Here is a 144,179-nt window from a genome sequence, read left to right as displayed (position 1 = left end):
CTAATATGGTATCAGAGCGGGACTGGCCTGAGTTCTTAATTTCCCGGTTGTCCGTCTGGATGTTCATTACCAGCGGCCCGGTCCGGTGTTGCCGCTACGTATTAAATCAAAAATTTCAGTGGGTCTAACCGGATTCTTAATTTGCCGGTTGTCCGTCTGAATGTTCATTCTCAGCGGCCCGGTCCGGTGTTGCCGCTGCTTGTTAAATCAAATAGTTTCAGTTTTAAGGGGAGTCAATTTCAAGTGACAACCGGATGTCCAGTCCCGGTTGCACTTGAAGGGGAGTGTTAAAGATAATCCCATATTTCTTAAGAGAACAAATATAAATGAGTTTATAAGTGTAAGGGTTCAACCACCTAATAACTAATTAGGTCATGGTTGAACCTAAACAATCTCATAAATATGTGGGTGGATTATCACATTCTCACCAATTAATAATTAACTACTTCCATCAATATTCTAATAGGTTCGTTTAGTTTGTAATTCTGGTTCCTTTTTCTATCTGCAAGTAGGGGTGTGCAAAATCGAACCGAAAACCGAACCGAAACCGAACCGAAAATCGCCGGTTCGGTTTTAAAATTAAATTTTTTTGATACATCTCGGTTCGGTTCGGTTTTGAGCTTTCAAAAACCGAAAAACCGAAAAAACCGATATTTTAAAATTTATTAATTTTTTATTGAAATATTACTATTATTTTTTAAAAATAATACTATTTTCTTTCATATTTAAGTGTTATTGTGTGTAAAACATAACAATTGACTTACATTTGAATTTTAAATTTAATTTTTTTATTTTTTTTATTTTAATTTTAATTTTTTATGGGTAAAATTTAAAAAAAAAATATTTTTCTATTTCGGTAAAACCGAAAACGAACCAAACCGAACCAATTTTTTTGTTCAAAGTTCCTACCGGTTTTAAAACTCTTAAAAAACCGATCGGTTTTGATAATTCCACTTCCGAACCGAACCGAAAAACCGAATGCACACCCCAATCTGCAAGTGTATGGTTTGCTAGTTTACTCTTTCTAATTAAACAAGGGTTCGAAAAGTTTTTATTCATATTCTAGAAAGCACTATAAAAACTATTTCATAATTTAGAATTAGGGTTAGATAATTGTAAATTATTTTTCAGCTTTTATTAGATTTAGCTCATCCCACAATCATTATAGACACTGGCAACAAGCGTTCGGAGATTGATTTCAGACGAAAAACGAAGGCACCGATATCGAGAGATATACGTGTTTGTATTCTAAATTTGAATTTCTTTTCTTCTTTTGTTGTTGCTTTTTACGCTATGGATAGCTAAACTCCCTATTTAAAGGTTAATATTTGAATGTGAGTTCTTAATTAATTTGATTTGATTTTCAACAATATTTGTGTTTTAATTATTGTGATTAATGTTTAATTTAGCTTGATCGCTTGAGTTATTGATTAGTGTTGGTTATTAGATTTGAGAGAGCTAATAAGCAATAGCCGGTAATTAAAAATTTATAATACGACAGTGAGTGAATAATTAAGTATTCTATAAGGTTAGCCTCATAATTGTAGATTGATCGATTGTTTGTTTGCTTAATAACACCATAAGTGAGTTAGGTAATCAATAATTAGTTATTTTATAGTTTTTGAATATTAGATTTGAGAGAGCGAGATAAATGGTTTAAATGCTCGAACCACAATAAATTTCTTGAATAATCATAATCTATGAAATTAGAAGTCGTACATTATAATATAATTTTTTTTAATTCAGACGTTTAAACTTAATATTATAGAAAAGTAAATTATTGTACATATAAAAGACTGTTTAGACTTATTTTAAATTATTGAACTGTAGATGAATTTACAGCCATATTCATCTACTATACTCCAATCTATAAATGAAATCACTTAGAAGTGTAAAGTGCTAAATTAAAAAATATACATTTATATAAAAGAATTGTTTATTGTTTGTTGCCTATTATATAAAATTAATTTTTATCTTGTTAAAATTAGGTATTTTTATATATCCTTTTTGATGAATCAATATGTATATTAAACCACAAAAAGTCGCAAAAATTCACAACTCAATAATTTCACAGAAAAAGTAGCACACACTAGATGGCGCACTAGGTTATGATTTTGAGAGAAGGTTAAAAATAGATATTCTTATATTAGGGATCATATAAACAAATAAAATATTGCATAGGAATAAAAAAAAAATTATCACTCGCCAATTGTTTAGCGTTTAATCACGCTCCTAAAAAACATCAAAAGAAGGATTCAATCTAATGATGATGAATTATAGTTCAAGGATTAAAAATAGCAAAATTAAAGATTAAAAACCAGTTAATGAAAGCATGTACAGTTAAAGGAATTAATTATGAGTTTATTCTTAAATTTGTATTTTTTTACATGCTAAATTGCTAGAAACAAATATTTCCGATAATTTTAAATTATACTGTATGTTTTGGGCTGTCAACTAAATATATCCTTGTCATACTTATAGTAAATTTATACTAATATATTATTGATTATATGTTAATTATGTTTAAGTTTCATAGAAGGCTATGGAAGTCAACTAATTTTTTTAATCGAGTAAATTAGTATGAATACTTTAACATTTGTTATATTTCACATTTTAATTTTTTTTATTTAAAAATTAAACGAAATAATCTCTCATCTTTTCTCCTATCAATTTAATCCTTTTATCTATTTTAGTGTTAGTTAGTCGAGTCAACAAAACTATATGATCCCCCATCTTTATTTCTTTCAACGATTACGTCTCATATTTGAAAATTAATTAATCCCTCCTTTAATTTCGTTAACTCACACCAAAAATGAACCAGAGACTAAACAGTTGATGGAAAAAAAAAGTGAAAGAGCATAACGTTTTATTTGAATGTAAAATTTGACTAATGTGGGAGTCTTATAGTAATTTAATCTTCTCAATTTTAGTTTAAATATTCTTTTGGACGTAGACATTTTTATTACATATTTTTAGTTTATGTTAATTTTTTTAGTGAACATTTTTCTGCCTATAGAATTTTGAAAATTCGTTTGAAACTAATTAAATATAACATGTTTATATAATTTTAAATAAAATTCTTTAATAAATAAATTAACACAACTATTAATTTTTCAAATAAATTCATAAAATATATGAAATATATAAATAAATATGCATGACAATTTAACCTAGCCTCTCTTCTCTCTCTTTTTTTCTGAAAAAACCCTAGCCGTCTATAGTTTTTTATTCGATTCTTCTTCGGCTGTCGTTGACGGTAGCCATCTTTTCTTTTATGTTATTTTAATTTCATATAGTATAATAAATAGCCAAATTTTTTTTTCATTTTTTTCTTGAGGGATCAACATTTATCGACGAAGCGCAAATTCAATTCAAATTTTCATAAATCAAAAATCGAAGATAGATTGGAAATCTTTCAACAACAAAGATGAAATCGTTCATGGGCTATAGTAGTTTCTTTATTTTCTTAGTATTGTATTTTATTTTGAGAATTCTATTTTGTCCTTTCTATATGAAGGGTTTGTTGTCCTTTCTATGTGAAAGGTTGGTATCCTTTCTATGTGAAAGGTTGTTGTCCCTTCTTTACGAAGGGTGTTCATGTGTTGGTTGTATGCGATGTCACAGCTGTAGTTTCTGATTTCATAAATCAGTTTGTAGGTGATGGTGAAGATTGAGCGAAGACGGCACTTTATTGGCGAAACAGTTAGATAATTTATTTTTTATTTTCGTAAGTAGATCTGCGAATCAGACAGCATGTTGTCTGTTCCATGTCAGGTTATCGGGTTTAATTTTCGAATTTTTCCGAATTGCTTACAAATGTAACTGTTTCATATTTGATTAATGAAGTTTGATGAATTCTAAAAAAAAATATGAAATATATAAATAAAAATAAATCCTTAATTCATAAAAAAAATCGTGAAATTATTGGTTCTATTTCATTGCCAAATTGATAAATTAACACAATTATTTATTTGTCAAATAAATTCATAAAATATATAAAATATATATATATATAAATAATTAAATCCTTAAATTATTGATTCCCATTTCATTGCCAAATTTACACTGAGTGAGACAGCAAGCTAAAATCTTGGAATATGTCCCAATGATTTTGCCCTGGGTATCTTATCCAAGTGATGTCCAAATCATGCATACGTATTGAAAAAATGTGTTGATATATGGACATGCATTATCTATTTTGGAAAAGAGAGCCGCAAATACGCTAAAATGATTCTAAGGGCATGGCTAGGCGTTACTTAATGGTCCTAATCATACTCTTGATTCAATGCAAAAAAATGGTGATCTTCTAATGAAGATCTTTATTGGCATGTCTTTAATGGTTGCTTGAGGGTGAAGATATTTACAATGGGATGATTGTTCATTGATGTATAAATATTCACATTGAAATGCAAATAGAGTTATTGTATAATTCTAACTATTCTAAGTATGATTCATATTATTTTGAAGTTTTAAAAATCGAAACGGAAGAGTTTTCAATCAAAAACTAATGAATCCAACACATATTACATATCATAGTTTTATCGAGGCAGTTTTTATGTATAAATTCTTTAACTTTTTCTTTGTGTTGTTTAGATTAATTTAGAAATTTCGATTGAATTGATGTTTGTTCAATTTGTCGTTATATCTTCTCTTTTAGATTCATTGTTTTTAATGTGTATACATTTTGTGGATAGTCGAACTTTATCACTTATTGTGGATTTTAATATATCCTTTATTCATAAGAAGAACTAGTCAAAAGGATATTATTATCTCAATTAAGTGATATAGGTGAAGGAAAGTTATCCTTAATTATTTCTTTTGATGAATAGTTATCCATAATTATTACTCACCCATAAGTTGAACATGGATGGAAATAATGGTCAATTTTTCTATGAGCTGCTCAAACTAAAATTTATATAGTATTTGCACCTGAAAAAATATTCTATTTGGCAACAATAATTTTATAACTATTTTTTTTGCTGCTAAAAAATATTTTGCAGCAATAATTTTAAAAATTGCTGCAATTAGTTAGTTATAAACAGCATTTTACAGCAAATTTTATTGTCAGTTACTTAAGATAACGTGTTATTAGCAGCAACATGTCACAATTTTTTTTGCTATATGTTAATAGTAACTATTTTAGCACTATTAGCAGTAAAAATATTTGCTGCTACTTCTAGTATTCCTTATAGTGTTGCAATTTGATATTTAAAAAAACTTTACCAAACTTATAATTGTTAGCAACTTGATCACAAATGTTATATTTGCAGAGATTTTTATATGTAAGAAATAAAAACAGATGATAACAAAATCTATACTCAGCTCATCCAACTGTGATACTTCTACAGATTGTGAAGTAAAAAATTCAAAAGATTCTGATTCTGTGGATGAGCCATGTCAGCAATCCAAGAGATAACTTGCAGCTTAAGGAACTAGATGTGTGAAAAACGTGCTTCAATTGAGGAAACCACACTTTCAGTGTGTGTTTGTCATCAGAGGAAGTCATGCACTAAGTGTGTTTTCAAATAACTTAGCTGGCAATTAGTTGGCCATTAGCTGGAGATTAGCTGGCATTAGTTAGTTAGGAAAGAGCAGTTACTTATGAACTTGTATAAATACTGAGCTAGTGCTCACATTTGTGATTAATAAAGAATTTGATTTTGCTCTCAAATATTCTCTTTTCTGTTATGGTATCAGAGCAGATTATGCTCTCTGATTACTAAAATGCTCTTTGAATTTGCTCATCTTCTTCATTGATTCATATCATTTTTTTGCCCTTCTCTGTTCTTAATTCAGTTAATAATGGCAGAAACTTTCGGCAGACCAGAAGATCATCCAGTCCATATTATTTTCATCCTAGTGAGAATCCATCACTTTTACTGATTACTAATGTTTTGACAGAAGGAAATTATCACTGATGGTGTAGAGTCATGGAGAAAGCTCTAATATCAAAGAACAAGTTGAAATTTGTTGATGGAACCATTCCTGTTTCTAACAGAAATGATGTCTCTTATCCAGCATAGGAAAGATACAATACTATGGTGAGTTCTTGGCTATCTAGAGCACTTAATCATTCTATTAGTGATAGCATATCATGTATTGACAATGCTGTTGATATTTGAGAGGATTTGAAAGAAAGATTTTCTCAAATAGATGCTGTGAGGATTTCTGATTTACAGAAGGAAATTTATTCATATAAACAGAATCATTTGTCAGTTACAGAGTATTTCACACATCTGAAAATGTTATGGGATGAGTTATTAAGCCTCAGACCTATACCTAATTGTGATTATAATCCAGTATGCTCATGTGTTCTTGTTAGAACAATTAAAGATTACTTTTCAAATGACAAAGTTATTTGGTTTGTTAAAGGACTGAATGACAATTTTGGTGCTATAAAACTTCAGATCATGACGAGCGATCCACTACCATCAATAAATAGGGCATTTTCAATGGTTATGCAGCATGAGAGGCAATTGGGAATGAATGCTGGTAATACTGATTCACATGCCTTTCTGAGCAAAGGAAATTGTTATAATTCAAAAAGTTCTTCTCAATATGAGTCAAGTGATTGCTATAGAAAAGGGAATCCGTCTTTTGGTAACTACTCAAGAGGTGGTAACAACTTTGGTTTCAAACCTAAGAAGTATAATTACAGTCAGAATAAAAGACCAATATGTTCTTTTTGTGGAATGGTGGGGCACACAATTGATATCTGCTACAGGAAACATGGATTTCCACCTAACTATCAGCCAAAATACAAAAAGAATAATCAAACTTCAGCTAACCAGGTTGAATTTCAACAAGATGAGTCTAATACTGATGATGCTGCAAATGAATTTTTTTACAGAATTGAGAGCTTCAACAGGAATGATCAATCAAAAAGGAATGATATTATGCATTTCCCATTTACCAAAGACCAGTACTCAAAGATATTATCTCTAATTCAACAAGATGGAAATTCAACTCATGTCAATCAGATTTCTACTCATTTCAAGCAAGAAGTACCATCAGGTACCAATATTTCTTTCTGTTTGATGTCAAAATGTTTTAAGTCTTCAGACTGGATCATTGACACAGGAGCCACTGATCACAAAACCTATAAACCTGACTTGCTCAAAAATAGTAGACCAGTAAATAACATGGTTGTGAAGTTACCAAATGGTCATCAGGTTTCAGCTGAAAGCATTGACGATATATAACTTACTACTAATTTATTGCTTACTGATGTGCTATATGTTCCATTGTTTAGTTTCAATCTTATATCAGCAAGCAAGTTAACTAACAATCCTCAACTTTTCTTACTGCTATATCAAAACACATGTCTCATCCAGGATCTGGGTCTTTCGAGGAAGACTGGATCAGCTAGTAAGAAAGGTGGTCTCTATGAGTTGCAATTGCCTAGTTCCACTTGCAATTCATGTTCTGCCCAGTCTATTCCTTCTAAAGATTTATGGAATTTTAGAATGGGCCATCCATCTATACAGAGATTGAAGAAACTTCACAATATGGATTCTGATATTACTCTTCCAAGTAAGACAGCTTGTGAGATCTGCCATTTAAGCAAATAGAAGAAACTTGCTTTTCCTATCAGTGAGTCTACAATAAAATGTATCTTTGAATTAGTTCACATGGACATATGGGGTCCATCTCAGAAAACAAGTGTAAATGGTTATAGATATTTTCTAACCATTATTGATGATCATAGCAGATACACTTGGATTTTTCTTATGCATACTAAATCACAGACTAGATGTTTTATTTACAACTTCTTTTCTTATGTTGAGACTCAATTCTCTAAAAAGATTAAAACAGTAAGAACGGACAATGGAGCTGAGTTTAATATGGAAGATCTTTTCAATTCTAAAGGCACAATACATCAAAGATCTTGCACTTATACTCCTGAGCAAAACAACCTTGTTGAAAGAAAGCGGCAACATATATTGAATGTAGCCAGATCCCTCAAATATCAATCAGGTTTGAGCCTTTCACTTTGGAATCATTGCATTGAGCATGCATTATATCTAATAAACAGAATCCCTTCTCCTATTATAGAATTGAGCATTGCATTGAGCATTGAGCATTGCATTGAGCATGCAGTATATCAAATATCAGTCAGGTTTGAGCCTATTATGCTATTCCAGAAACAGCCCTTGTATCAAAATATCAAGGCTTTTGGTTGTTTATCCTATGCTGGTACTATACCTGAACCGAGAAGGAAGTTTGATCCTAGAGCAATCAAATGTATATTCATAGGATATCTAGCTCATGTCAAAGGCTATAAGCTTTTTGATATTGCTTCTATCAAAGTCTTTATTTCAAGAAATGTGTTTTTCTATGAAACATAATTTCCCTTACTCAGCAAACCTCCTATTGCTGATTCTACAGATTGCTCACTTTCTATACAACCATCTTTCTCTCACAATATTGATCCCCTGATTGACTTACCCTCTCACAATTACATTTCACCAAATGCTTCACCATTACCAAATCCTGTTCCTGAGCAACTTCTTTTTTCTGATGCTAATTTTCCAGTATTAAGAAGAAGTTCAAGAACTATCACTCTTCCAGCAAAATTAAAAGATTATCAATGTAGCCTACCTTCTTTCAATTCTGCAACCTCTTCTGTTACCAGAACTTCTCCACATCCTATAACATCTGTTCATACCCTTTCAAATCTTACTTCATCTCATAAAGCGTTTTCTACTCAAATCACTCTTCTTCAAGAACCTAAGTCATACAATGAAGCTGTTAAACATAGTCATTGGCAGACTGCTATGTCCATAGCTTCAAGCTCTTGTTAATAATGGTACATGGGAATTGACTTCACTACCACCTGGAAAACAACCTATTGCATGTAAATGGGTATATAAAGTAAAATACAAGGCAGATGGTCAAGTTGAAAGATTTAAAGCTAGATTAGTGGCAAAAGGTTTTACTCAACAACCAGGACTTGACTACTTAGAAACTTTCTCTCCTATTGCTAAGATGAGTACTGTTAGAACTCTTCTAGCAGTAGCTTCTATAAAGCAGTGGCATTTACATCAGCTTAATGTCAATAATGCTTTTTTGCATGGAGATCTTGAAGAAGAAGTCTAAATGACAGTTCCTCCTAGTTTCAAAGCATATTCTTCAAAAGTTTGTATACTTCTTAAGTGCTTAAAACAAGCCAGCAGGCAATGGCATACAAAGTTGACTCATGCTCTCATTGAAAATGGTTTCTCAACTGCTGCTTCTGATCCATCTTTGTTTACAAAATCTTCAGAAATTTCTTTTATTGCCTTTATGTAGATGACATCATTCTGGCTAGCGATTCTCAATCTGCCATTGCTTCAGTGAAACAGTATCTGCATAATTTATTTCAAATCAAAGACCTTGGAAATCTCAAATATTTTCTTGGTCTTGAAGTGGCTCGTACCTAATTGTTGGTAAAAACTCTCACGCGTTAATGCCAACTCGTAGTAAAAGTGGACTTTAAGTCCGGGTTGTCGAACCCATAGAGATGAGACGTTTAAAGTGAGTGAATTCGATTGTGAAATTCAATTCGGAAAGAAACGAGAAGATATTGGGTTCAAGAATCAATTAAGCAACTAACAATCAACCAACACTAATCTAACAATTAACAACTACTTTATCAATATAAAAGACTAAAATGATTTATAACTAACGGGAATTCAAATGATAAACGAGGTTTGGAGGTCAACAATCCTCCTAGGTCATGCATTATCGAGGTTCGGGTCTAGGGTTATAAAACGAGGGCCGAGCGTTTCTGAATCGCAACTCCCACTCTCTCAGCCTCAAAGAGCTATAAAACCACAACTAATTAAGCTTAACCTACTCTCATAACACTAAACACAATTAGAGTAATTACAATACTTCACAACCCAAAGGCCACTTAATTACTAACCCACTCTCATGGTGTCAGTAATTAAGCATCTAATCAATTCTTTCCAATTAACAAACCCTTTCTCAAGGTGAGTCTTAATCTAACAACAATACTTAGGTAGCTAATCTAAGCAAGCCTTAGGAGCATTAATTAGAACATCAACACAAACCCTAACCCTAACTCAATCATGCATTAACTAGGATTCATATCAACCCTCAAACAAGGGGGTTTAGCCACTCATGCTAAAGCAACAACAACAAGCAATAAATAAGAACAATAAAGCACTAGAGAGTAAAGAAGGATTACCTTAATTAAAATGAGTAGAACAATAAACCATAAGAGATAATAAAGATTCAATACTTAATAAACTTGCATTAATTATGAAGATCTTATTCTTACAAAGCAATAAAAGCTTAAAAATACCAACAATGATGGAAGCTATGGTGCACCCAATTCCCTAAAACTATTCTACTCCTAACTAAAAGAGACAACTACAAGGAGAACTCAATGATGTAAAATGTTGTCTACCCTAAAAATGAAATAATGTTGTTTATATAGTACTAGACAAAAGAGGAAGTAAAAACATCAACTACAAGAGTGTTGGGCCCAAAATGGTAATGTGAATCAAGGCAAATGATGTTTGAAATCATAAATCCCTCCTTTGGTGTCTTATGGCTCGAATCGAGCTCGCGTTGCTTAAGTGAGGAGCTCGATTCGAGCTCAATGTTTCTGATTCCAGATAATTGTGGCTCCGGACCACGATCTTCAAAACTTCATAACTCGATGTAGAAATGTCTGATTGAATCGATTCTTGAACCCCTGAAAAGATTGGGAAGTTTACTTCATCTTTCATGAAGAACACAAACTCATTGGAGACTTCCAACCGGTCAAATTGGTTAGATAGTGCAGAAGGGTCAGCTTTTCAGATTTGCAAATGAGCTTTCGCCTCTCTTTCGTCGACTTTTCCATCTTTTGCACAAAAATGCTTCCGCAATGCTCCCAAGTACCTGAAATACTAGAACACATAATAAGGCATTCAGAATACCATAAAAATATGACAAATCATGATAAAAGCATGCGAAAGCGACACTCTAAATAGGAGTAAAATACTCTTATCAAACCTCCTCACACTAACCCTTGCTTGTCCTCAAGCAATAAATGAATCTTATTCGGGGACGCATGCTAATTAATAACCTCAAACCCGCATATAAATCGCATACAATGTTCCAACTAATGAATAAACAAACGAATGATTCTCGTCTTAACAACAAATGGTGATGCAAACAAGTGAGGAATGCAATGTCAATGACATAAATTGATAACATCAAGATTACAATCGCGTAAGCATGCTTATCGACCCGTTCTACATTACAAACTTGCCATCTTATGCGGGACGTGTATACAAATCAGATTCGAGCTACGTTGGGCACAACATGGCAAAAACGTTCTACTTCAAGCAATGGCGTATACCTCACTAGATTTCGCTCGCTCAAGATAATGTACAAAGAACACATGCGATAGTCACCATAGGCTTGCTCAAAGTCCAGACTCCACTACTTAGTTCGGTTTCCGGCAATTATCAAATGGACTTTTAAGGGCTGTAATGGGGCTAAGGGTTAGAGGTAGGTAAAAAGGTAGATTTGCCTAAAAACTTGACTTGAATAACACATGCACTCTTCTTCTTTTTTTTACTTGGTCTAGCTTGGAAATTTACATACAAGTGAAATTTTTAACCTCTTTTTCATGCCTTTATTTATTCTTTCTTTCTTTTTTTTTTCTTCAATTTTTTTCTCTTTTTCTTGTTTTTCTTTTCTAAGGCATGTTTTCTTGTAAGCTTAATCTTCAGAACTACATTGATTCATCAAGCTAGAGTTTTTTTTCTTTTTAGGTGAGTTATTCAAGCCAAGTCCGAGAGTGTTTTAAGAGGTAGATTTTAAAAAGGTTGATATGTGTGAAAATCATGGTTTAAAACAAAAAATTTGGTTAAGGCTCAAAATTGTGTTATCTAAGGGTAAAAGGATAGGCTTTTGAGTGGGTTAATGAATTGTGTAATTCTACTTGCCATTATCACTTAATTGTCAAAAACTCAACAATGCAATCTTGCCCGGACATAGGAGCAAGTTCTAGGACTAAAACATGCAAAACACAACAAAAATGTAGGCTCGAAAATTCAAGAATTAGGTGTGTTTTTACCATTGCTAGAATTACAACAATCATGCCACATATGCCCAATTTTCTAGGATTCAACAATTTTACTACATACATATCATATTTCCGCATCAAGATCATTGATCATGCTTTTAGGGTCAAAAATTGCTAACAAGTGACTTCACCCTAATCTTAATAACCTATGTCATATAATTGGCATTTCACTAAGCAAGCATCAAAAACAATTGTTAAAACAAGAAACACTATTCAATCATTCATTAATGAGAACATGACATTTGATACAATGCAAGTACTTGATCAACTTATCTAACATGCTACAAAATTAAGCTAAGAGGTATGCTCAAAGATTTGACCAAAATTCTCCTAAACAAACATAAAAAGCACACTAATAAACTAAAATTAATAAAGGAAAATAACATTAAAAACAAACAATCTTACACAACTACATTCAATTTTCCAACCCTCCTCACTCATTTCGATGCAATGTCCTCAATGCTAAGAAATTAGACATATAAAAATTGAATAGGAGTTGAGTTAGAAAATCAAATATTTTCAATCAAATGCAAACTAACCTATATGAAATACTAAAAATAAATAACAAAAGAGAAATGACAAGAAAAGAAATCAAACCTCTCAGGAATGCCTCCCGAGTGCGCTTTAGTTAGAGTCCAAAACTAGACTCTTCGCGTAAGAATGTTAAAAATACAACCTAACATGCGGAAGCCGTCTTGGTAGCATCTTTTCCCTCTTTTGCCTTGTTGGCTCCTTCAAATAAAGCTCATATGATATGAAGTATGCTTGTACTCTTGTCACGACCCAATTTCATGGATCGCGACCGGCGCTAGGATACGGGTATGGTTGTACCAAAACCCGTAGCAAGACTCGCGGAAAACCTTAAATCAAATAGACCTGCAAGAAACCACTACTCGGGGGCAACCGAGACTCCAACCTAAGTCTAGCAGTTCATACAACAGTTCTAATATCATAACTTTAAATAATCCGAAACTGGAATTAATGCCTCAAATAATAAACATCCAAAGTAACATGCCAAAGTACACAATATAAAAGTCGTACCATTACGACAAACCAAAGTATAAATATCAAAGACAACTAGTTCTACTGCGTTCTAAGAAGTAAAACAGTTGACTAGTTAAATAACATAAAAGACCTCTGAGGAATCAAGGAATCGGAGTTGACTCAAGCTTCAAAATATAAACCAGGAAAATTGGAAAAACAACGGGGTCAGATATACTAAGATGAGTTCATAATGCTATTTACATTTATTAAGTTTAAAACCTTTAAAATGAATCCTTTCATACTGATATATATTCGATTATGAAAATACAGTATTGAAATGATATCCCAAAGTATAATCCCGAAGTAGATGGGAACAAATCTACATCGATTCCCAAAGTAGGCCTGACATTAGTCAGCCGATGCCAAAGTACTTACCGGTGCACACAGTCTCGATACTCGCCTATCGAATAGCTCGTTTCAATCCAGATCTATAATCATTAATAACAGTTCGCAAACAGTTGATATATTAAAATAACTTGCGGTACTTAATAAAGCGGTAAATAACACTACAAACTCACTGCTTGCTTGTCCACGTGAAACTTGGAAAACAGCTAACACTGCGTAGACTCCAAAGCACGAGCAGTCGACGGGTCTAAAACATTATAAAAGTTAAAATCCGAACAACCCCTAACTCTAAGAATACTAGACATCACATAGGACTAGCATCTCAAAACACAACCAAGAACAACCAATGTATATCCAAAGTATTCCATTCAAACCAAATAACAAGTTAGGCAAATTAAGCTTAGGTGAGTTCTTATCTTTAAAACAAAACCAAAGTCCTTTCATAACTCAAATACTATATTTAAAATCAAAAGATTTTCCAAAGTAGTGTGTTAGCCTTAACTGCAGTATAGCTCAACAACACATATCGGGCAACCACGTCTAACCCGACCCAACTATAAGCCAAAGTAAAAACCAAAGTCTTAAATCAATCCTTAAATAAAACCAAGTTGAAATAAGAACTCATTCCTTACTTAATAATGCCTTAAACATAGAGGACAACAAAGTCACAACGCTTGCTAACATTTAGCAAGTAACACCCAAAGTATATATACAACTTGAATACAACACCTTAAATGGAATCAACATTCAACTCTTTTCAATTATCAAATTGAAACTGAAATATCTTAGCCAAAACATTACACACAATACTGTCCACAATCTAATATAAAGTTAACATCGATTCCAAGTTTAAACAATTTACAGCCCTTAAAACGAGGTTTGAAACACCCTAAGTAAGCATTCAACAAAGCCAAAATCATTGGTTAAATCATTAACTAATAAACACCCAAGGTAACATCTAATTACTTTAAACCATCCTTTTGTAAATAATTTCCAGCAATATTAAGTTATTTCAAAACAGCGATTTAATCTTTGTTAAAGCCTTAACTAATCCTCATATTAACTTAGCCAATTTTACCAAATCACTCCATGCATTAACAACTTTACAAAGACCTAAGCAAGTCATAGGGTAAATTTGCAGAATTTGATTAAGCCCCAAAACAGAATTATAACTTCAAAACGTTATCAATTTGATACACTTATCAATTAAGGCGAATAATCCATACTACCCAACGTATAAACAACGTTTAGAAATCAATTAACATTGATTTAATAATTTCCAGATTTTGTTTAACCTTAAAAACAGAATTATGATTTCAAAACTCAAACAACTCAATACGCCGTTCAATTTATTCGATCTAGACGAACCATCCAAAGTATAAACAACACATACAAGTTAAATCCATTACAAGACAATATTTCCAGATTTTAAAGTTCATACAACAGAAAATACAAACCAATATCACCCAAGGTACTCAACCAATCGATATTTAACAATCTCTACAATACAAAAGAAAGGATTAGAACCACATACATCTAGGAACGGATTAAGAACGGTTCAATAAAGAAAACCCAGAATTTAGAATATCCAAATCAGCCTAAAATCAAAGGAAAACGATAGCTAATGAAATCTCAACCATAAGAATGATAAAAACCATGATTAAACCTTAAGGAGAGGATTAGAAACACTTACAATCGATCAAAATAGGATTAGGAATGATGGGGAATGATTATCAGAGAGTAAATGTCGTTTTAGGGTTTTTAAGAAAAGTTAAAATCTGATTTAGGTCGAGTAAAAGGGGTTTAAATAGAATTTGCAAAGTGATCAGATCCTACGTCGCGCCTGCGACATAGGTCGCGCCCGCGATCCCAACCTTGTAGCGCCCGCGAAAAGCTACTAGAAGTGAAAAATTATGAACTTTTGAAAAAGAGATCGAGATCGCTCCAAACTCTGAGACTAAACCCGGGACATCTTAAAACACATAATAAAAGGTTTGGAACCCTTGAATCACGATTCCAAGCGATCGAACTACCCAAACAAACCCCAAAGCATCGGAAAAGCTTAACGAAACTAATACGGAAAAAATACGGGGTGTTACAACTCTAAAATAATAAACATGAGGAGTATGAAGCATCTTCATATACTTGGTATTATTTCCGTCATACTCGGAATCAAATCCCTCTAAGAATGGATCTTTATAATCAAAGGATTTGTATATTTCCTCGTAAAGTACCGTAATACCAAATTTCTCCCCACTTTCATCAATTAAGCTCTTGGGACAAGTAAGTGGCTTACAAATTGGAGCTTCAAGTTCAACATCCTCACACTTTTCCCTTTCGATCTCTTTGTGAACCTTTGTGGGAGGATGTTCTACTAAAGCACCATAATCTTTCAAATTTATGGCCATAGCATGTTGTGTTGGAGTAGCTTCAATTTCGGCTAGTAATCCCCTTTGGTTATCCGGCGCCTTCTTGAGTCGACTCGGAAAAAGAACTTTTGGTACATAAGGAGGTGGAGGTGATGGTCTAACATAAGGATCTTCAATCTCAATTACCACTTCCTCACTAGCACATAGCTCACTATAACTTGGCTCATCCTCAACCACCATAGGTCTCTTGCCATGAGCGTCATCAAGAGCTTTTCCTCTTCTAAGCTCAATGTCCTTGAGTTGCTCTCTCAGATTAGACTCTATTGTAGATGATACGCTACTTTGTGCTCCACCTTGTAGAAAAAGTGCCCTTTGAGCAATTTGAGTCTCAAGACGGCGATTAGTGGCGGCTTGATACTCAAGGTGGCGCGCATTATTCTCATTTATTTGATCGAGTTTCTCCAAAATCTCGTCAAGTATGCTATCCTCATCAAACATTCCATTTTTCTGAAATTCATGTGATTGTTGTGGTTCATTGTCAAAATTGGAGTCGAAGTCCCATCGGTGTTGATGTGGGTGATAACTTGAGTTGAAATTCAAGTTTTCATTAAAGTTCTCCCAATTGTTGTCCCAACCATAGTTCGGAGGGTTGTACCACCCCGGATCATACATGTCGGAATAAGTGTCATTATCTTGCCATTGATCACCCACATAATTGACATGGTCATTCCAATTGTAGAGTGTAGGACACTCGGCTTCGGTATGACTAAAATCCCCACAAATCTCACAATTTGGGTTCCATGTCATTACTTTCGCCCAACTAGATTCACCATAAAGCTAATATTTGAAGATAAACCAACAAACACACAAATTTCCTGCACAACCACAAACAAGAACACTGAGCGTAAACCACGAAAGAGCAAAAATGAACAGTAAAAATAAAAATAGAAAATAAGGCTAACTCGACATAATTTCAAAATACTTTCAATCAATTAAACGCAACCTCATCCCCGGCAACGGCGCCAAAAATTTGTTGGTAAAACGCTCACGCGCTAATGCCAACTCGTAGTAAAAGTGGACTTTAAGTCCGGGTTGTCAAACCCACAGAGATGAGAGGTTTAAAGTGAGTGAATTTGATTGTGAAATTCAATTAGGAAAGCAATGAGAAGATATTAGGTTCAAGAATCAATTAAACAACTAACAATCAACCAACACTAATCTAGCAATTAACAACTACTTTATCAATATAAAAGACTAAAACGATTTATAACTAACGAAAAATCAAATGATAAACGAGGTTTAGAGGTCAACAATCCTCCTAGGTGATGCATTATTGAGGTTCGGATCTAGGGTTATAAAATGAGGGCCAAGCGTTTCTAAATTGCAACTCCCGCTCTCTCGAGCCTCAAAGAGCTACAAAACCACATCTAATTAAGCTTAACCTACTCTCGTAACACTAAACACAATTAGAGTAATTACAATACTTCACAACCCAAAGGCCACTTAATTACTAACTCACTCTAATGGTGTCACTAATTAAGCATCTAATCAATTCTTTCCAATTGACAAACCCTCTCTCAAGGTGAGTCTTAATCTAACAACAATACTTAGGTAGCTAATCTAAGCAAGCCTTAGGAGCATTAATTAGAACATCAACACAAACCCTAACCCTAACTCAATCATGCATTAACTAGGATTCATATCAACCCCCAAACAAGGGGGTTTAGCCACTCATGCTAAAGCAACAACAACAAGCAATAAATAAGAACAATAAAGCACTAGAGAGTAAAGAAGGATTACCTTAATTAAATGAGTAGAACAATAAACCATAAGAGATAATGAAGATTCAATACTAAATAAACTTGCATTAATAATGAAGATCTTGTTCTTACAAAGCAATAAAAGCTTCAAAGCACCTACAATGATGGAAGCTATGGAGCACCCAATTCCCTAAAAATATTCTACTCCTAACTAAAAGAGACAACTACAAGGAGAACTCAATAATGTAAAATGTTGTCTATCCTAAAAATGAGATAATGTTGTTTATATAGTACTAGACAAAAGAGGAAGTAAAAACATCAACTACAAGAGTGTTAGGCCCAAAATGGCAATGTGAATCAAGCCAAATGATATTTGAAATCAGAAATCCCTCCTTTGGTGTCTCATGGCTCGAATCGAGCTCACCTTACTTAAGTGAGGAGCTCGATTCGAGCTCAATGTTTCTGATTCCAGATAATTGTGGCACCGGACCGCGATTTCAAAACTTCATAACTTGGTGTAGAAATGCCCGATTGAGTCGATTCTTGAACCCCTGGAAAGCTTGGGAAGTATATTTCATCTTTCATGAAGAACACAAACTCATTGGAGACCTCTAACCGGATCAAATTTGTCAGATAGTGCATAAGGGTCAGCTTTTCAGATTTGCAAATGAGCTTTCGCCTCTCTTTCGTCGACTTTTCCATCTTTTGCACCAAAATGCTTCCGCAATGCTCCCAAGTACCTGAAATACTAAAAAACATAATAAGGCATTCGGAATACCATAAAAACATGACAAATCATAATAAAAGCATGCAGAAACGACACTCTAAATAGGAGTAAAATACTCCTATCACTAATCAGGTATCAATCTTTGCCAAAGAAAGTATGTCATATACCTGCTAAAAGACACGGGTTTTCTACTCTCAAAACCAGTACCAACACCTATGATTAATTCTCAGAAATTCATCTCTTCTGATGGTGTTGTACTTTCTGATCCTCTTCCATATAGACAATTGATTGGCAAACTACTTTATCTTTGTACTACTCGACCTGATATCAGCTTTACAATTCAACAGCTCTCATAGTTTATGTCAGCACATACAAATGTTCATCTTAAACATGCTCATTGAATATTGAGGTACATCAAGGCTTCTCCTGGAAGAGGTATATTCTTTTCATCTTTTTCTAGCCTTTTATTAAAAAGCTTTGCTGATTCAGACTGGGCTGCTTGCACTGAAACAAGAAGATCTATCTCTGGTTTTTGTATATTTCTTGGCAAATCTTTGATTTCATGGAAATCAAAGAAACAAACCACTGTGTCCAGATCTTCATTAGAAGTTGAATATAGGGCTTTAGCTTCTCTCACATGTGAAATTCAGTGGCTTTTGTACTTATTGAATGATCTCCAAGCCTCTCATCATCAAGCTGCTGTGATTTTTATGATAATCAATCTGCTATACAATTGGCACATAACCCAGTTTTCCATGAGAGCACCAAACACATTGATATTGATTGTCATGTAATTAGAGAGAAGCTGGTTCAAAAAGTAATTCATCTTTTACCTATTTCTTCTGCAAATCAATTAGCAGACAGTTTCACTAAAGCTCTTCCTCCTGTATTGTTTTTGCTATAACCAAGCTGGGCTTACAAGACTTGTATGCTCCAGCTTGTGGGGGGGGGGGGGTAACAAAACCTATTGTCACGACCTGAATTCCACCCTAATCCAAGTCACGACCGGCACTAGGGAATGAGAATGGTTGTTCCGAAACCCGTAGCAAGCCTAGAACCTCTAGAAATTTTTCGCAAATATTGTTACTAGATCACCTCACGTGTGATCCGTTTTCAGAAATTCTGTTAAAATATTTCCCGTTTAACGCAAACACATTTCTGAAATATACATATAAGCGAAATCTGGTTTTCAGAAGTACTAGTTGGATAACCTCGTTATCTCAACCCTCGCTTCCGTCTGAAAACCTGGCGTGGTAGCAATGGAGACCAGGGACTTAAGTCTCGCTTGCCTTGACACATAGGCAGCCCTGTTCCAATCCACACACCACCGTTAATATGTTTAATAAAATAATGCGGACACCTTTACGTCTCGCAACGGTGGTATTAAACACATGAAAAAAAACACAGCTGACCGGTTACACGTAGCCGGCGTATATAAAACATAATGTTTTTAACCGTCATAAAAACTCACGAGGCCGACTCGGTAACTAGATACAATATGCCACTAAGCAGCCACCCAAAAGGTATATACACGTGCACTAGATCTTATCAGAGTATCTAAACAGAGGACTAGTGGCACGGCTGCTGGCATATCACACTTATACTATTGCAACATTCTAAGAATACAAAATCCTATATACAATACCCAAGAAGAAGAGCTTTCTTGAAGAAGGGATGTGGAAGCTCGACTGACCTCAAAGCTTGTTTCCTGAAAATGGGAAACAACAACGGGGTCAGAAATATAAATATTTCTGAGTGAGTAAACAGTTTACAGATAAATACCAAAATCGCATAATATATATAAAACAGTTATATATATAAAATATTACCAATACGTTGATCCATATGAAACCCTAGTCCACAATTTTTCTTACAGACACACTCTTATCACGAGCTTATAGACAACAGAATAAAGACCGTGACCCGAGTCACTGCCGTCCAATTCTGTATCTCTGGTACCTGGACCGTAATCATGAAACTGCCGTCGCGGTTTTACCCGCGACCGTAACTGTATTACTGTCGTCTCAGGGTTTACCCGTGAAGTCAGGGCATCTACTTTCCCAATGACTTACACGACAAACATACCTCTATACCTCGGCAGAAGTACATCTACAAATCGGTGTTGGTGATCACTCAACCCTATTGCCGCCCAATAGGTAGCTCGTTCCAATGGACCTTTCTTGGCTAAATTTATACTACTGTGATTTATGGATTTAAAACAGTTGAATACTGATATTCAAAAGTAAACACGTAAACTCACAGTACTGCTAAACTACTTAGCCCTACCGTATGTGTGACAGACTCCCTGGAGTCCTGGTCTGACTGCTGGACAGCTAGTCGGATCAAACATACAAAATACACAAGACAATACATCAATACCCATTTCTGGTATAAAAATCTAGGTCCTGAAACCTAGGTTTAATCTAACATATAACACATAGCACGTATGGTCTCTTTCTCTTTAAAACCCATTTAAACCGTTTTCACCTCGAGAAAACGTTTAGACTTCACTCTAAAAGTCATTTTAGGTATAGCAATACCTAATTAAAATCATTTAATAGTATCGACTTGATTGTCAAAACAATTCACAGTCGTATACTAATTATTTTGCAACATCGTTTGCTAATTCTTTTAAACCGGTTAAATATCGACTTTAACTCTTTTAAAGTCCTTTTCAAATGTTTAACTTTACTTTTAAAATATCATTTTAAAAGTATTTAGATTTAACTTTAAATCTCGTTTTATTTTAATTTAGAAACAAATATCATTTTTAAACACTTTTAGCTCGACGAAATCACGTCAAAAGAATAGGGCAAAAGCCCCTTTGGCGTCGGCCTTGTGCACGTCCGTGCACCTTGGGTGCACGTTCGTGCACCCCTTGCTAGTGCACGATCGTGCACCATTGTGCACGTCCGTGCACCAACGTGCACAGCCCCGGGGAAACTCGATTCCCGGGGCATTCCGACGTGTTACAACCTCATTTTTTCGCTCCTAACACGTATACACAATCCAATATATCCAAATTCACATTCGAAACGTAAAAATATTAGGTATACGTTTGATTTGATACGGTAACCGTTTATAAACGAATATATATTCGAATCAAAATATATTAAAATAAACGTTTAATACGGAATTAATACCTCGATTACTCTAGTAATCGTCGAAGAAACGGAGTTAGAATCGAGAAACGGACAATTTGAACGAAACCCTAAGGTTTCGTGCGCTGCAGAGCTTAAGCAGCTCTCATTTCCTTTGTGAAATAAGGAAATGAATTGTTCTGTACAATTCATTCCTTTGTTAACATGTATATAGGTTTTGGTCAAAATACACTTAAATACTAGCTCAATCATGCACTTTAAACCAACTTCTCAATTAGTCGTCCGTAGCTTAAACGGAAACGACTTTCGAATTCCATGAAATTTTATCCAAAAATCTAATAAAATCTAATAAAAATAAAAATATAATTTTTATTCCCATCCGACTTATATTTTATCTTTAATAAATCCCAGAAGATTTATTAGGTCCAAATCAATCCCACTTGACTAAAATTACTACGTCCAAATTTCATGAAACTTTGACGATAGCTTCGTCAAATTACTTCACGAATAATGACACCAAAATTATTCGCTCGGGACTTATAAATTATTTTATTTTAATTTGAACTAACGAATAATACTTAATTAGTTTATAACCAAAAACTAATTGAAATAAGAGTTTAGGGATTAAAGGAAACATTTTTCCTTACTTTCCCATCACTCCTGACCGCCTCACCCAATTCATTTCCTTTCTTTTTATTTTTTTTATTTTTTTATTATATATTTATATATATCTTTAACCTATATTCGTTAATTACACGTCGAGACTTCCGAGTTTTGACATTTTAAATTTCGGGGTTTTATCCGAAATATTAAACTCTCCGATTAGAGTGGTATATTGATATATTAATTATCAATATAATTTTATCTTACGACTCCAGTCGTATTTTCTGTTTTATTAATGCCGCTCATATCCCTTTATTAAAATTTAAATCCCCGATTTAAATTTTAAACTTCTATTATTACAATATACTTTTAGGGATACTTATAAATTAAATTTACGCTTAAATTCAATTTACGTATTACCGGTTAATAAAAACTTTACACATGCCTTATAAAATACGGGGTATTACACCTATACTCAGCTCATCCAACTGTGATACTTCTACAAATTGTGAAGTGAAGAATTCAAAAGCTTCTTATTCTATGGATGAGCCATGTCAGCAATCCAAGAGATAACTTGCAGCTTAAGGATCTAGCTGTGTGAAAAACGTGCTTCAATTGAGGAAGCCACACTTTCAGCGTGTGTTTGTCATCAGAGGAAGTCATGCACCAAGTGTGTTTTCAGATTACTCAGATGGCAATTAGCTAGAGATTAGCTGACATTAGATAGTTAGGAAAGAGCAATTACTTATGAACTTGTATAAATACTAAGCTAATGCGCTCATTTGTGATTAATAAAGAATCTGATTTTGCTCTCAAATATTCTCTTTTCTGTTAGATGATGTTCTTATCAACTTTCTTGATTTTTATTTTTAAACTGATATCAAAGAACATAAACAAAACAAAGACAAGAAGGCAATGGCGTACGTGGACTATGGCAACCCTAATCCTAGGGTGAAACGTTCAGGTGTGGACAATGATTTGGCTACCATTTTTCACGGCAAAGAACAGATTGGAAAGGAATCTAGACGGTTTATCTCAAACCCTAACTTGAATAGAGTTTTAGAGGATCATTCACGTACCATTTATTTTTAGAATTTCCCTCATTCATGGAGGTTTTTGGACATGGAAAAAGCTTTTGCTAAATATCAAATATTTGGTAGGGTAACCTTGGAAAATAAACTTACAAACAGGAATTGAAGTTTTGGTTTCTTACGCCTTTAATGGTCTGAATATTGAATGGATTTTGTGACAATTTAATATGATTATCATTGGGCGTTTCCGATTACGTGCTTTTTTTCTCTTGTTTTCCAATTGTCCTGAAGGAGAAGAGGGAGATTCCATCGGTTATTCAAAAGGAAGATGTGAAGGTGATTATTAATCCTTAATTGAGAGACAAGAGATCATATGGCGGCGGTTACTAATGGGAGTTATGCAAAGAGTGTGTCTTCCGGTAATCAATCGAATATGATTAAGGAAGTTAGACTATCCTTGAATCATATTAGGGTTGGAGGATAACCCTGGCTGGCTTGAACGATCAATTATTGCAAGGACCATCTCGGTTCAACTAATTTTAGAAGCATATACAGGTTTATATCAGTTAAGCCTGTACACTTGATACCAATTGGTTTTAAGATAGAATCTAACAAACTTGATATATTATTTTTTATTCCATATTTTAATGTTTAATAAGGTAAGTTTTATTTTTTTATTCCATTATAAAATACTTTATGCCTTTTGGCAAGTTCGATAGTCATTTGTTCTGATTAATGGCTTGTGAAAGTGTTTGATTTCGCGAATATTTTGAAATTGGTTTTGTTAACAAATTATAATTGTGTTTTTGATCAAATGATTTGAGATTTATATTATGATATGTTTACTATGTAATAATGTGCGCGAGAGGTGTTGAGTTTGTAACTAATGAGTAATTCAATTTAAATCACTTTAAATTAAGATTTTCAACTAATGTAGAATTTATTTAAAAAAAAAACATTTCTAAAGTGTGATTCTTTTAACATCAATTTTTATTCACCATTTAACCATTTTAAACATATAAATATACGATCTTAATATATCACAGTTGCAAGTACGAACCACCAAAATTTGACACTTTTGAATAGTGTGTTCCATTCAAAATTAATTGTTCAAATGGTAAAAATAAATTATGCTATGTTATTTTTACATTTATATTTAATATTTTTCAACAAAATATGTTATAATGTTATTTTTAGTAATTTTAACATATGTTATATTTAATAATTTTCATCAATTCTTATTCATCATGTAACCTCATTTGCAAATAAATTCTTTTATTAGTATTTTTAATAAAATTTGGTTAGACACTCTTATTGTCCACTTTTTAACATACTAGTGTCGTTTTACATATTTCACACGTGACTCGTAATATGACTCGTCAAAATATCATATTTATGTTTAATTAATTAATATTTTTAGAGAAGATAACAAAATTACCACAAAAAAGCCTCCCATTTACCTACTTTACCATATATTACAATTGTTTTACATCAGCACCACCTTTTCTACATTAATGCAATGTTGATGATGTTAGTGTGCATCATCTGACGCACACTGACATCACGTGGTATGCATTGTTATGAACAATGCATTGTTATGCACTGTTCATAACAATGCAATAATTAAATAGCACCACATATTTTTTAAAATAAAAACAATTATTTATATAATTATTGGTTTAAAATATTAAAAATTTATTTATATAAATTTTAAAAATACTATTGATTTTAATTTTTAAAGTATAAATATATTAAATTTTAATAATATAGAATATACAAATACCCATGTGATGTTTTTTTTTTTTCAATTGAAACAAAAAATTGTATTATATATATTTAACATTAAAATTGAATCTTTCAAAATTCTTTATAATATATTTATTTAAATTTAAATTTAAATTTTAAATTTTACATTTTAAATTTAAAATTTAAATTTTAAAATATCAATATTAATCTTAATTCTAAAATTATTAGTATATTAAATTTTAAAAACATAAAAATGCACAAATAATACAATTTTAAAAAATTAATTTTATGAATTATGGATATATGATTGATACACGCCGAACACGGTTTTGATATATAAATAATATATATTATGTATAAATTATGTATCAGAGATGTATTTATTAAATATATTAAAAATATATACATATATTATATATAAATTATGTATTAACGATGTATATATTTAAATATATTTAAAAAATGTATCTATCATGTATAAATTATGTATCACCGATGTATCTATTAAGTACATTTAAAAAATGTATCTATCATGTATAAATTATGTATCTGCGATGTATCTATTAAGTAAATTTAAAAATGTATCTATTGTGTATAATTATGTAGTAAAAATGTATTTATCATATATAAATTATGTATGAAAGTTATATCAAATATGTATTTCAAATTTTGTAATAAAACTAAAAAAAAAAATGTAACAAAATGTGTATATATTGTATAAATTATGTATCAACGATGTATCTATTAAGTACATTTAAAAAATATATCTAACATGTTTAATATGTTTTTTTGATAAATATCACGTATAAGTTATGTATCGGAGATATATCACATATATATGTATCAGACATGTATCAAATATGTATCAAATATGTATCAAATATCATTTTTCAAATACTTTTTGTATGTTTTGATTATTTCTAATTTTTTTTACGTAAATTAAATTTATCGTGTGTGTTTTTTTTGACAGGAAATTGAATATGTATCAAATATGTACTTAATGGTATCGGAGATGTATCAAATATGTATTAAAGATGCATCTGTTATATCAGGATTTTGGAAAAAACAATTAACTCACCTACGTGTAGTTTAACTATTTTTTTAAATAATATATCAGTAAATATGTAATATATCTAAAATTTTATCTAGTTAATACTTGCAGCACCATTTTTACAATTCAAAAAAGAGACTGAAACAAACCGATCAAATTAATCGGTTGATTCAATTACATCGATAAAAAAAAAGTTCAACCGATCGATTATGTATCAAAAATGTGTCAAATATGTATCGAATATGTATTTTTTCCCTTTCTTTTCAATTTCCATTTAAGAGCTTTCATTTTTTTCAATTTCCATCTAAGTCTGATGGCCACCATTGTTTTACTCTGTAGAGTTTTTCTTATATCGATACAAAACAATGTAAATAAATTCATAAAATTTTCATAAAAATGAGGAAACATCATAATTAAATAGATAGCCTTAACTTAGAAATAAGATTTAGATCATCAATTTTGTATTAAAATGTTACTAAACCAAAAATGACAGAACAAAATGTTCTGCACAATCATCTATGTCACCCAATTTCATGTATAGTACAATTCCATCAGAATCAATAAGTGGTTTTTTTGCACAATTTAAAAACATCGAGAGCTTAACATCCTTCTCTTTTTCTTTCTTAGCTGAATTAGCACTTCCAAAGTTCACTTTCCCATCTATAGAGCCTCGTTGCGAGCTCAATTCACCATTAAAATTGCCAAAAGTAATTCCAGTGGGACAATTCAAAGAATCAAACTTCAATTCTTTCTTTTTCACGGGTTTTTCATCTTGCCATGACCTGATGTCATCTTCTGTAAATGACCCAAATTATAAAACCTACAAGATCAACATAGAGAATTCCATTATATAATCTATAATTGATAATCAAACAATTAAACAAACATAACATTCAACTAAAATTTACAAAGACGTACCTTTTTATTATTATTATTATTAATACTCATATTTTGTGTTAGATAGACGAAGCTGAGAATTAGGACCCAAGAAGCGTATAAATTTATAATTAAGAAAAGATAGGATAAATTGAGGAAAAAACACAAGACTATGGGAATTTAAGGAGTTGCAGTGAGGAGCAAGAGAGGAGTCGAATGAAGAAGATATGAAAATTTAGTTTGAAATAAAGTGGTAGTGGTTGAAAAGAAATAAGGAAAAGTGGTATTTAAGAATGAAAAGTGGCAAAAAAGTAAACAATCTTATTATAATTGCATTATGTGAAATGTGTGGTCTTTTTTTTGCTTTTTTGTTATTTTCTCTTATTTTTATAATTATAAATTATTTTTAAATATAAAATATCAAATAACTATTGAAATAGTAGTTAATTAGAAGTATTCTATCTTATTTGTAGAAAATATAAATAGAAAATATTAAATAATAATTAAATTAATAGTTTATTAGAAGTAATTTATCTTAATTAGAATTTTAAATGATTAAAAAATAACTAAAATAACAATTATAAATATTAAGGAATTCTATTTTAGAATTAATAAATTACTAGAAGTGATTTATCTTAATTAGAATTTTAAATGATTAAATCTTAAGGTATTCTATTTTAGTTAGTACTCTAGAGATTTATCTTGACATAGTATTATAAGTTGTTTATTTTATTTAGTACTCTAACTCAAATTAACTATAATAATTTTCGCACTAGTTTTTTAATTAATAATTCTATTCTATAAAATAAAAAACATTAGTGTAAATGTGCATGTGTCACGACCCGAAATCTCGGGCCGAGACCGGCGCTAGGGAATGAGAGTGGTAGCTCCGAGACCGTAGCAAGCCTAAATTTCACTATAAATTTTTCGCGTTTTAAAAACATTATATGAGTTATAAAACTGTTTTCAGAAAAACTAGCAATATAACATCTGAAAACAGAACAACACCACCTGTAATAAGTATCACAAACCACCCTATAACAAACATAATGACATCATGATATATAAACATGGTATCAATGATACCCGATAAACTATTTAGTTAAGAAACTACTACACAGTAACCGTAAATAATGTACAAACTGTAGTAGTTACAAAATCAGAGTTTGTACAGCAAAACGAGACCACTAAACTACTAGACTACTACGGCTCTAGAAGTAAACAGCGGTTTTCTTTACATACAAAATACTGACTTCCGGAAGAAGGAATGGAAGTCTGATTACGTCAAAATATTATCTACCTAAAATGGGTGAAAAACAACGGGTCAGTAAAAACTGAGCGAGTTTACATAATTACTAATGACCATTAAATAAAATAAAATCGCATGTAAAATCATTTATATAATGCAGCCACATACTTGATCCGAATGAAACCCTAAACCTCGAATCATATATCAGAACATGCCATAATCCACAATATATTATCCAAGAAGTCTGGACCGTGCACATGGGACCATCGTCACAGACTCACTTATTTTACAGTATCTGGGCCGTGCACATGGGATCGTCGCCTCAAATCTGTATCGGGGTCTGGGCCGTGAACTATGTACCGTCGCCTCATATTTTTCCCGTTAAGTCTAGGCCGTGCGCTATGTACCGTCGCCTTAGACATATAAATAATCATTACTTACTTTTACTATGATCGTTACTGGTGCGCACTCAGTCCTATTGCCGCTCAATAGGAAAGCATGTTCCATCGGATCTATATCAGTTTTAAATATCGAATGCAGTGCGATTTAAAATAAATATTCAAAAATTTAAACAACGTTGCATTAATATTCAAAAGTAAAAATGCAAACTCACAGTCCACCGCTATTTTCCAAAGTAATACTCCCTTACAGCCGATGTGGTTCCGATCCCGTTATTCCCGAACTCGTCAGATCTAAATACAAATTATTCATTAATAATCATAAAATAAACCAAGATTAACTCTACAGTTGACTTTAGACACAAAACACCGTTAAATAATACACACCTTTACATTTTTATTAGTTAATCGATCATATCGATTTGAGCTCTAGTTTATAAAACACTTTTCACAATTTCGTCGACCGTATACATAAATTCTAGGTCTGACATTTAAATCTCAATTTTTCTTTGTAAACATAAATCACAATTATAACCTGTACGCCGAGATCTCACGCTTTCCAGGCCCGATTATCTATATTCGGCTATAATAATAAATTCTCAAATGTATTAAACTTTAATTTAAAATAAAATATCAATAATTTATTCATACCGATAAACTAACTCTATTTAATTTAACACTTTTTAAAACAGATAACATTTTCTACATTTTTGATAAAATTCACTAGTCGATGTACTACGTCCTCTCGACCTGGTATTCATATTTCAAAACATCGTAAGTTTATAAAAAACGATGAAACTTAAACTTTTATTAAACTTTATTAAGTTTAGAACTAAAAAAAAATCGATGATATCGAAATAAACTTTAACTTTTAAATCAAATAGTCATTTTCGTAAAAGTTTTGAAGTTAAACTTTAATATCTATTTTTAAACTCATTTTCTTTAATAATCCTTTTAAAGGATGTTTAAAACTACTTTCAAAAATCTGTTTCCTTTAATTCAATTTAATAAAAATGTGACTTTGGACCACTTAGCCAAATCTAGCATTACTAGGAATGAATTATAATAAAAGATATAATGTGAATGAGAAATCCTCGCAATGCCCCATTTTTGCAATCTTTTGGCCTATATTATTCTTTAAATGCTATTATAGTGTCATAAAAAAAATATAAAAATTGACATTAAGGAAACCCATATTGTATTCATTTCTTTTGCCACAACCCAGAATACATCACTTCCAATATTTGAAACACAATTAAAAATGATATGAAATGAGTAAATCTAAAAAAAATAAGGATTATGGAAATCTCAATTATTTGCAATTTCTGTTTCTATCGTCATGAAAGGTCAAGGACCGATATCTAAGAAATAAACAGATCTAACAAAACAAAATATAATGCCATTTCCTGACCAAGAGCGTTTTTAATCTAAAAAAAATTGGCCGATTCCTAAAAATAACCAACTTAAAATCCTAGAATAATAAATAAAATTAGTATTGAGCCAAAAGAACTAAACATAGGTAAACTAATTTCAATCTTTGCAAAACTCAATAAATTTAACTAATCCATTAACAAAAATGAAAAAGATAAACCTTAACTCCATGTAATTCAAAAACAACAAAATATATAGCCGAAAAACAGCAATTAAAGATTGATTCCTTACATAATCTTCGAATCCTTGGTTAATTCTATGTGAATTCTACGTACGGTTCAATTGTTTCGTCGATACACCTCACTGATTGAAGAATTCTCTCTTCCCGTTTGAAGATCGATGGTAAGAACGATGAATTTGACAATTTTAGATGATTCGATGAAGAATTGTGCTTTGAATTTGATGATTCGAGTTTAATTGATTTTTTTAGGGTTCTCTGTTCTCTGTTGCGAAGAAAAAGAAATGAAAATGGACATGATGTTTATCTTTGGGTCATTTAAAGTAATAAATGTTTCCTTTCTCTTTTTGATTTTTTTTTTTTAAAGGCTAGAGGTTTGATTAAACCTTCCTCTTCAATTGTCAACTTAAATTTTCCAAATTTGTAATTATCTAAACACTAATACCCAATTTACAATAATTTCTAAACTTCTTAAAACATTTCTTATTTATAAAATATTTTAGTCTCGATAAACTTATTTTATCCAAATTTTTTTTTATTTTTTTTTTATTTTTTTTTATTTTCACTTTTCCAATTAAATAGAGCTTACATGCCAACACTGACATTTTTATTTAAAAAAATACGGGATATTACAGCATGTCCCCCCTCATGCTTTTATATATAGTAATAGTGTCGTTTTACGTGTTTCACACGTGGCTCGTAGTGTGACTCGTCAAATATTATATTTATATTTAATTAATAATTATAAATTTTTTTAAGTATAGAATAAATAATCATTAAAATAGTAGTTAATTAGGAATAAATTATCGTATTTATAGAGAATATAAATAGAAAATATCAAATAATAATTAAATTAGTTATTTTAATCCGAAATCTAGATAATTAAATAATAATTAAAATAACAATTATTAAATATTTAAAGTAATTTATATTAGTTAGTACTCTATACAATTATGTTGATGTAGTATTATTATAAGTAGTTAATTATAGTTAGTATTCTACTCTAATACATATCTCAATATTTTTTTAATTAATAATTATATTTAAAAAATAAAAAGGACATTATCGTAAATGTATCCGTCCCCCATCCGTGCTTTTATATACAGTACTAGTTTTTCGCCACGTGCTACGCACGTGAGCGATGTCCATATGACCCGTTATTTAAATTAACTATTAATTTACATAAAAATAAGTAATACTTTATTTTTAACTAAATTATTATAAATTAATTTCATCAAAATTTTAAAAATATTACATTCACGATATTAATATGACCCGTTATATATAATATTAATTTATTACTATTCATAATATTTTAGTAATTAATGATTATTTTAACCATTTATCTTTATTATTTGAAGTATTTAGCCTCGTGCTACGCACGTGAGTGATATTTATATGACCCGTTAAATATATATTAATATTAATTAAATTACCATATTAATATCTTTCAAACTTTCAAATTCACTTTATGCTCAAAAGTTGTATGTGTAGTTTTAATTTAAAGTTATTAATATCTTTTAAATATTCAAATTGATTTTATACTCAAAAGTTGTATGTGTAATTTTAATTTAGAGTTTGAAAGTGAAAGTGAATGTTGTAGTTCGAAAGTGAAAATTCATTATAGTCGTAGTAGATTAAAAATTAAAATTTTAGTTAATAAATAAAAAATTATATATTAAAAAATTTATTTGCACAGATTTTATAAGTTAAAGGATTGACTTTAATAAATTTACACTTTAATAAAATGAAAATTCCTTTATAAAAAGTTGAAGGGTGCATATATACTCTTTGCCATCATCTTGTTGATTTTTTGGGTGGTTTATAATGTAATGATAAATAACGGAAATAGTAGAGATTTTGAACCTAATTTGACAATGACATTAAGTAAAGAGCATTATAAGCAGATTTGTAATTAATATTAAATAATAACGAGAATATTACCTTAAGTAGTAGTATATTATTTAACAAAATTTACTTAGGGGAACCAAATCTATAACAAATATAAAAGTGTATTCGCGGGGGGAACACTTCCATTTACGGACAAAAATACCCTCTACATATTTTATCCAAGTTGATATTCCTAATTGTAACATATAAGAATTTTTATCTTTAACAAATAGAAAGATGATATTCCTAATCCATAAAGGAAATATAGTAAAAATAATTATCACAGTAGCTATTATTATGTATTAAATTCCTAATCCTAAAAGGAATTGTGCAACAACTATCATTACGTGTTAAATTCCTAATTCTAAAAGGAATTGCACATATATATCACTATATATAAAAAAATATGATGAGTTCATTAACATTAAATAATCATATTATAATATTTGTGTTAAAGTTTTGATATTTTTTTAATTAGTTATTTACTATGAAAACTAATATAATTTTGCTCCAATTATATTATCATTTTTTAATAACAAAAATTAAATCTATTACTTAATTCTAACTTTTTAACATTTCCAATAAAAGAAATTAAAATTTTATAAAATAATTAAACAAAAACAAATAAAAAAACACAAGTCCAATAAAATTTAAATAATAATATATTATTACAAAAATATATACAATTATAATTTTAAATAACGGGTCATATATATATCATTAACGTGCGTAGCACGTGGCCAAAAAAACTAGTTCTAATAAATACATATTTTGATTTCCTATTAGAGTTAAACTCTTAGTTAATTACTTTTATTGTAATTAAATTAGACTCCTATTTAATTTTATATTCTTTTTCCTATTAGAGTTAAACTCTTAGTTAATTACTTTTATTGTAATTATTAATTTATATTGACCCTAATATCATAATTTTACCTGTCCCCCTTTCAAACTTATAGTATAGTTACTAGAGTTTTGCCACGTGCTACGCATGTGAACGACATTCATATAACCCGTTGTATATATATATATATATATATATATATATATATATATATATATATATATATATATATATTAAATATTGCATAATTCTTCACACTTTTTCATTTTTTGTTATAAATAATTCTTTTTTTAAATTGAAATTATAGCACGTGAAATATTTACATAACTCTTTATATATATTAAATATTAATTAAATTATAGAGTATATAGTATCTTATTTTTTTATAAATTAATACATATGAATTTTTATTTAAATTAAAATTATTTCTATTTTTTAAAATTAAAATTTAGTTTTAAATATGTCTATATAAATTTAAAATATTTAATAATTAATTATTATTAAAATTCATTGTTGTTAAGTATCATAATGCTATTAAGATTTACTTATAGTAACCCCAATTAAATTAATAAATTATATGAAAATAAACATAGCCGCATGAAACTTGACAGATTAATAAAATAAATATAATTAATAATAATTATATTCATTTTACAATTTGTATCTTTATGTCATATTAAAATGCTAACTTATATTTACTATTTGTTTACTCTTAAAAATACAGACAATGGTTGTTCTGTTATTTTTTTAATGAAAAGCTAATGTTTAGTTAATTTGATCTTAGATAGTAAATATGGTATATTTACAACACCCACTAATACTAACAAAACGATTATAGCTCTTTGAAAGTAATTAATAATAAGACAACAATAAAAAAAATATAATAGCTTAGTATAAAATATAGATATTATCTAATAGCTTTTTTTTTTCAAGCTATAGGAGTTAAGATATTTACAAAGTATTCATAGGACAGGAAAATTGAACGAATTTTGCCTTTTCCCTTTGAGCAAGCTGATGGGCTTTTGTGATATTCTTCCTTCCTATAAAAATAACCTGACATAGGTGATAAGACGATTGTAGAAGCCACAGATCGTTACAAATTCCAATGCTCTTAGCCAATGAACACCGGCCTAATGTAAAAGCATTAGTAACTTGCGTGGCATCGCCTTCGAACTTGACTTTCTTCCACCCTTTGGATAGGCACCATTGCATGGCGTCTCTTAATGTCAAAAACTCTAAGATCCCCGGGTTCCAAATGTGTTTATAAATTGCTGAAAACGACCCCATTAATTCACCATTGCCCTGACTTGCTACCCACGCAATCGAACCGAATTTGAGGTTGACTTGAGTACCAGCATCAAACTTAACAATAATCACATCCCCCGTCGATGTTGAATGGGCTTGTGTTCCCCCACTAGTCATTTGATCAGTAATGATAGGACTTTTTCTCACCTTATTAGCCACTGTGTTGTTGGCAGCAAGGAATTCCTGCGAATAGTGGACTGCTGTAATAACCCGTGTTTTCAAACTTGATTTTTAGGTTTGGTTATCCGTTATATGTTGATTGTTGTCACTAATTCGTTGTTCTTTTACGCTTCGGCAAGTTTTTATTTTGGTTTCGTTTCTCCTTTTATTACAAAATACCTTTGTATTTTTATTAATATTATATTTTTAATTTTTTTTTGCAGATTTGTTATTGTAATTGCACCCAAAAATTGTGAATATGAAGTGAAAAAAGTATTTTGATGATTATTATTATTATTTTTTTTTAACAGATGATTATTATTTTTGCTTTAGTGAATCTTTATGGATCTATAGAATTTTCCTTCAATTCAACTAAATTTCTTGTAATAACACTAATTAATCTTTAGCCTCATATGTACAAATAGACACATATTAATTTTAATGGAAGTATAAAGTGAAAACGAATTTCTGTTCTTTATTTTCTTTTATTTTGGTTCTAATTGGTTGTTTTTTTATTCTAATTAATTCTTCTCCTTTGCTCACCAACATACATGGATTTTTCAATATTTTAGGTCAGGTATATGATCTTGAACACCCAATTAGTTATGATGGATAAAGGACCAGAACAAGGGACAAGACTCACTACAACGGCCCTGAATATGGACCCAGAGACCGATCTATTCAGGTCCCTGACCCAGTACGCAGCTATAACAGCTGAAGATATCAAGATAACACCGAAATCCCTTAAGATCAGGGATAGAGGCGAATCTCAAAGAGATAACTGAGACTACTAGAGAAACAATCCTATTAGGATACAGAGACTATGCAACATATATATAGACGAAGCCTAAGCCAGGTAACGCTGATATATTCACTTCTCATCATTACTTTGACTGAGACCTCATCAGAGACTGACTTAGGCATCGGAGGGTGTTCGAGCCAACACCGGCTCGAATCCTTCTAACCTGTTGATCTTAGCAGGTGGGAGCTCAGCGACAATAGTGACAACGACGATCATCAAAACCATCATTTGGCGCCGTCTGTGTGAACGACATTCGTTTCTAATATAAGTTTTAATCTTGGTTTTGAAGACGGAATGGAGGGAAGAGAAGAACCACCACCGCCGGGAGTGGTCGTGACAACAGCAGGCTTACCAGCAAGCGGTGGTCCGATCATCCCACCCCTGATGCCCGAAGGAGGAATCAGAATTAACGTTCCGATCTCCAGTGGGACCGTACCAGCAACCACGGGAGTCGCGTACGACATCACACCACCACCCATGATGAGAAACGTTCAGGTCATACACCCACTGAGGAACACAACCTCGCCGTGGGGATATTATACTCCACAATACCAGCCACCTATGACCTACCAGCAACAGGCAGGAGGATGGTATCCAGGTTACTATCCGTGGAGTCAACCTAACCAACCAGGGTATCTGCGACCCGTCCAGCCTATTCCCTTCCCGTCCCTAGACACAGAAGGAACAGTGACGTCAACGACGCAAATACCCCCATACGTACCCCAGGGGGTGCCTATGCCACCCCTCTATCATGAGGCAGTAATGAAGAGCATCAATGACTTCCAGGACCACCTGATAGGACTGGCAAGAGATCAGGAAAAATTCGCAGAAAAGCGAAACCAGGGAGTTGACGTAGGGACCAGACGTAGAGAGGATCCCCCAGTCACTAAGGCAAAAGAAAGAGGAAACGCACCGAGAAGAGGACAATCGGAGCCCATACTACAAAAGGAGAAAGAGGGGCTAGACAAGGGACCAGGAGCAGTCCCGCTCCTGGGAGATAAGACAGCCCAGGAGAAGGTCGCAGAAGCAGCGGTGCGGAATAGCGGTCGAATTCATGTAATTGAAGACGACAAATCAAAAGGAACCAAGATGCCAGGGAAGCACAACAAGGACGCAGAAAGCCATTCATCCAACAAGAGGAGGGGAGCAGACGAAAGGAGCAACATTGACGAGAAAATTAAGAACGCCATGAAGAAATATCAGAAAGAAGGCAAGGGAGAAGAGGAGGAACGAGAGGACGAAGACTCCCCACTCAACTCAGAGATACAGTCGGTAAGGTTCCCTTCAAGGTTTAAATTACCAACTTTTGAGCCTTTTGATGGAACAGGAGATCCAAAAAGCCACATCTCGAAGTTCAAGACGATCATGATGCTACAAGATGTGACTGATCCCATGCTCTGTAGAGTGTTCCCTGCGACGTTAAAAGCATCGGCGCAAAAATGGTACTCATGTCTTAAGGCAGGGTCAATAAGTTCTTTCTCCGACTTAGCATCAGCATTCAAAGCAAGGTTCAGAAAAAATATCCCCATGCAGAAGAGTTCTAGCGACTTGAGGAAGTGCAAGCAAGGAGAGCAGGAGACCCTTAAAAATTTCGTAGAAAGATTCAACAAGGAAGCAGTGCAAATCGAAAACCTGAACCATGACACAGCCATCGAAGCAATGAAAATGGGAACAAAGTTTGAAGAACTCCGTGACAAGATCCTGATGAAAAAGCCGACCACCTTTCAAGACTTAATGCTGATCGCTCATAAATATGTGGAACTAGACAAAGCCCGAAGAACCCTCACGAAACAACATGAGCACACCAAGCAGGATGGTTCCAGATATCGACGGAAGAAGGAGGAAGAACGGCCACGGACTCAGCGATATGGCGCAGGGCACAGACCCTACGATTTCACCCCGTTGAATAAAGCCCCAGTATACATACTCAGCTGGATGAAACAGAACCGAGTGATGTTCAACACACCCCGGAAGATGGATCCGGACATCCAGAGAGACAAGAGCAAACACTGTCGCTTCTATGAGGGCTATGGCCACAACACGGACAGATGTTGGGACCTCAAAAGAGAAATAGAGCAGCTAATCCAGTCTGGACTCTTGAAGAAGTTTGTCAACGACAGACCCGGAGACAAAAGAAAAGGGGAGTCAACAGAAAAGGAGGAACAAAACAAGAAGCAGAAAGAGGTCGCAGGCGTAGTAAACGTGATAGAAGGAGGAGAGCCCTACAACAATAATCAGAAAAAAAAAAGAAACAGAAGAGGGTCGGCCACGATGTTCGCAATTGAAAGAGAAGTAATCCCAGAGATATCGTTCGGACCAGACGATGGACATCATGTGAAGGGACCACACAATGACGCGTTGGTGATAGAAGCCATAATCAGAAATCACCTAGTAAAACGGATACTGGTAGATGAAGGCAGTTCTGTGAACTTATTAACCTTGGAGGCATTCAAAGAGATGAAAGGCTCAACGACAGACCTGCGGAAGTCCTCAGTCCCACTAGTAGGCCTGGGAGGAGCACCAATACGTCCAGAAGGAACAGTAAGTTTATATGTAGAGTTGAGAAATAGAAGTGAAGGGCCAGTCAAAAAGATGCATGCTCAGTTTAATGTAGTAGACCTTCCACTGGCCTACAACAGCATACTGGGCAGACCATTCTTGTACCAGACGGGAGCAGTGACTAGCATCAGGCTGCTGACCCTGAAAATGCCAACGTCATCTGGGATAGTAGTGGTCAGAGGAGACCAGGAGATGGCCAAGGAATGCTGCTTGGTAACAACAAAGGAAGATGAGAGTTTGACTATTGAGGCGTTCCCAGGAGACGCAGTAGAAGAGGAGGAGTCACAAGGAGCAGAACCAGTAGGCGTCATGAAAGAACTTCACCTAACTGAGACCAAGATGGTCAAAGTAGGCACAGAGGTACCGAAAAAGGTAGCACAGGAAATAACAGAGATACTGAAAAAGAACGTGGAGTCTTTCGCCACTGAACCAACGGAGATCGTGGGAATCAATCCCAAAGTAGCGTCGCACAAGCTGAACGTAATCCCAGGGAGCGTACCCAAAGTCCAAAAGAAGAGGAGATTCACTGAGGAGAGGCAGAAGATAATCGCAGACGAAGTAAACATATTGGAGGCAGCAGATTTTATCCGCGAAGTTTTCTACCCTGAATGGGTGGCAAACGTCGTCCTAGTAAAGAAGGCAAACGGGAAGTACAGGATGTGTGTCGATTTCACAGACTTGAACAAGGCCTGCCCAAAGGACAGCTACCCGCTCCCCAACATAGACCAGTTAGTGGACTCAACAGCCTGCTATCTCCTATATAGCTTCGTAGACGCAGCGCAAGGGTATCATCAAATACCGATGGAGGAGAAGGATCAAGAGAAAACTTCATTCGTCACAGACCGAGGGACATACTGTTACAAAGTCATGCCGTTTGGATTAAAGAACGCAGGAGCCACCTATCAACGTCTGGTCAACTTTATGTTCCAAGACCAGCTGGGGAGGAATGTAGAAGCCTACGTGGATGACATAATTGTGAAGAGCCTAACAGCAGAGGAACACGCCCAAGACTTAGAAGAAACCTTCAAAGTCCTGAACAAGTTCGGAATGAAACTCAACCCGGCAAAATGCGCTTTCGGTGTTAAAGCAGGGAAATTCCTAGGCTATCTGATCAGCCAACGAGGAATAGAAGCAAACCCAAAAAAGATCCAAGCAGTGATAGATATGAAGGCCCCCCAGAGTGTGAGGGACGTACAGAAGCTGAATGGCAGAGTCACGGCACTGGGACGTTTCATTTCTTCCTCAGCCAAAAAATGCCTGCCGTTTTTCAAACAACTCCGGAACATGAAAAAATTCAAATGGGATGAGGATTGCCAAGTCGCATTCGAAGAATTGAAGGCATTCTTGACTAACCCGCCCCTACTGAGTAGGCCCGTACCCGGGGAGAACCTGTACCTGTACTTATCGGTAGGGAGAGAGACTATCGCCTCAGTACTAGTACGGGAGGAAGAGGAGGAGAAATGGCCGATATACTACATAAGCAGAACGCTAAAAGAGGCAGAGCTCAATTACCCAACCATAGACAAACTTGCACTTGCCGTCGTCATAACCACCAAAAAGCTCAAACCGTATTTCCAAGGACACACAGTCATAGTGCGCACAAACCAGCCTTTGAGGAAAGCATTGTACCGACCTGAGACTTCAGGACGATTGGTCAGTTGGTCGGTACAACTGGGAGAGCACGACATCAGGTACGAGCCAAGGACCACTTTGAAAGCCCAGGCACTCGCGGATTTCGTGGCAGAGATGACAGAGAAACCGTGTGACTCAGCAACCGAGGAGTTTACATGGAACCTATTCGTAGACGGAGCCTCCAGTGACCAAGGAGCCGGAGCAGGTGTAGTCCTATTAGGACCTCACAAAATCGCAATTGAGTATGCAGTACACCTAAGCTTCAAGGCTACCAACAATGTGGCAGGTACAAATATGTTTTATTCATTTCTCAGGCAAATATTTCTGCCATATGCTAACAATGTGGCAGAATATGAGGCCCTCTTAACAGGACTCGAAATCGCGATTGAAGTAAAGGCGGAAAAGCTAAAAATCCACAGTGATTCCCAACTAGTCACTAGCCAGGTGTTGGGACAATTCCAGACCAAGGACCAAAACATGGCGAAATACATGGCAAGAGCAAAGGAACAACTCAAGAAGATCGAAAAGAACGGAGGACAATGGGAAATCATACCCATCGCCAGAGAAGAGAACACTAGAGCAGATGCAATAGCCAAGGCAGCCGCAGTGAAAAGCCAGCTATACGTATCACTCCAAATGAAGGAGGAGCGGTTAACACCAACAGTAGAGGAGCAGCAGGTGTTACCAGTCGCAGTCCTTGATCCATGGATGCAACCCATAGTGGCATATTTAGCGGACGGAGTCCTACCTGAAGGACGTACCGAAGCGGCTAAGCTAGTTCGAATTTCCTCCGTCTATTCACTAATAGAGGGAGCACTGTACCGGACTGTAATATCCCGTAAGTTCAGGTACCGTTTAGTGCAACGTGTCCGGCAGAGAAGGACCGGAGTTGCAGAGATAAAGATATTGGATATTAAAGAAAAGGATAATATGGAGTAGGACGTAATTGTTTATAGATTGGAATAAGAAAATAAGGAAAAATATCAAGAAAGTCACAAACTAGAGTTCAGGGACTAAAGTGGTAATTTAACCAGTTAAGTCCGAAAATGGAATTATTTCGCCAAGGTCCGCGAAATATTTTATAGTATTGGTGGTAAAAGTTTCAGGTCAATCGGAGACCTTTTAAAATTTGGACGCGGATTCATTTTGGGCTAAATTGTCAATTTTGAAGAATTTAAGGACCAAAGTGCAAATTAGCCAATTTAGCCTCGAGAAAAGAAATTGAAAGATTATCGACGGAAATAATTATTTTTGGAGTAGTATTATTTATTGGGATATAAATAATACATAGATAATCGAGTTAAAAGGATAATTTAACCGTTTGGTTAAATTAGAAAGTTTAAAAGAGAAATGGTTTGAGTAAAAGAAATGAGGGATCAAAGTGAACCTTTAGCCAATACATATATTAAGAAGAGAAAGGAATCATCGAGAGAGGAAAGGAAAGAAACAGAGAAAGGAAGAAGAATGTGACGATCGATTACGTTCCGCCACCGTTTCGCCGTTTCTCGTCCGAATCGAGTGATATATATGATGTACGTTATGATTGTAAACGTGTCTTCTTATTACATGTTTATAGGATAGTTGTGTTTGCGTTTCCGCGAAAAAGTTAGAGTGGTTTTAGGCTTGCTACGGGTTTCGGAGCTACCACTCCCATTCCCTAGCGCCGGTCTCGGCTCAATAATTTGGGTCGTGACAAAGTTGGTATCAGAGCAGTTGGTCCAGTTACCTCTGCTAATATATGATTTGAGTGCAGTTAGTCCATGATACCACTGCGAGTCTGTGATTGGTGTTTGTTTGTTCCTAGGTATTAAGTCATTAGATTAAGCTAGGAACTACTGCAGCTATAGAATTGAGCCATGTCTGATCCAAGTCGTTTGTAATATTTGTTTTAAGATCGAACTGATTGATTGTGAATTTTTGATTGATTGAGAATTCTTGTTTGTTTCATTATGATAAGTATGATCGATGGATTGTGAAATTCTTGCTGACAAGTATGATCGATGGATTGTGAAACCTTTGTTTGTTTCTTTGCGAAATACGTATATGACGTATAGATGGTATCGAAATCGAATTATCGAAATGTCGAGATGTGCATAAAGAAGAAGTATGAAGTTACAGAAGTGGAAGAACCTACCGTGTACAGAGTTTAAATGTCTAGAGAACTTACAAAACTCGAAGTTTAAAACTTTTTTTGAAAGTTGTTTGTTTAAACGATTTTGAAAGCATAATTGTGCCTAGACCCACGATAGTCATCGATAAGTGCCACGACATTGATAGAAATGCATCACTACATATATCTGTACATACATCAATAGGACATGCATCATATGCATTATGTTCGGACGAAAAGGTGAGATGTGGCAACTCTTTGGGGATGAGAGACGTCATCACCCTAGTGCACAATTTTGCTAAAATGAAAATGGAATTTGATTTGGAATTCAAAATGAATCGTTTTATCGAAAGAGTTTTAAAAGAGTTTTGTTTTCATGTAAGTATACCTAGACCAGAACTCTGTAACGGAAGTGAAGTGCTCGCGAGCAAGCTGCGATCAAGGCCACGAGGCGAATGAATACGTATCGTTGCGAAAGCATAGACGTTATGCTTCTAGGATATGAACATAGATTTGAGTTAACGAGCTAGAATATAGCTAAGATCGTGAAAACGTTGGACAATGACATGTATTCGATTAGTGATGTGCTCGAAAGTAAATATCTCTTTGACGGGATGTCAAAGATTTTAAATGACGATATAAGAGAAGAAGTGGATATGAAGGATGAAGTTTGTATACGAGAAGTGAATGATAGATGTGCGTGAATAGCGGAATGAAAATGATTGGATGGTGAACTAGGACGTTCATACTGTATGATAGTAGTATGAAAAGAGGATAGTTGAGTATAGGAATCGATTTATAGTTATGCTTTGGAGATAGGAGATTGCCCTTATGATAAGAGGAGGTGAATATTGTGTGATATTAGAAAGACGTCGGGTTTAATAAGGATATCGATGATAGACGTACAAGGATAGGAGCGACGAGTCAAGAAAGCGTGTGATGGAATACAAAGTATTTAGTATTGAAGGTCAAACAAGGAACAAATGAAAAGGTCAAGGGTTTAAGATAAGTAAAAAGGTTGTAAGAAAATTCGAGGACGAATTTTTATAAGGGGGGAAGAATGTAATATCCCGTAAGTTCAGGTACCGTTTAGTGCAACGTGTCCGGCAGAGAAGGACCGGAGTTGCAGAGATAAAGATATTGGATATTAAAGAAAAGGATAATATGGAGTAGGACGTAATTGTTTATAGATTGGAATAAGAAAATAAGGAAAAATATCAAGAAAGTCACAAACTAGAGTTCAGGGACTAAAGTGGTAATTTAACCAGTTAAGTCCGAAAATGGAATTATTTCGCCAAGGTCCGCGAAATATTTTATAGTATTGGTGGTAAAAGTTTCAGGTCAATCGGAGACCTTTTAAAATTTGGACGCGGATTCATTTTGGGCTAAATTGTCAATTTTGAAGAATTTAAGGACCAAAGTGCAAATTAGCCAATTTAGCCTCGAGAAAAGAAATTGAAAGATTATCGACGGAAATAATTATTTTTGGAGTAGTATTATTTATTGGGATATAAATAATACATAGATAATCGAGTTAAAAGGATAATTTAACCGTTTGGTTAAATTAGAAAGTTTAAAAGAGAAATGGTTTGAGTAAAAGAAATGAGGGATCAAAGTGAACCTTTAGCCAATACATATATTAAGAAGAGAAAGGAATCATCGAGAGAGGAAAGGAAAGAAACAGAGAAAGGAAGAAGAATGTGACGATCGATTACGTTCCGCCACCGTTTCGCCGTTTCTCGTCCGAATCGAGTGATATATATGATGTACGTTATGATTGTAAACGTGTCTTCTTATTACATGTTTATAGGATAGTTGTGTTTGCGTTTCCGCGAAAAAGTTAGAGTGGTTTTAGGCTTGCTACGGGTTTCGGAGCTACCACTCCCATTCCCTAGCGCCGGTCTCGGCTCAATAATTTGGGTCGTGACACGGACCTCAGTCACACACCCATGGTCTAAATGCATATCACTAGAAGAAGGAAGCTACGTCCTTCGGGAAATCCATGAAGGAGAATGTGGAGCTCATGAGGGCGCAGTAACTCTATACAGAAAAGCAATGTTACAGGGATTTTATTGGCCCACGATGAAAAAAGACGCTGAAGAAATGGTCAAGAAGTGCGATAAATGCCAGAAATTTGGGTCGCTCATCAGAACCCCAGCCGCTCACCAGTCAACTATTGGAAGCCCTTGGCCCTTCATGATCTGGGGAGTAGACATACTGGGACCTTTTGTCCCAGCGAGAGGACAAGTAAAGTTTATAGTAGTCGCAGTCGACCATTTCACCAAGTGGATAGAGGTACAACCCATGAGCACCATAACAAGTAAGAAAATCCAGAAGTGGTTATCAAACGAAGTCATGAGCAGGTCTTTGGTATTTTTCATTTTTTCCTTTAGTCAAAAGCAAAACAAAACCACACATTAACATGTCACAGGTTCGGCACTCCACATGCCCTAGTCACAGACAACGGGAAGCAATTTGACTGCGCCAGCTTCAGAGATTTCTGCACTGAGCTAGGAATTCTCTTAAAATTCTCCTCAGTAGCACACCCGCAAACCAACGGACTAACAGAAGTCACCAACCGCACCATCCTTTCTGGAATAAAGAAGAGGCTAGGAGACTTAAAAGGGAGATGGATTGATGAGCTTTATCACGTGGTCTGGGCCTATCGAACTACCCCCAGAAAATCAACAGGGGAAACCCCATTTCGCCTCACGTATGGCACCGAAGCTGTTCTCCCAGTAGAACTTGGAATGCCAACCTTACGAGTTCAGGTCTTAGACGAAGATCGCAACGAGGAGTCCCTAAGGCTATGCCTGGACCTCCTCGAAGAAAGAAGACAGCAGGTAGCAATCCAAGCTGAGGCATATCGCAGACAGATGACCAAGTATCACAACGCCCGAGTCAAAGAAAGAAAATTCGAAGAAGGAGACTTAGTCCTGAAAAAGGCAGAAATTGGAAGAGGAGCCGCCGGAGTTGGAAAATTAGAGGCCAACTGGGACGGTCCATATCACGTAGTAGTAGTAGTCGGCAAGGGCGCATACAAAATAGCTCACCTAGATGGGACTCCATTACCTCGGACTTGGAATGTTGAAAATCTGAAGCTATACCTTCAGTAAAAGATGTAACCACCATTCATGAATAAAGTTACTTCTTTTCTTCTTACTTTATTTAAATTTATTTATTTATGTCAGCCATATGAGTATAACCAGTAGTATGACGAAGACACAGGACGCAGCTACACATGTCTATATAAAAAAAAAGAGAGAGGAACGCAATCAAAGTATATGACACAACAAGACGACTCTGCAACCAGTCGCCAACACTTGAAATACGAAAATACAAATTGTTCGGTTAATCAAAAGAAGGGAGTCTACTATAAAGACTCCCCAACTACGTACAAAAGCTACCTAACAAGTAGCAAGAAAAGAAACAAAACGGCCAAACACACGGCCTATACATCTTCCTCTGGCAGGGTTGCTCCCTCCTTTGGACCAACCGCATCTCCTACGGGAAGCAAAATGTCAATTGGGTCCACGTCACCCAGCCCTTGGTCTGAGGCACTAGCTTCAGCTTCGGGGGTCAACTCAGTAGATGGCACAGCCACCTCAGTCCCAGCAAGAATTTCAGAAGAAGGCGTCACTTCCTTCTTCTCAGCACCTTTGACATTCTCCTCGGATCCGATCGCATCAATAGCCCCATCATTAACTGCATCCGACGGAAGAATAGGAGAAACACTCCGCCCGGCTTTCTTCGCAGCCACCTTGGCCGCAACACCCTGACCCAGCGCGCGAAGATCAATGGACAGAAACTTACTTATATCATACTCCGGGTAATCTGCACGCACAATTTTAATGACGGTAGAGCAGAAATCAGTCAAACACCCACTTACGTACACATTAGCATCCTGTTTGCTACTTCTCTGCTTGTGCAACAACTTGTCATAGGAGAGCCTCAATTCCATCAGAGCATTCTCACGATCAGAGACCTTTTTCTCCATAATTTTCAGGCGATCAGCAGCCGTCTGACTCAGCTTGGATAACCTGACCTTCTCCGCAGCCGCAGTAGCCCGAAGGGAAGCCATTTCCTTTTCATGCTTGTGACTCAAGGAGACCATCTCATCTCGGTGACGACGCATCAAAGCATTCCCTTGCAAAAGCTGACAGAACACGGTACAAATAAACAACTAAACAAAAACAGAGGAAAAGAAGAAAGAAAAGACAATGAGGAGGGAATTATTTCAAACCTGAAGTAAAGCGATGTCAACCCGGTCGCAGGCATCACTTTCCGAGAGATCGGTCCAAGACTCCATATCCTGAGGGAATTGAACAAACTGCGAGAAAAGAGACGCAATATCAGGAGAGGTCACAGTCACATTGTCCACGTTTCGCTCCAACCACTCCCTGGGACTGGGGCAAGCATCCAGGTTCGTTTTCAGTCGCTTGGCAGAGCCCTGTTTGGCTTTGTCACGACCATCACGGTTCTTTTTCGCAGAAGGGGCAGCCAAGGTGGCATCCATGGATTTCTCCAACTTCACCACAGGCTTAGGAGGGAGAGAAGTAGACGCTGGAACAACACCAGTAATCACAGGGACATCTTCATCAAAGGATAATTTCAACGAATCCAGATAGTTATCACCCATATCTGCAGTTGCCAAAAAACAAACGAATCAAAAGATGAATAAACATCAAGTAAAAGAAAACGAGACAAATTGAAGCATACCATGAGAGGCAGTCAAATCTACATAAGATCCAGTAGGAGAATTATGGCAAGATTGAGATAGGGTACCCTCACTCTCTAGAGGACCCTCAGTCACAGCACGAAGGGGCAACTCAAGATGAGGAAACTCTCGCAGAAGGTATTTATCTACTAAATCACAACAATCGTACATACAACTTTTGGCATCATCAACAAGAGAATCTTAGGGAGACAACAAAAAATGACCGCTGCCAACGTTTAGTGATCTTAGGGAGACCTTCAACTACCCTCTTACCCCTATGAGCAACTAAACGAACGTAAAACTCATTGTTGCGACGAGACACGAAGAACAGTTGGCTAAGGAGACCTAGAGAAGGGACTAAGCCCCGTTCGTGAGACAACTCAACGAAGCAACAAAGAGTCCTAATGGCGTTAGGGTGGATTTGAACCAAAGGAACTTGATAGTCTACAATAAAGGCTTTGATCAGAGGATCCAAAGGAAAACGCAAGCCACAACGCAACTGCTCTTTATAAACAATAACCTTGCCGTCACCGACGAAGGTGTTAGCAGCAACTCGAGAACCGCAGACAGAAAGAGAATAGCTAAGAGGAATACCATACTCTTCACGGGATTCAGCCAAAATCTCTTTATCGACATTGGAGGTAAAAGTATCAAGAGAATTCCTATACTCTACAGCCGTACCAGATGAGGGAAGAGAGACAGAAGACCTAGTCCGAGGCATTGAATCAATTACACTACTAATAAAGCAGATGAAAGAGATTTACCTGATAAAAGGAGGAAGAAAACACCCAAAGATTGAAGAAAATGAAGCCGAAGCAAGAGCAGATCAGAGGAGGAAGAAGGAGCAGTTAAAAGAGAAAAAGGAAATTTGAAAAAAGCATTTAAAGAAGCAACTAGAGAACCGTTAAGCGGTTACCTGCGTGAAACGTGGCGACAGGCGGAAGTCCAGGGGATTTCAAATGATTACAATTTTGAAATTTTAAAATTAAACCAACTCCATAAGCGCCCAAGTAAAAACAACGGGCTGGGCCTAGGTAACTTTTTCTAAAGCAAGTACGCCGAAAACCAAGCCCGACAAAGTAACGGCCCCAACAAGCAGTCACACAAACAAGCATAAATACTTGACAAAACTGTTTTTCGGGAGGGACTAATGATGGATAAAGGACCAGAACAAGGGACAAGACTCACTACAACGGCCCTGAATATGGACCCAGAGACCGATCTATTCAGGTCCCTGACCCAGTACGCAGCTATAACAGCTGAAGATATCAAGATAACACCGAAATCCCTTAAGATCAGGGATAGAGGCGAATCTCAAAGAGATAACTGAGACTAATAGAGAAACAATCCTATTAGGATACAAAGACTATGCAACATATATATAGACGAAGCCTAAGCCAGGTAACGCTGATATATTCACTTCTCATCATTACTTTGACTGAGACCTCATCAGAGACTGACTTAGGCATCGGAGGGTGTTCGAGCCAACACCGGCTCGAATCCTTCTAACCTGTTGATCTTAGCAGGTGGGAGCTCAGCGACAATAGTGACAACGACGATCATCAAAGGTCAGTTAAAATATCCATGATACTAATTCATTTTCATTATTTTGGTATAAATTAAAAATTAATAAATAAATTTCGAAATTGTTTTATTAAAAAAATTATAATTAATTTGTGTCAAATATTAATTTGAGTTTGCTGTGCAGATTGGTAACAATTTTACAATCAATTAACAATTAATTTGGTAGCTTAGATTAATTGCACCAAAAATCACTAATTTTCACGTATTTTTTGTATTTAACACAATCTTTTTTCTTGGCATATTTAACATTATCTTTATTTTTTTGGCATATTTGTCCACAAGCGTTTTGGATAAAAAGCGGCGCCGTTTTGGATGTAAAACTTACAAATATAATACACACTTTAATATTTTTAAAAAAAGGTATTTTTATATATATACTTTTAGATCACCATCTTATATGCTTTTATTTTTACTCTTTTTCAATGAAGAGCTACATAATTTCCAGGTAATCTTTATTTTCCTCTTATTCATTATAATTTCTTTTCATAATTCTTGAGTTGTTCTAACTTTTTTGTTTTTTATATTATTCAAATGTTATGCTCTATCTAAGGCTTTTATGTAATTAGTAGATTGTACTAATTTGGTAAGGTTAAACTCAATTTATTATGCAAATTATCAAAAATATAAAATTAATGAGAATGAATATCATTATCCTTTAATCATTAGCATTTAATATGATTAATTTCCATTTACATAATACAAATGAAAGAATTAAAAAAAATTAAAAAGAATGAATGTGAGGACCAATTGTAAGATGATAAGTGTTAATCATTGGAAAACATATTCTGCTCTATATATGATAAATTTTGGGTTTATTGGTATATTAATGGTGAAATGAGTATTTTTGAAAAAATTGAAAAAAATATATAGGGCATAATTTTCTTTAAATTTTTTAATTGATTAATTTTATATATTTATATGGAAGATTTATCTTGAATGTGTAAGTTTTTTTCCCCTCACTTAATACTCTTTGCTAAAATGAAAACTCTTTAAATTCTCTTTTCATCACTTTATCATTATTAGCAGCGACGGACCCACGTTGGGTACAACGGGGTCACTGGACCCCCTGAATAGGAAAACCAAATTAACATATATGTATGGATGTAACTTTATGTGGTTATGGTTTATATATTAATTTAATTAACATTCATGAAACCAAGAATTAATCTAAAAAACTAATAAAACAAACAGTACGTATTGACATTTGTTAATATAATCTAATTTTATATTTATCAAACACGAGAAATGGTTTAAAAGAGTTGATTAATATATGATATAAAAAAACACACTCTGTATTTATAAATTCTCATATTTATCAATCACGAGCAAAGTATTGTCGGTTTAGTGTTTTTAAGACGTTATATCTAATAAAATACTAATTTACAAATATCAATTAAACTAAAAATAATTTACATATTTATCACTTCGATAAAATAAAATAAATTTCAAAAGTAAATTAAAATAAATTTTAAATTTCAATTAGACAAAATAAAAGATATTTGAAACAAAATCTAATACATTTTAATAATTGTCAAAATCTAAAGTGATTCACGTATATTTCTTTTTTTTATATCAAATTCACGTATATTTCTTATTGAGTGAAGTTTCTAAGTTTTATATTAAATAAGGATAAATGTTCTAAAATATATATTCGTCTCAATGTAAATCATAATATAAAAAAGTATAAATGATCAATCATCATTATTATCGGGTTGAGTTATTTTATTCTATGATTGACATACACAGTCAAAAATTAAGTAACCACTCTAATAAGTGAATGCATATTTATGACCTTTTTTTATCTTAAAGAGTTATTTTTGAGTTTGATAAGAACATTATTAATTTGGGTTGTAAAATTTATTAATTTGGACCCCCCTGAATGAAAATTCTGTATCCGTCACTGATTATTAGGACAGTTTAGTATTGTATAATAAAACTACTAATAATTTCATTAAAATTCATATTAACACCCAATTAAATAAAATTAAAAAATAAAAAATATAAAAATATAAAAATATGGATTCATATAGTTATATAAAAAAAATATACGTACAGAAAAATAAAAAAATAAAAAATGTATATTTAAATAAAATTTTAAAAAATATATTTTAATTTTCACATTTTAAAATTAATATCATGAAAATGAGGAAAAAACAAACAAACTCATAATAAATTTCTGGAGATGACCAACACTTATTGAGTAAAATTTCAAAATTAAAAATAAGTAATTTGAGTAGTTTTATCTTAAATTGTAACTACCATTAATTTAGGTCAAAAAATATTTTTCATAACCTAAAAAGAATTTAATTTTCCATCAATCTTAAAACAAAATCTTTTAATTTACCCATAAATTGTCATTATAAATACTCATATTTTTATTTTTATTTTCAATACTGAATATTTTTTAAAAGTTTATTTATTTATTCTCTTATTCACTATAAAAAAATTCAAGATTTTATAAACATTCTAATTCTAATTTTGAGTTTGCTGTGTAGATTATGTGTTGTAATTAAACTTAAAGGGTATTAATAGATTCAATTCTTGATGAAGCAAATGAGATATTTTGATGGAGTGAATTGCTATATATCTTTATAATTTAATTTTTAGTATTGTATATTGTGTTTGATTGTAAATGTTGACAAATCTAATAATATTTGATTGCGAGACATGTAAAACAGAGATGAGTGGTGACATTATTATTTCATTCACCATAAAAAAATTTAAAAGAGATTTTGTCTTATAAAAAGATCTAATGGAATTGTGTTTGAGCAAGAGAAAATAAAAAATTTATAAAAAAAAAATCTAATGAAATTTTAAAGTAAAAAACTTATAATTGTGTTGTTTTATATGATAATGTTTTTTTTATTTAAGTTACATATCATTAAAATATAAAAACGAAAATAATATATACTGAAACAATAAATTAAAACAACCATTATAATAATACAATTTTACAGTTATAAATTTTTATTGTTTTTGAAGATTCAGAAAAGTTTTCAAGAATTATTTTATAATACTCATGCTCTCAATTATTTATTGTCACATCCTAACATAAAGTCTGAGTATTGAATATATGTTTGTCTATATATCAATACTAGCGTTTGCCCGTGCATTGCACGATTCTTTTTAAAAATAATTAATGTTATTTATTTTATTTTTAATTTATTGAAAATATTTAAATACTACATACTATATATAAAAAATTTGATATAAATTATTGATGTTTATAATTATTATTAGATACTAAATTTAATAGTTTTTGAAAAAATAGAATTCATCAAATTGATTAGGCAAGCAAATATTTTTAAATTCTTTATTTACGGCTATTGACCATAAAAGGACACAAATAATATTACAGTGCATATTTTTTTCATTGAGTAAAGGTGATATTTTTTTTCTTTTGAATAATTGCAGGTAAAATGTATATTAATTGCCAGTTGGTATTGCATTTTCATATCAGTTTATTATCAAAGAGCCATGAAACGAGTACAGAAATATTAGGATTGCTAATGAATATGATGAATGAATGTGCCGTCAGAAAATTAATTTTGCAGGTTTATCAAATTAGGGTTTTGTTTGATCAAAGAGAAAGAAATTGATGCCAATAAATTAGTTAGTCAAATTTAGAAAGCTAATTTAAAAATAAAAGCAGAAAACAAACAAAAGAAAGAAACAATTGATTACTCATTTAAGGATAAAAATGTCTAAAATTAAATAGTTGCTATGGTATTATAAAAATTTGATCTGGCAATATCGTCACCCTAAATATATCAAATAATATTTTGTATTCATTTTGACCATTTATTCTTAATTTTCAGTTGGTTTTTTCCATTAGATAATAAATTTATAATCTCTAAACATTAAGAATAACAAATGTATACATAATTAAAAATTGAATATAAATTTTAAATATTTTTGTTAAATAATTATTGAAAAAAATTACAAATATATTTCTGGAAAGAATGATAGAATTTCATTTATATCTTCATCAAATTGAATAAATATAAGATAAATGATTTGAAACACTTACCTTATTTTTTGTTTAGTTTAATTTTACAATATAATTCATTTGATTTGTAAAGAAGTTCGATTCTACAAAATTAAAAATATAGAAATTTTAAATAAATTTCCAAATAAATGAGATGGAACCATAGATTCAATTGAACCAAGAGCAATATTTAATCTTTTCTTCCTAAAGTTAACATATTAATAAGATTATACGTTTCAATCTATTTAGAGATAACCTGAATAATGTGATAGGTTTGGTCTACGAATGACGTGGTAGACCGAGTCTACCTAAGAATTTCTCGTAAGTAAAATATAGCACCTCATGTGAAAAGACATACTAAAAGTAAAATATTACAAATTTAAGAAATTATCGTACCTTTATGAATTAAAAAACAACAATGTACGAAAATATTTAAACATTTACTAAGTCAAATCCTATACTTTATAATGTAGCGACTTCTCTATATGAATTAATAAATTTTTAAATTTAAAATTAAATTACTATTTGATTCAAATATTAATTTACAGTTTTAATGAAAATATCTGGAGAAAAAAAATCTCCAACTAATAGAGAAATTGAGTATTAATTATTATGTATTATTTTTCTAATGATTTATGATACACAATTTTTCAGTTACAAAATTGTTTAGACTTTATTAGTGATATTATTCACTATTAATGACTAATAAACATGGATGTCAACTAATTTTTCAGTTACAAAATTTCAAATTTATGATTCATGAAGATTAAATAAAAACACATTATAACACCTTTTAATATCAATTTTTATAACATCAATATCTATTTAAATTTCAAAAAAAAAGTTATTGATGTTTATAATTATTACTATTAGATACTAAATTATACATTTTTCATAACAATGGCTACTAATATAAATATTGGACAGCGTTTAAATTTATTTATTCACTCATCACAGCCCAAATATATTAATCATAAAATGCAACTGTTGTTTATATAAAAAACAATATATCAACTTTGAACTATTAACACAGAAAAGTCCAGTTATTAGTAGATTTACCTTCTAAATTAGGGAAAATAGATGACCTGACCTTTTCGACATCCATTTGAACTCTGTAGTTTGGAAGAGAAAGCAAATTAACAAAATTAAAATCACCATTGAAATTTATATATGACTAAGTTAAGCAAATGTGACTTACTGAGTATCTCTAGCAACTACACTGGTGCGTTTGTATTGCTAAGAGATCGGCCGGGTTGAGATATTGTTTGATGAAATATGTGAAAGAGACTGCATACATGAAAAGACGATTCTTTGAGATTCCTATATGGAGAAACAATTAAAAGTGTTATAAACAAAACAGAAGCATTCTTAAATCAGTAAATTAATGTTTCAATAACCCAGAATCCAAAAAACAAAAGAAGCCTTGCGGACAGAGCTAGAACAAATGATTACAATCATTTTTTTAAAAACTAAGTTGCAGAAGAATCATAGAAAATAAAAGCCCTAATATGTCAATAGAATAGGAAGAGACAAAAGGAATTGAAGTTGTGGAATTGAATTTTTGTTCTTCATATCAATTGTATAGCAAGCGTTAGTCTTTTGAAGAAACAGTCGAATAAGAAAGCAAATGGATAATTAACTAATTATCAAAATAAATGCTACGTTTTCTATGCTAAAAAAACAGTGGAATGAATGAGAAACATTAAAAGAAAAAAACGTAAATCCGGAAATCTAATAACATGTTTAGTAGGTTTAGGTGTTAAATATCATGTTAACCACTTAGAGAGCGCCAAATGTCAACCATTGGAAAATATATTCTGCTTTATATATATACTAGCTTTAGTCCCGTGCGTTGCACGATTTTTTTAATTATTAATGTATTAAAATATTATAATTAGTAGAGCTTTGTTTATATTTTTTATTTGGATACTCCCTTTTTTTTATCAAAATTTGGATAATTTTTTGATTATTTATAAGCTAACATATATTGTATACATTTGTTTAATTTTAATAGGTTGTTATGTTTTATTTTGATAAATTAATGTTCATTTTAATTATTTTGAAAGATATATGAAAAATTATTTAAATTAAAAGTTTCAAGTTTTATATTAATAATTTTAATGCCGCATTTATAAAAATTAAATTTTTGTAACTCATAATTAATATAGAAGTCAAATTTTATTCATATTCATTAACCGATCAAGCCGAATTGTTTTTTATCAAGAAAACTACAATCCATTTTAACTTAATTCCCATCTTGACATTTAATTAATATAATATAATTGATCATATTAGCAAAATCAAATAAGGTAGTATAATAATTCAAAATATATACTATTAAATTAGAAAGTGCCAATTAATTGCAAAACTAATTTATTCTATTTAACATATCATTTGTATTAGTTAGATTGTTATTTATTATCAAAATAAAAACATTCATTTTGTAGCAAATTTTTCTTTCCAATCCTATCACTCAATCAATATTGTTTAATTATAATAGCAAAATTAGATAAATAATTTTAGTAATTGATTTATTGTAATTAAGAAAAAAATGTTGTTAACGAATTTGATTAACAATCAATTAATGGATTAAATTTGCAAATCACAACATGTAAGCTAAAAAAATATTATTCAAAAACATAAAAAGGTAATCAAATTAGTACTATTTTTACCATACCAATTAAAAATAAATACTATTGACTTACTGTAATTAAAAAAACGTTGTTACTAAATTTGATTAACAATCAATTAATATAAGCTAAACAAAAGTTATTCAAATTTAAAACTAAAAAGGTAATCAAATTACTTTTTTTACCATACCAATTAAAAATAAATATTATTATAAATAAAAATATTGTTACCAAATTTGATAGCAATGAATTAATTAATAAAATTTGCATATCTCTACATATAAGCTAAAATAAATATTTTTCGGATTTAAATCTGCAAAGATAACCAAATAACAAATTTAGAAAACAAATTACATATTAGCATGTAAATCAAAAAACATTATAAAAATTTAAAATAAATGAATATGAGTGTGGTTGTGATTATAACTGTGAAAGTTAATGATTGCAATTTTCTTTAATTTTGTTAATTGGATGCCTTTTGTAATTATTTTTCTATTTTTAAATTTTAATCATATTTCCTTTAGCATATATACAAAAAACTTATTATGTAATATAATTGGTTAATTTAATATAATATTTATTATTAATTCTGTAACTAAACCATTTAGTATTAATTAGAGAAACTATTAAAGAGCTTTAAATTATTATTTATTACCAAATTTTAAATATTTATTTTGTTATTAATTCTACGTTTCCAATCTTATCTATTAATTAATATAATAATAATAATAATATTAATAAAACCAAAAAAATAAATAAAATAATGTTAGTAATTTTACCAATTAGATTAACAAACAAGGAATTCATTATAAATTGACCAATACAACAATTTTAAGATAAAATATTACCAAATTAACTCAAAAAACTAATTAAAATTGCAATTCATTAATTTACCATACTAATTAAAATTATTGTAGCAATCTTGAAGGAAAAATTATAACCAAATTTGATTAGCAAAGCAACTAATACATTGAATTCATTAACCTTGCTATTTAAATTTAAAAAAAATGGTGTAGGCTTATAGCTATTTCTAAAAAAAAGTGTTTCAAAAGTAGATTAAAAAATCAATTAAATCTTATCATATTGATTAAAAAAATTAAAAAAATATAAAAATGATTGTGAGAGTATTAAGTATCAATCAAAGAAAAAGAGATTAACAACCATTCAAATCTTATAATATTAATTTTAAAAATATTAAATTAAATATGAGAATGATTGTTATAGTGTGAGATGTGAATCAAAGAAAACAAATTAGAATACAAAAGAAAGATGATGATAAAATCTTATGATTTTTATTCTCTATCATGAGAAAAGTCTTCTCAACACCTACATAAAATTGTTAATTAACACAAAACATTTGAACAATAGAAAACACCAACAACTAAAGAACAAACTTTATAGTAAATAAGAGAAAAAATAACATATTTACCTGGGAAGTTAGTAGCTTTTGAGATTGAAGAAGAATAAAAATATGAGTATATATAATAGGGATTTATGAGCAAATCAAAAGATTTTTAACATTAATGTATATTCATTAGCAATTAGCAATTAGCATTTATATACAAAAACCGTTACTCATTAGCAATTAGCATTTAAAGGAGTAAATGATAATCAAATCGAATCAAATCAAATGAATTATTAATCATCATTAACTAAAATAGTGTGATATTACCAAAAATGATATGAGAATAATTATTCTCATTAAAAGTTACCAAAAATGAGAAGTCATGTAACTAAAGTTTATAGAAAATAAAATATGATAATTTTTTTTATCTAATGTAATGAAAAGTGAAATGTCATACCAATAAAATTATTAAAAGTAGATCGGTAAAATAATTGGTGTAAGGTAAAAAAATCACAATTACTTAACAATTAGCTAGTGTTATGTTAATAAAAGGAAAAACATAAAAATAATTTTCTTTATCAAATATAAATAAATAAAATTATAACTATAAATTATTAAGTATTTTAATATATTACTACTAAAAATTAGTAAATTTATTAAAAAACTTTTTGTAATTCAATTTGTCTCAGCAAATTATTTTTAGTAGGAGATAAAAAATTACAAATAAAAATATAATTAGTATTTTAGCATCTTTTATTGTGGTATTTTATAAATATAGATCAAAAAAAGGAAAGATCTTTTTGTTATATTTATTGTCAAATTTAAATTTTTACCAATAAAGAACTGAAAAAGGAAAGTCTATAAATTGTAATCAAAGCAATTAAAGTAAGATTTCTTTTAAGTAGATTATTGGTCAATTAATTTTGACAAATGAAAGAATTTTAAAGAAGAAAAAGGTGAGAACCAATCACATGTTGCCAAATGTCAATTTCTCAATCCATGGGAAAAAACATCCTGCTTTATATATATACTAGTTTTAACCCGTGCGTTGCACGATATTTTTATTTTTTATTAACTTATAAACAAATTATTATTTAGTAAAATTGTGTGTTTTTTATTTGGATAGTTTTTTTATTTATAAATCAATAGGTATTTTATATGTTAAGTTTAATAAATAATTATGAAGCATGTTTTATTAAAAAATATGTCTTAGCATTTGTTAAATGATTTTTAAAAGATGTATAAAAAGTTATCTTAATTAAAGAAGTTGGCTTCTATATTAGTAATTTTTAGTTTAACCAAAAACTACCATATTTATCTTAAATCTGAAATTTTAGTTAAAAAAATTTAGTCAAAGGGATTTGTTATGTACTTATATATTCATTAATTTAAAAAAAAATTCTAATAAATGTTTATATGTCATTTTGATAACATCATAAATGTACAAGTGACCAAGTAATTTGATGAAAAATGATTGAAGCAAATGGGATAATGAGTAATTTTTTATTCTAATATTTTTATTTGACTGCCGATCTATAATTTTAGATATTTACAGAGTTTCAATTGTTTTTAAAAATATGCATATACTGTTTATGTTGTGTCATTTTATTCACAAAAAATTGGTTTCTCTATTTAACTTTATAATTATATTTAATCAATTTTAGCATATGAAAATATAAAAATTTCACTCCATCAATTAAATTGAACATATTTATTATATCCAACAATTTATTATGTGAATTAATAATTAAATTGAAAATTCTAATATTAATTTAATAATATAAATATATAGAAAAACATATTTAAAGAATATAATTCTTAATTTTGATGTTAGGAGGCTGCAACTAATTATTAAAGATTGTAAATTTATAAATAATATTAAATTATTAATAAAACAGGAAGAAAAATAATTACATATAAAAAAATAAAAATTATAAGAAATTTGAGATTTTATGAAAATATGTCAATTCATTATCAAATAATTATTTTACAGAAAAATTTCTTATAGACATTTTACACAAAATACTTCTTCTCGTACTCATAGCTTAAATAAAGAAGCATATTGATATTTAAGTACATATTTGAAGCTAAAATTGAAAGATTAAGTGACAATATCTGATTAGATTATTTTTATTAATATTATTTTTTCTTCTTAGAACATAATTTTTTTTTTCGAGACACAATTTTATCCTACCTTTTTTTATGATTATTAGAAACAATAATATTTATTTATCTATGTTGTCGAGTGCAATTTCATTTGTCATCACCTACAATCAAACACAATATACATTAATAATACTCAAAATTATATAGCTCCGTAGAGATTTACTGAAATAAAAATGATAGCCAGTAAGAAGAAAAATCACCATTAGAATATTTAAAGAAACTTAGTAATGATAATTCGTAGAGATTCACTGAAATAAAAAATAAACTATACCTTTTTACTCTTAAATCCATCACAATTGTTAGATAGAAAAACACATAAAATAAAATAAAAATAAATTTTTTTTTTGTGATGAAGAAAAAAATAATAGAAAAGTTACCTGAAAAATTAGTAGATTTTTTTTGCAGTGTTTAGTATTGAGAAGTAAAATATATGGATATTAATAGTGATGATTTTAGGTAGGTTTAAAAGATTTTTGACATCGGTGAGATGATTACAATATAACAACAATTAATTGCAATAACTTTTGTTACTGTTACCTTATTTATTATCTTTTTGTTATTATTTCCTTATTTTATTCAAAAAAAATTCTAATATTTTTGACTTTTTGTTTTTCCTTTTTAGGTGTTAAATGTGAAATTATACTTAAGTTATGAGTTATGTAGACGGAAGCAAGGAAATTTTGTGTTAAATGTGGAATTTAAATGATTATTTTATTCAAAAAAGTTTTTATTTATCCTGTGTGTCCGGTGTGTGGTTGTGAGGATGAGTCAGCTTGCCATCTTTTCATCAACTGTCGGTTTGCGCAAGATTGTTGGAGGTCAGCAGGTATAGCGTTTGTGAGTTATGCAGGTACAAAAGTTGTGGACTGGGTCAAGTCTTGGCTGGTTGTAGCTGATAAGGAGTCTGCCTGTGTTATTTCAATGGTTTGTTGGCACATCTGGTCCAACAGAAACAGTATTGTTTGGTCTGAGAAGCGGTTGGAGGTGTTGGACGTGCTTAATATGGCGGGGTGTCAGCTCACTGCGTGGAGAAAGGCAAGAGAATCTAATCCAGCTAAGGATAATGTTAACTTGGTGCGAGAGGATGGTAGATTAAAGTGGGTGAGGCCGGCCGAAGGTGTGTTGAAGGTAAACGTTGATGCTTCTTGCAGAAATGATGGCAGGTCGATAGGAGTTGGGATAACAGTGAGAAATAGCTCAGGTGTGCTGGTTCAAGCTCGGGCTGTTAATTTTCTGGGGAATCATGATCCAAGGGTGGCTAAGATAATGGGTATACGTGAGGCTTTGAGCTGGGTGAAAACCGATCAGCGGGTGGTGGTTGAATCCGATGCGATGGAGGTGGTGTTGGCTATTAGGAATTCTGGTGTAGCAGAGACGGATCTGTTGGTGCTCGATTGTGTTGAATTAGCGAAACAGTTTATTAATTTGCGTTTTGTTTTTGTAAGGCGATCTGCGAATCAGCCTGCGCATGTATTAGCGCAATTTGCCCGTTCCTTGTCAGGTCATCAGGATTGGTTTAACCACTATCCTGGATTTCTTACAGCTGTTGTCGCTATGGATTTGATTTAATAATATCATTCCTTTTTCCCTAAAAAAAAATGATTATTTATAACTCCAAATAATGAAGGGATTAAAAATAAAAATTAGAAAATGATATATGAGGTTGTTACCTAATTTATTATGAAATTTTTACTTTATTCATTATTTTTATTATTACCTTTATTCAATATTTTTTTGTTAAAGTATGCAAAAATTCTGTCATTTTACCTCATCTAGTTAATTGGAAAATAAACATAATTAATGTTATTAAGTAAATTCTTGCAAGATTAGTAATTAAATTTTACCATTTTCCATTTATCCTTTTGCATTTAGATGATTGACGGTTTTTATTTCCTATTTTTCTCTTTTTCTTTGCAGAGTAATATTTCATCCATGTATAATAAATGTATGGTTAGACCTATATTTGAATAAAATCTGAATGTTTTTAATTATTACATATTTAATAATATATAAACTATAAATTAATTGTTCTATATTCTTTGTCTTTTTTTGAGTATTTGTAGAGCTGCAGAGTTTTACAATTTTAAGCATCATGATTTACCTTATTCGGGAAATGATGTTTTTTGATATTTTAATTTCTTTTGTTATAACTCATAGACCTTTTAGCTTAGGCCGTTTGCCTTCCATGACTTTGTGGATGTGCTAATACAACTATCATTTATCAAAAAAAATTATATTTAACGCAAAATTTTATTTATAATTTATTTGCATGTTTTAAGAAGACGGTTAGGTATAAATAAAATTAGAAGGTGGTTAGGTATAAATAAAATAAGAAGATATTAGATATAAATAAAATTTAAACCCGTGATTTGTTTCAACATTACTTTTAATTAATTATTTTGCAAAGAAAACATACCAAAATTAAAAGGAGACAAATATGGTATATAAAGTAAAGTTTATGAAGAACATAACCAAAAAAATATTAGCATTTATATAAACAAAATTATTATTGAAATTATATAATTAAAATAGTAATATAAGAATTACAATTAATTAAAGATGTGTAATTATATATTGCCAATTTTGTAAAATTTATGCCAATTAAAACAAATGTATAAAAGAATTAAATATATTGTCAAATTTGATGAATTAACATTTAATGTGATTAATTGTCATTTACATAATATAAATGAAAGAATTAAAAAGAAAGAAAAGATATTAAAAAGAAGAAAAGGGTGAGAATCAATTACATGTTGCCACTTGTCAATCATAGGGAAAAAACGTCCTGCTTTATATATATACTAGCGTTAGGCCCGCGCGTTGCGCCGTATTTATTTGATTTTCATTTAATTTTTAAATAAAATTATGATAGAATTTTTTAAGTTTTTTAGTTTGTTAAACAAAATTATGATAAACAATGTCGAGCAATCAACATCATATCCAATCATAAAAAAAATAGAAACACATTTTTTATTCGATTCTTAAATAAATTCTTTATTTTAAAACTATAATAGGTGAATAATTTATTTTCTAGTCGCTTCCTATAATCAACTGAAACTTAATTTAGGTTATATATAAAAATCAGGTTAAGCCTAGATAAAAAAACAGCCAAACTTGTTAATCAAGAATTATATCAGGAGAATCTAAGAAAAAATTAGCTCAATTCACGAATATTATAAGAAAAATATATAGTCTGTCGCCTTTCTTCGTACAGATTCTCTTAAATATTAATTTGAATGTATGATGGCTCCTATGGTTCAAGGCCGCGCTAGAATCGCTATAAATTGGTTTGCAAGATGGCATTTGTAAGAATTAAAGCTCCTGGCTTGCAAAATGCTGCTGCTAAACACCGCACAAATATATGGTGATCAAGATATACAATACACGTTATCCAAATCACTTGCCATCATAAGTAAAACAACTATATTATTTCATGTGTCTTAGCAAATTCAAATAAAAATGTACCGTGAACACCTAATTTAGAATTCCCATGTCAACTATTCCAAAAAAAAAATGGAAAGCTTGCAACTTTAAATCAATGGAAATAATAAGGCGTGAATTTATTAGGAATCGTTTAATTAAATTAAGTCATTCACAAACATGAACTTTTGACATAATAGAAAATGGTAACATTATCTATACAGTTTTATCCATTTGGCAAGGTTAAAAAATTGCTCATAGCCCCTTCTATCATTTCTATCTCTGGACAAATTTCTTGGTCAATTGAGCTTATATTTCCACTCATCCATATTAGCCACATAAGAAGAAACCTGTGTATAACAATCCTTACCCAAAAATTAGTTTCCAACTTAACAACATAACTTAAAATGAAAAGTAGAAATGAAATAAGAAGGAAAAACCTTACAATTTTTAAAATTGCACAAATATTCATCATAAGAAGACCGCTCGGCAACATATTCGAAGAAAAGGCAACAAATTAAGAGAGGGACGAATGAAGTGAGAAAATGGGAAATGGCTGATCTGGGTTTTTGATATTTGGGTGCCTCAAAGGCACCCAAAAATCCAGATCAGTGCCTCTTTCGGATTTAATTCCGAAAGAGTGCCTGGTCCCACGTGGTCCGCATTCCAGGAATGCGGACCACCACGTGTTCCGCATTCCTAGAATGCGGAACACGCTAATCAGATTTAATAATCTGATTAAAGCGTGTTCCGCATTCTAGGAATGCGGAACACGCTTCCCCAATGATTGGGGAGACAGTTTTGTCTCCCCAATCATTGGGGCAGCAATGATTGGGCACTAAAATGCCCAATCATTGCTGATTATTAATTTTTTAAAAACCCCTTTGGTTTAAATAATTATAAACTAAAAATAATATAAAATAATTTTATTTTATTTAACTAATGATTTTAACAGACGATATTAACTAATAATTTTAACAGACGATACTGAATTTAAGAAACGCTTATAAATAAACGACAAAATTTAACAGACGATATAAATATTTATTTTATTTAACTAATGATTATAACAGACACTGATAACAAAATAACAATTATAACACACGAATATAATATACATAATATAGTAAACATACAACATATACTAAAATACAAAAATCGATAAATAAAGAAAGATATGAAATCTAATCCTCATATCTACGAGTCCTCGGTCTCTGTACCCTCAAACCGTGAGTCTCTCGTCGGTGCCGCGAGCTGTCTGTGATCGAGTGAAACTGTCTGGGTACCGGAGGGCTCTCGCCGCTGTCGGAGGCGTCCTCGTCCTGAGCTGAATGCTGAACGTCTGCTGCTGGTGGTGCAGTACCGGTCTCCTCCTGTGTGGGCGGTAGAAGTCTAAAAGATGGAGGTGTGAGATCCGGTCGTGATAAAAGCTCCTCGTACGCCTCTGAACCGATCTCCGGACCGAATAACCATGACTCTGACAGTGTAAAATGTAGCTGTGATGGATCCTGGGCCTGGTGAGAAGAAGATGGCCGCGAATGTGACGTCGACGGCTGATCATCCGAAGGCATCGTGGGACGGTAACACTGATCGAAAGACGTGAACGGTTGAGCATCTGTATATGGCGCTGGACGGTAATACTGATCTGATGCAGCAAACGGCGGTGGTGTGGTCTGCTGAAACGGAGACGCCGGTGGTGTGGCCTGCCGGAACTGAGACGCCGGTGGTGTGGCCTGCTGGAACTGAGACGCCGGTGGTGTGCCCAGAGAAGTGGTATATGCTGTCTGTCCGTACGACGGCTCAAAAAACGGCATCGACGAAGGCGGGACCTGATACGATGATACCTGGGGTCCCTGAAATACAAAGTTAAAAACGCAACATTTAAAATATATATTTAACTACGAGTTAAAAAAGCAATAAATTAAATTATAAATGACATGAAACCTGTGGGAAATAGGTCTGATGCCACGGAGGCTGTGATGCTGAAGTGGAAGTGGAACCGTAGTACTGAGTCGGGCCATAGTACTCCCCCCGTCTGTCTGTAGTGGCTGTAGGATCGAAGTGGAAGTAGACCGGTGGGGGGATAGGGTCTGCCGGGCGCTCGCGAGGCGGGGCGGCTCTAGGCTGCCGTCTACGCGCTCCCCTGATGTGAGCCAGATCGATGGTCAGGGGAGGAAGAGGAGGTAGTACGTAAGCCGGAACTGCTGGCTCTGGTGGGGGCAGTGTGACGTCACGGCGCTCCTCTCCGTAAGCTAATTGAGAACTGCGACACCGGCCCATTCAGGACGCTTCAGAACCGACAATATTCCAGCGTGCCGATCAGATATAATGGCCACCTTCCTTTCGCAAATCACGTGCTCACGCAAATGTTCAAAAAAGTACTCATAACTGGCAGTACTTTCAGATTCAACAAGTGCAAATGCCAGTGGCATGATGTGACTGTTCCCATCGATTGCCGACGCGATCAACAAGGTCATTTTGTATTTGCCATACAAATGAGTACCGTCGACGAACAAAACTGGCTTGCAAAAACGAAACCCTTCAATTGTCGGTTTGAAAGTCCAGAACATTCGGATGAACGTTACGACTTTCGGCTGAAGGATCCCGTCGGTGTACACCTCAGCGCCTACAAATCACAAGTTCAACAAAATTAGAATTATTACTTGAAGCAACTCGTTATATAACAAATTAGAGTTATTACGTATACCTTCTGCATCCCAGAAAGATCCAGGGTTGACATGCATCATCTCGTTCATGAACTTGTGAACCATACCAAATGATTCATACCAGCCACCGTAAACATCAGCTATTGCCTTTTCCTTTGCATTCCAGGTTCGTTTATACGGAGGCCTAACTCCAACTTGTTGCCAAATTCCAGCTCTGAGGGTATCGATCCGTATATCACGTTGCAGCTTTACTTGACCCTTGATATAGTCTGCGATTGCAACAGACCCAAAATTCCGATGGTTTGGATCAGGTAACAGCTGATTGCACGTGTGCGGGCCAATATATTTTGTCAACGTCCACGTCTGAGTTGCTTGCATAAGTGTAGCGCGCAGCCACCATTTACATACAGGGTTCTGCCTGCAAGCCAACACTATTGTCGAGTTGGTAGTCCGGCGACCCTTGAACTCTCTTCCCACCCCGACCGAATAAGTAGTCGCACAAGCTCGGACGGCATCGCGATTTGGGAATACCATCCCTACTCGGAATTCCATCCCAGGATCCCACATAATCTTTTCATCATCCTCCGGGGCGACGTCAAAGTCGCAAAGATCCGCCGTTCTTACATGCTCAGGAAGTTGCGACTCATATTGTGAATCTGCTCCTAAGTCTTCCTCGACATCCTCTTCGTTACTGTCGTAGAAATCCTCTTCTTCCTCTTCTTCCTCTTCACCACTACCCCTCTCAGACCCGCTTGAATCACCTAAGACCAACTGATCTAGTAAAGTCTTGTTGCGAACCACGGCCTCGTATTCCACGTACAATTCCAAAATCTCGAGTTGCGGATACCGCACGACCTCGTTCAGAATTCCAAACACATGCTCGTTATTCTCCACAGAAAACAACGAGTACGACCGTATCGCACCCTCAACTATTCTTGGAAGCCGGAAGTAGATTTTTGAAATTTCTACTTCCCCGTCGGTAGAAACTGCTCTTCTACAAATATTTTGTAATTCCTCGAAACTCATTCTCTCGCTAAGCGCCATATTAACCGGACGACCCCCGTGGTATTCTATTCCACACGGAGAACTCACAATACGGCCATCACACCATATCAACAAAGATATATTTGGACTCGTCATTTCTAATTAATAAACAGCAAATTTTAACACCGTTATATTTAAAATGCTAATCTTAAATTTATAGCGTTAACATATCAATCGTAATTATTATTACTTTATTTCTAATATTTTTTTCAAATAAAAATAAATTAAACATATCCTAATATAATTGTATGAAATTTCTAATTATACACTTCCTTATTACATGAAATTTTAATTTATATTCTAATATAATTATATTAAACATATCCTATTTTTTTTATATTATACATGCATTTCTAAGTTACAATTAAAGTCTAATATTTTGCTATATTAAAATTAATTTTATAACAATTTTACATATTATTAAATTTCTAACATTTATAAACACTAAAATTATTTAATACAATAATTAAAAAAATTACACGTACTAACCTCTTGTAGTCCTTTAAATAAATAAGTATCGAATAAAAAATATAACACTTCACGAAGAGATCCGTTTAGCTCCGAAATATAATTTCTTCCAACTTTTTCCCGAAATATTTTTCAAAATATAACCTCGAAACTACTTTTTTTTCTCCCCTATACTCTTATTTTTTTTTCTTTGATTTAGTAATTTTTTTTCTTACAAATCCAACCCTCACCCTCCCCCATCCCTTTTATAGCCAACCGTTGGGAGCTGGTCTCCCAACGGTTTTAAATGCGTTCCGCATTCTAGAAATGCGGAACACGAGGTGGTCCGCATTCCTAGAATGCGGACCACGTGGGACCAGGCACTCTTTCGGAATTAAATCCGAAAGAGGCACTGATCTGGATTTTTGGGTGCCTTTGAGGCACCCAAATATCAAAAACCCGGCTGATCTTACAAACGGCTGCATCAGTAGTTTTTTTTAGAGGACAATAGTTAATTTATAGTAGTAATCAATTTTCTTAAATTCATTTTTCCACAAAATAAAATGGTGAAAGAAGAAATATGCAGCAGCGTTACAATTTATGAGTGTGGACGTGTATAATAAATGTCTGTATTTAGTAGGTTTAGGCGTTAAATTGTTTTAGTAGGCATTGATAATCTGTATTTAGGATTTGTATGTTTTAACTTATAACGTTAGTTTCAAAAAAAGAAAAGAATTGTTGTAAAGTTTATAGTGTAGTAAATGGTATTTCAGGGGAATTGAAAAGAATGATAATTACTATCAATCACAAAATAAAAAGAAAATAATGAGAAATTAAGTTCTAATTTATTGATAAGTTTTATAAATATAGATTAGAAGAAGGAATGAATTTTATAATTAGTTATAAGATAAAAAAATATCAAAAACTGAAATTTCTAAAATATTTGCTCGTGGTTTCTTAATAGGCAAATTTTTAAAATTGTGTGAATTATTTAGAGATTGTATGATAACTTTAGTCATTTTTAAATATAAAAGAAAGTGAGTAATATTTTTTTTTAATTTTATTTGATTCTGTATTTTTATTTTTTCAATAAAAATTATAGCTAATTGCTCATAAAAAATTATCTAATAAGCCATAATAGCATGTACAATATTGAATCCAAATAAAATATTTTTAGTAGATTGTAATTTGATAATTGTCAAATTCAATTTAAGAATCTTAAAGAAAAATAAATTACAATGAAATAACTACAATAAATATTACCAAATCAATAATTGATCTATTAACATTAAATGTTAGAAATTGATTGTTACTAAAATAGGTTAGCAAATAAATAAAATTATTTCTCAAAAAAAATAAATTATAAAATCAACATAAAAACAATTCTTTTTGATAATGAATGTAGAAGTGCCACATGTCAATCCGTGGAAAAAAACGTCCTGCTTTATATATATATAGTAGATAGATAGATAGTAGATAGTAGACTAGTTTCGCATTACGTGCTATGCACGTGGCTCGTAACGTAACTTGTCAATGTACATATTAGTAAATTTATTATAATTATATCAATTTTTTATTTATAATTAATATTAAATTAATTAAGAGTTTTTGTAAAAGTAAATATAATAAATTCGGTTATTAATTTGTTTTTTACTGAATTTATTTTTCTTTTGGTTTTATAATAACCATAATTAAATAATAACTTAATTTTATTTATAATATCTTTAAAAATAATAAGATTGAAATTTAAATAATAATATATTAACCAACAGTTTTTTAATTTTGTAGTTCAATCAAACTAAAAAATAGGTATTCCTATAAATTTGAAGACAATTTAGTTATTTTTTACATACTAAAAAGTAAATTGGAGACAATTTAGCTACCTATTCTAATTAGGACTTTAATTATAATAGTGATTGATTAAATAACTAATTAGTTAATGACTATAAAACCTTTATTTAGTAATAAACTGAAAAGGATTATTCAGTAAATTTGCCTGTCCCCCCCCCCCCCATCCGTGCTTTTATATATAGATATAGATATATATAGTAGATAGTAGATAACCAAATTAGTAATGTAGTTTTTAATATAATTATTAAATGACATAATTAATTATTTTAAATAGTAAATATATTCAATTTGGTTGATAGTGTGAATTTTTTTAAATTTTATCACATTTTACGTTTGAAATTATGATTTTTTATTATTAAATTATTTAGTATATTTTCCTTGACAAAACATTCGTAGTACATATTCATAAATAAATGTATATATTTTTAATAGATTTATTTGTATGGATGAATTTGATATTATTGAATTAATGACACTGATTTCCTATTTTTTTATAATCTGTAGTTATGTTTATATGCCAATAATAACCTTTTTTTCTAAAATTGATAGGTAACAAAAATAATAAAAATTTAATTTCGATAACAATTGCAAATTCTAAGTTATGATTGATTTTTTTTCATATTTATTGAAATAATGATTTATATGAATTCTAAAAAATAAAAATATTTATTTTGCCTCTCCAAAAACACAATTCATTTTTTTAATAACTAAATATATCATTATAAATTAGAATTATTAATTATCATTCAGTATTAATTTGTGTCAAATTTTTAAAGACAAAAATATAATGTAATTAATAAATACTGTTTCATAATAATTAAATTTCAATAACATACATGGTTGATTTGGAAAAACTTTCTTGAAAGAAATTATACTGCAACTAATTATTATTATTTTAAATGATACTTCTATAATTTAAATATTAGAAAAAAATAGAGGAAGAAAAGTATCGTTTTAGAATGAGTTTGATATTTAAATTTAACATGAATCTTCAAAAATAAGACTTTAACAATTATTACTATACAATTAAAATAATTAAAAAAACCGCTTGATTACAAAAATACAAAATAAAAAATAAAAATTTTCTATTCATAACTTTATTTAAAATAATAATTAAAATAAAAATTTAAGTTGATTCAGTATATATTAAATGCCTATATGACCCTTTTCTCATATAAATACTATATAAGAAAATTAGGGTTTTTTTTGTTTGTTTCAGATCCTATACATCAAAGGCCTATATAACCCTAATTAGTTTTCCCATCGTCTTCAAAATCAACTCAGTCCATTCATGGTTTCAGATTAAAAAATATAACAAAATTAGCGTTTTCTTTTTGTTTGTTTCTAGAGAAATTGTAAGTTCCTTTTCCATCCATGTTTACTTGCCTTGTTTATTTTTACTGTGAATTTGCTCCGCTTCTAGTTTTTAATTCATTCAAAGTTTCAGTTTTAACTTTTGTACTTCTTTTTTCTGTTTTGTTATAAATTGTTCTTTATCTTATTTTTAAGTTCAAAAGTTGTTCTTACCTGATTGTAACATCTTTATATGTATCCTATATTTCTCTGCCTGAAATTTTTGGCACGTTTCTTTTGCAATTAAGAGATGTTGTTCTAATGTATTGTTTCTTTGTTTATAATTAGAACATCTGACCAATTATCGTCGGCTGCAAATGAATATACCGGAGCAGATACATGATGAATATTTCGTTCGTGATTTTAAATATGATTTAGCTGAGGGATTTTTCGGATATGAAAAATTGATGGCGGATTTAAATCGCATTAACAACCAGATTGTTGAAAACCACATTTTAATTAATGATACTGTTTACAAAATACTTGATCCACATCTTACTAAACGGCGTTTGCATCGGAGAGCAGAAGGGATAGTGTGGGCTTATAAATATCAATCTAGGAAATCTTGGGCAAAAAAAAAAGCAATATGAAACTTCTAACTCTTTTGATATGTTTTCTCGTAGTAATGAATATCCTAAATATTTCACAATAACTATTTCTCAATCTCACAATGGAGTATTTTCAGAGGGCAGTGTGTCTTTTAAATTTCTACGATGTTCCTTATATTTTGTTTCCTTTAGAATTTATATGGATGATGTCTGGTCGTCGTGGATTCCATTTAAACAATGGGGAGGAAATTTCTTTATAGAGGATGGTTTTCCAAATTCTTCGCATGATTTAATTTTAGGTGTCAAATATAGGAGATTATCCGGTTTAAGTGATAGAGTTGGTTTTGAGATAATTAAGAATAGTTTTTTTGAGTTGATTCAGTATCCCGATAGGACATTTGATGCTGAGGGCGTGGCTAATATAACTTTTGTATTTGCCGAGAGTTTGCGGTTCCGCTCGGTCTATAAGGTGTTGGCTGAGAATCAAGGAGCTAAATTTACTACGGGGACAAATATTAACCTCAAATGTGTTTTAAAATGGGCTGATAGATCAACTGAGCTCTTAATTCATTCTTTTAAACCTGAGGAAGCTATCAAATCAATTGACGAAACGCATCGAGATGTCAATCTTATTACCCCATCTCGTCATGTAAGGTTCGAAGATGTTCCGGAAATGGGCGACAACACTTATGTGCGGGTGAGGAAGATGTGAATTGAAGACAAAAAGAAGGGAAAAGAAGCAGCAAAAGCTGGGAAAGAAGCAAAGAAAGAAGAAGTGACCAATATTCTGTTTCTAATTAGTTTCTCAAGTCATAATAGGATCGCATGGCATGGATGTTTTGATTGTTTAGTCTGCAATGTAATGGGCCTTTTGTTTTGTGGCAGAAGCCAAAGATTAAACATTTGAGTTTTGATTGTTTTGTGGCATGGATGTTTTGATTGTTTTTAGAAGTATGTTAAAGGGTTCATTGTTGTTTTGTGGCATGAATGTTTTGATTGTTTTTAGAAGTATGTTAAAGGATGCTGTGAGTTTGCGGGTGTTTGGAGAAGTTTAAACGAAAAGTGATTTAAAACTGCACTTAATTCGCGAAACAATTAGTAATTTATTTTTATTTTCGTAAGTAAGGTCTGCGAATCAGGCAGCATGTTTTCTGTTCCATGTCAGATCATATGGTTTAGTTTTTAAATTATCCCGAGTTTCTTACAAATGTAACTGTTTCATATTCAACTTAATGAGATCGATGAATTAAAAAAAAAAGTTAAATTAAAAAGGAAGAAATAAAAAGGGTTTTATTATTCGCCGCCCCTTTTTACTTAACACCGCCCCTACAAAAGACATTTTCGTCCTTCTAGCAAAACCAAAACAAAAAAATTCTTTCAACTCATTCGAACAAATACGTAAGAAGTTGATTAAAATGACGGACAATAATTACAATTCGTCGGATAATAATTATCGACATTCGGAAATAAATTTTTCCGATTTTTAAAAAAAAAATATTTTTTTTTTAAATTACTCGGGGATGTCCCTCCAAAGGGAGGGACATCCATATTGGAAGTCCCTCCAAATGGAGACATTGGACGTCCCCCCTTGGAGGGACTCCAACGTCCCTCCATACCTCCAATTGGGGATGCCCAACGTCCCTCCATTTGGAGGGACTTTACATTTGGAAGTCCCTCCATATGGAGGGTCTCCCTTTGGAGGGATATCCCTCCGGGATTTTTTTCGAGTAATTTTAAGAAAAAAATATTTTTTTTTTCAAAATAACCGGAAAAAATTATTTCCGAACGTCGATAATTATTATCCGACGAATTGTAGACGGAGGGACATCGATAATTATAAATTTTTAAACGTAATTATTTATGTTGTGCAGATTCATTTAGAAAATTTTGGCGGTGACGAAATTGATTACAGCGATCGGTCTTTTTCGGTCACATATTCTGATTCAGCCGTACGAAAAATTATTAAGTCATACTACTAATATTAAGTAAATATTAAATCGATTAAGTTTCTAAAATAACTAAAATTACAAAAAAAAATTAATTTTATATTTTTTTTTAACAAAAAAATCCGGCTGCGACGTTTCCGGTCGCAGCCGGAAACAGTCCCTTGAAGGGGGACAGCCACGTAGAATATGGTTTTAGTTTGAATGGATTGAGAAGTTTTAATTTTGTATAGAAATAGAAAAAAGGGCAAAAAGGTAAAGTGTGAGGGGCGGTGGGTAATAAAAAGGGGCGGTATTTAGCAATCCATAATAAAAATGGCCTAAAAAAAAAGGAAGAAATAAAAAAAGGTGTGGGTCCAAAGGAGTGTGACAAGCTCGTTGGGAGTAAGAAAAGGCAGAGCTTGAAAAAGATGATCATCAGCGTTGGCACTTGGCTATGGCTCACCGGAGCAAAGCGGAAGCAATTGGGAATGATCATCGTGGCTCGCCGCATTCTTCTTTTCAGGCGGAGAAACCCTTGCCGCATTTCTTTACGATTATTCTTCCTAGGACCATCACTGAAAACAAGCTGGTAATATTTCTATTTCTCTTTCGATTGATTAAATGCAGATACAGAATTATAAATATATAGAGTTTCTTGAACTAGTGTAGTGAAGTTACCGTGCGTGCGCCATAGCTTCTCGTTAGGGAAAATACTTACCTCAACATGTATCTATTGCTTGCTTCTGTCATTTGCAAATGATTAAGAAGCTGACACTATTAAAGCAGTTATGCGAATGATGAGAGCTGCCTATTAGTCCATTAAGTCTATCTGAACTGAATCCCAGGATGAAGAAAACAAGTATAGGTGTTGCTTCATCAATGATTCCCAAGTGGTTTGGAACATTGTTGCAGGTCTGCAAGAAGATTAAGCCACTGAAGCTTTTGAAGTTGATTTTGCTAACAGGTATCTTGGGGGTGGTGAACTTTGTAGTGGCTGCGGACAGGTATATCCTTCGCGTAAGGTTTCGATTTTCCATGGTTATTTCATTTTTTTTATTTCCGTTCTAATTCTTTTCTTTCATTTTTTTATTGCACTTCTATTTATCCTTGTTCAACATTAACCAGGAGTTTATTACATTTTGCATGTAAACAAGTTTCAGCTTACCAAAATAAACTAAGATAGTTTTACAAGTGCAGCTGATTTTCTCCTAAATTTAATCAAGTTTCTTGTTAGTTTACTGCACTTATTCTGTAACTTTGTTGACTGTGGATGCTACTCTTTTGAATTATCTTTGCACCATGAGGATTTAAGTTCTATCTGCATATATTGCCAAGATGTCTGCGCTGTGCAAGTCGGCATCTATGTTCTTTCTTACATTCAAAATAATTATAACTACTATTTGTTTGCTTTTGGCAGGGAGATCAACAAGGTTTTCTGTGGATTTTTTGATCAATCTAAATGTAATCAGTATGAGATATTAATTCTGGATCACGGTCTTCAAGGAGCGAGGTCTAAAGTAGATGATCAGGACATCAAATTTACACATGGTAACAGCTTTCTGGTGTTCGTTCTTTATGACCTTCTCTAGTGTTCGGTTTTGTATTTTACTTGAGTGCCGTAGTATTCCAATATTCTATACCTTTTATCCATTTTTAAGGGTGAACACTTTCTCATACATGTGGCAGTTCAATTGCTTATTCCATTAGTTCCTCGATCATCATTCTTGTGCTCTGTTTTAGTCTAATGAAGCTCCTCAGTTCCCGTTGAAATGGACATGTATGAATGAAGCTTATAAATGGAATGGCGGAAGAGTCTGACGAAAAGAGTAATTCATATATACACATTGAATATAGAATTGGGACGGGGGTTGTGGTGCTTTTGGATGTGATCCGGAAGTAAAGGCCATAATTCAGTGGCTTGCAACTTCTCATGTAACATGAGAAAGTCACTACACCAGAAAACACATTTACCAGCGAAAATAAAGCGGCACTTTTTAAATACTATGTTTATTCAGTTGGTTCGAGTTTAATCTCTGTTAATTAATTCATTATCTTTCTATTCTTGTAAGTTAATATCTAAACAGGATTTTGCTGTCTTTCTATTCTTGTGAATAATAGGAGTCAAGAGATCACGATGGAGATAACCCCAGCTCTCAGCAACTCCAAGAGCTATCTGATGGCGAGTTGGCCAATCCAGATGAATCCAGTTGTTTCAAGCGCGTCTAGTAGGTTTTCGTCCGCATGTACTACACCAAAAGGCTATAATTCATAGTCCAAGAACTGTTTGTAGATTATCCGCCATTTACAGGAACTTGCCATGTAAGTATTTCAAATTTGCAGCCATGTTATTACTCTAGTATTTTGGTAGTATAATTTGTTTATTGTAACAGAAAATGAACAGCTTACCTATTTGATAATTTTGTTTTCATTATAGATTTCACCATCTTGGTGCCTTCTTCATATAGTAAATCAGATAACAAAGTAATCGAGTAATTGTGTTATGGTACAGTTATCCTTCGGTTAAAAAAATCCAATAACTCTGTTCTTCATATTTATCAGGTTTAAATTTCTATATAACTATCCTGTTACTGCCTTTCAATGGCATTGGGGGTAACTTCTATCCTAAATATTATTAAATAACATATTGTCTCCTTTGCAAGTAATACCTTTGTTGCTTTGGTATTTACATGTTTCAAAATAATCTAGTTATGTATATGTTAGATACATATTGAAAGTCATGATACATCGGTTCCGCAGAAGAATATGGTGAGTGAATGAGGTGAAATGTTTTCGATGTAAACTGTAATTTGGTTTTAAACCTTTGAAATTGGGGCTTGAAAGTAGGAAGTGATATCAATGTAGTTCTCTGCATTTTTGTTGCTTTTAATAGTAAAATAATGAAAATTTGGATTATCTTTTCTTGGCGAGCAGAAAGCAGCTGAAAAACTTAAGGCAAGGATGGCAATTTCAGTTCAATAAATTGGTAAGATATTGTGATATCGTGCAGCTTATATTTTAGTTATGAAATCGTGCTTATATTTTAGTTATGATATCGTGCTTTTTCTTCGGGCATGCATGAGATTTCATGATTTGCTGTTTTATGTAGCATTAGTTTTCATTATAATCATACTTGGGCCGATGCTATTCAGCATTTTTTACCTGAACTTATGAAATTGGTGAATGACATAGATGGGCTATATCTGAACTGGCTTATTTTGTAACCTTTTAACTTAATTGAATCTATCTTTTTTAGGAGCTAAGCAAATATGGTGGATTATGTTCTGTTCAAAGAGGAGGAGCATGCTTGAAATGCACTTCAAAAATTGAGTGGGAGGTTTTATGCTGGCAAGCTTTCTTCCCTCAATATCTTCAATTTTTGAATTATGTATGCATAGTTAAGTTTCTTTGTTTTACTCTTCCCTAAGGTGTGGTTTTTGTGCTGTTTCTATTACCATAAAGATTCAAAGACCACCAGCTCACAAAATATTATCAAAAACTGTTTAAAATTGCATCTATTAAAATTTCCAAAATGCGCCTAAACCCCATTTAAACGATCACCTGGTGTGCGTATGAGCCAGAGTACAATAAGTAATGAATAAAGGTACAGTAGGACCCAAAAAAATTGTAAAATTGAAAACTAAGTCTTACCTGAACTGCGGAGTTTCAAATTTGTTGATCCGAGATTCTGAGTTAACGAAATTTGGTTGGTAAAGCTGAGTCCTATACAAGATGGAAGATGGGTTTTCATTTGATGAATCTGAGTGTTTTGAGCTGAGATGGAAAGCTGAATGTTCTGGTTTGTATATGTAGATTGATTGTGAATTGTGATGTTGTGTAACGGTTTGAAGACCAATCCAAGAGTTACACTAACAGCTTGCTTGAGAAGATGAAGAGAAAATTATATTTAAGAGAGTTAATGAGTGAGAAGATGAAATGAAAATGATGTTTAAGATGGTTAATCAGTATGTTTTTACGTTACAGATTGTTTGAGAAGATGAAATCATGGCACCCAAGTTGTCCCTTTGGTGAGGGCTCATTCAAGGTTATAGCAGTCTTTGTAGCAAATGGATTTGCACTTGATGTAGCGGCAGCTGGCGTGCGAAGTTTTGGAGCATGAAGTGCTCAAGCAGCTAGTGTACGAAGAGTTCGAGCAACCGGTACAGGAGCATTTGCAGAGCTGGCAGCAGTTGGCGTACGGAGCTTCAGGGAAGTCGGTGCAGGAGCCTTTCTAAATCTCTATATGATAAAAATAAAAAGGCAACTCACAATGTTTGAAATCACCATTTCAAAAACAATGAAAAGGGTTCCATTCTTTAACGAACACAAGAAAGGTTACCTTTGATGTCGCTGGCACAGGTGGAGGTGCAGGTTCATTTGCTGCTGCCTTTTTTGTTGCAGATGCTGGCGAAGGTGTAGGTGTTGGTGTTGGTGTTGGTGAAGGTGAAGGTGAAGGTGTTGGTGCTGGTGGAGGTGCTCCGAGAGGTGTTGGTTCATGCTCAGTTGGTGCTGTTTCATGCTCATTTACAGCAGATGGTTCTGCTTCTTGAGTGTACAAATCAGGCCTACTTCCTTGAGCAGTCCTGCTGCTGCCCTACACTCCAACATAACAAGTAAGTATTTTATATCAAATAAACAAACTCACATCATGCATCCACTGCAGATCCAACATTAGCTCTTGGTTGATCATTTCTTGGCTGAAATCATATTAAAATAAAAAATGTTAGTTTAAGACTATCTATTCTTAGCATAAATAAACAACTCACAAGTCACAAATACCTCTATATTGCTCCCATGACGTCTTTTGTTATGTCCTTTTGCTCCACATATGGTACATGTCATTTTTGTGCCCCTTCTACTGACTTTTCCAGGCTGACCTTCAGGTATGTTTGCACCAATCATCTCTTCTTCTTCGCCTTAGGTTGAGTGGTTGTGGAGGTTTCATGCTGGGCAGATCACTTTTAGGCCACTGTTCCTTACCATTAGTCGGGTTCAAGTAGTGACTATAAATTTTCAAATAAGTGGAAACCTTGTAGCAATCATCTAGGTAGCTTTCTGGGCAATAGTTATTAATATGTATAGCTGATATGGCGTGGTGGCACGGTATTCCAGTCAATTGCCACCATCTACAAGCACAAGTCTTTTCTAACTTGTCCACCATAGATCAAGTTGCCTGATAGTACCAGCTTATTTTCCTTGCCTTTTCTACCTTTTTTAAGATTTTTGGACAATTAACTAGCTCAACTGACTTCAACATCACTACCCTCTTTTTTTGAATTCTTTTCATTATTGTTATAATCCCTTTACTCCTACAATCTAAAATAAAATTATGGAAACTCTCACATAAGTTATTCAAAAGCATGTCACACTTAAAGCTATCTCTAAAATGTGCCCTAGTCCAATGACATGGAGAAATACTATGCAAATAGTTATAAGCACCTTTTGACATTTCACCTAATGTCTTCATAGCTAATTCAGACCGTGCCTCATAGCTAGCCCTAGCACACCTTCACAATTCATCTTTAAGTGCCTGTCCTTTGAACCTAGAGTGTGCAATTGAATATCAGAATTAGTATCCCTCCAAAAGAACTCATAATTTTCGACCTCTAATCCTAAATCTCTACCCATACTCAACACCTCCTGAAAAAATACTCTATCAATACAAACATTATCAACATAACCTATCACCCTATCCCTATAACCACTGTTAGAACCAATTAAGCACGTGTGCATTCGAATTGAGAAACGATCCGACTCCGGTACTGTAATATCAAAACAAGTGCATTATATTACGTTAAGACTTCACAAAGTTTTTAAACATTAAGTGAATATGACTGGTAGTAACTATATTTTTTTCATATCATAAATATAATTAATTATCATTGGCCTGTACAAATAGAAATTAACAACTTAATTATTTAAATACAAAATCAGCTAATACCATTATCATTAGTTGAAAAGAACAAGAACAAGAAATATACATCTTCTCAATATATAAGAGTAAATAAATTGAAACCAATAAAGATGCTGTACATACAAAAAAGTCTAACCTAATTAATCTACTCTAAAGTAGTTTTACACTTTGATTGTAAAAACTAATAACAGATGATGGTAAAAACTAATAACAGATAAGTTTAGATATAACTTACAATATTCAGGACCTCTTGTTCTACTGTCACGAGGGAGACTGTCAAAAACCATGACTTCAATTTCTGCTTCAAGCTCGTGAATCTTCCTTTCTTCCAATGCTAGAAAAATTCGCTCCCTTTGGTTTACTCGTACACTAACTCGTTACATTTGCTTCACTGCTACAATGAAATGGTTTGAAGTGAAGAAAAAATAGAAAAATTAGGGGTTAACCGCAAAAAATAAACAGCTAACATGGCTTGCTTATTTAGCAAAAAATTAATGACATGGCAAGGTCAGATTTGAAATGGGGGCCATATATGCAAAAAAAAGACAAAGTTCAGTAATAAAAAAAATTAAAATTTAATAACTGAAATGAAAAAAACAAAAGTCGAAATCAATTACCTATAATTAAACGAGTCCTTCAATTCATTAAGAGTGTTGAGTGGACTGATATTGCACTAGAAGCCTGAAATGACCTAGGAAGTTTTATAAGGGAATGTCTGCCATATTTCTGATATTCAAGAAGATTTGTACTCTTTTGAACAGAATGCACTCTCAATTCTTGATTACTACACTCATTTGGAGGAATTGTGAAATACGCCAATGAACCGTAGACCGATTCTTATTTGCAATTGTTATTCACAATCACAATGAAATGCACTTATTACTATGAGAGATTATACGGATAATGACTATGTTATTTGTTTTTTTAAAGGGCCTCAGTCAGAATAATAGAAGAATCATATCACAAATTCTGCTAATGGAACCTCTACATAAAATTAACAAGGTTTTTTCCTCAGCTATTTAGCATGAGAGGCAATAAGGAGAACCTATTAACACTATGATGGAACCAAATGTCTTTTATGCTCAGACCAATGCAAGAAGTAGATTGCTGCCTACTCCTCAAAATAGCTCTAATTCTAACCAAAAAAGAATTATAATGCAGGGCTTAAAAAGTTTTTCAATCAGACTAATCAAGGACTGAAATATACTTAGTGTGACATGACCAATCACAGTTGATAAAAGATTCCGGAAGCATGGTTATCAACCAAGCTATAAATCTAAAGAAAAAAAACAACTGAGCTATACTAATCGTGCTAGAACAGATTCTAATCATGACTATATTAACATGATTACTTCGGGGATAAATAATCTGAGCATTGCTTATAATGGCACCAACAAGCTTCAAGACATATCTTTTGTGAATAATAATCTTATGCAACTCACTTCTGATCAATATGCAAAATTGATACAAAGTGTACAGTCTACTGGAAATCAACCTCAAATAAATATTGTTCCAACTTTCTTTGCTCCTTTCTCTACTAATCATGGTATGATCAATGTCCGATGCTCTGTATATACATATTTATAATAAAATTCTTGGATCGTAGATTCAAGTGAAATGTATCATATAATTTGTTCATTTTCAAGTTTTAAAGACTACAGAAGTGTAAATCAAATGTGTTTGTGCATTTGCCAAATGGCCATAAAATTCATGTTGAACATGTTGAGACAATTTGTTTAACACCTTAACACCTTCCTTTGTTATGACTAATGCTTGATATTTATCATAATTCTCTTTCTCACACATCAAAGATTATTGATTTAGCTAAGAAAATTCATGGTTTATTCCACTTTGTTCAACATCAACCTCTTGCTTAAAGACAGTGATTTTTGTCCTCAGGTCTCCCATTGATTCTTCTCAAATTCAGCACTATAGCCTTGGACATCTATCAAATCATAGACTCAAATTACTTCAAAACTCTAATTCAGAAATTGTTATACCATTAGATAGCCATGGTTCTGATTTTCATTTAGTCGAGCAAAGAGAACTTCCATTTTATAAAAGTGACACGTTTCCTAATAATGGTGCAAAGATAATTCAAAAGAGTAGCATCCACAGTCAACAAAGTTACAGAAGAAGTGCAGTAAACTAATAAGAAACTTGATTAAATTTAGGAGAAATTCAGCTGCACTTATAAAACTATCTGATTTATTTTGGTAAGATGAAACATTGTACCGGAATAATCAGCTAATTTGTTAATCAAAATTCACCTATGAATTGTGTGTTTAAATCTGATAAAATCGACTCTGAAAATTTATATTTTACATAATCAGTCTTCATAATGTAGATAATTTACCCTGCATCAATAAAGTGGGTTAGCAACAATATCTAAAGAGGTATATTTTGGTATAACTATCTGAACAGTTGTTTACAGGCATAATCAAGCTATTTTCTTAATCAAATTTCAGCCATGAATTCTGTGTTTAGATCACATACAGCCAAACTCTGAAAATTCAGTCTTCATAATTTGCCTTGCATCTATCAAATGGGTTAGCACTAAGCAATAATATCGAAAGAGGCATATGGCAGCATAAACAAGAACAACTTTCACAATTACAACTAAGGACACGTTCCTTCTAGCAGAGACCATAGCTACTCCACTAACTATTGCTTACTCTCACAAAGCCTATTTTGACTTTTAAACAAAGCTGCTTATGCAAGTTATCCAATTAATAGAGGAAATGAACTTGTATGAGTTATGTAAATGTTATTTTTGTGGCACTATACAGAAAATAATTGCTTACTGAAGGACGTATTTCAATTTCTATATCCTCAATCCTGGGCTGCATAATGCATCTATAGAAACAATCCTAGTTTTGCGCGCCTTCCAAAACAATCAAAATTGCTTTAATCCACAAAATGAAGAGGCATGCCTGCACAGCTCAAATAGTATTGCAACACAAGTTATTACAAGGGGCATTCTTATGCTTCATCTTGAAAAGGATAAAGAGAAGTGCAATAAAAAAATGAAAGAAAAGAATTAGAACGGAAATAAAAAAATGAAATAACCATGGAAAATGAAAACCTCGCGCAAAGGATATACCTGTCCGCAGCCACTACGAAGTTCACCACCTCCAAGATACCTGTTAGCAAAATCAACTTCAAAAGCTTCAGTGGCTATATCTTCTTGCAGACCTGCAACAATGTTTCAAACCACTTGGGAATTAATTTTCCATTACTGAAAATTGAAATTAAGGAAACTAGAGTAAACAGATTCTATGAAGTGAAACTAAGCTATCAAATCATAAATCAGCCCATATTACCTTGAAAGGGCAGAGTGGTGCAACAGATTTATTCCAAAAGTCAGCATTATGATAAGAAATACACAGAGAAAGTCGTTCCAGAAACAGAACCTTCCTCTCAAAGGATACAAACCCCACAGGTCTAAATAAGCATAACATTTCAAAGTAGTTCATAAAGCACTTAATTTTGATTTCCTGCTTTTCATTGTAAATATCATTCAGAGTCCTAAAAGGCAATAGAGTTTTAGACAAATTCACATTAAGGAAGAAAAAAAAACTCAACTTAATTAAACCCACTAACATCAATCAACTATGAAGCCTTTAACATACTTCTAAAATCTTGAGGATTGCCAAAATGTTTAATCTTTGGCTTCTGCCACAAAACAGCGACTAAAAGACCCATTACATTGCAGACTAACTAAACAATCAAAACACCCATGCCATGCGATCCTACCATGACTTGAGCAACTAATTAGAAACAGATACTAGTCACTTCTTCTTTCTTCGCCTCTTTTTAACTTTTACTGCTGCATTTCCCTTCTTTTTCTCTTCAGTTCGCATCTTCCTCACCCGCACAAAAGTGGTGTCGCCCATTTTCGGAACAAATTCAAACCTTACATGACGAGCTGGGGTGATAACATTGACATCTCGATGCGTTTCGTCAATTGACTTGATAGCTTTCTCGGGTTTAAAAGAATAAATTAAGAGCTCGGTTGATCTGTCAGCCCAATTCCAAACAGAATTGAGATCAATATTCGTCCCCATAGTAAACTTATCTCCTTGATTCTCTACCAACAGCTTATAGACAGAGTGGAATCTCAAACTCTCGGCAAATAGAAAAGCTATATTTGCGACGCCCTTAGCATCAAATGTCCTGTCAGGAAACTGAATAAGATCAAAAAAGCTATTTCTTATCATTTCGAACCCAGCTTTACCCTTTAAACCGCATAATTTCTTGTAATTGACACCTAGAATAGAAGTATCCAAGGAATCTGGAAAAGCATTTTTCGCTAAATGATCTCCCCCTATGTCTAAGAGGAATCCACAATGACCAGTGACCATCTTTAAAAGACCTAAATGCAACAAGATAGATAGAGCCCTTAAGGAATTTTAAAGCACAATTTGCTGTTTGGGAATAATAAGTTATAAGAGTAAGAGATGGTGATGGTGAAATACTCTGGAAGTTCTTTACTACCAGAAGAAGATGAACCTGTAGAAGGTGAATCATCAGTAGAGTCAGAAGTATCGCATGTTTTCCAACCTTTCCTCAGTTGAGTTTTATGAGCCAAACTCGCGGCTCTTCGCTCCAACTGCTCTTTCGTGAGCTGCGGATCCAAGACTTTATAAACCCTATCATCGATTAATATGTGATTCTTGGTAATTTGGTTCCCAACTTGATTCAATTCCCTCATCACTCTTGCATATCCTTTAAATCCTTCTGCTAGATCATAGTTAAAATCGCAGATGAAATACTTATCACGATCAGGTATCTCCTCTGGTAAATTCATGATGATGTTCTAATCATACACAAAGAAACAATAGATTAGAACAACAATAAAGAACAATTCATAACAAAAAAGAAAAAAGAAATACAAAAGTTAAAACAGAAATGGAAAAGGATCTTGCTATTTCTATATACAAGAACTTACGATCTCTATATACAACACAAAAAGGAACTTAAAGAAACTAGAAGCAGAGCACATTCACCTAAACAGAGATGGGAAGGGAACTTACGATTTCTCTAGCAACGAGCAGAGAAAACCCTATTTTTTATATTCTTTTATTTGAAAGCGTGAATGAACCGAGCACATTTAGAAAGAAAGAGAGGGAGGATGCCGTCTCTACAACGGTCATACGCAAATCCATGTGCCATTTTGGTTTGTGACATTTTTACTTTTACTTAATTACCTAAAAGTACCTTAAGTTTTTGTTATCCTTATCTATATTTACCTATCCATATTCTATATACTACATAAAAAGGATCTATTTTATTTTGTATTTTGTTAATAAGTTGATAAAATTCTTTGTATTTTTCAAAAATCTGTGATCAAACTCATTTGGTTGGTTATCTACTGTAATACAGCTACTATTGTGTTAGTAGACTTTAAAATCATTAACCCAAGTTCCACTAGCATTGGCGGCACCAAAACACCAAGGTCCGCCCGGATTCGGATTTATTATGTGTTTTTTTTAGTGTTTTGGCACGTTTTTTTAGTAAAATCCGAATCCGGGCGGACCTTGGTGTTTTGGTGCCGCCAATGCTAGTGGAACTTGGGTTAATGATTTTAAAGTCTACTAACACAATAGTAGCTGTATTGCAGTAGATAACCAACCAAATGAGTTTGATCACAGATTTTTGAAAAATACAAAGAATTTTATCAACTTATTAACAAAATACAAAATAAAATAGATCCTTTTTTATGTAGTATATAGAATATGGATAGGTAAATATAGATAAGGATAAAAAAAACTTAAGGTACTTTTAGGAAATTAAGTAAAAGTAAAAATGTCACAAACCAAAATGGCACATGGATTTGCGTATGACCGTTGTAGAGACGGCATCCTCCCTCTCTTTCTTTCTAAATGTGCTCGGTTCATTCACGCTTTCAAATAAAAGAATATAAAAAATAGGGTTTTCTCTGCTCGTTGCTAGAGAAATCGTAAGTTCCCTTCCCATCTCTGTTTAGGTGAATGTGCTCTGCTTCTAGTTTCTTTAAGTTCCTTTTTGTGTTGTATATAGAGATCGTAAGTTCTTGTATATAGAAATAGCAAGATCCTTTTCCATTTCTGTTTTAACTTTTGTATTTCTTTTTTCTTTTTTGTTATGAATTGTTCTTTATTGTTGTTCTAATCTATTGTTTCTTTGTGTATGATTAGAACATCATCATGAATTTACCAGAGGAGATACCTGATCGTGATAAGTATTTCATCTGCGATTTTAACTATGATCTAGCGGAAGGATTTAAAGGATATGCAAGAGTGATGAGGGAATTGAATCAAGTTGGGAACCAAATTATCAAGAATCACATATTAATCGATGATAGGGTTTATAAAGTCTTGGATCCGCAGCTCACGAAAGAGCAGTTGGAGCGAAGAGCCGCGAGTTTGGCTCATAAAACTCAACTGAGGAAAGGTTGGAAAACATGCGATACTTCTGACTCTACTGATGATTCACCTTCTACAGGTTCATCTTCTTCTGGTAGTAAAGAACTTCCAGAGTATTTCACCATCACCACATCACCATCTCTTACTCTTATAACTTATTATTCCCAAACAGCAAATTGTGCTTTAAAATTCCTTAAGGGCTCTATCTATCTTGTTGCATTTAGGTCTTTTAAAGATGGTCACTGGTCATTGTGGATTCCTCTTAGACATAGGGGGAGATCATTTTGCGAAAAATGCTTTTCCAGATTCCTTGGATACTTCTATTCTAGGTGTCAATTACAAGAAATTATGCGGTTTAAAGGGTAAAGTTGGGTTCGAAATGATAAGAAATAGCTTTTTTGATTTTATTCAGTTTCCTGACAGGACATTTGATGCTAAGGGCGTCGCAAATATAGCTTTTCTATTTGCCGAGAGTTTGAGATTCCACTCTGTCTATAAGCTGTTGGTAGAGAATCAAGGAGATAAGTTTACTATGGGGACGAATATTGATCTCAATTCTGTTTGGAATTGGGCTGACAGATCAACCGAGCTCTTAATTTATTCTTTTAAACCCGAGAAAGCTATCAAGTCAATTGACGAAACGCATCGAGATGTCAATGTTATCACCCCAGCTCGTCATGTAAGGTTTGAATTTGTTCCGAAAATGGACGACGAAACTTTTGTGCGGGTGAGGAAGATGCGAACTGAAGAGAAAAAGAAGGGAAATGCAGCAGTAAAAGTTAAAAAGAGGCGAAGAAAGAAGAAGTGACTAGTATCTGTTTCTAATTAGTTGCTCAAGTCATGGTAGGATCGCATGGCATGGGTGTTTTGATTGTTTAGTTAGTCTGCAATGTAATGGGTCTTTTGGTCGCTGTTTTGTGGCAGAAGCCAAAGTTTAAACATTTTGGCAATCCTCAAGATTTTAGAAGTATGTTAAAGGCTTCATAGTTGATTGATGTTAGTGGGTTTAATTAAGTTGAGTTTTTTTTCTTCCTTAATGTGAATTTGTCTAAAACTCTATTGCCTTTTAGGACTCTGAATGATATTTACAATGAAAAGCAGGAAATCAAAATTAAGTGCTTTATGAACTACTTTGAAATGTTATGCTTATTTAGACCTGTGGGGTTTGTATCCTTTGAGAGGAAGGTTCTGTTTCTGGAACGACTTTCTCTGTGTATTTCTTATCATAATGCTGACTTTTGGAATAAATCTGTTGCACCACTCTGCCCTTTCAAGGTAATATGGGCTGATTTATGATTTGATAGCTTAGTTTCACTTCATAGAATCTGTTTACTCTAGTTTCCTTAATTTCAATTTTCAGTAATGGAAAATTAATTCCCAAGTGGTTTGAAACATTGTTGCAGGTCTGCAAGAAGATCAAGCCACTGAAGCTTTTGAAGTTGATTTTTCTAACAGGTATCTTGGAGGTGGTGAACTTCGTAGTGGCTGCGGACATGTATATCCTTTGCGCGAGGTTTTGATTTTCCATGGTTATTTCATTTTTTTATTTCCGTTCTAATTCTTTTCTTTCATTTTTTTATTGCACTTCTCTTTATCCTTTTCAAGATGAAGCATAAGAATGCCCCTTGTAATAACTTGTGTTGCAATACTATTTGAGCTGTGCAGGCATGCCTCTTCATTTTGTGGATTAAAGCAATTTTGATTGTTTTGGAAGGCGCGCAAAACTAGGATTGTTTTTATAGATGCATTATGCAGCCCAGGATTGAGGATATAGAAATTGAAATACGTCCTTCAGTAAGCAATTATTTTCTGTATAGTGCCACAAAAATAACATTTACATAACTCATACAAGTTCATTTCCTCTATTAATTGGATAACTTGCATAAGCAGCATTGCTTAAAAGTCAAAATAGGCTTTGTGAGAGTAAGCAATAGTTAGTGGAGTAGCTATGGTCTCTGCTAGAAGGAACGTGTCCTTAGTTGTAATTGTGAAAGTTGTTCTTGTTTATGCTGCCATATGCCTCTTTCGATATTATTGCTTAGTGCTAACCCATTTGATAGATGCAAGGCAGATTATGAAGACTGAATTTTCAGAGTTTGGCTGTATGTGATCTAAACACAGAATTCATGGCTGAAATTTGATTAAGAAAATAGCTTGATTATGCCTGTAAACAACTGTTCAGATAGTTATACCAAAATATACCTCTTTAGATATTGTTGCTAACCCACTTTATTGATGCAGGGTAAATTATCTACATTATGAAGACTGATTATGTAAAATATAAATTTTCAGAGTCGATTTTATCAGATTTAAACACACAATTCATAGGTGAATTTTGATTAACAAATTAGCTGATTATTCCGGTACAATGTTTCATCTTACCAAAATAAATCAGATAGTTTTATAAGTGCAGCTGAATTTTTCCTAAATTTAATCAAGTTTCTTATTAGTTTACTGCACTTCTTCTGTAACTTTGTTGACTGTGGATGCTACTCTTTTGAATTATCTTTGCACCATTATTAGGAAACGTGTCACTTTTATAAAATGGAAGTTCTCTTTGCTCGACTAAATGAAAATCAGAACCATGGCTATCTAATGGTATAACAATTTCTGAATTAGAGTTTTGAAGTAATTTGAGTCTATGATTTGATAGATGTCCAAGGCTATAGTGCTGAATTTGAGAAGAATCAATGGGAGACCTGAGGACAAAAATCACTGTCTTTAAGCAAGAGGTTGATGTTGAACAAAGTGGAATAAACCATGGATTTTCTTAGCTAAATCAATAATCTTTGATGTGTGAGAAAGAGAATTATGATAAATATCAAGCATTAGTCATAACAAAGGAAGGTGTTAAGGTGTTAAACAAATTGTCTCAACATGTTCAACATGAATTTTATGGTCATTTGGCAAATGCACAAACACATTTGATTTACACTTCTGTAGTCTTTAAAACTTGAAAATGAACAAATTATATGATACATTTCACTTGAATCTACGATCCAAAATTTTTATTATAAATATGTATATACAGAACATCGGACATTGATCATACCATGATTAGTAGAGAAAGGAGCAAAGAAAGTTGGAACAATATTTATTTGAGGTTGATTTCCAGTAGACTGTACCCTTTGTATCAATTTTGCATATTGATCAGAAGTGAGTTGCATAAGATTATTATTCACAAAAGGTATGTCTTGAAGCTTGTTGGTGCCATTATAAGCAATGCTCAGATTATTTATCCCCGAAGTAATCATGTTAATATAGTCATGATTAGAATCTGTTCCAGCACGATTAGTATAGCTTAGTTGTTTTTTTTCTTTAGATTTATAGCTTGGTTGATAACCATGCTTCCGGAATTTTTTATCAACTGTGATTGGTCATGTCACACTAAGTATATTTCAGTCCTTGATTAGCCTGATTGAAAAACTTTTTAAGCCCTGCATTATAATTCTTTTTTTGTTAGAACTATAGCTATCTTGAGGAGTAGGCAGCAATCTACTTCTTGCATTGGTGTGAGCATAAAAGACATTTGGTTCCATCATAGTGTTAATAGGTTCTCCTTATTGCCTCTCATGCTGAATAGCTGAGGAAAAAACCTTGTTAATTTTATGTAGAGTTTCCATTAGCAGAATTTGTGATATGATTCTTCTATTATTCTGACTGAGGCCCTTTAAAAAAACAAATAACATAGTCATTATCTGTATAATCTCTCATAGTAATAAGTGCATTTCATTGTGATTGTGAATAACAATTGCAAATAAGAATCGGTCTACGGTTCATTGGCGTATTTCACAATTCCTCCAAATGAGTGTAGTAATCAAGAATTGAGAGTGCATTCTGTTCAAAAGAGTACAAATCTTCTTGAATATCAGAAATATGGCAGACATTCCCTTATGAAACTTCCTAGGTCATTTCAGGCTTCTAGTGCAATATCAATCCATTCAACACTCTTAATGAATTGAAGGACTCGTTTAATTATAGGTAATTGATTTCGACTTTTGTTTTTTTCATTTCAGTCATTAAATTTTATTTTTTTTTAATTACTGAACTTTGTCTTTATTTTTACATATGTGGCCCCCATTTCAAATATGACCTTGCCATGTCGTTAATTTTTTGCTAAATAAGCAAGCCACGTTAGCTGTTTATTTTTTGCAGTTAACCCCTAATTTTTCAATTCTTTCTCCAATAACTATTTTTTGCGGTTAACCCCTAATGATTCTAGGGTAATCAATCTTCCATTGTTCATTACAATAAAAGATTTTGATGAACATACTCAGTTACCAAGGATTAGCAGTGAATCATCCACAATAGTTATTGGAGAACAAACAGAAATTATAATTTCTAAAGAATCATCAGTGTGGATATTGTCGAGTATGCAGAAATTCTGAGAAAACAAATCAGTGAAAAAGAGGAAGAAGGTGAAAGTAAAATTGAAGACTCCCGAATTATAGTTGATCCAAATCAAAAAGAAGTCAATGTTGGGAAAATATTTAAGGACAAAACTATCATGAAGACCTGTTTGTGTATATATGCAAGTGCCAACCACTTTCTGTATAAGATGAGAAAATCGTGCAAATTTGAGTATGTACTAAATTGCTTGGACGTCAATTGCGAATGGAGCATTATGGCTTTAAGAAATGGAATAACAAGCATGTTTATTATTAGAAGAATCAACAATATTCATACATATGCCCACCAGAGATTAGATGGGAAGAAAAAAGGAAGGCAAGAGTTCAATAATAACAGAAGTGATAAATTCCAAATTTTTAGATGTAAAAACGATATATACGCCAGTATACATAATTGCAGACATTTAAAAGGAGTATGGTGTCATTTTGACTTACAATAAAGCATGAAGATCAAAGAAAATGACACTAGAAATTATTAGAGGTAGTCCACGTGATTATTATCCTGTTTTGCCTAGTTATTTGCAAATGATTATGTAAACGAACCTCAGATCAATAGTTGATATTCAAACGTTATATGAAACTACATTTCAATATGCTTTTATGGCTCTCGATGCTTCTATAAAAGGCTATAAATATTGTAGGCTGGTGGTTGTCCAAGACGACACCTTTTTGAAATCAAACTATGGTGGAACACTAATGACAGCATGCAGACAAGACGAAAGTGGTAAAAGTTTTTTTGTTGCATTTGTGTGAGCGGAGAGGGTTCCGGAGGGAAGCGTCCCCTCGCTCGCCCAGGCTTATGGTCGACTCAGTTCTGGTTTAGGGTTGATAAATTGTGGAGTCGCCACCTAGCCGTGCTAGGACTGCCTATTATATCGACTGGGTAATATCACTCGCCGCCGGCGAGATTATCGTACGCCGAGCCAAAGATCGGGTTCGTGGACATATCCCGATTCTCATGTACTCTCTCAAAGTGCTTTTCCTCGTTATTTATCGGATTTACCCTTATCTCATCTCGACAATCAAGTGGAGTTCACAGGATATCAAAGCTGGAATCGGGGATGGAAGTGTTTTAAACAAGTTTGACTCGCATATGACTCAATCTTGGACTGGAAAGTAGCATTTAGGCCTAATCATTCATCTAATTTAGCGGTGTCTCACAGATAAACAGATAAAGGTCTGGTCTGGTCAATTTGCATGCATAAAAGCCTATTAGGATGTCTAAGTCTGGTTTATTTTATTAGACATCTTTAAAGCCTATACACATTCTAATTACATTTTCATGTGATTAACCTAAGTCGTCTAGGTGATTTCTTGGACTGGATTTGATTACTTTGAGATGATTAGTACTTTAGTCTGTTAATGATGGACTGGGCTGGGCCAGTTTGAAAGCAGTAAACATATTCAGTAAGCCCATTTGTAGTTGAGATACATTCAGGGTTAGGAATACTTTTCAACCTCGTTGACTTTGTGAATGGGCTGCACTCACGGCCCGTTTAGAGGTAGTTCTGGTCCGAACTGGTCTTCGGCCCGAACACAAGAGTTGTCCGTCTCGTCGATATGCTTTTCTGATTGAAATTGGGGTTGATTTGGAGTTTGAACCAGCCCGGTACGGCTTCAAGAATTGGCTGGGTTTGCGGTCTATTGGGCTTTGAGCCCGGTTTGTTTTCCAATTTACAATATTTGGGCTTATATGCCTTGTTTACAATTGGGTCTGATCCATTTACAACTATAATCAGATATATAATTAAAAATAATGTTCTGGACTTCGAATCAGGCCTAATTCCGAGTCCGAATGAGCCTAGAAACACGTTTTCGGGTCCGAATCGTCGTCAGGAGGATCTGGGAGCATTCTTTAACACTTATGGGGAGGGAAGTTGATGTGGCTCAGCACCACATCACTCTGAAGCCGTGCCACAGTGCTTTGGCACTGCACCAGAGCATTTTGGCGCCGCCAGCGACTCTTTCGCCGACGTCGTTGCTCATTTATCCATTCCGGGTTTGTTTTCAATCCGTTTTCGTCCGTTTTCAAAACGCCGAGTTTGTATTCAGGTAAGGTACATGAAAATAAGCTCAATAACACATCAAAATATTCTGGGCAGCAAGTATGTTGGATTAAAGTGGAAACCTGGAGGCCATTCTGATAAAACAGCTCAGAATAACCAAAGCATGCAAAAAACATATAAAAACAGCAATAATATGATAAATAAATGAAAAAATTGAAATATGAGAGATTGGGTCCTCAGGGATACCATTTTGAGTCCGTGGCTCGTTTTCTGGTAATCCGGATGTAGAATCCAGCTTTGGATCTGTGCGCTGCAGGGCGTTCTTGAAGAATTGAGTCGTCCTTAGCTTGTTTAATTGGCTGGTGTGGTGTGTGTGTGTGTGTACCGTGTGGTTCGAATGGGGTGTGTTTTTTCTAGAGTTTGTTCGTCTGCCAAATTGCTCTTGGCCAGGGTTTGAATTTCCGGACCTTTGGCTAGGCTGCCTAGGGGTCCTATTTATAGTGGTAGAGGTAGCTTGGAAGTTATGTCGGTTATTCTGGTAATTTACTATGAGTTAGCTTAGGTTTTAAGTCGGTCATTCTGGTAATGAGCTATTGTTAGAGTCCCAGTCTAGTTAGAAGAAGTGTTAAGAGATGGTTGTTGTGAGAAGATAGGATTAGTTTACTTTTTTACCGTTTATATTTATAAAATTCGGATTTCTTATTTACTTGGTGGTTAAATGTACCTAAAGTCACTATTTGGTCCCTAAAGGTGTCTAAAATGACTCCTAGGATCCTATGTTTTGGTATTGGTCAATTTCAGCTAGTCAAACATGCAAATTGGCCCATAAACTTCTAATAAATTGCAATTAGTCACATTTCTGGACTTAGACTACATTTTCTTTGGATTTTTGTGGGCTATTCACGGCTAATTATGATTCAATGCCTCAAGATTGCCGCTGCGCACTGATCCGTCTGCTTGATGTCGTACAAGCGGATCGATAGCTCGTCACCAAGACAATTTTCTCTGGAAATCATCATTGGATGCCTCAATATCTCATTGTTTTTTACCTGTCCGGAAAATAGGTGTCTACAGCTTGCCCCCTCTTTAACGCGAATCGGCGAAGTAGGTCAATTCACGTTAAAGAAGTAGCTCACCATTCGACAACGATAAGGATACAGCCCACCGTAGAGGTACCAACTCGTGGGTGGTTTGGTAATGCCCGAGTCTGAGCACTACCGGTTGTGGTGCGTGATGTTGACTCCACGCGCCCTTGTTCTAGTCTATCCTCCCACAGCCCGAGAATAGCTTCTAATGGTAGCGCCCTCACCTGAGCGCTACCTATCGCGGTGCACAATACTGACGCTGTGCTCCCTCGTTTCCGGTCTATTCTCCCACAACCCGAGAATAGTCTCTGGTGGTAGAGACCTATCTTGAGCGCTACCTATTGCGGCGCACAATACTGACGTTGTGCTCCCTCGTTTCTGGTATACTCTCCCACAGCCCGAGAATAGTTTCTGGTGGTAGCGCCCTATCCTGAGCGCTACCTATCGCGGTGCACAATACTGACATTGTGCCCCCTTGCTTCTGGTCTATTCTCCCACAGCCCGAGAATAGTTTCTGGATGCCCCGTGGAATAGGGCCATAGACTCTCAGTCGTCCTGAGAGTGATCAAATGGCTTGGATCTCTGGTAATTATCCTGTCCGATACTTCTCGCAGTTGCAGAAGGGACATCACCCTCTTGGCTAGCCCAAGGGTCGCCCGGTTTCATAAGCACCTGGAATTATCATGTCAGGTACTTCTTAGGGTTGTAGAAGGGACAGCACCCCCTCGGCTGTCTTGAGGGCCATCCTCTTGCGTGGATGCCTGGATTTCGCAATTATTCCACAATTGACGGAAATGCCTGAATCTTATTTGAACTGATGCAGACAGGATCTAATGACATCCCCACATTAGATCCTCCTCTGATCAGAGTTTTGCTGATGTCTTTATATTAGGCTTTGACGTCTTCCCGTCATTCTTCAGTGTTCTTCCTACCATCTTGCTCATTTTTATCTTTCAGGCTTTGATGTCTATCTGTCGTTCTTTGGTGTTCTTCTTACCATTCCGCTGATTCTTTTATATCAGGCTTATGCTTCTAGAGCTTATTTCGGCTGATTCTGATCGTTTTTTCTCCGGGGATCCTCGGTGTTCTTCCTACCGTGCTTCCAGAGCTTATTATGCTATCGTGGCTCTTGCCTCTATTTCTGGTTCCTCTGGGGATTCTGACTCTCGTCTTTTCTGATTCTGTGGCTCTTATACCCGTTTTTGTGTTCTGATCTCGATCTGTACTCTGATTCTGCGGCTCTTGCCCCCGGTCTGTGATTCTGTGGCTCTTGCCCTCCGGTATGTATTCTAATTTCGAGGCTCTCGCCCCCGATCTGTACTCTGATTCTATGCTTTGATTCTACGGCTCTTGCCCCCCGGTCTATACTCTAATTTCTGATTCGTGCTTTGATTTTATGGCTCTTTCTCCCGGTCTGTACTCTGATTCTGATCTATTTTCTGATCCCACGACTCTTGCCCCCAGTCTGTGATTCTGTAGCTCTTGCCCTCCGGTCTGTATTATGATTTCGTGGCTCTCGCCCCTGGTCTATACTTTAATTATATGCTCTGATTCTGCGGCTTTCGCCTCCCGGTTTGTACTCCGATTCTGATCTGTGCTTTGATTCTGCGGCTCTTGCCTCCGGTATGTACTCTGATTCTAATCTATACTCTGATGCCGTGGCCCTTACCCCCCGGTCTGTACTCCAATTCTGATCTATGCTTTGATTCTGCGGCTCTTGCCCCGATATGTACTCTGATTTTGATCTATGCTCTGATCCCGTGGCTCTTGCCGTGATTCTATGGCTCTTTCCCTCTGGTCTGTATTCTGATTTTGCGTGCAAGGCTTCGGCAGTTTTTGTCTGCTTGTGAGCTTGTCCTTTTGAGCTTCTTTTGTTTTCTAGTTTGCTTGCTATTTCCAAGATCTTTCATCTTTTATCATGTTTGTCATTTTCAAGACCTTTCGTCTTTAGGTAGATTGCTCTTTATAAACCTTGGAGGGAGTGTGATTATTTTTCACTTTGCATTTTCACTTTCTAGCTTTTGCAATTTGCTTTCTATCTGAGTAGCATTATGGAGCCATTGTGGGCGTTTGTAGAGCCATGTGATGGGCTAGAGTGACAGTCTGATCATGTCGCTTCTCAGCTGGATCCTGGTCAGGAGGTTCCGCTTCTGCTGCGCCTGGAGACACATATCTGTTCCGGATTTCAGTCTGAGGTACGAGTTTCTGCATTTTCCTCTTTTGTAGCATTTTCGTTGCTTGTATGTCAGAAATTTTGTCTAGATTCTATCTGTAAATAGTCCGAAATTGAGTCCGTCGGTTGAAGGAGTGCCCCGGAAGGCTCATGATGGTGTGGCCGTGGTGCCATATGGTGTGGCGCAGTGCCACACAACTCTAGCGCCGCGCCAGAGTACTCTGGCGCCATGGTGTGGTGCCAGAAAGCCCTCAGGGGCAGCCTCTGTTGCTTCTCTGGCTTCTCATGTTGCGATTCTGACCTTCACTTTGATGTTTTCTGTGTTTCAGAGACAGTTTCGGAGTTCAGGGAATTTTTCAAAGGCTCTTCTCTGATATGATAGGCTGAGTGATGTCGTACGTTCTCGCGTGGATGAGACAAGCTTTGGTCGCTTAGCTGGATCCTTATTTACTGATGTTCGGCAGACGTATAACACTTTCCATGCGTCATTTGATGTAGCGTTGGATGGATACTACTCATACTTTCCATCTTCCGGTAGGAAAGTTGACTGTGACCCCTCTGGACTTTTCCCTCATTACAGGAGTTGCCTTTGGCAGTTCTCCGGCGCCCTTTGATGATGGGTTGGAGACCTTTCATCATAGTTCTCGTTATATTCGTACACTGCTGGATTTGGTTCCAGATATGAAGTCGCGGGCCATCTGATATTCTGAGTTACGAGAGCGCTACATTGACTATGTTCCGGATTCTCCTGAGAGAGTTGATTTGGCTGCGAGGGCTTTTATTGTTTATCTATTGAGAACCACCCTGTTCTGCAATTTCGGGTCCACCCTGCCTTTATGTTTTCTACAGGCTCTAACAGACCTAGATATGGTCAGTTCTTATGATTGGGGCTCTGCTGCTCTTGCGTACTTATACACCAACATGGATCTTGTAGCCCGTGGGGGATCCCGTCTCTATGGGATGTGGCATGTTATTCATGTGAGATTTTTTGACAACCCTATCTTCTTTATGTGTTTGATTGTCGTTCTGATTTCAGCTTCGTGTTTCAAATCTGGGCTTTACAGATGGGCATTCTGACTGGTTTTGGTGACCTTCCTGCGCCGTGTGTCCCGCTCTTGTGGTCTTAGGATTATTCTTGCACTCAGTCTCTGTACACTTCGTGTGGGACTAGAGATAGGCTGAATAGCCTGTCGTGGACTGTCGTAAGTGAACTTCTTATTCGAGTTGCTTCCTCATTCTGGATTATCCTTCTGATCTCTGGTTGACTTCTCTTTGCAGATTCGCACGTCTTGGTGTCATCCTCCGAGATGTCCTTGGCCACAGTGGTCGGGGTGGCTATAGGACGCTATTGAGAGGTCGGGCATGCGTTATCTGATGCATGGTCTAAACTGCAGGTCCTGGTTCCTTGGTGAGCGAGTATATCAGTGGTGGGTCGGTCCTCATTCTCGCATGATTCCCAGCGATCCGCCTTTATCGATGTTGTCTAGTAGAGACATTGTGTTTCCTGATCGCCGTTCTAACCTGCGTGGTTATCCCACTTCCAGCCTTATGTCTGATCCTGATCAGAGCTATTTGGATGACTTGGTCGAGTCCCGTCTTATGGGTGGTCTGTTTTTGGTTTGATTGGCAGAAAATCAAGAGCCTGTTGTCTCTGATGTCTCAGTTGGACACACGGTTGCGGGGCCTCAGGTATGTGTCGTTCTTTAGGCTTCCGCTATGTGCTTTAGATTTCTTTTCCGACTCTTTTTTGACTCCTTTTTCTTGTATGCCCTTAGCACGCTGATAGTCGTAGGCCTCGTGTCGCTCGACCGGGGGTGGCTGCCTCTGGATTTTTTGGCCGGATTCCGACGAGTCATCGTCGTCCAATGCTTCTGATTGGGTAGTTTCTGGTAGGCTGATGCAGATGTCGGAAATGACTGCCCGCTATTTTGAAGCACGCCGGTTTGTGCAGGACTCTGTTTCGTCTTCCTATGTGGAGCATTCTTTCGTGCCCGCTGGTTGCACTCATGTGAGTTTTCCATCTGGTTCCAGTTTCTGATTGTGTTTGACCTTCTCACCCGTAGCTGGATATCCGCTTTTGTCTTACAGGTGCCAGTGTCAGATGCCATTCAGCTGGCATATGCTGCTTTCTACTGAAGGGATCAGCTATGCGCTGTTACTGCACAGATGAGGGTAAAAATGCAATGTGCAATATGATATATTCTATTCTATATGAATGCATGTATGCTGTTTATCCTTACTGCTCTCTGCTTTCTGGAAGTATCTCATTGATACTCTGGTGGAGAGGTCACAGCGGCCCAAACCCGTTCCAACTAGTGCTAGCACAGGTATTCCCTCTGGCTTTCCGGTTGGTAGAGGGGCTAGCTTCCGTGGTGGTCGCGGTCTTAGAGGCCATGGTAGACTTGCTCGTGGAGGCCGACGAGGTCATGGCGATTATGCTTCTTCTTCCAGCAGTATGTGGACTGAGCATGCTGATACTGATATGCTCTCCGGGAGCGAGGATGATGAGTCTGGATCAGCCTCTCAGTATTGGTATCCCGAGATGTAGACTGTGTCCCCTCGTATTTCCCTTTTGTTCTGGGTGTTGTGTTATCTTCTGACTGTAGTTTCTGAACATTAGATGTTCTATTTGTATGCTCTGGGCATTCTGCATATTCTCATTCAACAAGAATTTGGTTGGTTTTCTGCTTTTGGCTTGTAGTCTGACTACTTTCGCTATTAGGGGTCTATCGCAAGTTGCATGTTTCTTTGTAGATTGTGGGGACCTTAGGCCCCTAATTTCTGGTTGATGGAGATTTTCTGTCCCTTACTGCCTGATTGGTGGGGGCCTTCTACCCCCGAGTTCTGGGTGTAGAGCCCTGACGCCTATGGTGAGGAATTGGATGCCCTCTGTTATCCGGATTTCCGTTCTCTGGGAAGCGAAGGCATATCGCCTATTCTAGAGTTCTTCTGGAGATGGTGGGGACTTTAAACCCCCGAAGAAAAATTATCTTGTTTTATCTATACTCCTGGTCAATTTCTCAAAAACTCTAGCACTTTGAGGCAATCAAAATCTAAGAAAAAACTAAAATGGAATTTTTTTTCCTGTTTCAAAACCGGTATGCTATAGCTAGTGAACAAACAAATAAAGACGGAATATTACCGGCCACATATCAAGCTGCAAGAAAAATTCAAATTCCCAAGTCTAAATTTTAACAGCCATATTCAATAATAGGCAAGAATATAATTACCAAACCAATTGTTGGAACAAGAGACGACAATTCAAGTCCATAGCCTGGATGAGGAAGATTTGCAACCATAGCTACCTCGCCTTGTTGTGCCTAAAGCAAAGTTGCAGAAAATGTCACAATATGAATGGGGTTACACACCGTCAACAGACATTTACATGCATTAAATATCAGACAATAATCAAATGCAAAACTACCAAATGAAGCATCAAATGTTTAACATAACTTCAAGAATATGAACTCCATATACAAGTGAAAAAAAAGTTATATGTGACATGAAAAACTAAAAAAATGAACATTTCTACAAATTGAGTTAATCATTTTCTCATAATAATATCCGCAATGTGGATATGTGCTCTGATATTCAATAGAAATTAGACGTGCCAAAGAAAGAAGTTTAACAGGGTATCTTATAATTGTAAGAGATTTCTCATAACATTCATTCAACTTTCACCATAGGGAAAGAAAATATAGATCTCAGTCACAAATCAGTGCCAAGTAAAGAAAACATGAGAGGTTTAACACGTGACAACAATAGCTCTATGTAACTTCACGGTCCTTTCATATAGGCAGCATAGTGATTGCGAATATTATATCATATACCTAATAACACATACAATGACATGTTACCCAAGTTTAATAACTAAGAAATTTTTTATACATGATTACATTACGTGGTTTTACTATTCAGTATTCACCAATATCAAAGGAACAAAAATGCTAGAAAGATATGATTGACTAGCATGAGCATTAGACATTATACTTAGACTCTCTAGAAAAAAACTACCCGCCTCATGAAAGAATGAAATCCATTTCAAACAATCCACAACATACGTACCATAAAAGAACTTCCAAATGACAGTTCAGAAGAATAGAAACACTTTACATGCAGCCTACTTATCCAACGATTGAGAAACTCTCAAAACTAATTCTTAAAAATTATTATCAACGTGTCCATATTATATTGTATTCAGTGTTTGTGTCTTTTTCCGCATCCATGAACAACAAAACCATAAATCTTGGAACTCCATCAGAGCACTAATATGCAAATAGCATATTATACTTATTACTGCAATTGGGGTTACTCACTCCTCATTTTAATTAGCTAAGGTTCATATATACAAGTTAAAAACAGTTTTAGCTCATTTCTGACAGTGTTCTACTTTCCCAATTTGCTTCTTTTATCTCTCATTCTAGTAACAATGTCTCTCAGCAACTACTCTAAGAAATTACCATATAGAAATGGACAGAACATAATCATTTTCAGACTAAAACAAATATCAAAACTTTATTAACTTACTAAAAGAACTGCGCTTATACCAATAAAACCCACATCTCAGAATCTTCACCACAGATCCAAAAAATCACATCCAATAACTAACCACCCTATGCTTCAAATCATTAAATCAAAAACGTTACCTTTAGAGTATGGGCAGCCTTGAAATACAAAGTAGGAGTAGCATCAAAATGAAAAGGGTATTTTGCTCTTCAGGATTTTAGATGGTTGGTGACGGAACTTTTGATGAAATACGAAATTCTTATTTTTATTCACTTTTCTATTCCAATTAAACCACATTTTCAATTTTTGGGTTATGAAATTTTGAATTTGACAAAGGAAAAGTGAAATGCTTGTTGTTGAACTTCAAATTAAAGTAAAATGTAATATAGGTTAAAAAAGGGGACAATTTCTATTATTCTCACTAGGTTTAATCCGAAAAACTATATTCTTTGTGAATTTTAAAAAACGACTATTTTTCTTCGAACAAAGAACTTTCACCCCTCAACTTGCGTCAAAAGATCAAAAAAGTCCAAAACTGGGAAACAGGATCACTTATACCCTGAACTTGTGTAAACCAGCTCAAAAGCCCCCCTCTTCGCATGTTTGTATAATACGCTCTGAAAATGGAGAGTTGATTGGAAATCGTGCACTAGTTAATGCCAACAGGTGCGACACGTGGATGAAAGGGTGGAAAATTGAATTACCACTGTCACAAACAAACGGTAAAAAAAAACTACCATTTCACTTTCCCCAAATTCATTCCCAAATTATTTCATTCTCTCTGCTAGGTCAAATTTAGGCGTTTTGAATTGCTGCAAAATTAACCGATATTATTCTGGATTTGTAGCTTCTCAAGTGTCGTGTTGAAGATTATGTGTTTGTTTCATAAGAATCCACAAAAATTTGACCCGTTTCGAGTGTATGATGGTTGTTCCAAGTGTAAACAATGAATGGGACTGATTACTTCCGCAAGTATGTTTTTTGTACCCTCTTTTAATTGCATTGCTGGGTTTGTTTAAAGTTATAGAGTATGCATTTGTTATAGTGTTGTTAGTTTAATAAAGTAGGAATTTTGTTTCTGTTTTTTCAGTTTGCATGTTTGTATGAAATGGTTGTTTAGTTGTAATTACTAAAATCTTTTTGATACTAGGGTTTAATTTTGTCTGCATTTGATACTAGGGTTTAATTTTGTTATTTTTTTTCTTAATTTCTATTATGGCAGATATGACTTGATTGATGACGTGTTAAAATTGTTCTGAAAATTAAGCATGGAGGGGTATTTAAGTTTGATCCAGAATTGAGATATCATGGGGGGAAGTATCATAGGGAGACTATTGATGATGTTCAAGATTTAGATTATGGTAGGCTTGTTAACATAGTTAAGGGGTTAGGCTATGGTCATATGCCCAAGTTGTTTTGGCTTCCAACTGGGGGTTCAATCAGTGAGCACATTAAGGCAGTTGTGGATGAAGAATTTGATAAAATTATTGCATATTTGCAATCAATTGGTGAGGAGAGCCAGTCTGCCACTTTGGCTATATTTCTAGATCACAATATAGACCAGCCTAATTTCCTTTGTCCAACTGAGACTGAAGTGTTGTTATTAGAATGGAAAAAAGATGAGGGGGTAATGGAGGGGGTGAATGACACTGAGACAGTAGAAAAGTTAGATGAGAGGGTTGAGGGAGTAATGGAGGGGGTAAATGACAATAAGACAGTAGAAAAGTTAGATGAGAGGGTTGAGGGGGGAAATGATACTTGCAGAGTGGAGGGGGTAAATGACACTAAGACAGTAGAAAAGTTAGATGAGAGGGTTGAGGAGGGAAATGATACTTGCAGAGTGGAGGGGGTAATTAAGGAGGCAATGGAGGGGGTGAATGAGCCAGTTGATGGTTTGGTGGAGGATTGGCCAGCTTGGGAAGAGAATGTTGGTGATATGGCTTGGACTACAGAAAAGGATGCACACATGTTTGATGCTGACTGGCTTCAGAGTTTTGTTGCAGAGGAGGTTAATGAGGCTCCATCCAGTGTACCCCATAATGAGGCTCCAGCGAGACCTGCAGCAGCAGCAAAAAATGCAAAGAGGAAGAAGAAACAGAAGGCTCCACCTAGGGGGAAAGTAAGTGTTACTGAGAAGGGGAAGAGGAAGGTATCAAAGTGGGCACACCTTTGTACTAGGAGGGACATCACAGAAAATGTGGATGAAGAAGAGCATAGCAGTAGTGGGGAGGAAGATGAAGACTACACAAATGAGATGGACTACTTCTCAGATGTGAATGATGAAGAACTACTGCAAGCAAGAAATAAAATAAGGGAAAACCATAGGGCCAAAAGAGAGAGAATGGAAAGGGCCCAAAATGCTTCAGTAATTGGTGATGAAGAGAGTAAACCAGTCCCAGTTGGTGAGGATGTGTTGGAGCCAGTTCCTGTGGACAGCTTAGAGCCAGTGAAGTATGATCCCAGGAACCCTAATCCTGCATTTGTAGTTGGGATGATCTTCAAAAATGCACCTGAGTTCAGGGAAGCAATTAGGAAGTATGCTGTTAACAGAGGTGTAGAGATAAAGATGGTAAAAATGAACCAATAAGAGTTAGGGGTGTTTGCCAGAAGGAGGGGTGTGATTGGCATATCCTAGCTAGCAAGATTGGGTCCACTGGTGATTTTATGGTGAAGACTTACAGTCCTCAGCACAAATGCTTTAGGGATTCAAGATCAGACAGGCAACTCAGAATTTTCTAATTGACTACTTCAGAGACAGAATGACCAATATTCAGCCAGTTAAAGTCAAAAGAGTTAAAGGCAAGGGCAAGGGCAGAGTTGAAAATTGATGTCACTGATATCAATTGTAAGAGAGTAAAAAGGATTCTAGTGGAAGAGTTACAAGGGGATTACCTTGAGGAGTATGGCCTACTGTGGGACTATAGAGAGGAGATACTGGCTACCAACCCAGGAAGCACAGTAGACCTGTTACCTGACAGCTCCAACCCTCAAATGTTTGGCTCAATGTATGTTTGCTTTGATGCATTGAAGAAAGGGTGGAAGGCTGGATGCAGACCTGTCATTGGACTTTATGGTTGTTTCTTGAAGACCATATGCAAAGGAGAGCTGCTAACAGCAATTGGAAGAGATGGCAACAATCAAAGGTACCCCATTACTTGGGCAGTGGTCAAATCTGAATCCAAAGCTACTTGGGCTTGGTTCTTGAAGCACTTGAAGAATGACCTTGGCCTTGGTGATGGTACTAACATCACATTGATCACTGATATGCAGAAGGTGAGTTTTATGTTTTATGTTTTTTAGTTTTTGTTAATTATAGCTAGGGGTGTATTTGATACCATTGTGTAAAGATGAGGGGGGGATTTGATACTTTTAGGGATAGTTTGAGGGGTCTTTTGATACTATATTGAATAGTTCAGGGGTGTTTTTGATACTATTTTGGATTTTGACAGGGCCTTCTTCCAGCCATAAAAGATGAGTTGCCTGAGGTAGAACACAGATGGTGTGCTCAACACATATTCATGAGGTGGCAGAAAAGGTGGAGTGGGGGAGATTTCAGGAAACAATTTTAGATGTGTGCCAGGAGCACATTTGAAGAGTACTTCCATGACCAGCTGGAAAAAATGGATGCTCTAGGTAATGGCTATGTTGAACACCTCCTTACTTATCCACCACACACATGGTGCAAGGCCTTTTTTGGCATACCATTCGAAATGTGATGCAGTGGATAATAATATGTGCGAGTCCTTTAATGGAGATCTATTGGAAGCTAGGAAAATGCATATACTGTCATTGTTGGAGTGGGTTAGGAAAGATGCCATGAATAGGATTTATAGAAAAAGAATGGAGTGTGTGAAATGGTTCACACATGTCAGTCCTAGTAGTATTACATTGTTAGAAAAGAATCTGAATAGGGCATGCAAGTGCCATGTAGAGTACAATGGGGAAGATGCTTATGAGGTATCAGAGGGTGAGAATAGGCATACAGTTCATATGAGTTCTAGGAGCTGTACTTGTAGGGCATGGAATTTGACTGGAATTCCATGTCCATATGCCATATGTGCCTTGAATCATAAGGACAAAGATTTGTTAACAGGCATTCACCCCTGCTACTCCAAGGAAACATATTTGGCTAGCTATAGTTTTGTGATGCAGCCACTAAAAGGTAAACAAATGTGGCCAAGAACTGGAAGAGAACCTCTTATTCCACCTCAAGTGTTGAAATCTGCTGGAAGACCAAAGATAGCTAGGAGAAGAGACAGAGAAGAACCCAAGCCTTCAGGCAAGCTGTCAAAGGCAGGCTTTGTTATGTCATGCAGCTACTGCCATAGCAAAGGTCATAATGTCAGGGGCTGTAGTAAGAAGAAGAAAGGCATACATGTTCCTCCCATGGAGAAGGGTAAGACTATGGTGGTGGATGATGAAGAGCAAGAACCAACATCAGTGAACCAGGTCAGTGTATAGTTCAGGGGTGTTTTTGATACTATTTTAGATAGTTAAGGGGTTTTTTTGATACTATTTTGTATAGTTTAAGGGTTTTTTGATCCTATATTGCTTTTTGACAGGTTCCAATACATACTGGATCTGGGATTCATATTGGCACTCACGTACCACAACAAGAGAGGCAAGCACCACCTATGGCCAATAAGAACATAGGAAAAGGAAAAGGAAAGAAACACCCGACAAATAATGTTGGAGCAGGACTATGTCGTGATAACGTTATTAGAGAAGTTTCATTTAATGTAAGGTTTTGAAGTTTATGTATATATTTGTTTGTTTGCTTTACTCCAGTAGTTTCATTTTATGTTGTTTGCTTGCAGTCTGGTGAGCTTGGGGACAGGATGGCTACATCACACAATCCAATACCAGAAGAAGTGCAAAGAAAAATACAACATAAAGCAAGCACTGCGCAGTTTGAGGGGAGGCCATTTTATGGTAGATTTAGAGCTACTGGACCTCAGTGGAATGGAAATGAAAGCGTCTCAACCAATCAATTAGAAACTGAGGTTCAGAGGAGGATTAGCCAGATGCAACAAAGAAGGCAGAACACTGAGTCAGCTCCTAATCCAGACTTTACTACCTTCTCTAGACAACTAGCCCCTACATTCTGTAGTGTGGGTCCACAAGCTTTCACAAGAACAGTATCTGGGCAATCACTATCCCAAACTGATTCCAACTCAGTCAATGCACCAAATCCTTTCAATAATTTGCAGCAATCAACTTCTGTGGGATCTCAACTATCACAAGATAGCCAGTCAACGATGGAAGGTGGTCAGTCAGAAGTGCATAGAATGCAAAGGAGGATGACCAACATGGGACCTCAACAGCCACCCCAGAAGCAAAAGCCAAAGAAGAGGGTGAATACACCTTTCAAGCAGCCAACTCCTAAACCAAATTGGAAACCATAATCATAGGGATGTTTTTGTTTTAATATGGTGTGTTTTTTGCAAATGTTGTATGCACATTCTGCCCCGTATATGCACAATGTGGTGTGAATGGAGGACATATTTTGTTACCTCATGGGTAGGTTATTTTGCGAATGTAATAGTATTGTGTTTTTGTGTGCACATATAAGTAATCTGATCATGTAAAAACAATGTGTTTATGCTATCTATTCATCATATCATTTTACTTCAAAGTAGGTTGTTTGCATATATTTTCATTTCATAACAGGTTGTTTACAATGTGTAGTTTTGGAATTAAGTTGTGTGTTTCAGTGTTTTATAAGGGGCTAATTGATACTTTTAATACAAGTTGGAGGTGTTTTGTGATCCATTAATTAGTAGTTTGGGGGGGAAATTGATACCATAAAGTTAAGTTCATGGGTTTTGATCCAAATTTTTCAAATTTCATTAAATTCAATTGTGTTTGAAACAGCCATTTTTGCATCAACACACATTCAAATTCAAAAAAAATAACTAGAACAGTTGCTTGAGAAAGGGAAAAATTTTCATTCATCTGATAGCACTTACAATCATTTCTATTCATCAAACAGCTGCAATTACAACAATTACAAGAATTAAAACCATCAACACTAACACAAAGCCAGCAGCAACACACCAGAACCTGTTCTTATATTTTTGCCCCTCCTCTCTAGCCAATTTGACCATGAATTCATATGAGTTTCTCATTTCTGCAGATCTCTGGTCTTCCCTATCTTCAAGGTAGTTGAAATTCCCATGACCCATTACAATTTCATCAATCTCATCTAACAGTTCATTAATGACTTCCTTCGATCGACTCGTAAAGAGTTCTTCATCATACCAATCAAAGAATCAACAGCCAATCGCACCTTTCCTACACCCATAAAATCGTCTTCCTGGAGTTCCCCTCGTCCATGACACCCAAATCGGAGCTTTGACAGAAAACGCACATTTACAGTAATGAGTTCCTCCCTCGTAATTGTAAACAGGTCTGCTACCACGCCTCTGTCGAGGGCGATACTGTCTGCTGGATCTAGCAGAGGAACCATGCGAATTTGAACCACTGGACATGTTAGGGTTAAGGATTTTGCGAGATAAATTGTAGCAGGGGTGAAATTGGGGTAGAAGATGTCAATTTAGGGTTTATGTATTTTCAGAATTGAATTGGAAAGAATGTAAAATTAGGGATTTCATTCAATTTGGGGGTTTATTATTAATGAAATCAAGTGGTTTTGGTTTGGTGGTTTGTCAAAACCACGAGTGTATCTCAAACGCCAAACAGAGACTGGGCAGGGGGGCTTTTGAGCCGAAATACGCAAGTTCAGGGTATAAGTGATCCTATTTCCCAGCTTTGGACTTTTTTGATATTTTGACACAAGTTGAGGGGTGAAAGTGATCCTTTGTTCTTAAATTTTTCATAGTCACATGATATTTTGTGAAAATAGAAGCTATTTTTTAGCAATTTTGTTATTTTTTTCTATTGTCTTTATTTAAAACAAACATACTTTTGCATAAAAATAACCTTATGAACTAATATTTTTATCGTTTGAAATATTTGAGAAAATGAAAATCATTGACTATATTATATCTATCTATCTATAACTATCTTATATGTGGGAAGGGAAGGGGGGGACAGACAAAATTACGATAATAGATTTCATTAGGGTTAAATTTGTATTAAAAAATATTAAACTAATAAGAGTTTAATTTAAATGAAATTAGATAAATAAAGATATAATTGAGTAATTCTAATTTAACTACAAATCTAATTCTAATCTACATTACATCTAAAATTTTAGCTTTTTACCTTCAGTAATTAATACAAATTAAAAACAAATCCACAATCCAATATATAACTACGAACCATGCGGCATAATAACTAGGGCTTGGATTCATATTAGCCCTTTACATACCTGCCTCATCTAATAAGGAAATAAAAAGTTAAAATTTAGCGTCTTTTTTATTATTATTTTATATAATTTTTTTTTAATTTTTAGTTAACTAAAGTAATTAATTATATGTATAATATTACTCTGCATTAAAATTTATAAATAACGGGTCATATGAATACCGCTCACGTGCGTAGCACCAATAAAATAATATATAATAATTTATTAAAAATTGATATTATATTTATAATTTAACTAATATAACGGATCATATTAATATTGCTCACGTGCGTAGCACGTAACTACAATATTAGTCTTCTATCTATATATATATTATATCTATCTATCCATAACTATCTTATATGTGGGAAAGAGGGGGGGGGGGACAGGTAAAATTACGATAATGGATTTCATTAAGGGTAAAATTATTAAATAAATAATAAAATTAACAAGTTTAGTTCTTAAAAAAACTAATTTCAATATAGAAATAGAAATTAATTATCAATAGAATTATAATTGATCTAGGATTGATTTTTCTTTTTTGTAGAAGTAAAATTAATTTAACGTATAAGAGTTTGATTTTAATAATATTTATACATTTAGATAAAAGCTTAACTTGGTATAGAGTATTACTAAACCATCTTTTATAGTATGAGATAGAAATCATTGTGATACCACAATGAGATAAGAGCAAAGCCCAAAAAAATGCCGAATTTAACAACTATTTCGGTAATCAATTTTATATTCAAACTATAAAAGTTTAAGTTAGGCCAAATGTCATAAAAAGGCCAAATATCTATACTATATATAAAAGTACGGATGGGGGGGACAAGCAAATTTACTGAATAATCCTTTTCAGTTTACAGCTAAATAAAGGTTTTATAGTCATTAACTAATTAATTATTTAATTAATCACTATTGTAATTAAACTCCTAATTAAAATAGATAGCTAAATTATCTCCAATTTAATTTTTAATATGTAAAAAATAACTAAATTGTCTCCAAATTAGTAGGAATACCTATCTTTTAGTTTGATTGAACTACAAAATCAAAATACTATATTTGTCAATATATTATTATTTAAATTTCTATCTTATATTTTTAAAGATATTATTAATTAAATTAAATTAATTATTTAATTATGGTTATTATAAAACCAAAAGAAGAATAAATTCAGTATGGAAAAAAAGTTAATAACCGAATATATTATATTTACTTTTACTATTAATTATAAATAAAAAATTGATATAATTATAATAAATTTACTAATATGTTCATTGATGAGTTACATTACGAGCCACGTGCATAGCACGTAATGCGAAACTAGTTTTATAAAAATTTCACAAAAGTCCTGATTTTTTAATTTTATCGATTTTGGCCAAAAACAGATTATTTGGTTTCAATTGTGGCCAACTCTCAATTTGTTTTCAATTTTGCATACGTGTCTCCTACGTGGCATGCACATATATTGAAAGGTCGGAACTTTTGTGAAACCAAATAATTCATTTTTGGCCAAAATCGACAAAATTAAAAGGTCGGGACTTTTGTGAAACCAAATAATCAATTTTTGGCCAAAATCGATAAAATTAAAAGGTCGGGACTTTTGTGAAACTTTTGCGAACGGTTTGGCCTTTTTACAACGTTTGGCCTTTAACTTAAAGTAAACTACTGTTGGTTTAATATAATAATTTATAAAACACATACTTATTGTATTAATAAATACCACTTTACTAATTAATAATCAAACACAATAGATTATAAAGCCATTCATAAATTTTCTATTACAGCAACAATAATATTGTAAACAATAAAATTCATCAAATTGACTATTTTAATAATTATAATATTGTGTTAATACGATAAAGAATTATGCAATATATATATAACGGGTCATATAAATATTACTCATGTGCTATATTTCTTATTTTAAATAAAAAAATTTATAAAATTCAATTAAACAAAAAAATCGTATTTAATAGTTTAATTAACATTAGTATATAAAACGGGTTATATAAATTTCGCTCACGTACGCAACATGTGGCCAAATGCTATCTATAAAAACTAAATTATTATTATTATTCAATAATTTAGTTAATATTTAATATAACTATATATATAACGGGTCATATTAGTATCGCTCACATGCGTAGCACGTGGCGTCACGCTAGTATATAAAAGCACGAATGGGGGAGGGCAAGCAAATTTACCGAAAGGTCATTTTAAATTTATTTTAATAACAGGTTTTATAGTCTTTTCTTAATTAATAAATATAAAATACTGCTAATATAGAGAAATAGTGAATTTAATTTTAACAAGGAATCGTACTATATTTTCTAATTATTCCCTAAAATTGTGGTAATCTTAACTTATTTTTTTATCTGAATTTGATTTTAATAAGGAATAGTAATATATTTTCCGATTATTCCCTAAAATTGTGGCAATCTTTACTTATTTTTCTATCTGAATAGACTTGAGAATCTATCAAACTAATTATCTTAATATTCAAATTTGATTCGACAATTATTTGAATTTGATATAAACTCGATGAATTCTATCAAATTGATTTAAAATTAACTTTAAGTAGTTTGTGAGTAGAGTTGGCTTAATCACTTACATGTTACCACGTATCAATGTAGCACCCCAAGTCAATCCAGCTTAGCACAATTAAAAACAATCAAACTGCTATTGTGAACCAGTATTTTTAATTTCTTATAACTTTTACTGATTGATAATGATAACTTAATGTAAGATTTATAGTCTTTAAAAAAGTATGCTTTTAAAGTTTCTATAGTCTTCAAACTCATATGCCACAATTTTAGATTTTGATTTTGCTAATTTGTTTTTGTTCCGCCCCTTTGAAATTGGAATGTGTTATTTAATAACTGGATTGTCCAAAAAATGTTTACACTTTTGGATGACTAACTACAATAAAATTTTGCAACCAATGATCTAAATATTATTTTAAAAATTGTAAACTATAAAAATATTTGTATTTGATATATACAGTTCAAGTATACATAAACAATAAAATTTTAGATTGAATACAAAAATAGATAGGGATTGCCTGTATAATTAGGGATATACACAAAACAGATAAAGACAAAAAAACATGCTTCCATGCAACATTTTTTATTAGTAACAGTACATTGTGAATTTCCAAATATAACAAAATAAGTTTTGCATTTACAATTGTATTGTCCATTATTTCAAGTATACATAAACACTATAAGGTTTAATATGAAGCAACTATATGCAAATATATTAAATTTGGATTTAAATCTTATTTTTTTTAACTTTAATTGTTCGTTAATAATTGATACTCATAACATTACTCCATTAAAATAGTAAATTTTGTTATCATTAAGAGTTAAACATAAGTAGTAATTCTATTTTATATAGAGTACTCTATTTAATAATAAACCAGTTGTTTGATTAACTATAAATTGTTGTATGATTTAGCTATGAAATTGTTTGACGCGTGCGTATATAATTATTAACTTATAACAAAACTATATATATATATATATATATATATATGCCATAAATTATCAACTTTCTCCATCCATCCCAACTCATTCCAGGTCCTATATTTCTTTTCTTATACTATCATTATAAGCATTGTAAAAAAAGTTTAACAATTTTAAAAATTAACTTAATTAAATAATTAGATTATATATTACAATTCAACAAAGTTTGAAAACAACAAACTTAATGAATGAAATTAACAAGAAAGGTCTAATAATGCATGTCTTATTTGACTTAGATATGCAAGTGTATTAATTAAATTTAAAATATTTTATAAGTTTAAAATTTATTTCAATATAATTTGATATTGTTTTTAACATTACAATAATATTAAAAATTAGGCTAAAAACTTTTATCTATATACAAGTTTATCAACTTCTAAGCATTATGTTTATTTATAATAAAATTTCTAACTAATTTAAAATATTATAAATAAAAATACATTGATATATTTATAATAAATTTAATTAACATATAAATCGACGAGTCACATTACGAGTCACGTGCGTAGCACGTAATGCGAAACTAGTAGATATAAAAGTGTAAGAAATTAATATTAGTTAGAAGTCTAATGTTAAAAATAATAGGAGTCCTAGGTTGTAAATTGTTGGATTTTGATATTAAAAATATAAAGTTAATAGAAGTTTAAATATGCAAGATTCAAGTGTAACTGAAGTTTAATTGAAATATAAAATCTAGAAAAAAAGTTCTCACATTATAAACTTAACAGTAGTCACGTAATGTCTAATAATATTATTAGAACCATATTAAGGGTAGAATTGATATAAAAAAATGTCAAGCTAATAGGATGCCAGGGATAATTTCTCCGATGACACAACAAATTAATAAAAACAAATAAAAATAACATAATTAAGTATTCAATTTCAATACAACAAAGGAGATTTATCGTATTTAATATATTAACGAGTCATAGAATTATAACTCACGCGCTCTAATTTTAAATTAAATAAAAAATAACTTGTAATAATTTATCAAAAACTAAATTATTATATTCACTAATTTTATTAATATTCAATAAATACGACCGGTCATATAAATGTCGCTCACGTGCGTAGCACGTGGGAAAGGTGGGGGGGGGGGGGGGGGGGGGGGGGGACAGGCAAAATTACGATAATAGATTTCAATAATTAAAAAATTTACGAAGTTAAGTATAGATCTAATTCTAATAAGTTGAACAGAAATTAAATAAGAATGTTAATTATGAATTATGACAATTTGTTTTTGATAATATGAATTATGAAAATTTATATCTAAGTAGAAGTCTAATTTTACAAATATGCATCAAATAAAATAATTATTTATTAAAATAGTGAAACTACTAAAGTAATCTTCGTTAATACAAATAATATAAAAATGTATACATTATAAATATTAGTTTTGTATGAAGATTACAAATAAAGAGACCAACACCTAATAAAAATCGTATAGTTAAAGAAGTTTATTACATATACTCTAATTAAAAGTGGCCATCTACTGCTATAGTGTGATAAAAAAAAATGCTCCATATTTATTCGGCTCAGTTCGACAATCTATATTAAAGCATGTCCATTTTTTTAATTCATAATTTTAATAATGACACCAAATATTTTTATTTGTTTTAATATAACTCTATCATTTTTTTTCAGGGAACTACCATAAATGTTATATATATGGAGCAATTTATTTGATAAATATAACAATTTTACGGTTTCTTCTTTTCATTGTCATCGCTGATTTGGTTTCTTTTATTTCCAGGAGTTGCATTAAATGTAATTACTTTGAATTGAAAACTCATTATGCTTATTGTAGATTAGTAATTTATAGTACGATAAATGCTATATATGGAGCAATTTATTTGACAAATATAAAGCTTTTACGAATTTTTTTCCATTATAATCGCTGATTTGATTTTTTTTTTCCAGTAGTTGCATTGAATGTAATTATTTTGAATTGGATACTCATTGTGCTTATAGAAGGTTAGTAATTTATGGTTTATCCTAACATTAGAATCCATGTGAAACTTCTTTTTTATCAATGTTAAATACGTAGTGTTCTTAACAATTGGAATTGGAGGATTATATGATTCTAATTTTGTAAATTTCTGTTAATTTTCATTTTATCATTTCAATTTCATGATTATAATTTGTTTTCCGCATATTTAAGGGAAAAAAAAAGATGTAAGATGTTTGTTTATTAAGATCAAATTTATATTATTTAGCCATATTTGAAAAAAAAAATAGAGTCTATAATTGTACGTAATTAGTATAGATTTTATTCAATTTGTTACTTTCATAATTAATTAGCATTCAATAACAAAAAAAAGGATCAAACATATGTAGGATTATAGGATTTTAACGCTAATAGTAAAAATAACAACTAATAAGATTTTTATGAAATTTAACTATTTTATAAGGCTATAATTTAATAGTTTAAAGTTAGATTTAATGGCGAAAAAGAAAATCGAGAATATTTGATCCAACAAATTTTTGTAATGTTTTAAATTGTTAGTTCAGCAATTTCAAATACTAACAAAAACATATATTATAGTTGTTGTCATATATTTCTAAATAATATAAACAATATATATAAAATTAGTATATAATACATATAACGGGTCATATAAATATCGCTCTCGTGCGTAGCACGTGGCGAAAAACTAGTAATAACTATCTTATATATGGGAAGGGGGGGAGACAAAATTACGGAAATAGACTTCATTCAGGATATAATTGATAATTAAAATTAAGACTAATAAAAAATTAATTTAAATATATATTATAATATAAAAAAAGAATTAGTATTTCGTTTAACATGAAACACTAAAACAAACATGCACTAATAATGATTCAAAGAGTTTATATTCAAAGAGTTTATATAGTATAAGGACATTAAAAGTAATAATTATTAAAGAAATAATAAAGTTAATAATAATTAAGTTGTAAATAGATTCTTCATCATGAAAAAAGGCATTAAATATTATGCTAATGGACTAACTTTCCGTTGTTTTCTTTTCTAGAGTTAGCTATTAGTTCATAAATTTTTTTAACCAAGACCAGCAGATCAATTTTTATGGTTGCGTGCCGTTTAGCCACTCTTAACTCTACTTACTAACATTCCTTTAATTTACTAAATTAATAATGAACAAGCCATAACAGAAAAAGTCATCCAAAATTAACACTCCCATTTAATAATATCAAATAATTATAGCATAATAAAAATAAAAGTCATCCAAAATTTACGTAATTTAATATCAAATAATAATAGCATAATAAAATTGAAATATTATTCTAATATTCAAGTAATAGAGTACATATGAAAGTTTATTTTTACAAAAATTACAAAATTATCACTTTAAATTAGCAATTGACAGCAAATTTTTCACTAATTAGGTGTTAATGTTAATAGAAGAACTAAATATAATCTAATTAAAAACTATTATTAAAAATAACTGTAGCATGTAGTCATATACTTATTAAATAATAATAACGGGTCATATAATATAACGATGAAAAAAATTAAAATTTTATCATATAAATATCATTCATGTACTATAAATCCAATATCATTAATTTTTTTATGAGAAACTAAAATTTAAATATTTAGTAAATTAATTAATATTTAATATATGTATTTAACGGGTCATGCACGTGGCAAAAAATATTATTAAAATTTCAATGAAATAAAAAATAAATAATTCATTTAATAAATAATTATTATAATATATATAACGGGTCATATAAATGTCGCTCACGTGTGTAGCACGTGGCGAATTAATTATTTTACTTACATTACTTCATTAAAAACTAAACTATTTAATAATTTAATTAACTTTTAATATACACAACGGGTCATGTGAATGTCGCTCACGTGCGTAGCACGTGGCGAAACGCTAGTACTATATATAAAAGCACAGATGGTTGGGGGGGGGCACAAGCATATTTACATTTATGTCCTTTTCACTTATAAAATTTAATTATTAATTAAAAACTATTAAGATAATCATTAAAATAAAAGTAATAATTAAAATAAACTACTATGTTAAGATAAGTTAGAGTACTAACCAAAATAAACTAGTATGTTGAGTGTCACGACCCAAAATTGAGGGCCGCGACCGGCGCTAGGGAATGGGAGTGGTAGCTCCGAAACCCGTAGCAAGCCTAAAAATCACTATAAATTTTTCGCGAAACATTCTCAAAACATTTTTATAAAACTTCTTTAAACGATACAAGACGATCTTTAGAAATCAGGGTCTTACAAAGCGATATCTCATATCAAGCAATGCCCTGTTTCTCACATATATGTAAACGGTTTAAAAGCGCAGTATAAAGCCTTTATACATATCAGAGTATAAACAAAATATTTAAAACCGTTTGACAAAACATAATTACACTCTAGGACTCGACTACTGCAGCACTACTGATTGGTTCCTTCTTTCTGTACTCGCGGACTTCTGGAACAAGGATAGAAGTCCGTTACATCTGATACTATACACCTGAAACATAACACTATTGGGGGGTCAGACAACGCTGAGTGAGTTCGCATTTACTTAAGATATTATAAATATAAATTGCATAAACATATATTAAAACAAACAACAATATTTGATCCGATGAAACCCTAATCTTAAATTCATACTATTTCCTATCTGTATCCTACTCATATTGTATCCATTAATATTATATCAAATCATTTTAATCCAAGTGGTACGGTCCCGAGATAGTTCAACCGAGTTACTCGTTACCACGTGACATAGTCCCGAGATAGTTCAACCGAGTTACATCATGTCACTTCTTAACCCCAAGGTGTGAGTCCCGAGATAGTTCAACCGAGTTACTCACTAGATACGGGTCCCGAGATAGTTCAACCGAGTTACTCACGTATCTAACAAAAATTATAATCCTCCTTTCCGATACCCAAACATGATTAGCGTATATTGAGCTCATATCAAACATTTTCAAATACAAACATCTATCGACACTAATTCTATAACTGACCCGAACACTGGTGATCACACAGCCTATTGACGCCCAATAGGTAGCTCGTTTCCTCGGATCATTAAAGCAAACATCACAATTTACAAATAACAACAATACGTCGAATAGTGTATCCAAGCCATATCATGAGCAAAGTATTCACATGAAGTACCCAAGTAATAATATATATGCAATGCAATTAATAGATTACCACACAAATAACAACTTATAATGATAATATACGAAAGTAAATAGCAAACTCACAAATTGCTATTCAAAGACTTCGGCCCTAGCAAAGCGATGTCGCGATCTTAACGTTTCGCGTCCCCTTGATAATCGCCTCGTCGAGTCTATATAAATACGATAATAAATCGTAATTAAAATGGATCCTATGTGTTCTAGATATAGAAGACTTAGCGAATAAATCAATTTATTTTTCCTCGGAATAAATTGATAACGTTTTAAAATTATAATTCCATTTAATAAATAACATTAGTCCAAATGTTATTTATTAGCTATCTAATTTAGCTAAATTAAATTAATTATCGAGATAAATCGATAATTAATTTAATAAGTCACCTTTCCATAATTTATAATTGATATTAGCTCAAAACGTCAATTTATAACCCAATTAATTAACGACTTTACATTTCGTTAATTAAAACTAGTTTTCCCAAAACTAGTTAACTAGCTAACTTTGAGCTATTAAAACATTTATTTAAAACGGCCCGACTCCCAAACAAACTTGACATCCTTATAGTTTGTAACCTCGTCTACAACTTCCGTTTAGATTCTAAACTGAAATTATCGTCCTAAGATGTCGAAAATTGGTCCTGAAGTCTGTTCCTTAAAATTGGCAGTTTTGGTCTACAAAACAGTTTACTATGGCAGCTGTTTCAGGCTGAGAAACAGAGCAAGTAAACTGGTCATATTTCAAAACAAATTTGACATTCCAATAGTCCACTCTGTCCTCTACAACTTTCATTTAGACCTCAGAATCAAAATCAAACCCGAAGATGTCGGAAACTAGCCCCGAAGTTGCTTCCCCGGGCTGTTTTATCGACAGCAGAACAGCCCCATGGGCTGCTGTTTACAGCCACATTTTCTGTTGTCTGGCCACTGTTGTGGCAACAGCTCTCTCATACTTCCATTCTCTGTTCCGTAACGAACAAAATGACACTAAAACCGACTCGTTCCGACACTTCGTTAGCCCGCAATCCGCTCTCAAAGTTGACTCCTAATTCACATTTTAACCTTTAATTCAAAACAGTTTTGACTAATTCAAAACGTATTCAATCAACTTTTAACCCGTTCTAACGAAGTTTAATATTACTTTTAACTTCAATAATCAATGCGTTACGACCCCGCCAATCCACTTTATTTAAATTTACTCACTTTAACTTTCGAAACCAATTATTTTTAATAGAAAAACCATCGCTAACAACTCTTTAAACGATCGTCAAACTTATGTTTTTACTTCAAGTTTTAAACCATTCAAACGGGGGCCGGGTTAACGTCGAGTTCACATCTTTCTCGACGACCGAGGGCTGCGATGGCAGCCCTCAAAGGGCTGTTCAGCTCTGCTCATAAGAGCAGAGCCGAACTCTGCTCTCTCGGCAGAATTCTGCCGAAGCAGAATTCTGCTCTTGAGAGCAGAATTTGCTGCTCTTGGTGAGCAGCAATTGCTGCTCACCGGAGCGAATTCCGGCCACCGTAGACCCTTTTCGTCATGCCGTTAAGGTCAGCCCTCAATTCATCCATTAGTTTACTCAAAAACTCATTTAAAACAACTCTCAATCTCACCCACAACACACCACATCAAAAATCATAATCTTAACCAAAAACCTTGAAATTTCCTAAGCTTAAATCATAAAATATAACCATTAATTCAGCAATTATACTACCATACCTTGATCTCCTTTGAAATTAGAATGATTTGCCTCTAAAACTTTGGTGTTTGGGTGAAGAATTGTGAGTGTGTGAGGGAGATTGATGGGGTTCGGCCATAGCATAAGAAAAATGGAGTTTGGTGTCTTCTTTGCCTATCTCATGGAATGAAGGAGATGATTCTAGTGGGTTTTATGATTGAATAATTAGTGGGTTAAAGTACCAATTTAACTCAACACTTTTCTTTACAATTTAGTCCAATTCCGTAGCTAACGTCGCGTCCAATTTTAGTACGACTTCGGAGTTCAATGAAATTTTCACGATCACTTTTTAATACTATTTTATAGACGATGTCATATAATTTATTAGCTTGGGACTAAATTCTTATTTTTTTTTTTATTTTAAATTATCCTTAATTATTAATTAGTCCCGCTAATAACCGCTTCTAGCGAAATAATAATTTTCAAATTAAATTATTATTTCTCGACCAATTCAATTCATTTATTCTCATCATACTTCTTGACTTGAATCTCATTTCCGGCCTACTTGGCATAATTTATTAATTTAGGCTTCGTGGCGCAATCTAACTCCTTAATTTTTTTACGGGTTATTACATTGAGATAATTGTATAAAGTACTAATTAATATAGATTATTTTGACTATTTAATGGTTACTATTTTAATTATTTTTTATTGTGTAAAATTCTAAATAAAATAAACTATTTCAATGAACTACTATTTTAATTTTTACTTTATATTCTCTATTAAAATTATCTATAATATAAAATTTGTGTACCAATTTAAATTTTTAAAATAATTAAAAACCGTCATTTTAAGTATATTTAATAAGATAAACTATTTCAAATCAACTATTATTTTAAATTTTATTTGATAATTTGACGAGTCACACCACGAGCCACGTGTGAAACACGTAGAGCGACACTAGTAATATAAAAAGTAGAGAAATATTTATAAAAAATTGAAATATTAATTGTATTTTCTAAATTATTGAAAAGTAAACAACTCTATTAGGATGGATAGAACATTTTTTAATTATTTATATTCATATAAATAATTTTTAATTATTCAACTATTTTAAAAACTAAAACGTTGCCGTTCTCAAGTTCTCAATGAGTCCTCTTTGTGTGAGACCTTTTTCGTCACTAAAACTACCTTAGAAAATACTGTTACGTGTCCTGTTTTCAGTTTCTTTTACCAGTGCTTGTTTCAATCAAATTTCACCTAAAAAAATCATGTTGTTGCCGCCAGAAATCTTCAATTTTAATTTTCGAAACCATACAAATGCGTTTAAAGAAACGAAAAAAAATTATTTTCTCAGCTCATATCTTCTCAATTTTTAAGCGCTAAAACCTTATTGAATTGTAAGTTCTCAAATATATGTTCTTTTAATTAGTATTAATTTACATGTTAGCAAGCTAGGGTTTCTAATTATTGTTAAGTGCAACAAAGAATTTTCTTTGAAATGTATCTATATGATTTCTTTAGTAATTTGCCATTTGTGTGTCATGGTTGCGAGTTTAAACCCCGCCCTTTTCTTCAAAAAATGGAGTAGTTGGAGCTGGGTTGTTGGTTATTATATCCTGGATTTGTCAGGTATGTAGGCCTGGGGGCGGTCCACATTTCGGGGTTCAACAGTATTAATTCTGGGTTTCAGATCAGGAGAGTGAATCCTCGTTACAAAAACAATGTTATTATTAATGATCTTGATAGTGATAAATTTTAATGTTTGATGATGTTATTATAATCAATGTTCCTGAGGCTTTTCGCCCGAATTGTAAAGGTTTAAGTGTGATCCGATGTCTGAAAAATGTTTCCAATTCATGATATAATAGGCATTGCTGATGAAGTGTGTATAGATTTTCAAAATTGGAATTCTTTTGAATTTACTGCTTCATCATCGATTAATGAAGAGGGCAGTAAACAATGTCATCAAACGAGTAATCATTTTCCGCATAGGGAACCTTATTTTCCAGAGTCTGAACTGAAACCTGACTTAGACTCTGATTACAGAACTAGTGTTCCCAATGAAGATTCGCGTAGTCATCCCATGGACAAAGATGAAAAGCTCACTGCACAAACATTCAGCTCTGCCACTTAGTCAGATTGGCCAAGTTGTCAAAATATTGGTGGCGAATTTCATCCTGACAGAACATCAAGAACTGACCCGTCAACAGATTGAATCCGAAGTTCTTTTCTGCTTCATGTCATTGACTGCTAACAAAAGGTTAATATACCATATTTTTGCTCTTAGTGGTTGAAAATTCTTTAAGCAATCGCGTCTACATTTAATGTTGCTCAAAATTTGTTGTATATATGGCAAAGCACATGGTTAGGATTTAATGTTTCGGTTTTTTATTGACCTCTTATACTTTTAACTTTATTGTATCAAACTGCTTTACATTAATTAATGTTGCATTAAGTCCTTTCACAGGCTTCAAATTGTAATTTTACAGTGGTTGAAGCATGATTTGAAGTCCATATTGCGGGGCTATGGTGAGAATGTGGACGGGTGAATGGACATACTTAGGTGACAGAGTAAACCTGTAGTGCTGCAGAATCATGGACAGTACGATCTTCATTTCGCTAGTTGCAAAATTCAAGCCAATGCATCTTCGTGGCCCTCCACCAAATGGAAGAAAGGCTGCAATGCCATTTTTAGTTGCTTTTGCTACCCCATCTGCAAATCTTTCGGGTTTAAATAAGTGAACATCTTCTCCCCATACATGCGGGTTGTTGTGAACTGCAAGAATTGGAAGACAGACCGACATCTTTTCTGGTAAGATTAGCTTCCCCAGTCTAACTTCCTTTTCAACTTCCCTTACGATATTGAAAGCAGGAGGATATAGCCGTAAGGACTCATTGATAATCATGCTCATCTACACATTTAAAGAAGAATTAGATGTTTTTCTGAATTGAAATTGAGTTAGATGGTTTGGTTTGCTTACAGTGTCCAATCTTCGGATACCGTCTGGACTGGGATTCCTTTTGCCAAATAATTGAAGTACCTCTTCCCTAGCTCTTTCCTGCCAGGTTGGATTGATTGCTAGAAACAGAACAATCCAGGAGAGGGAGCTTGATGTTGTTTCATGGCCAGCAACGTAAAAGCTCTTACACTCGTCGATAATGTCGTCTACTGATATTTTCTTTGTTCTGTCATCATCATGATAAGCCTTTAGAAGTACTCCGAAAAAATCAATCCCGTAAGCATCCTTGTTACCCTTTAGCAGCTCCTCTTCTCTTTTCCTGATCATCTTTAAAACAGATTCCCGTATGCCTCTCTCAAGTTCCTCTGATTCGGAATCATCCCGAGTTTTCAGCAAGTTCCTGATAAAACAGAAACTGTTACTCTTTTTCAAGTTGCTGAAAGTATTCTTGAACTATAGTACAGAAACAAACTTACTTAGACACAGGAATTCCAACTTTATAATTATTTCTAGAGACTATGCTACCCATTCTTGCAAGCATATCAAATATGTTCTTCCCCTCCAGATAACTGCTTCCGAAAGCTGTCCGGGAAATTATCTCTGAAGTTAAAACTTTGAATTCTTGGTACATCTCAATTTCCTTTACTTCATTCGTTCTCCATCTCTCCAGCATAGCCTCTGCACTTGCAACCATCGCCGGTATCATACCCTAAAAAAAATTAATCTCTGGGCTCAATTTTAGGAAATTCATGGAAAACTTCAACTATAAAGCAAGAGCTTACTTTCAAGTTCTCTCCATGGAAGGCCTGATTGGCCAGTTTACGCATCTTCAACCATTTTTCACCTCGGGATGATAAAAGTCCACCGCCTAAGAACTTGTCTGCATAATTCTGGATTTGTTTCTTTTCATATGCTCCTTCCTTATTGTTCAGCACTTCTAGAACTAGCTCAGGTTCCGTAATGACAAGTTGAGCTTTAGGACCATACCAGTTTAGAAAATTTCCCCCTACAAAAATTTATAAAAATTTTAGACAATCAGTTAGGACAGAAAGAAGAAATTATATACAACGAAGAATACCATATAGCTTAATCCAAGAATAAATGTGAGGCTGAATTCTCGGGAGCATTTCATGCGCTAAATCCATTGGACCATTCATGATTCTGTTTCTCATGTCTGTAATTTCTCTGGTATTTCCATGCAGGAATCTGTAAGAAGGCCCTTTTATCCCTTGTGCTCTCATGGAAGATTGGGTGCGAATCGGGTTCCATAATACTCTGTTCATAAACTTGATGAGATTTACAAGGAAACATAAGCAGAGACAACAAAAAAGGTAAGCTAAGAGATTTCCCATATCAACTACATAATTTCCAACTGAATGATACAGTATATTATAGAGGAATGTTGTTACCATAATATGTATTTAGAATCTTTGGCTGTAGTGGCACATGGCATTTATCAGCCATAATAACATTTTTCACAAACAAACGTGTGCTACGTAATCAAGAAACTGACCCTTCTAAAAATGCTGGCCTTAACCATGTAACATCGACATCGGTAATGTGGGGATGGATAGATTGGTTTATATAGTTTAGTACGTAACTACTAAATTCATTTAAATTTACTAGTTTAATGAAGTAGTTTAGACTTCAAAGTAATTGGGCCAATTGGGTAAGGAATATCATAGGTGATATCAGAGCCGACCTCGTGCTACCGTGGTCCGTGTGGAGCAAGATCTGGAGGATAAGAGAGTGCCAATAAAACACAAAACTAAGAGTACAGTTAGAGTTTGAGGACATTTGCAACATTGTATTTAAGGACACCACATTGAAAATGTAGGGATTGGTAGATTGGTTTATACAGTTTAAGACTCAACTATCAAATTAACTATTTTAGTTTAGCAGTATGAACTTGCAAATTAATTGGGTCTGTTGGATTCAGAATATTTTAGGTGATATTAGAGCCGATCTGGGTGCTATTTCTTAAAGCCGGATCTGGAGGATAAGGGAGCGTCAACGAACCAAAAACCCAGATCCGGTTTGATCTTGAGGCCATTTACAACGTCGTGTTTAAGGGGAAGTTATATCACATTCCTATCGAAAATATAGACTGATTTACATAGTTTAATGCTCGACTACCAAATTAATGTGAGTTAATTATTTAGACCTAAGAGTTAAGTGAGTGATTGGGATTGTTATATAGCAAAACTTAAGAAAGTTTTAACTCTGCCCTAGTTCTTACAAGTAAAATTTGACTTTTCTACTTGTCTATTTTTATACAAAACTATTTTAGTTGATAATGTCACAGTGTGATCAACTAGTTAAAGAGTTGTAGCAGCTATCCAGCTGATCTAAGCATGAATTTGTTTGTCTATGCACTTCGCTTTCTTAAAAGCTTACTCATTAGCTAGTAGAAAAATCACTGATCACGCAATGTATTCTAAAATATTACCTAAGCTGGAGCTGCACAGATTTTTTGGATTAAATAATTTTACGGTTACCGAACTATAGTTTTTTAAACAAATAGTTACCGAATTATAAAAAGTTATAAAATAATTAACGAACTTTAGGTTTTTTTTAAACAAAACGGTTACCAAACTTCAAAAAGTTACAAAACGGTTACCGACTTGCTTCATGATTGTACATTTTGTCTCGTTCACACTAGCAAGTTGATAGATGTTTTGTAAAAAAAATATAGAATGGTAACTATTTTGTAACGTTTTATAATTTGGATAGTTCAATAACCATTTTCTAACTTATTATAATTCGGTTAAAATTTTGTAAAAACGTTATACTTTGGTAAAAGAAAAAAAATATTTAACCCCAGATTTTTCCGTACTGGGCAAAAGTGCAATTATTTTAATCCCTTAGAATATCTTCAGATACAATGACCATTTTACACTAATTCGAACAATCTAAGGCATTCAGTCAATTGCACACACACACATATATACATATATTAATTACAATTTTCGAAAGATTAAAGTTCATAGTGCCTCAAGTATGACCGGAACTCCATGTTGTGGACACATTGTGAGAACTAGAACTGGTGAATGAACATATGCAGGTGACAAAGTGAACCTGTATTGCTGAAGAATCATCGCCAGAGCAGTTTTCACTTCTGTGATTGCGAAGTTAAAGCCGATGCAATTTCGAGGTCCCATACCAAATGGAATAAATGAAGAGATGCTATTGTTTGTTGCTTTAGCCACCCCTTCTGCAAATCTCGCTGGTCTGAAAAGGTAAGCATCCTCTCCCCATACTCGACAGTCCGTGTGAAGTGCTAGTGTTGGAATCAATATTTCCATCTCTGGCGGGAGAACTAGTTTCCCCACTTTGACTTCTCTTTGGACCCTTCTTGAATGTTGAAGAATAGGAGCATATAACCTCAATGATTCATTGATGATCATGCTCATCTGCAAGATAAAAAAAATCAAAGACATTTAAGTTTCTGATTAGTAACAGAATCAAACAAACATGGGATATTACTTACAGTTTTTAATCTTCCAATCCCATCTGTTGTTGGTGTCTGCTGCCCAAAATGTTGAAGAACCTCTTTTCTTGCTTCGTCTTGCCACTCCGTGTGAATTGCAAGAAGAAGAGTGGTCCAAGCTAGTGAGCTCGCAGTTGTTTCTTGTCCGGCAACATAAAAAGTCTTGCACTCATCAACCATGTCATCCATTGTTATCTTCTTCTTCTTATCGTCATCCCTATACGCTTTTATTAGCAATCCAAGAAAATCATTTCCGTAACTATCTAGTCTACTCATCCTTGCATCCTCTTCTCTTTTCTTTACTATTTCTAAGATTGTGTTTCTTATTTCTTGCTGGAGTTTATCCAATTCGACATCATCACTTGTTTTGAAAAACATTCTGCAATATTCATTAAAAGTACATGTTAAGTCTATGTAGCGCAGAAATGGAAAACGCTGAAACAAAGAACAGAAAAACAATAATTTTACAAAATAGATTATATATCGGTCAGCTATTTTAAAGACAACAGATTTGCTCTGATATAGGAGGCAGAGGAATCAAGTAAACATACTGTAATCCAGGAATTTTCACTTTAAAATGGTTTCTTTCCGTAATGGAGATCATCCTTTTTAGTATTTCGAAAACCTTTTCCCCTTCTAGATAGCTGTTTCCGAAAGCTGTTCTGGAAATTATTTCTGATGTTAAAACTTTGAATTCTTGGAACGCATCAACCTCTTTTCCTTCACGGTTTCTCCATCGTTGAAGCATCATTTCCGTACTTTCTATCATTGCTGGAACCATACTCTACAATTAATGGAATTAATACACATAATTCAACAAACTAATTAAAGATTTATCTGAATCCATCATCTTAGAAACTTGATTACCTTCAAGCTCTCTGAATGGAAAGCATGATTGGCGATTTTACGCATCTTCATCCACTTTTCTCCTTTGGATAATACAAGTCCATCACCAAATAGTTTTCTGATGTATTCTTGGAATTTAGCTTTGCAAAATGTTTCTTCTTTACTGTTTAGTATTTCTCTGGCCAGTTCAGGTTCTGTTACTACCAACTGAGCTTGCGGTCCATACCATAGAAGAAAATTCACCCCTTACACAATTTAGACACATAAAAACGTATTATTCCAAACATCGACATCAAAATTCAAAAAGATTCAAACAGAAAAAGTGATTTAAATTTATTGTACCGTAGAGCTTGGTCCAAGAATATATATGGGGCTGAACTCTTGGGAGTAAATGGTGTGACAGTTCCATAGGATTCTTGATGAGTTCCTTTCTCATAGAAGCTATCTCTTTGGTGTTTCCATGGATGAATCTGTAAGAAGGGCCTTTTATTCCTTGTGAGTTCATCCGTGACTGTGTCCGATTTGGAATCCACCATTCTTTGTACAGAAACTTGCTGAAACTGAAAAGTAAGAAGCAGCATAGAAAACATAGTAGGTAAACAATGAGGGTGGCCATGTCCATTTCTTGTCGCTCGGTGTGAAGAGTCAATACTCAATTGTAGTTAAAGGGAAGCTAGGGCTTGAGCATCTTCAGTCTTCAATGGGGAACAAAAGCTAGAATCCAGGATTTAGTTAGGTTTATGACATTAAACAAATAAATTATTACCATTAGCTACTAAATTAGTGTTACTCACCAAATCATTGTTTTAATATTTTGAGACACTTTGTCTTTTTGAGTAATTACAAGTTTATTTGTTAAATATCTAAACTATCCAGCTGTGAAAATCATTTTGCAGTCTTGAATTAGAAACACTTGATAGATAGAATACATCTACCTCTAATAAGCTTTCATGTGCTCAATAGTTCGACAATATTTATTATATCATTGTAATCTTCGGTATCCTCTAATAAGTATTCTTAAACAAGATATCAATTGTATTCTTTATTTTGTAGTAACTTTTAGTTGCTGAATTAATAAACTATTTTTGGAAATTTGTTCTCTTTTACTTACAATTTGTTGGTGGAAGCTTTTAAAAAGAAAAAAATTAATAATATCCTAAGATTTTATGAATTATTTGGCATGCCTATTACAACTAAAGAAGATAATAATGATAGTGTTTGAAAAGTTAATAGATTTTAATTAGGGATATGTGCTGAAAACCGAACTGACAAAATAAACTGAATCAAAATGATTGGTTCAATTCGACTCAAGCTACTGTTAGCCTCTCTGTTGCTGCAAGATGAAACTGAAAGATATCCCCTGTATATGGTTCATGAAAAATAAATTAAATTAAGGCTTTTGTTTATTGAATTTGTGTTTTATTTAGGTTTATAAGTCCATCACCAAATACTTTCATGAGCTTGGTATTCGGCTCTGCAGAATGTTTCTTCTTTACTGCTTAGTGTTTCTTTGGCCAATTCAGATTCTGTAACTACCAACTGAGCCCGGCGGCCATACCACTGAAGAAAGTTCACCCCTGACACAATTTATTCACATAAAAACTCATTTTTCCATTATAGAGAATCGAACAAAAAAAACTGATCTGAATTTATTGTACCATAGAGCTTGGTCCACGAGTATATATGCGTCTGAATTCTTGGGAGTAAACGGTGTGATATATAGTTCCATAGGATTCTTCATGAGCTCCTTTCTCATTGAAGCTATCTCTTTGGTGTTTCCATGGATTAATCCGTAAGAAGGGCCTTTTATTCCTTGAGATTTCATCAGTGACAGTATCCGATTCGGAGTCCACCATTGTTTGTACAGAAATTTGCTAGAACTCAAAAATAAGAATAAACATAGAAAACATATTTGGTAAACAATGAGCGTGGCCATGTCAACATATTTCAGGATTATGGTGAACTGCAAGAATTGGAATTTCCATCACAACATCTGCAGGAACAATCAGGCTCCCCAGTCTTACTTCCTTTTCGACATCTCTCCTCAAAAATACGATTGGAGAGTATAAACGCAACGTTTCATTGATAATCATGCTCACCTGCATACCAGAAACAGATCGAAAAGCTGAAGTTTGATTATTCAAGACAAAACAAGTTAACGGGTTTTAACATGTCTGACACTCACAATGTGCAATCTTGAAAGTCCGTCCGGACATGGATGACTCGACCCAAATATTTCAAGAACTTCCTCTCGGGCTTTATCTTGCCACTCGGGGTGAATTGCCAGGAGAAAAAGAATCCAGGTAAGTAAGCTTGAAACTGTTTCATGTCCAGCAAAATAGATGGTCTTACACTCATCAACAACCTCTTCTACTGTTAATTTCTTTGTTATATCGTCGTCATGATGCGCCTTCAACAAGAACCCGAGAAAATCACCGCCAAAGCCATTGAATTGACCAGCAGTTGCCTCCTCTCTTTTCTTTATCAGATTTTTGAATAAACCATGTATTTCTTTTTCTAGCTTGTCTGATTCAGAATCATCTACTGTTTTGATAAGGTTTCTGCAACAGAACAGAAAATGAGGGTTAAAATATTTTGTGGTTATCGAATTATAGGCCATTTACACTTCGGTAACCAACGTTTTATTTGTTACATTTTGATAACCTAACTTTTATTTTAGTTACAACGGGAGGTTACTCATTCATTGCAAGCAAAGTATTACTTATGTGGTAGTGTAAAATTATTTCCTAATCCAACTTTGCCACGTAATAACGCCACATAAGCAAAATAATTGAAAACAACGACACGCGGAGGATCATACCATTGAAAAAGCCGATATATACCATTAAAAAACCAACAGACGAAAGACATACCTTGGATTTTCCTTGTGTAACCTCTCTTTATAACGAAAATAAAAATTGGGTTACCAAAATATAACAAATAAAACGTTGGTTGTTGAAGTGTAAAAGGCATATAGTTCGATAACGTTAAAGATATTTTAACCCCAGAAAATGATATGTACTAAGTCAGAAACTAGTTGATTGATAAAAATACAAGCTTACTTATAAGTTGTATGTATTAAGGGGCCGTTTGGTTCGCCAAAAAAAAAGGGGGAATGAGAATGGGAATAGGAATGATTCTCGTTATTTGTGTTTGTTTTGTCAAATTACAGTAGGGAATGGGAATGTGATTAGCTCTTCAATGGGAATCACCCATTCTCCTCTTACCCAATGGGAATGAATTTTTGGGAATGAGAATCAAAATTTAACAAAATATTTTAATGATAAATATTAAATATATGATTATTAAAATAATTGTTTTAAATTTTAAAAAAAATTAAAATAAAAAAAATATTTTTTAATATTTTTTAATATTTTTTAATAATTTTTTGAAAAATATTTTTTATTATTTTTAAATAATTTTTTTATTTTTTTAAAAAAATATTTTATTTTAAAAAAATAATTAAAAAACTAAAAAACATATTTTTAATAAATAATAAATAATTTTTTTATTAAACTTTATACATTCTCATTCCTATACTTTGAACCAAATAAAAAATGAAAACAATCCTTCCCATTCCCGTTTCTTCTCATTCCGATTCCCATTCTGATTCTCATTCCCAACCTTGAACCAAACGGCCCCTAAAATTTACCTGATTCCAGCAATCTTGAAACTATACTTGTTTTTGTGTATAATTGAAGCTAACTGGTTAAGCTTATCAAATATGAGCTGTCCTTCCAAGTAGCTGCTTCCAAAAGCTGTCCTGGAGATTATTTCTGAAGTTAAAATCTTGAACTCTTTGAATACTTCAATCTCCTTCATATTCTCATTTTTCCATCTTTCAACCATCATCTCTACACTTGCAATCATCCCTGGAATCATTCCCTACGAAAAAAAGTTCGGAAATTAAGCGATTTTCTAATGGAAAGGATCTAAATTAATAATCTAAGATGGCTAAATAAATCAATACTTTCAAAGACTCGGCATGAAAAGCGAAATTGGAAAGTTTACGCAGCTTTAACCACTTATCTCCATTAGAAGTTGCAATTCCATCTCCCAAAAGCTTCTTCGCATAATCGTTAGGTTTGTCTTTCGGAAATTGTCCTTCTTTACGGTTAAGCATCTCTTTAATCAGACCAGGCTACGTGATCACAAAATGAGCTCGAGTACCATGCCAAACCACGAAATTTTTTCCTACGCTTATTTAAACAAATTAAAAAGCAATCAATCTGATCAATGAAGCTCAAAACAACTCGAAGAGACGTATGTTGTTACCGCAAAGCTTGATCCAAGAATAAATGCATGTGTGGCAACAGAGTCCGAAACAAAAGGTGGTGCGATAACTCTGCACGAGTTTTCGAGGCATTGTTTGCCATGGTGATGATCTCTTTAGTGTTTCCATGGAAGAATTTGTAGGAAGGACCTCTAATTCCTTGTGATTGTAACATCGACTCTATGCGAATCGGAGTCCACCAAACTTTCTTCAACAACTTTATCAGAAATGAAACAAAGAAAAAACACAAAATGCAGCTTAAAACATAAACTATCAAGGTCATTCCCATAGCACCAAAACAAAACTAAAAAAAATAAGTGTTTTTTTTCAATTATGTTATTTCTAGGCTGAACTACCATAAAGAAATAATGTTAAACTATGTTCATAAGTATGCGATTAATTGTGGTCATAATTATTTATTAAATTTATTTTGACAATGAGGAGAAACATCAAAGTCTTAACTCTCAAATTAAAAATTAAACTGTATTATATTAGTTATAATTATCATAATTCTATATATAAATAATATCTTTTTATCTTTCAAATGTTTTCTTATAAAAATATAATTTTAATTAATGTAATTCAATTTATTTAAAATATACAAATAATTACATATTCTATAACTATTTATCTATGCATAATTATTATTAGTTTTAATTTTAATAAATAATAATACATCTTTTTTGAAAAGTATCTTTATTAAAAACAAGTATCAGCTATGAATAAGTGAGAATTGCAGCAACTTTAACATGAAATAATTGTACCTGCCGGTCCTATATTATGTAACTTTACCATAAGTATGGTGTCCCACTTCAACTCTGCACTTCAGTCACGATAACTTATACTCCCTCCGTTCCAAAATAATAGTCCACTTTTCTTTTTTTTCTTTTTCCCAAAATAATTATCCACTTTCTTTGTAAATCACAATTTAGAGTGTTATTTTCCATATTGTCCTTATTTAAAATGTATCATTTATTGCTATTAGCTTATAGTCATAACATTTAATAAAGGTATGATAAGAAAACTAAAAATAAATTTGTAAAAAGTTAGAGCATTAATTGTGTTTGTTAAACTATGTGAAAAGAAGAAAGTGTACTATTGTTTTGGGACGGACGGAGTATATAGGAGTGTTAAAACGGGTTGGCGGATCGTGTTCGTGTCGTTTCGACCCACTCTGTTGACATGATTAAGATCAACACAAACATAATCCATAGTCAAAATCTTCAACCCTGACACGACACGATTAACACGTTAAGATAAACGGGTAACACGATTAATATAATTATACGACTAACACGACACGACTAATACAATCCACTTAACATTTAAAATTATTTAAATCATATAAATGTTATTTTAACCTCAATTTTATAATTCAATATTCAAATTTTAAAAAATTTAATACAATTAATTTTATTTATATATTAATATAGTTAATTTAATAACTTCATTTTTAATTTTATAAAATTAAAACTATTTTATCTCTACACTATTATAAATAATATAATTTGTAATGGATTAGGCGGGTTACATGGATTGGCGAGTCAAATCATGACACGGCCCATTTATTTCATGTCATAAACGGGATTGACACCTTTTTAACACGAACCCGCTAAGTCTCAATCCGGATTCGCCAAATTTACGTGTTAGGCGAATCGTGTCATCGTGTCATGAACCCATTCTGACACTCCTACTTGTATATAACGCAAATTTCATTAGGCACCGTTTGGATTGGGGGTTTTTAAAATTCATGGATTTTAGCAAAATCGATGGATTTTAAATCAATGGAATTTAAATCCATAGATTTTAAAATTCCATCGTTTGGATTGAATATAAAATCAATGGATTTTTAATATTATTTATGGAAAATAATAAATAGTATAACAATCCATCATATATAAAAAATGGTGGATTTAGACTTTCCCACCTAGTAGGTGGGAAATCAAAACCCTCAAAAATGATGGATTGTAGAAAATGAGGGAATTTATAAATCCATGAATTCTATTAATTTTTTTTCTAGGCAAACGATAGATTTTGTCCAAATCCATGGATTGTTTAGAATCCATCGTTTAGAATCCATCAATCCAAACGTATTTGTAGATATTACCTATAATATATCATTTTTACCAAGTCAATTTAGAATAATGCATTATAATCAAAACCTTATTTATGGAGCAAATGACTATTGTGTTAATTTAATTAGATAAAACAATTGAATATGTGTGGATTAAATTAGATAAAAAGGTTCATTAAATGTAAACGGATTTGAGTAAATTGTTTGATAGTGTATTTCGATTTATTACTGCTTTATACACCAAAAATTCAGCTCAATCTTGGTGGAAATTTAATAATCTAGATGAAATATCACCGACTTACTTTCTTCCACAATTTTCTAGTCATTTTATTTTCTAGAATTTATCACTTGATAGTTAGGAAAAGTTCTAGAAAAACCCCACCGACCTAGGCTTGTATATATAGATGGTCACTTCATTTTGTGAGCACCTGAAAAAGAGAGAGTGTGATCATTTGTGAGTGTGTGCAGTGTAGTAACGTGAGTGCTGAGTGTAATAGTGTGAGAGTAAAAAGTGCAAGAGTGGTGTAAAGTGTATTGTAAAAATTACACTTTAGTATAAATAAAAAAAAGGTTTTATTCATTAAAGTCCTCATTAGTTCCTAACAAGTGGTATCAGAGCAGGACGGTCAGGGACCGGTTCGAAGAAAAGTCGAGCAAGCGATCCGGGATCGTGTTACGTTGAAACACCGCTAGCACGCAGTCAGGGGCCGTGCAGAGTATTGGTCAGGGACCACGCGATTTGGTTAATTGGAGAAATAACCAAACAAAAAATGGCGGATTTTTCAACTTCGGTGAGTACCCTTGAAAAACTTAATGCTAGTAATTATAGCACATGGAGTACTCGTATGCAATTTTATTTGCTCGGTCAAGATCTCTGGGAGATCGTCGGAGGGAGTGAAACGACACCCCCGACAAGTCAAGATGACCTTAAAAAGTGGAAGGTCAGGGCCGGTAAAGCTCTATATGCTTTATCGATATCGGTGGAGGACGACTTGCTGCAACACGTCAAGGACGCAAAAACGCCCAAAGAGGCGTGGGTGTAATAACCCGTATTTTTTTATAACTTGTTTTGGTGGTTGGTTGTCCGTTTAAAGTTTGGTTTGTGATGGACTTTGGTTGTGTTTTAACTTCAACTTGTTCTCGTTGTGCTTCCGACTTGTTTTCGGATTGATTTATGTGCGAATTAGCATATGTGGTACCTTGGTTGTGTCATGTTGAATGACTTATGTGTACCCCTTGAACCTTTAAGTATTTGATGTTGAATTGATTTATTTCCGGATTGTTATCGAAACAGTGTTTGCATGTTTTCCAAATCTGCTATTCTCTAGTAAAACGTCCATATCTCCCAATTTAACCGTCGGATCGGGCTGCCCTTTGGATATGTTGTACCTAAGAGGATTATCTTTCATTCGACCGTTCGGATCGTCGTTTTGACCTCTTTTCGGGTCAACCGGACCTATAACCGGACCTGCTGGGTTGAACCGGCCGTAGGTCCGGTCCATTCTGATTTCTGCATTGGCAGTGAGTCAACCGGTTCAATAACCGGTTCTGCTGGACAGAACCGGCCGTAGAACCGTTCATTACGGGTTTGCTTATAAAAACTTCGTTTCTCGACCAAATCAGCCCCCACTCGTTCCCACAAACCCTAAACTGATTTCTAAACATTTATAGACAATTCCCAATCACATTTTGGTGCCTCAAGACACTTGGTAAGTGTTCTAACATCCTTTCCATCATTCAATTCATAGTTTATGTAATCGAATTGTTTGGGTATTCATTGGTCCTTCGGTTTTTCATTGTTGTAGCCATTATTCCACTATTTTTCTGAGTTTTCCTTGCTCTTTTGGATTGCTAAGGTAATTAATCCTTCCTTTACCCTTTTAATTCGAATCGTTGGTGTGATGGTTGTTATATTTCAATTTTAAATGTTAGTTTTGTGGCATGTAATTATATGGGCTGTTTTGATTTGGTTTTCTTATTATTGTATCAAATTCATTGTCAATACTTGTTGGGCATTTGTTGTAGTCGTTTATGCTCTCTAGAATTCGGTTCGTTCATGCGTTGTATGGATTTCTTAAAAGGGAAATGTTAGGGCTGTCCATAATTTCATTGCCATGATGTTGTTGTTTAAAGAATTAGATTGCTATAGATTGTTTTAGTTTGATTTTGTTATAGGGCTGTAAATAATTGAATTAACCTGTGTTTGGTGATTAAAAATCAAATTGACAGAGTTGGATTAGTTTGGTTTGAGCATATCAAATTGTTTGTTATTTGGCTTGATAATCATGATCAATTAATATGTTTTGGTTAGAGGTTTTGAAACTGAAAATGTAATTGGTTTAAGCTTTTGAGATGAATTGGATTCATTAAAGTGTCATGGCATGGTTGTTTTGAGGTTGGCTTGTTTTGCCGATTTTGGCTAAATGTTGAATTTGTTGTCATGTAATGTTTTGATTGTTTAAATAAGTTAGTTGGGTTGTTTAACATTATTGATTAATATTGGATTGTTGTTAACATGTTAGTATGATGTATAAATTATTGTAAATCTTGATTGGGCATGTTTAATGTTAGAGGGCATGCTAAGGTGATTGTATATTTTATGTTGGCCGTTTGAACATGTTTGCCCATTGAGGACTTTTGTCGAGAACCTTATGAGCGTTATGATATTTTGGTTATTGAGTTCTTATTGAGTTCCTTGCTTTCAAAATGGATTTCATAGTTTATCAAAAGATGACCTAAATATTAAACTCTGGTTTTACTCTGGTTGGATTTTGGTTCGGGTTAGACTTGGGTCGCCCGATTTGTGAGAAGATGCCTTGCAATTGTTGTAACTTGGCTGACTCACCATGTTGGTTTTAAACTTGGTTTATGGATTTAACTAAGTTATCTGAAATGGATTTTCGGATCATGTTTTCAAAGTGGGAACTCAATTTGACTTAACTGATTGTATGACTTTGGTGACAGTCCGAGTAAGTATGATTATTCCACGTTGGTTTATGCTTTGGCATTTTGACTATATATGTATAATGGCGTTATGATGGTTTATACGTTGGCTTGATTGATATATGTGCTAGTCGTATGTGGTGTCTAGTACTCTCTAGAGTTAGGGGATGATATTAATTATTATATATATTTTTCTTAGACCCGTCGACTGCTCGTGCTTCGGAGTCGGATCAGGTTTAGTTGCTTGTAAAGTTTTCACGTGGATTTGCAAGCAGTGAGTTTGTACTTACTATTTACCGCTTTATTAAGTAAATTGTTATTTTAATATTAAATATATATATTGTACGTATATTTCGAACTGTTTTTATATTATGGCTTCTAGTTGGAACATGCTACCTAATGGGCATCATTAGGACTGCGTGCGCACCGGTATTGATCTAGATAAGGTATGTGATATGTGGGGGTAACTCGGTGGTAGCCTAGCTCTCGGGACCCAGTAGAGTAACTCGGTGTAGCTCAGCTCTCGGGACTCTGGTTATGAATTAAGAGTGGTCGGTGGTAACTCGGTGTAGCTCAGCTCTCGGGACCAGGCCTAATGGATTATGGTTATATTAGTATTGTGGATTAGGGTTCCAACTATTATACGTAATGTTCATATTAAATGTTTTAAAAGGGTTTCAATGGTTTTCCACTTGATAAATGTAAATAGTGGTATGAACTCATCTCAGTATATCTGACCCCGTTGTTTTCCCAAATTTTCCAGGGTTATGATATGAGCGAGTCAGCTGCTCTCCGATTCTTTATTTCCTCGGAGGTTTTACTATATTTAATAAGGTTATTAAACTTATTTTATTCTTAGACCGCAGTAGTAAATAGAAGTCTTATGTCGAATACTTGTTATAAATTTATTCACTGAATTATTGCTATTTTGGCATTCTTTTATTAACTTGGGTTAATATATACTTCTGCCATGTTTAAGACTCAGAGTTGGCTTAGCACTTTATAATAAATGTTGTAAATTATGAACTGCTAGAACTAGGCTGAAGTCTCGGTTGCCCCCGAGCATTGGTTTCTTGCAGGCTTATGTATTTGTTGGTTATCCGCAAGGCTTGCTACGGGTTTTGGTACAACCATACCCATACCCTAGCGCCGATCGCGATTCATGAAATTGGGTCGTGACAAACTTGGTATCAGAGCTTTGGTTTCAAACCAAGGCCTTATGCATGTTATGTATTATGTGTTTTGGCATGATAAGTTGATGTCGTGTCATAGGAACTACTGCGGAATTAGGATTCGTGTCTTGTCTTTTAAAATGTCATCTTTTATTTTCAAACTTTCAGCCTACATCCCATAGGTGATGTCTGTCAGTCTTTATTTGGTGTTGATGTTATGATTGACGATTGATTTCACTTGGATGTTACTTGCTGTGTTTTATCAAGTTGAGATTATTAACTTGGGTAATTATAATTGCTTTCAATTTCTCGGGAAATCATAGGTTGGTAAATTTTTCTAAACTCATACTTGGGTATGATGTTGTTTGATAAATTTTGGCGTTTATGCCTGATGCGATTTAAAAAATATGGTACGGATACGGTTATTTTACATGATGCGTTGCACTGCTTTTGCCTCATTAATAAAGTACATCTTGTCTTTGGCCTCGATTGTTGATTTTAAATGTGATCGTATGTTGGGCGTTAGCCTTGTTTTTTTTTCTATTAAAGAGATAAACGTGTTTGATGGTCATGCATTGTTTGACCACATGTTGATTTAAAGATTTTCATTGACAATATTGTTTTATCCAATTTGTGTTTCAACACAAAATCATAAGAGAAGTTTGATTTTAAATTCTTAAAAAGTTTGATTTTTGGTTGAGCTACCAGTAAAAAGAAATTCCTGTATTTTGAAATATTATGTTTGGTTTGGTGTTAACAAGGGATGATTTCAAAATGATATTTTATAAGATGAACCATTGTTTTAAGAATTTAACGTTGAAGTTATTTTATCATGTTGTAGTATGTCAACATTTTACATTTTTTGGATTTACGGAATAGATGTTTGAAATCAAAGATTTCTCATTTGAGTTTTAAATTACCGTTTGGCGGTTGGTTTAAGTTGAGCTCCCAAATTTGAAAGGATGGAAATTTTATTAATATATTTTTCCGGATTTACAAATATTTTAAATACGTCTTATAAACGATTGTTTTGGGTTCGACTTGGGTCACCCTAATTTAGGAGTTGAGCATGGTAGTTGTAATGACTCGGCAATCTCGATGATTTTATTGTTTGAGATACTTGGGTATCCATTTTAAAGCAACTGATTAATAAGAAGAGACTTTTACAATATTGTGATTCTGTTCTAACCTTGGGGCTCAGCAAAATTTGGAAGTTTTCGTATTTGATTTTAATTTCAAAGCGAATTTTGGAACGTGCTATTAAAGGATGATATAATTACATGGTAATGAGATTTCAAAAAAAATGTGTTGTGGCAAGTCCTGATTTGTCTTTTAAGTATGTATAGGGTTAATTGTGTTCAATGGCATGCTTGGGTGAATTACGGTTCATAGAATTCGTAATATGTTGGTAATAAAAATTAGTTGTATAACTCGCTTGTCTGTTGGACTAAGTTGATCGTGTTTGTTGTCTCTACGTGTGGAGTAGCACCTGAGATGATTTACTCACGTGGTCAAGGTTGGTTTACCTTGATGTATGATTCTAAGATCGAAATCTTTGGGTTTCGATATCGAGGAAGACGAGGGAAATACTCCCTTGGATTGGCTGATGATTTCTGGTTATCCTAGAACAGATATTGGAAACTCTGAACCGAGAAGATAGACCATTGTATTAATACACTGGTGTTTCCATCAAGTCTGAAGATGCGATGGCGGTAAATTTTATAGGAACGTATTTTATGTGCTATTTTCTTTGGATATGCTCAGTCATGATTGAGATTAGTTAGATACTTTTTCTAGTAGAGGTGTAATGAAGTTATGAGGAGGAGTTGTTGTATAGCATCGAATTTTGGTAGGTTGCAAGTACGGAGTTTAGGAAATATTTTGAGGTTATCAAGTGCACATCTCACAGAGTGTAACGTCTAGCAAATGTTTTATTGTGAAATGAATTTCACAGGTTGATTTGTTAAAATATTTGAAATATTTTTTAACACGTAATTGTGCCCAGACATATCATGAACGTGCATTTTAAAGGTCACGAACAGGATTGCATTAAGCATTGAGTATGTTCACTAAATAAAAGATAAATTAATAATTGATACATGCATAATAGTACATGCATCACGTGCATAGAAATGATTAGGGTTGGATGCAACTCTTTGGGGATGAGAGATGTCATCACCCTGGCGCACAGTTATGTAAAATGGATTTTGTCAATAAAGTGTTTTGAGGAAAGTATTTTGAATCAAACTCGCGAGTCCCTTTGGGGTAAATGTATCTTATAAAGTTATGGAATTTCAAATGATTTTGAACTGTTGCCGAGAGAAATCTAGACAAATACCCTGTGATGATGGTGTTAAATTATGGACGATTACATTGTTAGGGATCGGTCGGTGTTTTCAGAATCTTGTGCTTCATAGAAAGTAAGAATGATTTTGAGGTTGCGCTCGAGATATAGTTGTGCTAAATGCGGTATAGTGTAGTTTAGAATAGAAAGTTTTCGTGATAATTAAGGATTTTTGGATTAAGGATGTTGGTTATGCTCCATGTGTGCGTATACACTATATTTTTGTTTTAAACGAAACTTTATTTTTTCAGATTTGAATTGTCCAAAGTATTTTGGTGTATTGATATAAAGGTATGTTTATAAACAAGAGATTTACATTGCTGATTTTACCTTTCTGAGGAAAGGAAGAAATTTTGTCAAATTGATTGGAAAGGGATAATAAATTTTTCGCTTGAGCGATTTCTTCAAATTGTGTTTTTGTTTGAGAAAATTTAAAAGCGACTTAAATTTTGAATGTTTGAAACATCAATGTGCATTTTGAATATGGGAAATCTTGCCACAGTTTGACTTTTACGAGAAAAGTATAAACTATTTAAAAAGTGTTTTAAAAAGTTTGAATTAAAGAGAACATAAATTTTGTCAGTTGAACTGATTTACAGATTTGCAAATGTATTAGAAAAAAAGAAGAAATTTCGGATTTAAAATGTGAATATTTTGAAAATTTTCAAGGGTTTGCAAAACCGATGGTTTTTCAACGGTAAAGGTATTTTGATTTTGAATGAAAAAGGAGGTGTAAGACGTAGACTCTTTTAAACAGGGTGGAAAATTTTGTATATAAAATATTTTATACCCAGAGGGGTTGGTTTTGAGCATAGCTGACAATCCGGTCGTAGTAAAATGGTCGTATTGATCTTTCGTTGTATACGAGATTATAGTCAATTGATTGAATAATTTTGAGAATTTGAGTTCGATTTGGTTATGTGAGATAATTGATTCAGAATCGGGAATCGCGGTTAATAGGTTTCGACAACCATGATCGGTTGATCGATTTTGTTAATTAATGGTATTATTGTAATGTTTGTATATTGTTTTGAGCATGGTTGAACACTTGTTGTAAGAGACAATTTTTTTTTAAGTTGTCTGATGCAGTCAATGTTCAGTGTAGTCGTGGCGTTATGTTTTTGAGTGATTGGGAGAATCATTTTGATGGATATTGTTTATCAGTAGTATAGAAATTTTTGTTATCATAAAAGAGGTCCGCTTTTCTTTGAATTGCGATATGGGTTCTTATGTTTTATGATTCACAAGTTAATTGCATTATCGAGTTGGTACTAAATCGTTTGGATTAAAGGATTATTATAATGTTGATTTTGGAACTGAAACATTATCAGAAGTTTATTGGGTTTTGTTATCAATAATTTTGATGTAGAGATGCTATAAGTGGAAGTAAGTAAGTGTTTTAGAACGATAGATTTTATCAGCTATGTTTACAGTGTTATTGTTTTGTCTGAGGCAAAAAAAAATTTTGGAATTATAGAATTAGAGTTGAGCTTAGCGCTTAATCTTGTATTTGACATTGAGGATTTTATAATAGATGAGTTTCGAGGTGGTTCTGGAAGCCACTTTGGTATAGAGTAATTGTGACTCTCAGTTGAATAATTGTTTATTATTCACATTGTGTTGATCGAGTGATTGTTGAAGCACTTAGTTGATAGAATAGAAATTTGTGCATATGTGTGTTGTGACCATTTGAGTTGTTGATTTATATGAGTGGTGGTTTTGAGTTATCATTCGAGGAGCAAACTGTTAAGTTTGTGGTTACGCAAGTGCGTCGGTTGATGAATAACAGAATTCCTATGATTACAGTTTCAATTGGTTACTTGGTGGAGGAATGTTCTTGAGAGATAGAGTTTGTTATGCAAATTTGTTATTATGCTTTCCTTAATTCCTTTGGGTATCATGATTATGTGATCTTACGTTGGTCATGTACGTTTTGTATGGCTTGCTATGTAGTTTTATGTTATGTTTTACGTCGGTTGTTTTTGTGTTAAAATCGAGGACGATTTTGTTTTTAAGTTGGGGAGAATGTAATAACCCGTATTTTTTTATAACTTGTTTTGGTGGTTGGTTGTCCGTTTAAAGTTTGGTTTGTGATGGACTTTGGTTGTGTTTTAACTTCGACTTGTTCTCGTTGTGCTTCCGACTTGTTTTCGGATTGATTTATGTGCGAATTAGCATATGTGGTACCTTGGTTGTGTCATGTTGAATGACTTATGTGTACCCCTTGAACCTTTAAGTATTTGATGTTGAATTGATTTATTTCCGGATTGTTATCGAAACAGTGTTTGCATGTTTTCCAAATCTGCTATTCTCTAGTAAAACGTCCATATCTCCCAATTTAACCGTCGGATCGGGCTGCCCTTTGGATATGTTGTACCTAAGAGGATTATCTTTCATTCGACCGTTCGGATCGTCGTTTTGACCTCTTTTCGGGTCAACCGGACCTATAACCGGACCTGCTGGGTTGAACCGGCCGTAGGTCCGGTCCATTCTGATTTCTGCATTGGCAGTGAGTCAACCGGTTCAATAACCGGTTCTGCTGGACAGAACCGGCCGTAGAACCGTTCATTACGGGTTTGCTTATAAAAACTTCGTTTCTCGACCAAATCAGCCCCCACTCGTTCCCACAAACCCTAAACTGATTTCTAAACATTTATAGACAATTCCCAATCACATTTTGGTGCCTCAAGACACTTGGTAAGTGTTCTAACATCCTTTCCATCATTCAATTCATAGTTTATGTAATCGAATTGTTTGGGTATTCATTGGTCCTTCGGTTTTTCATTGTTGTAGCCATTATTCCACTATTTTTCTGAGTTTTCCTTGCTCTTTTGGATTGCTAAGGTAATTAATCCTTCCTTTACCCTTTTAATTCGAATCGTTGGTGTGATGGTTGTTATATTTCAATTTTAAATGTTAGTTTTGTGGCATGTAATTATATGGGCTGTTTTGATTTGGTTTTCTTATTATTGTATCAAATTCATTGTCAATACTTGTTGGGCATTTGTTGTAGTCGTTTATGCTCTCTAGAATTCGGTTCGTTCATGCGTTGTATGGATTTCTTAAAAGGGAAATGTTAGGGCTGTCCATAATTTCATTGCCATGATGTTGTTGTTTAAAGAATTAGATTGCTATAGATTGTTTTAGTTTGATTTTGTTATAGGGCTGTAAATAATTGAATTAACCTGTGTTTGGTGATTAAAAATCAAATTGACAGAGTTGGATTAGTTTGGTTTGAGCATATCAAATTGTTTGTTATTTGGCTTGATAATCATGATCAATTAATATGTTTTGGTTAGAGGTTTTGAAACTGAAAATGTAATTGGTTTAAGCTTTTGAGATGAATTGGATTCATTAAAGTGTCATGGCATGGTTGTTTTGAGGTTGGCTTGTTTTGCCGATTTTGGCTAAATGTTGAATTTGTTGTCATGTAATGTTTTGATTGTTTAAATAAGTTAGTTGGGTTGTTTAACATTATTGATTAATATTGGATTGTTGTTAACATGTTAGTATGATGTATAAATTATTGTAAATCTTGATTGGGCATGTTTAATGTTAGAGGGCATGCTAAGGTGATTGTATATTTTATGTTGGCCGTTTGAACATGTTTGCCCATTGAGGACTTTTGTCGAGAACCTTATGAGCGTTATGATATTTTGGTTATTGAGTTCTTATTGAGTTCCTTGCTTTCAAAATGGATTTCATAGTTTATCAAAAGATGACCTAAATATTAAACTCTGGTTTTACTCTGGTTGGATTTTGGTTCGGGTTAGACTTGGGTCGCCCGATTTGTGAGAAGATGCCTTGCAATTGTTGTAACTTGGCTGACTCACCATGTTGGTTTTAAACTTGGTTTATGGATTTAACTAAGTTATCTGAAATGGATTTTCGGATCATGTTTTCAAAGTGGGAACTCAATTTGACTTAACTGATTGTATGACTTTGGTGACAGTCCGAGTAAGTATGATTATTCCACGTTGGTTTATGCTTTGGCATTTTGACTATATATGTATAATGGCGTTATGATGGTTTATACGTTGGCTTGATTGATATATGTGCTAGTCGTATGTGGTGTCTAGTACTCTCTAGAGTTAGGGGATGATATTAATTATTATATATATTTTTCTTAGACCCGTCGACTGCTCGTGCTTCGGAGTCGGATCAGGTTTAGTTGCTTGTAAAGTTTTCACGTGGATTTGCAAGCAGTGAGTTTGTACTTACTATTTACCGCTTTATTAAGTAAATTGTTATTTTAATATTAAATATATATATTGTACGTATATTTCGAACTGTTTTTATATTATGGCTTCTAGTTGGAACATGCTACCTAATGGGCATCATTAGGACTGCGTGCGCACCGGTATTGATCTAGATAAGGTATGTGATATGTGGGGGTAACTCGGTGGTAGCCTAGCTCTCGGGACCCAGTAGAGTAACTCGGTGTAGCTCAGCTCTCGGGACTCTGGTTATGAATTAAGAGTGGTCGGTGGTAACTCGGTGTAGCTCAGCTCTCGGGACCAGGCCTAATGGATTATGGTTATATTAGTATTGTGGATTAGGGTTCCAACTATTATACGTAATGTTCATATTAAATGTTTTAAAAGGGTTTCAATGGTTTTCCACTTGATAAATGTAAATAGTGGTATGAACTCATCTCAGTATATCTGACCCCGTTGTTTTCCCAAATTTTCCAGGGTTATGATATGAGCGAGTCAGCTGCTCTCCGATTCTTTATTTCCTCGGAGGTTTTACTATATTTAATAAGGTTATTAAACTTATTTTATTCTTAGACCGCAGTAGTAAATAGAAGTCTTATGTCGAATACTTGTTATAAATTTATTCACTGAATTATTGCTATTTTGGCATTCTTTTATTAACTTGGGTTAATATATACTTCTGCCATGTTTAAGACTCAGAGTTGGCTTAGCACTTTATAATAAATGTTGTAAATTATGAACTGCTAGAACTAGGCTGAAGTCTCGGTTGCCCCCGAGCATTGGTTTCTTGCAGGCTTATGTATTTGTTGGTTATCCGCAAGGCTTGCTACGGGTTTTGGTACAACCATACCCATACCCTAGCGCCGATCGCGATTCATGAAATTGGGTCGTGACAGTGGGACACTCTTGCAGGAATATACACTCGGAAAAATGATGCCAAGCTCCAACAACTCGAGAACGAGTTATTGTCGATAGCACAAAAAGATTTAACGGTGAGTCAATACTTTTCTAAAGTTAAATCTTTATGCCAAGAAATATCAAAGTTGGATCCAGATAATAAAATCACGGAAACACGAATGAGAAGAATAATCACTCACGGGCTACGTCCAGAGTTCAATGCTCTCGTGACCGCAACCCGTGGTTGGTCAAAGGAACCAACTTTGAATGAATTAGAAAATGTCTTGGCGAATCAAGAGGAATTAGACAAGCAAATGTCTAAAACCTCAATTAAAGAAGAGGAGAGAGCCCTCTTCAGTAGTAAAAATAGTAAGGATCCACAAAGGGTGAGATCCAACAACGGAGGGAGGCCAATGCAAGAAAATTGGCGTAGACAACAAGAAAGAAGGAGCTGGCAACAAGGGGGAGCTCAACGAGATACCAACAATGATCGACGAGAGGAGACGAGACGACGTACAAATAATCAATGTTTCGTTTGTGGCAAACGAGGTCACTATGCTCGCGACTGTTGGTATAGAAAAGTTGAAGGAAATGTGGCATCCACACACCCGCAAGTGGAGACCGAGGAGGAGTTAGATTTTCAAGCATCTGCTGCGGTGAGTGATAATATTATTAATTATGATAATGATTGGATTTTAGACTCCGGATGCTCAAATCATATGAGTGGGGATAAAAAGAAATTTCTAAGCATGTCGGAGTATAAGGGAGAACGAGTGGTAGTTACAGCTAACGACTCGAAGTTGCCTATCACTCACGTTGGCAAGACAATGGTAGTGCCCCGATACAATTCTAAAGAAGTACCATTGGAAAACGTACTTCATGTACCTGGGATGAAGAAGAATCTAATATCGGTGTCGCAACTCACATCTTCGGGAAACTATGTGGTGTTCGGACCTAAAGATGTGAAAGTGTATCGAAACTTAAAATTACCAAGTAAGCCATTGATGGAGGGACGAAGGTTAAATTCTGTCTACGTGATGTCTGCTCAAACGGCATACACAGACAAGATGAGAAAAAATGAGACGGCTGACTTGTGGCATGCACGCCTAGGACACGTGAATTATCACAAGTTAAAGGTGATGATGCAAAAGTCTATACTCAGAGGACTTCCTCAACTAAATGTTCGAGAAGACACTGTATGTGCTGGCTGCCAGTTCGGGAAAGCGCATCAACTACCATATGAGGATTCCGAGTATAGAGCGAAGGAGCCGCTCGAGTTAATCCATTCAGACGTGTTTGGACCAGTGAAGCATCCATCAATTAGTGGCTTCCGGTACATGATTACTTTCATTGATGATTTATCGAGGTACGTTTGGGTCTATTTTATGAAAGAAAAATCGGAGGCATTACGAAAATTTATTGAGTTCAAAGAGCAAGTAGAAAAAGAACTTGGTAAAAGAATTCGGTGTCTGCGTACCGATAATGGGGGAGAATATACATCACGTGAGTTCTCAAAATATTTGCAAGACTGCAAAATAAGACGTCAGTTGACCTGTCCAAACACTCCACAACAAAATGGAGTGGCGTAAAGAAAGAATAGACATCTAGCGGAAACATGTAGAAGCATGTTACACGCGAAGAATGTTCCACCTCGGTTTTGGGCAGAGTGTATGAAGACAGCTGCTCACGTGATCAACAGACTACCACAAGTGCCGATTGGATCTGTTTCACCCTACGAGAAGCTGAAGAATATAAAACCCACTGTAAGTCACTTTCGAGTTTTCGGATGTGTGTGTTATGTTTTTGTGCCTGATCATTTGCGGAGCAAATTTGATAAGAAGGCGTTGAAGTGCATATTTGTGGGGTATGACAACGAAAGAAAAGGGTGGAGGTGTTGTGATCCAAATACAGGAAAATGTTACACTTCGAGAAATGTAATATTCGATGAAACTTCTTCGTGGTGGTCTTCTGAAGGAGTAGTTCTTCCTGACTCCAAAGACGTAGAAGAGAGGCTACAAGAAAAGCCTCAAAAAGACATAGTGATCGAGCAGAGTACTCGAGAAGTGGAGTCAAGTGAAGAAAATAGAAGAAGTCATTCCCCTAAAAGGGCTAAGTCTCCGTGGCGCACAGGAGTATATAAACGGACACCGGAAGAAGAACGACCAAGCCAACTTGAAGATGATATTCAAGAAGAGATTCCGGTAGAACATGAGATACAACCTAGAAGAAGTGAAAGGCAAAGGAAGCCGAATCCTAAATATGCAAATTTGGCCCTTGTCGAAAATAACAATATGAAGAAGCCTGCAACGTTTGAAGAAACGGCCTCAAGCGGAAAGTTAAAAATGAAATTTGTGAAAATTGACGACCAAGTTGGCGACATATTCACCGAGGGACGAAAATGCAAAGTTCGAAAAATTCAAAAAGCGGTTTGGTATAATAAGGAAAGAAACACATCAAGAAAGTAATCGTTGAGGGGGAGTGTAAGAAGTCACCGACTTACTTTCTTCCACAATTTTCTAGTCATTTTATTTTCTAGAATTTATCACTTGATAGTTAGGAAAAGTTCTAGAAAAACCCAACCGACCTAGGCTTGTATATATAGATGGTCACTTCATTTTGTGAGCACCTGAAAAAGAGAGAGTGTGATCATTTGTGAGTGTGTGCAGTGTAGTAACGTGAGTGCTGAGTGTAATAGTGTGAGAGTAAAAAGTGCAAGAGTGGTGTAAAGTGTATTGTAAAAATTACACTTTAGTATAAATAAAAAAAAGGTTTTATTCATTAAAGTCCTCATTAGTTCCTAACAAAATATATATTTTTCTAGGCTTAATACATTATTTGACCCCTAAACTATACACTTTTATTCTCTGAGACTCTTAAACTAATTTGATATTCTATTGGACCTCTTAACTTTATTTTTTGTTCTATTTAACCCGTCAACTGTAATTTTTTTGCTGATCTGACCTTTTTCATCCAACGTGGCAAAAACGCGTGTTTTCAAACGCTTTGAAGCGCGTGAAGGATAATTAAAATGCATAACTTGTTCTATTGAACCCCCTAACTACACTATTTTGTTCTATTTGACCCCTGAACTTATTTTATTTTCCTATTGCACCTTCAAACTTATAATTTTTACCCATTTAACCTTCTCAAAAATACAATTATTTAACTTTTATCCATTTAATCTTCTAGAAAAATAAAAAAATATTGAAATTTAGTCAAATAATTACATAATATAACTTCTTGTACATGTAAATATTTGTTTACATTTCAATAATGATAAAAGAAGTTTTGTCTGTTTAACGATATTATAAAATATATAAATTTACTATATTGTGATAATATTAAAAAAAAGACTGATTTTTAAAAAAAATTATAATTGTTAGTGTATTTCACGAATTTTCAATTATAAAAATTTTAATACACCAGCTTTTAATTTTTTGCAATTTCAAACTTTTCAAATCAATTCTGAATTTTTAAAATTTGTGTTAAAATTGGAAAACACGCTAAATTTTATGACTTTTAAAGCCTTAAATGATTATTTCAAATAATATGTAAAGTACATCATTTTTTATTTTAAATTAAAAAAAATATTTAGACTTAATATATTTTTTGACCTCTAACCTTACCCTTTTATTTCATATGACCTCTAAACTATTTTAGTGTTCCATTGGACATCTTAACTATTTTTTTTATTCTATTTAACCCCATGTCAGCAAAGCCATGTCAGCAATTTTATCCACGTCATCGCGCGTGGTGTGCACATTCTGAATGAGGGGTTAAATAGAACAAAAAAAAGAGTTAAGAGGTCC

General features: G+C 33.5%; 9 protein-coding genes, 6 long non-coding RNA genes and 1 pseudogene across 18 annotated transcripts; 7 read left to right on the top strand and 9 right to left on the bottom strand.

Annotated features, from left to right (window-relative positions):
* Nucleotides 1-27,838: 27,838 nt before the first annotated feature.
* Nucleotides 27,839-30,323, bottom strand: LOC126688354 (uncharacterized). The gene is made up of 2 exons (XR_008791004.1): nt 30,051-30,323; nt 27,839-28,682 (listed from the first exon to the last, which is right to left on the bottom strand). It is a non-coding gene; the product is annotated as an uncharacterized LOC126688354 (long non-coding RNA).
* A 1,471-nt stretch (nt 30,324-31,794) lies between these two features.
* Nucleotides 31,795-34,150, bottom strand: LOC126687574 (uncharacterized). Its single transcript, XM_050382132.1, has 2 exons — nt 33,722-34,150; nt 31,795-31,863 (listed from the first exon to the last, which is right to left on the bottom strand). Exons 1-2 carry the CDS (start codon nt 34,148-34,150, stop codon nt 31,795-31,797), a joined length of 498 nt encoding a protein of 165 aa, XP_050238089.1.
* A 24,277-nt stretch (nt 34,151-58,427) lies between these two features.
* On the top strand, nt 58,428-59,294 carry LOC126687573 (uncharacterized). Its single transcript, XM_050382131.1, has one exon. The coding sequence runs from the start codon at nt 58,428-58,430 to the stop codon at nt 59,292-59,294; it is 867 nt and encodes a 288-aa protein (XP_050238088.1).
* Nucleotides 59,295-61,264: 1,970 nt separating this feature from the next.
* On the bottom strand, nt 61,265-61,702 carry LOC130015735 (uncharacterized). The gene is made up of 2 exons (XR_008791077.1): nt 61,591-61,702; nt 61,265-61,495 (listed from the first exon to the last, which is right to left on the bottom strand). It is a non-coding gene; the product is annotated as an uncharacterized LOC130015735 (long non-coding RNA).
* Nucleotides 61,703-63,397: 1,695 nt separating this feature from the next.
* On the bottom strand, nt 63,398-65,050 carry LOC126687572 (uncharacterized). The gene is made up of 2 exons (XM_050382130.2): nt 63,853-65,050; nt 63,398-63,771 (listed from the first exon to the last, which is right to left on the bottom strand). The coding sequence occupies exons 1-2, from the start codon at nt 64,949-64,951 to the stop codon at nt 63,398-63,400; spliced, it is 1,473 nt and encodes a 490-aa protein (XP_050238087.1). The 5' UTR covers nt 64,952-65,050.
* A 3,352-nt stretch (nt 65,051-68,402) lies between these two features.
* On the top strand, nt 68,403-70,022 carry LOC126686347 (uncharacterized). Its single transcript, XM_050380385.2, has 2 exons — nt 68,403-68,508; nt 68,795-70,022. Exon 2 carries the CDS (start codon nt 69,116-69,118, stop codon nt 69,764-69,766), a length of 651 nt encoding a protein of 216 aa, XP_050236342.1. The 5' UTR covers nt 68,403-68,508; nt 68,795-69,115; the 3' UTR covers nt 69,767-70,022.
* Nucleotides 70,023-71,321: 1,299 nt separating this feature from the next.
* LOC126686349 (uncharacterized) lies at nt 71,322-74,323 on the top strand. The gene is made up of 6 exons (XM_050380388.2): nt 71,322-71,568; nt 71,825-71,983; nt 72,397-72,527; nt 73,098-73,298; nt 73,911-73,962; nt 74,233-74,323. The coding sequence occupies exons 1-4, from the start codon at nt 71,408-71,410 to the stop codon at nt 73,121-73,123; spliced, it is 477 nt and encodes a 158-aa protein (XP_050236345.1). The 5' UTR covers nt 71,322-71,407; the 3' UTR covers nt 73,124-73,298; nt 73,911-73,962; nt 74,233-74,323.
* Nucleotides 74,324-74,465: 142 nt separating this feature from the next.
* On the bottom strand, nt 74,466-77,351 carry LOC126686350 (uncharacterized). Its single transcript, XR_007643919.2, has 5 exons — nt 77,126-77,351; nt 75,756-76,738; nt 75,316-75,673; nt 74,628-75,215; nt 74,466-74,537 (listed from the first exon to the last, which is right to left on the bottom strand). It is a non-coding gene; the product is annotated as an uncharacterized LOC126686350 (long non-coding RNA).
* LOC126686346 (uncharacterized) lies at nt 75,499-100,072 on the top strand. 3 transcript variants are annotated; one of them, XM_050380383.2, is made up of 2 exons: nt 75,499-75,589; nt 98,699-100,072. In XM_050380383.2, the coding sequence occupies exon 2, from the start codon at nt 98,879-98,881 to the stop codon at nt 100,061-100,063; it is 1,185 nt and encodes a 394-aa protein (XP_050236340.1). In that variant the 5' UTR covers nt 75,499-75,589; nt 98,699-98,878; the 3' UTR covers nt 100,064-100,072. The 3 variants fall into 3 exon arrangements, 1 of the variants encoding a protein (XP_050236340.1); XR_007643918.2 differs by lacking the exon at nt 98,699-100,072 and adding an exon at nt 83,070-83,418 and having other exon boundaries at nt 75,500-75,589; XR_008791070.1 differs by lacking the exon at nt 98,699-100,072 and adding an exon at nt 84,701-84,975 and having other exon boundaries at nt 75,501-75,589.
* A 1,040-nt stretch (nt 100,073-101,112) lies between these two features.
* On the top strand, nt 101,113-103,047 carry LOC126686344 (uncharacterized). The gene is made up of 3 exons (XM_050380382.2): nt 101,113-101,925; nt 102,039-102,215; nt 102,294-103,047. Exons 1-3 carry the CDS (start codon nt 101,113-101,115, stop codon nt 102,879-102,881), a joined length of 1,578 nt encoding a protein of 525 aa, XP_050236339.1. The 3' UTR covers nt 102,882-103,047.
* A 9,498-nt stretch (nt 103,048-112,545) lies between these two features.
* Nucleotides 112,546-115,384, bottom strand: LOC126686322 (uncharacterized). 2 transcript variants are annotated; one of them, XR_007643907.2, is made up of 3 exons: nt 115,193-115,368; nt 113,548-113,633; nt 112,546-112,815 (listed from the first exon to the last, which is right to left on the bottom strand). It is a non-coding gene; the product is annotated as an uncharacterized LOC126686322 (long non-coding RNA). The 2 variants fall into 2 exon arrangements; XR_008790915.1 differs by lacking the exon at nt 113,548-113,633 and having other exon boundaries at nt 115,193-115,384.
* Nucleotides 115,385-117,519: 2,135 nt separating this feature from the next.
* LOC126686124 (cytochrome P450 CYP749A22-like) lies at nt 117,520-119,541 on the bottom strand. The gene is made up of 5 exons (XM_050380156.2): nt 119,193-119,541; nt 118,897-119,120; nt 118,591-118,823; nt 118,136-118,514; nt 117,520-118,066 (listed from the first exon to the last, which is right to left on the bottom strand). Exons 1-5 carry the CDS (start codon nt 119,524-119,526, stop codon nt 117,638-117,640), a joined length of 1,599 nt encoding a protein of 532 aa, XP_050236113.1. The 5' UTR covers nt 119,527-119,541; the 3' UTR covers nt 117,520-117,637.
* Nucleotides 119,542-120,925: 1,384 nt separating this feature from the next.
* Nucleotides 120,926-123,517, bottom strand: LOC126688312 (cytochrome P450 CYP749A22-like). Its single transcript, XM_050382965.2, has 5 exons — nt 122,793-123,517; nt 122,472-122,695; nt 122,156-122,388; nt 121,605-121,983; nt 120,926-121,527 (listed from the first exon to the last, which is right to left on the bottom strand). Exons 1-5 carry the CDS (start codon nt 123,070-123,072, stop codon nt 121,099-121,101), a joined length of 1,545 nt encoding a protein of 514 aa, XP_050238922.1. The 5' UTR covers nt 123,073-123,517; the 3' UTR covers nt 120,926-121,098.
* Nucleotides 123,518-123,817: 300 nt separating this feature from the next.
* On the bottom strand, nt 123,818-127,064 carry LOC126688313 (cytochrome P450 CYP749A22-like; annotated as a pseudogene).
* A 3,326-nt stretch (nt 127,065-130,390) lies between these two features.
* On the top strand, nt 130,391-132,666 carry LOC130014603 (uncharacterized). Its single transcript, XR_007643940.2, has 4 exons — nt 130,391-130,506; nt 130,603-130,653; nt 131,940-132,014; nt 132,504-132,666. It is a non-coding gene; the product is annotated as an uncharacterized LOC130014603 (long non-coding RNA).
* A 5,171-nt stretch (nt 132,667-137,837) lies between these two features.
* On the top strand, nt 137,838-140,113 carry LOC126686381 (uncharacterized). Its single transcript, XR_007643943.2, has 4 exons — nt 137,838-137,953; nt 138,050-138,100; nt 139,387-139,461; nt 139,951-140,113. It is a non-coding gene; the product is annotated as an uncharacterized LOC126686381 (long non-coding RNA).
* Nucleotides 140,114-144,179: the final 4,066 nt, after the last annotated feature.

This window comes from Mercurialis annua, linkage group LG6 (assembly GCF_937616625.2).
Source record: "Mercurialis annua linkage group LG6, ddMerAnnu1.2, whole genome shotgun sequence".
Taxonomy (NCBI): Eukaryota; Viridiplantae; Streptophyta; class Magnoliopsida; order Malpighiales; family Euphorbiaceae; genus Mercurialis; species Mercurialis annua.
This window is presented reverse-complemented; position numbering and strand designations above follow the sequence as displayed.

Coding starts and splice junctions, on each gene's coding strand:
- LOC126687574 (XM_050382132.1), bottom strand. CDS start 34,150: ATGACTAGTGGGGGAACACAAGCCCATTCAACATCGACGGGGGATGTG. Junction 31,864..33,721: donor AGCTTGCTCAAAGGGAAAAG/GCAAAATTCGTT, acceptor TTGTCAAATTAG/GTTCAAAATCTCTACTATTT.
- LOC126687573 (XM_050382131.1), top strand. CDS start 58,428: ATGATTATTTTATTCAAAAAAGTTTTTATTTATCCTGTGTGTCCGGTG.
- LOC126687572 (XM_050382130.2), bottom strand. CDS start 64,951: ATGACGAGTCCAAATATATCTTTGTTGATATGGTGTGATGGCCGTATT. Junction 63,772..63,852: donor ATCTTTCTGGGATGCAGAAG/GTATACGTAATA, acceptor TGTGATTTGTAG/GCGCTGAGGTGTACACCGAC.
- LOC126686347 (XM_050380385.2), top strand. CDS start 69,116: ATGTTTTCTCGTAGTAATGAATATCCTAAATATTTCACAATAACTATT.
- LOC126686349 (XM_050380388.2), top strand. CDS start 71,408: ATGATCATCAGCGTTGGCACTTGGCTATGGCTCACCGGAGCAAAGCGG. Junction 71,569..71,824: donor CCATCACTGAAAACAAGCTG/GTAATATTTCTA, acceptor ACTGAATCCCAG/GATGAAGAAAACAAGTATAG. Junction 72,528..73,097: donor GGACATCAAATTTACACATG/GTAACAGCTTTC, acceptor TGTGAATAATAG/GAGTCAAGAGATCACGATGG.
- LOC126686346 (XM_050380383.2), top strand. CDS start 98,879: ATGCCCAAGTTGTTTTGGCTTCCAACTGGGGGTTCAATCAGTGAGCAC.
- LOC126686344 (XM_050380382.2), top strand. CDS start 101,113: ATGGCTATGTTGAACACCTCCTTACTTATCCACCACACACATGGTGCA. Junction 101,926..102,038: donor AACCAACATCAGTGAACCAG/GTCAGTGTATAG, acceptor GCTTTTTGACAG/GTTCCAATACATACTGGATC. Junction 102,216..102,293: donor TTAGAGAAGTTTCATTTAAT/GTAAGGTTTTGA, acceptor GTTTGCTTGCAG/TCTGGTGAGCTTGGGGACAG.
- LOC126686124 (XM_050380156.2), bottom strand. CDS start 119,526: ATGGTAACAACATTCCTCTATAATATACTGTATCATTCAGTTGGAAAT. Junction 118,824..118,896: donor TCCATGGAGAGAACTTGAAA/GTAAGCTCTTGC, acceptor AATTTTTTTTAG/GGTATGATACCGGCGATGGT. Junction 118,515..118,590: donor GTTGGAATTCCTGTGTCTAA/GTAAGTTTGTTT, acceptor CTGTTTTATCAG/GAACTTGCTGAAAACTCGGG.
- LOC126688312 (XM_050382965.2), bottom strand. CDS start 123,072: ATGGACATGGCCACCCTCATTGTTTACCTACTATGTTTTCTATGCTGC. Junction 121,984..122,155: donor GTGAAAATTCCTGGATTACA/GTATGTTTACTT, acceptor TGAATATTGCAG/AATGTTTTTCAAAACAAGTG. Junction 121,528..121,604: donor GGATTGGAAGATTAAAAACT/GTAAGTAATATC, acceptor TTTATCTTGCAG/ATGAGCATGATCATCAATGA.